Source organism: Taudactylus pleione, unplaced genomic scaffold (assembly GCF_031769625.1).
Source record: "Taudactylus pleione unplaced genomic scaffold, aTauple2 ptg001661l, whole genome shotgun sequence".
Classification (NCBI taxonomy): Eukaryota; Metazoa; Chordata; class Amphibia; order Anura; family Myobatrachidae; genus Taudactylus; species Taudactylus pleione.
In genome coordinates this window covers 291132-435310 of record NW_028286058.1, presented here as the reverse complement: position 1 = coordinate 435310, position 144179 = coordinate 291132, and the positions used below count along the sequence as shown (strand labels likewise).

The window sequence follows — 144179 nt, the reverse complement described above, 5'->3', positions numbered from 1 at the left end:
CTCTGTGCCACTCTCCACCATCCCGTCACCCCGGCTCCTCTGTGCCACTCTCCACCATCCCGTCACCCCGGCTCATCTGTGCCACTCTCCACCATCCCATCACCCCGGCTCCTCTGTGCCACTCTCCACCATCCCGTCACCCCGGCTCCTCTGTGCCACTCTCCACCATCCCGTCACCTCTGTGCCACTCTCCACCATCCCGTCACCCGTATCCCCGGCTCCTCTGTGCCACCCTCCACCATCCCGTCACCCGTATCCCCGGCTCCTCTGTGCCACTCTCCACCATCCCGTCACCCGTATCCCCGGCTCCTCTGTGCCACTCTCCACCATCCCGTCACCCCGGCTCCTCTGTGCCACCCTCCACCATCCCGTCACCCCGGCTCCTCTGTGCCACTCTCCACCATCCCGTCACCCGTATCCCCGGCTCCTCTGTGCCACTCTCCACCATCCCGTCACCCGTATCCCCGGCTCCTCTGTGCCACCCTCCACCATCCCGTCACCCCGGCTCCTCTGTGCCACCCTCCACCATCCCGTCACCCCGGCTCCTCTGTGCCACTCTCCACCATCCCGTCACCCCGACTCCTCTGTGCCACCCTCCACCATCCCGTCACCCGTATCCCCGGCTCCTCTGTGCCACTCTCCACCATCCCGTCACCCCGGCTCCTGTGTGCCACTCTCCACCATCCCGTCACCCGTATCCCCGGCTCCTCTGTGCCACCCTCCACCATCCCGTCACCCCGGCTCCTCTGTGCCACCCTCCACCATCCCGTCACCCCGGCTCCTCTGTGCCACTCTCCACCATCCCGTCACCCCGGCTCCTCTGTGCCACCCTCCACCATCCCGTCACCCGTATCCCCGGCTCCTCTGTGCCACCCTCCACCATCCCGTCAACCCGGCTCCTCTGTGCCACTCTCCACCATCCCGTCACCCCGGCTCCTCTGTGCCACTCTCCACCATCCCGTCACCCCGGCTCCTCTGTGCCACTCTCCACCATCCCGTCACCCCGGCTCCTCTGTGCCACTCTCCACCATCCCGTCACCCCGGCTCCTCTGTGCCACCCTCCACCATCCCGTCACCCCGGCTCCTCTGTGCCACCCTCCACCATCCCGTCACCCGTGTCCCCGGCTCCTCTGTGCCACTCTCCACCATCCCGTCACCCTGGCTCCTCAGTGCCACCCTCCACCATCCAGTCACCCGTGTCCCCGGCTCCTCTGTGCCACTCTCCACCATCCCGTCACTCATCACCCCGGCTCCTCTGTGCCACCCTCCACCATCCCGTCACCCCGGCTCCTCTGTGCCACCCTCCACCATCCCGTCACCCCGGCTCCTCTGTGCCACCCTCCACCATCCTGTCACCCGTCACCCCGGCTCCTCTGTGCCACTCTCCACCATCCCGTCACCCCGGCTCCTCTGTGCCACTCTCCACCATCCCGTCACCCCGGCTCATCTGTGCCACTCTCCACCATCCCGTCACCCGTGTCCCCGGCTCCTCTGTGCCACTCTCTCCCATCCCGTCACCCCGGCTCCTCTGTGCCACTCTCCACCATCCCGTCACCCCGGCTCCTCTGTGCCACTCTCCACCATCCCGTCACCCCGGCTCCTCTGTGCCACTCTCCACCATCCCGTCACCCCGGCTCCTCTGTGCCACTCTCCACCATCCCGTCACCCCGGCTCCTCTGTGCCACTCTCCACCATCCCGTCACCTCTGTGCCACTCTCCACCATCCCGTCACCCGTATCCCCGGCTCCTCTGTGCCACCCTCCACCATCCCGTCACCCGTGTCCCCGGCTCCTCTGTGCCACTCTCCACCATCCCGTCACCCCGGCTCCTCTGTGCCACCCTCCACCATCCCGTCACCCGTGTCCCCGGCTCCTCTGTGCCACTCTCCACCATCCCGTCACCCCGGCTCCTCTGTGCCACCCTCCACCATCCCATCACCCCGGCTCCTCTGTGCCACCCTCCACCATCCCGTCACCCCGGCTCCTCTGTGCCACTCTCCACCAACCCGTCACCCCGGCTCCTCTGTGCCACTCTCCACCATCCCGTCACCCCGACTCCTCTGTGCCACCCTCCACCATCCCGTCACCCGTGTCCCCGGCTCCTCTGTGCCACTCTCCACCATCCCGTCACCACGGCTCCTCTGTGCCACTCTCCACCATCCCGTCACCACGGCTCCTCTGTGCCACTCTCCACCATCCCGTCACCCCGGCTCCTCTGTGCCACTCTCCACCATCCCGTCACCCCGGCTCCTCTGTGCCACTCTCCACCATCCCGTCACCTCTGTGCCACTCTCCACCATCCCGTCACCCGTATCCCCGGCTCCTCTGTGCCACCCTCCACCATCCCGTCACCCGTGTCCCCGGCTCCTCTGTGCCACTCTCCACCATCCCGTCACCCCGGCTCCTCTGTGCCACCCTCCACCATCCCGTCACCCGTGTCCCCGGCTCCTCTGTGCCACTCTCCACCATCCCGTCACCCCGGCTCCTCTGTGCCACCCTCCACCATCCCGTCACCCCGGCTCCTCTGTGCCACCCTCCACCATCCCGTCACCCGTGTCCCCGGCTCCTCTGTGCCACTCTCCACCATCCCGTCACCCGTCACCCCGGCTCCTCTGTGCCACCCTCCACCATCCCGTCACCCCGGCTCCTCTGTGCCACCCTCCACCATCCCGTCTCCTCTGTGCCACTCTCCACCATCCCGTCACCCCGGCTCCTCTGTGCCACCCTCCACCATCCCGTCACCCCGGCTCCTCTGTGCCACCCTCCACCATCCCGTCTCCTCTGTGCCACTCTCCACCATCCCGTCACCCCGGCTCCTCTGTGCCACTCTCCACCATCCCGTCACCCCGGCTCCCCTGTGCCACTCTCCACCATCCCGTCACCCCGGCTCCTCTGTGCCACCCTCCACCATCCCGTCACCCCGGCTCCTCTGTGCCACCCTCCACCATCCCGTCACCCCGGCTCCTCTGTGCCACCCTCCACCATCCCGTCTCCTCTGTGCCACTCTCCACCATCCCGTCACCCCGGCTCCTCTGTGCCACTCTCCACCATCCCGTCACCCCGGCTCCCCTGTGCCACTCTCCACCATCCCGTCACCCCGGCTCCTCTGTGCCACCCTCCACCATCCCGTCACCCCGGCTCCTCTGTGCCACCCTCCACCATCCCGTCACCCCGGCTCCTCTGTGCCACTCTCCACCATCCCGTCACCCCGGCTCCTCTGTGCCACTCTCCACCATCCCGTCACCCCGGCTCCCCTGTGCCACCCTCCACCATCCCGTCACCCCGGCTCCTCTGTGCCACCCTCCACCATCCCGTCACCCCGGCTCCTCTGTGCCACCCTCCCGTCACCCCGGCTCCTCTGTGCCACCCTCCACCATCCCGTCTCCTCTGTGCCACTCTCCACCATCCCGTCACCCCGGCTCCTCTGTGCCACTCTCCACCATCCCGTCACCCCGGCTCCTCTGTGCCACTCTCCACCATCCCGTCACCCCGGCTCCCCTGTGCCACCCTCCACCATCCCGTCACCCCGGCTCCTCTGTGCCACCCTCCACCATCCCGTCACCCCGGCTCCTCTGTGCCACCCTCCCGTCACCCCGGCTCCTCTGTGCCACCCTCCACCATCCCGTCTCCTCTGTGCCACCCTCCACCATCCCGTCACCCCGGCTCCTCTGTGCCACCCTCCACCATCCCGTCACCCCGGCTCCTCTGTGCCACTCTCCACCATCCCGTCACCCCGGCTCCTCTGTGCCACTCTCCACCATCCCGTCACCCCGGCTCCCCTGTGCCACCCTCCACCATCCCGTCACCCCGGCTCCTCTGTGCCACCCTCCACCATCCCGTCACCCCGGCTCCTCTGTGCCACCCTCCCGTCACCCCGGCTCCTCTGTGCCACCCTCCACCATCCCGTCTCCTCTGTGCCACTCTCCACCATCCCGTCACCCCGGCTCCTCTGTGCCACTCTCCACCATCCCGTCACCCCGGCTCCCCTGTGCCACTCTCCACCATCCCGTCACCCCGGCTCCTCTGTGCCACCCTCCACCATCCCGTCACCCCGGCTCCTCTGTGCCACCCTCCACCATCCCGTCACCCCGGCTCCTCTGTGCCACCCTCCACCATCCCGTCTCCTCTGTGCCACTCTCCACCATCCCGTCACCCCGGCTCCTCTGTGCCACTCTCCACCATCCCGTCACCCCGGCTCCCCTGTGCCACCCTCCACCATCCCGTCACCCCGGCTCCTCTGTGCCACCCTCCACCATCCCGTCACCCCGGCTCCTCTGTGCCACACTCCACCATCCCGTCACCCCGGCTCCTCTTTGCCACCCTCCACCATCCCGTCTCCTCTGTGCCACTCTCCACCATCCCGTCACCCCGGCTCCTCTGTGCCACTCTCCACCATCCCGTCACCCCGGCTCCCCTGTGCCACTCTCCACCATCCCGTCACCCTGGCTCCTCTGTGCCACCCTCCACCATCCCGTCACCCCGGCTCCTCTGTGCCACCCTCCACCATCCCGTCACCCCGGCTCCTCTGTGCCACCCTCCACCATCCCGTCTCCTCTGTGCCACTCTCCACCATCCCGTCACCCCGGCTCCTCTGTGCCACTCTCCACCATCCCGTCACCTCGGCTCCCCTGTGCCACTCTCCACCATCCCGTCACCCCGGCTCCTCTGTGCCACCCTCCACCATCCCGTCACCCCGGCTCCTCTGTGCCACTCTCCACCATCCCGTCACCCCGGCTCCCCTGTGCCACCCTCCACCATCCCGTCACCCCGGCTCCTCTGTGCCACCCTCCACCATCCCATCACCCCGGCTCCTCTGTGCCACCCTCCACCATCCCGTCACCCCGGCTCCTCTGTGCCACCCTCCCGTCACCCCCGGCTCCTCTGTGCCACCCTCCACCATCCCGTCTCCTCTGTGCCACTCTCCACCATCCCGTCACCCCGGCTCCTCTGTGCCACTCTCCACCATCCCGTCACCCCGGCTCCCCTGTGCCACTCTCCACCATCCCGTCACCCCGGCTCCTCTGTGCCACCCTCCACCATCCCGTCACCCCGGCTCCTCTGTGCCACCCTCCACCATCCCGTCACCCCGGCTCCTCTGTGCCATCCTCCACCATCCCGTCTCCTCTGTGCCACTCTCCACCATCCCGTCACCCCGGCTCCTCTGTGCCACCCTCCACCATCCCGTCACCCCGGCTCCTCTGTGCCACCCTCCACCATCCCGTCACCCCGGCTCCTCTGTGCCATCCTCCACCATCCCGTCTCCTCTGTGCCACTCTCCACCATCCCGTCACCCCGGCTCCTCTGTGCCACTCTCCACCATCCCGTCACCCCGGCTCCCCTGTGCCACTCTCCACCATCCCGTCACCCCGGCTCCTCTGTGCCACCCTCCACCATCCCGTCACCCCGGCTCCTCTGTGCCACCCTCCACCATCCCGTCACCCCCGGCTCCTCTGTGCCACCCTCCACCATCCCGTCTCCTCTGTGCCACTCTCCACCATCCCGTCACCCCGGCTCCTCTGTGCCACTCTCCACCATCCCGTCACCCCGGCTCCCCTGTGCCACTCTCCACCATCCCGTCACCCCGGCTCCTCTGTGCCACCCTCCACCATCCCGTCACCCCGGCTCCTCTGTGCCACCCTCCACCATCCCGTCACCCCGGCTCCCCTGTGCCACCCTCCACCATCCCGTCACCCGTCACCCCGGCTCCTCTGTGCCACCCTCCACCATCCCGTCACCCCGTCTCCTCTGTGCCACTCTCCACCATCCCGTCACCCCGGCTCCTCTGTGCCACTCTCCACCATCCCGTCACCCCGGCTCCCCTGTGCCACCCTCCACCATCCCGTCACCCCGGCTCCTCTGTGCCACCCTCCACCATCCCGTCACCCCGGCTCCTCTGTGCCACCCTCCCGTCACCCCGGCTCCTCTGTGCCACCCTCCACCATCCCGTCACCCCGGCTCCTCTGTGCCACCCTCCACCATCCCGTCTCCTCTGTGCCACTCTCCACCATCCCGTCACCCCGGCTCCTCTGTGCCACTCTCCACCATCCCGTCACCCCGGCTCCCCTGTGCCACTCTCCACCATCCCGTCACCCCGGCTCCTCTGTGCCACCCTCCACCATCCCGTCACCCCGGCTACTCTGTGCCACCCTCCACCATCCCGTCACCCCGGCTCCCCTGTGCCACCCTCCACCATCCCGTCACCCGTCACCCCAGCTCCTCTGTGCCACCCTCCACCATCCCGTCACCCCGGCTCCTCTGTGCCACCCTCCACCATCCCGTCACCCCGGCTCCTCTGTGCCACTCTCCACCATCCCGTCACCCCGGCTCCTCTGTGCCACTCTCCACCATCCCGTCACCCCGGCTCCCCTGTGCCACCCTCCACCATCCCGTCACCTCGGCTCCTCTGTGCCACCCTCCACCATCCCGTCACCCGTCACCCCGGCTCCTCTGTGCCACCCTCCACCATCCCGTCACCCCGGCTCCTCTGTGCCACCCTCCCGTCACCCCGGCTCCTCTGTGCCACCCTCCACCATCCCGTCTCCTCTGTGCCACTCTCCACCATCCCGTCACCCCGGCTCCTCTGTGCCACTCTCCACCATCCCGTCACCCCGGCTCCCCTGTGCCACTCTCCACCATCCCGTCACCCCGGCTCCTCTGTGCCACCCTCCACCATCCCGTCACCCCGGCTCCTCTGTGCCACCCTCCACCATCCCGTCACCCCGGCTCCTCTGTGCCACCCTCCACCATCCCGTCTCCTCTGTGCCACTCTCCACCATCCCGTCACCCCGGCTCCTCTGTGCCACTCTCCACCATCCCGTCACCCCGGCTCCCCTGTGCCACTCTCCACCATCCCGTCACCCCGGCTCCTCTGTGCCACCCTCCACCATCCCGTCACCCCGGCTCCTCTGTGCCACCCTCCACCATCCCGTCACCCCGGCTCCTCTGTGCCACCCTCCACCATCCCGTCTCCTCTGTGCCACTCTCCACCATCCCGTCACCCCGGCTCCTCTGTGCCACTCTCCACCATCCCGTCACCCCGGCTCCCCTGTGCCACTCTCCACCATCCCGTCACCCCGGCTCCTCTGTGCCACCCTCCACCATCCAGTCACCCCGGCTCCTCTGTGCCACCCTCCACCATCCAGTCACCCCGGCTCCCCTGTGCCACCCTCCAACATCCCGTCACCTCTGTGCCACCCTCCACCATCCCGTCACCCCGTCTCCTCTGTGCCACTCTCCACCATCCCGTCACCCCGGCTCCTCTGTGCCACTCTCCACCATCCCGTCACCCCGGCTCCCCTGTGCCACCCTCCACCATCCCGTCACCCCGGCTCCTCTGTGCCACCCTCCACCATCCCGTCACCCGTCACCCCGGCTCCTCTGTGCCACCCTCCACCATCCCGTCACCCCGGCTCCTCTGTGCCACCCTCCCGTCACCCCGGCTCCTCTGTGCCACCCTCCACCATCCCGTCACCCCGGCTCCTCTGTGCCACCCTCCACCATCCCGTCTCCTCTGTGCCACTCTCCACCATCCCGTCACCCCGGCTCCTCTGTGCCACTCTCCACCATCCCGTCACCCCGGCTCCCCTGTGCCACTCTCCACCATCCCGTCACCCCGGCTCCTCTGTGCCACCCTCCACCATCCCGTCACCCCGGCTCCTCTGTGCCACCCTCCACCATCCCGTCACCCCGGCTCCCCTGTGCCACCCTCCACCATCCCGTCACCCGTCACCCGTCACCCCGGCTCCTCTGTGCCACTCTCCACCATCCCATCACCCCGGCTCCTCTGTGCCACCCTCCCGTCACCCCGGCTCCTCTGTGCCACCCTCCACCATCCCGTCACCCCGGCTCCTCTGTGCCACCCTCCACCATCCCGTCTCCTCTGTGCCACTCTCCACCATCCCGTCACCCCGGCTCCTCTGTGCCACTCTCCACCATCCCGTCACCCCGTCTCCTCTGTGCCACTCTCCACCATCCCGTCACCCCGGCTTCTCTGTGCCACTCTCCACCATCCCGTCACCCCGGCTCCTCTGTGCCACCCTCCACCATCCCGTCACCCCGGCTCCCCTGTGCCACCCTCCACCATCCCGTCACCCGTCACCCCGGCTCCTCTGTGCCACCCTCCACCATCCCGTCACCCCGGCTCCTCTGTGCCACCCTCCCGTCACCCCGGCTCCTCTGTGCCACCCTCCACCATCCCGTCACCCCGGCTCCTCTGTGCCACCCTCCACCATCCCGTCTCCTCTGTGCCACTCTCCACCATCCCGTCACCCCGGCTCCTCTGTGCCACTCTCCACCATCCCGTCACCCCGGCTCCCCTGTGCCACTCTCCACCATCCCGTCACCCCGGCTCCCCTGTGCCACCCTCCACCATCCCGTCACCCCGGCTCCTCTGTGCCACCCTCCACCATCCCGTCACCCCGGCTCCTCTGTGCCACCCTCCACCATCCCGTCACCCCGGCTCCTCTGTGCCACCCTCCACCATCCCGTCACCCCGGCTCCTCTGTGCCACCCTCCACCATCCCGTCACCCCGGCTCCTCTGTGCCACCCTCCACCATCCCGTCACCCCGGCTCCTCTGTGCCACCCTCCACCATCCCGTCACCCCGGCTCCTCTGTGCCACCCTCCACCATCCCGTCACCCCGGCTCCTCTGTGCCACCCTCCACCATCCCGTCACCCCGGCTCCTCTGTGCCACCCTCCACCATCCCGTCACCCCGGCTCCTCTGTGCCACCCTCCACCATCCCGTCACCCCGGCTCCTCTGTGCCACTCTCCACCATCCCGTCACCCCGGCTCCTCTGTGCCACTCTCCACCATCCCGTCACCCCGGCTCCCCTGTGCCACTCTCCACCATCCCGTCACCCCGGCTCCTCTGTGCCACCCTCCACCATCCCGTCACCCCGGCTCCTCTGTGCCACCCTCCACCATCCCGTCACCCCGGCTCCTCTGTGCCACCCTCCACCATCCCGTCTCCTCTGTGCCACTCTCCACCATCCCGTCACCCCGGCTCCTCTGTGCCACTCTCCACCATCCCGTCACCCCGGCTCCCCTGTGCCACTCTCCACCATCCCGTCACCCCGGCTCCTCTGTGCCACCCTCCACCATCCCGTCACCCCGGCTCCTCTGTGCCACCCTCCACCATCCCGTCACCCCGGCTCCCCTGTGCCACCCTCCACCATCCCGTCACCCCGGCTCCTCTGTGCCACCCTCCACCATCCCGTCACCCCGTCTCCTCTGTGCCACTCTCCACCATCCCGTCACCCCGGCTCCTCTGTGCCACTCTCCACCATCCCGTCACCCCGGCTCCCCTGTGCCACCCTCCACCATCCCGTCACCCTGGCTCCTCTGTGCCACCCTCCACCATCCCGTCACCCGTCACCCCGGCTCCTCTGTGCCACCCTCCACCATCCCGTCACCCCGGCTCCTCTGTGCCACCCTCCCGTCACCCCGGCTCCTCTGTGCCACCCTCCACCATCCCGTCACCCCGGCTCCTCTGTGCCACCCTCCACCATCCCGTCTCCTCTGTGCCACTCTCCACCATCCCGTCACCCCGGCTCCTCTGTGCCAATCTCCACCATCCCGTCACCCCGGCTCCCCTGTGCCACTCTCCACCATCCCGTCACCCCGGCTCCTCTGTGCCACCCTCCACCATCCCGTCACCCCGGCTCCTCTGTGCCACCCTCCACCATCCCGTCACCCCGGCTCCCCTGTGCCACCCTCCACCATCCCGTCACCCGTCACCCCGGCTCCTCTGTGCCACCCTCCACCATCCCGTCACCCCGGCTCCTCTGTGCCACCCTCCACCATCCCGTCACCCCGGCTCCTCTGTGCCACTCTCCACCATCCCGTCACCCCGGCTCCTCTGTGCCACTCTCCACCATCCCGTCACCCCGGCTCCCCTGTGCCACCCTCCACCATCCCGTCACCTCGGCTCCTCTGTGCCACCCTCCACCATCCCGTCACCCCGGCTCCTCTGTGCCACCCTCCACCATCCCGTCACCCCGGCTCCTCTGTGCCACCCTCCCGTCACCCCGGCTCCTCTGTGCCACCCTCCACCATCCCGTCTCCTCTGTGCCACTCTCCACCATCCCGTCACCCCGGCTCCTCTGTGCCACTCTCCACCATCCCGTCACCCCGGCTCCCCTGTGCCACTCTCCACCATCCCGTCACCCCGGCTCCTCTGTGCCACCCTCCACCATCCCGTCACCCCGGCTCCTCTGTGCCACCCTCCACCATCCCGTCACCCCGGCTCCTCTGTGCCACCCTCCACCATCCCGTCTCCTCTGTGCCACTCTCCACCATCCCGTCACCCCGGCTCCTCTGTGCCACTCTCCACCATCCCGTCACCCCGGCTCCCCTGTGCCACTCTCCACCATCCCGTCACCCCGGCTCCTCTGTGCCACCCTCCACCATCCCGTCACCCCGGCTCCTCTGTGCCACCCTCCACCATCCCGTCACCCCGGCTCCTCTGTGCCACCCTCCACCATCCCGTCTCCTCTGTGCCACTCTCCACCATCCCGTCACCCCGGCTCCTCTGTGCCACTCTCCACCATCCCGTCACCCCGGCTCCCCTGTGCCACTCTCCACCATCCCGTCACCCCGGCTCCTCTGTGCCACCCTCCACCATCCCGTCACCCCGGCTCCTCTGTGCCACCCTCCACCATCCCGTCACCCCGGCTCCCCTGTGCCACCCTCCACCATCCCGTCACCCGTCACCCCGGCTCCTCTGTGCCACCCTCCACCATCCCGTCACCCCGGCTCCTCTGTGCCACCCTCCACCATCCCGTCACCCCGGCTCCTCTGTGCCACTCTCCACCATCCCGTCACCCCGGCTCCTCTGTGCCACTCTCCACCATCCCGTCACCCCGGCTCCCCTGTGCCACCCTCCACCATCCCGTCACCTCGGCTCCTCTGTGCCACCCTCCACCATCCCGTCACCCGTCACCCCGGCTCCTCTGTGCCACCCTCCACCATCCCGTCACCCCGGCTCCTCTGTGCCACCCTCCCGTCACCCCGGCTCCTCTGTGCCACCCTCCACCATCCCGTCTCCTCTGTGCCACTCTCCAACATCCCGTCACCCCGGCTCCTCTGTGCCACTCTCCACCATCCCGTCACCCTGGCTCCCCTGTGCCACTCTCCACCATCCCGTCACCCCGGCTCCTCTGTGCCACCCTCCACCATCCCGTCACCCCGGCTCCTCTGTGCCACTCTCCACCATCCCGTCACCCGTCACCTCTGTGCCACCCTCCACCATCCCGTCACCCCGTCTCCTCTGTGCCACTCTCCACCATCCCGTCACCCCGGCTCCTCTGTGCCACTCTCCACCATCCCGTCACCCCGGCTCCCCTGTGCCACTCTCCACCATCCCGTCACCCCGGCTCCTCTGTGCCACCCTCCACCATCCCGTCACCCCGGCTCCTCTGTGCCACCCTCCACCATCCCGTCACCCCGGCTCCCCTGTGCCACCCTCCACCATCCCGTCACCCGTCACCTCTGTGCCACCCTCCACCATCCCGTCACCCGTCACCTCTGTGCCACCCTCCACCATCCCGTCACCCCGTCTCCTCTGTGCCACTCTCCACCATCCCGTCACCCCGGCTCCTCTGTGCCACCCTCCACCATCCCGTCACCCCGGCTCCTCTGTGCCACTCTCCACCATCCCGTCACCCCGGCTCCCCTGTGCCACTCTCCACCATCCCGTCACCCCGGCTCCTCTGTGCCACCCTCCACCATCCCGTCACCCCGGCTCCTCTGTGCCACCCTCCACCATCCCGTCACCCCGGCTCCTCTGTGCCACCCTCCACCATCCCGTCTCCTCTGTGCCACTCTCCACCATCCCGTCACCCCGGCTCCTCTGTGCCACTCTCCACCATCCCGTCACCCCGGCTCCCCTGTGCCACTCTCCACCATCCCGTCACCCCGGCTCCTCTGTGCCACCCTCCACCATCCCGTCACCCCGGCTCCTCTGTGCCACCCTCCACCATCCCATCACCCCGGCTCCTCTGTGCCACCCTCCACCATCCCGTCTCCTCTGTGCCACTCTCCACCATCCCGTCACCCCGGCTCCTCTGTGCCACTCTCCACCATCCCGTCACCCCGGCTCCCCTGTGCCACTCTCCACCATCCCGTCACCCCGGCTCCTCTGTGCCACCCTCCACCATCCCGTCACCCCGGCTCCTCTGTGCCACCCTCCACCATCCCGTCACCCCGGCTCCTCTGTGCCACCCTCCACCATCCCGTCTCCTCTGTGCCACTCTCCACCATCCCGTCACCCCGGCTCCTCTGTGCCACTCTCCACCATCCCGTCACCCCGGCTCCCCTGTGCCACTCTCCACCATCCCGTCACCCCGGCTCCTCTGTGCCACCCTCCACCATCCCGTCACCCCGGCTCCTCTGTGCCACCCTCCACCATCCCGTCACCCCGGCTCCTCTGTGCCACTCTCCACCATCCCGTCACCCGTCACCTCTGTGCCACCTTCCACCATCCCGTCTCCTCTGTGCCACTCTCCACCATCCCGTCACCCCGGCTCCCCTGTGCCACTCTCCACCATCCCGTCACCCCGGCTCCTCTGTGCCACCCTCCACCATCCCGTCACCCCGTCTCCTCTGTGCCACTCTCCACCATCCCGTCACCCGTCTCCTCTGTGCCACTCTCCACCATCCCGTCTCCTCTGTGCCACCCTCCACCATCCCGTCTCCTCTGTGCCACTCTCCACCATCCCGTCACCCCGGCTCCTCTGTGCCACCCTCCACCATCCCGTCACCCCGGCTCCCCTGTGCCACCCTCCACCATCCCGTCACCCGTCACCCCGGCTCCTCTGTGCCACCCTCCACCATCCCGTCACCCCGGCTCCTCTGTGCCACCCTCCACCATCCCGTCACCCCGGCTCCTCTGTGCCACTCTCCACCATCCCGTCACCCCGGCTCCTCTGTGCCACTCTCCACCATCCCGTCACCCCGGCTCCCCTGTGCCACCCTCCACCATCCCGTCACCTCGGCTCCTCTGTGCCACCCTCCACCATCCCGTCACCCGTCACCCCGGCTCCTCTGTGCCACCCTCCACCATCCCGTCACCCCGGCTCCTCTGTGCCACCCTCCCGTCACCCCGGCTCCTCTGTGCCACCCTCCACCATCCCGTCTCCTCTGTGCCACTCTCCACCATCCCGTCACCCCGGCTCCTCTGTGCCACTCTCCACCATCCCGTCACCCCGGCTCCCCTGTGCCACTCTCCACCATCCCGTCACCCCGGCTCCTCTGTGCCACCCTCCTCCATCCCGTCACCCCGGCTCCTCTGTGCCACCCTCCACCACCCCGTCACCCCGGCTCCTCTGTGCCACCCTCCACCATCCCGTCTCCTCTGTGCCACTCTCCACCATCCCGTCACCCCGGCTCCTCTGTGCCACTCTCCACCATCCCGTCACCCCGGCTCCCCTGTGCCACTCTCCACCATCCCGTCACCCCGGCTCCTCTGTGCCACCCTCCACCATCCCGTCACCCCGGCTCCTCTGTGCCACCCTCCACCATCCCGTCACCCCGGCTCCTCTGTGCCACCCTCCACCATCCCGTCTCCTCTGTGCCACTCTCCACCATCCCGTCACCCCGGCTCCTCTGTGCCACTCTCCACCATCCCGTCACCCCGGCTCCCCTGTGCCACTCTCCACCATCCCGTCACCCCGGCTCCTCTGTGCCACCCTCCACCATCCCGTCACCCCGGCTCCTCTGTGCCACCCTCCACCATCCCGTCACCCCGGCTCCTCTGTGCCACCCTCCACCATCCCGTCTCCTCTGTGCCACTCTCCACCATCCCGTCACCCCGGCTCCTCTGTGCCACTCTCCACCATCCCGTCACCCCGGCTCCCCTGTGCCACTCTCCACCATCCCGTCACCCCGGCTCCTCTGTGCCACCCTCCACCATCCCGTCACCCCGGCTCCTCTGTGCCACCCTCCACCATCCCGTCACCCCGGCTCCCCTGTGCCACCCTCCACCATCCCGTCACCCCGGCTCCTCTGTGCCACCCTCCACCATCCCGTCACCCCGGCTCCTCTGTGCCACCCTCCACCATCCCGTCACCCCGGCTCCTCTGTGCCACTCTCCACCATCCCGTCACCCCGGCTCCTCTGTGCCACTCTCCACCATCCCGTCACCCCGGCTCCCCTGTGCCACCCTCCACCATCCCGTCACCTCGGCTCCTCTGTGCCACCCTCCACCATCCCGTCACCCGTCACCCCGGCTCCTCTGTGCCACCCTCCACCATCCCGTCACCCCGGCTCCTCTGTGCCACCCTCCCGTCACCCCGGCTCCTCTGTGCCACCCTCCACCATCCCGTCTCCTCTGTGCCACTCTCCACCATCCCGTCACCCCGGCTCCTCTGTGCCACTCTCCACCATCCCGTCACCCCGGCTCCCCTGTGCCACTCTCCACCATCCCGTCACCCCGGCTCCTCTGTGCCACCCTCCACCATCCCGTCACCCCGGCTCCTCTGTGCCACCCTCCACCATCCCGTCACCCCGGCTCCTCTGTGCCACCCTCCACCATCCCGTCTCCTCTGTGCCACTCTCCACCATCCCGTCACCCCGGCTCCTCTGTGCCACTCTCCACCATCCCGTCACCCCGGCTCCCCTGTGCCACTCTCCACCATCCCGTCACCCCGGCTCCTCTGTGCCACCCTCCACCATCCCGTCACCCCGGCTCCTCTGTGCCACCCTCCACCATCCCGTCACCCCGGCTCCTCTGTGCCACCCTCCACCATCCCGGCTCCTCTGTGCCACTCTCCACCATCCCGTCACCCCGGCTCCCCTGTGCCACTCTCCACCATCCCGTCACCCCGGCTCCTCTGTGCCACCCTCCACCATCCCGTCACCCCGGCTCCTCTGTGCCACTCTCCACCATCCCGTCACCCCGGCTCCCCTGTGCCACTCTCCACCATCCCGTCACCCCGGCTCCTCTGTGCCACCCTCCTCCATCCCGTCACCCCGGCTCCTCTGTGCCACCCTCCACCACCCCGTCACCCCGGCTCCTCTGTGCCACCCTCCACCATCCCGTCTCCTCTGTGCCACTCTCCACCATCCCGTCACCCCGGCTCCTCTGTGCCACTCTCCACCATCCCGTCACCCCGGCTCCCCTGTGCCACTCTCCACCATCCCGTCACCCCGGCTCCTCTGTGCCACCCTCCACCATCCCGTCACCCCGGCTCCTCTGTGCCACCCTCCACCATCCCGTCACCCCGGCTCCTCTGTGCCACCCTCCACCATCCCGTCTCCTCTGTGCCACTCTCCACCATCCCGTCACCCCGGCTCCTCTGTGCCACTCTCCACCATCCCGTCACCCCGGCTCCCCTGTGCCACTCTCCACCATCCCGTCACCCCGGCTCCTCTGTGCCACCCTCCACCATCCCGTCACCCCGGCTCCTCTGTGCCACCCTCCACCATCCCGTCACCCCGGCTCCTCTGTGCCACCCTCCACCATCCCGTCTCCTCTGTGCCACTCTCCACCATCCCGTCACCCCGGCTCCTCTGTGCCACTCTCCACCATCCCGTCACCCCGGCTCCCCTGTGCCACTCTCCACCATCCCGTCACCCCGGCTCCTCTGTGCCACCCTCCACCATCCCGTCACCCCGGCTCCTCTGTGCCACCCTCCACCATCCCGTCACCCCGGCTCCCCTGTGCCACCCTCCACCATCCCGTCACCCGTCACCCCGGCTCCTCTGTGCCACCCTCCACCATCCCGTCACCCCGGCTCCTCTGTGCCACCCTCCACCATCCCGTCACCCCGGCTCCTCTGTACCACTCTCCACCATCCCGTCACCCCGGCTCCTCTGTGCCACTCTCCACCATCCCGTCACCCCGGCTCCCCTGTGCCACCCTCCACCATCCCGTCACCTCGGCTCCTCTGTGCCACCCTCCACCATCCCGTCACCCGTCACCCCGGCTCCTCTGTGCCACCCTCCACCATCCCGTCACCCCGGCTCCTCTGTGCCACCCTCCCGTCACCCCGGCTCCTCTGTGCCACCCTCCACCATCCCGTCTCCTCTGTGCCACTCTCCACCATCCCGTCACCCCGGCTCCTCTGTGCCACTCTCCACCATCCCGTCACCCCGGCTCCCCTGTGCCACTCTCCACCATCCCGTCACCCCGGCTCCTCTGTGCCACCCTCCTCCATCCCGTCACCCCGGCTCCTCTGTGCCACCCTCCACCACCCCGTCACCCCGGCTCCTCTGTGCCACCCTCCACCATCCCGTCTCCTCTGTGCCACTCTCCACCATCCCGTCACCCCGGCTCCTCTGTGCCACTCTCCACCATCCCGTCACCCCGGCTCCCCTGTGCCACTCTCCACCATCCCGTCACCCCGGCTCCTCTGTGCCACCCTCCACCATCCCGTCACCCCGGCTCCTCTGTGCCACCCTCCACCATCCCGTCACCCCGGCTCCTCTGTGCCACCCTCCACCATCCCGTCTCCTCTGTGCCACTCTCCACCATCCCGTCACCCCGGCTCCCCTGTGCCACTCTCCACCATCCCGTCACCCCGGCTCCTCTGTGCCACCCTCCACCATCCCGTCTCCTCTGTGCCACTCTCCACCATCCCGTCACCCCGGCTCCTCTGTGCCACTCTCCACCATCCCGTCACCCCGGCTCCCCTGTGCCACTCTCCACCATCCCGTCACCCCGGCTCCCCTGTGCTACCCTCCACCATCCCGTCACCCGTCACCTCTGTGCCACCCTCCACCATCCCGTCACCCCGTCTCCTCTGTGCCACTCTCCACCATCCCGTCACCCCGGCTCCTCTGTGCCACTCTCCACCATCCCGTCACCCCGGCTCCCCTGTGCCACTCTCCACCATCCCGTCACCCCGGCTCCTCTGTGCCACCCTCCACCATCCCGTCACCCCGGCTCCTCTGTGCCACCCTCCACCATCCCGTCACCCCGGCTCCTCTGTGCCACCCTCCACCATCCCGTCTCCTCTGTGCCACTCTCCACCATCCCGTCACCCCGGCTCCTCTGTGCCACTCTCCACCATCCCGTCACCCCGGCTCCCCTGTGCTACCCTCCACCATCCCGTCACCCCGTCTCCTCTGTGCCACTCTCCACCATCCCGTCACCCCGTCTCCTCTGTGCCACTCTCCACCATCCCGTCACCCCGGCTCCTCTGTGCCACCCTCCACCATCCCGTCACCCCGGCTCCTCTGTGCCACCCTCCACCACCCCGTCACCCCGGCTCCTCTGTGCCACCCTCCACCATCCCGTCTCCTCTGTGCCACTCTCCACCATCCCGTCACCCCGGCTCCTCTGTGCCACTCTCCACCATCCCGTCACCCCGGCTCCCCTGTGCGACTCTCCACCATCCAGTCACCCCGGCTCCTCTGTGCCACCCTCCACCATCCCGTCACCCCGGCTCCTCTGTGCCACCCTCCACCATCCCGTCACCCCGGCTCCTCTGTGCCACCCTCCACCATCCCGTCTCCTCTGTGCCACTCTCCACCATCCCGTCACCCCGGCTCCTCTGTGCCACTCTCCACCATCCCGTCACCCCGGCTCCCCTGTGCCACTCTCCACCATCCCGTCACCCCGGCTCCTCTGTGCCACCCTCCACCATCCCGTCACCCCGGCTCCTCTGTGCCACCCTCCACCATCCCGTCACCCCGGCTCCTCTGTGCCACCCTCCACCATCCCGTCTCCTCTGTGCCACTCTCCACCATCCCGTCACCCCGGCTCCTCTGTGCCACTCTCCACCATCCCGTCACCCCGGCTCCCCTGTGCCACTCTCCACCATCCCGTCACCCCGGCTCCTCTGTGCCACCCTCCACCATCCCGTCACCCCGGCTCCTCTGTGCCACCCTCCACCATCCCGTCACCCCGGCTCCTCTGTGCCACTCTCCACCATCCCGTCACCCGTCACCTCTGTGCCACCTTCCACCATCCCGTCTCCTCTGTGCCACTCTCCACCATCCCGTCACCCCGGCTCCCCTGTGCCACTCTCCACCATCCCGTCACCCCGGCTCCCCTGTGCCACCCTCCACCATCCCGTCTCCTCTGTGCCACTCTCCACCATCCCGTCACCCCGGCTCCTCTGTGCCACTCTCCACCATCCCGTCACCCCGGCTCCCCTGTGCCACTCTCCACCATCCCGTCACCCCGGCTCCTCTGTGCCACCCTCCACCATCCCGTCACCCCGGCTCCTCTGTGCCACCCTCCACCATCCCGTCACCCCGGCTCCTCTGTGCCACTCTCCACCATCCCGTCACCCGTCACCTCTGTGCCACCTTCCACCATCCCGTCTCCTCTGTGCCACTCTCCACCATCCCGTCACCCCGGCTCCCCTGTGCCACTCTCCACCATCCCGTCACCCCGGCTCCTCTGTGCCACCCTCCACCATCCCGTCACCCCGTCTCCTCTGTGCCACTCTCCACCATCCCGTCTCCTCTGTGCCACTCTCCACCATCCCGGCTCCTCTGTGCCACCCTCCCGTCACCCTGGCTCCTCTGTGCCACCCTCCACCATCCCGTCTCCTCTGTGCCACTCTCCACCATCCCGTCACCCCGGCTCCTCTGTGCCACCCTCCACCATCCCGTCACCCCGGCTCCCCTGTGCCACCCTCCACCATCCCGTCACCCGTCACCCCGGCTCCTCTGTGCCACCCTCCACCATCCCGTCACCCCGGCTCCTGTGTGCCACCCTCCACCATCCCGTCACCCCGGCTCCTCTGTGCCACTCTCCACCATCCCGTCACCCCGGCTCCTCTGTGCCACTCTCCACCATCCCGTCACCCCGGCTCCCCTGTGCCACCCTCCACCATCCCGTCACCTCGGCTCCTCTGTGCCACCCTCCACCATCCCGTCACCCGTCACCCCGGCTCCTCTGTGCCACCCTCCACCATCCCGTCACCCCGGCTCCTCTGTGCCACCCTCCCGTCACCCCGGCTCCTCTGTGCCACCCTCCACCATCCCGTCTCCTCTGTGCCACTCTCCACCATCCCGTCACCCCGGCTCCTCTGTGCCACTCTCCACCATCCCGTCACCCCGGCTCCCCTGTGCCACTCTCCACCATCCCGTCACCCCGGCTCCTCTGTGCCACCCTCCTCCATCCCGTCACCCCGGCTCCTCTGTGCCACCCTCCACCACCCCGTCACCCCGGCTCCTCTGTGCCACCCTCCACCATCCCGTCTCCTCTGTGCCACTCTCCACCATCCCGTCACCCCGGCTCCTCTGTGCCACTCTCCACCATCCCGTCACCGCGGCTCCCCTGTGCCACTCTCCACCATCCCGTCACCCCGGCTCCTCTGTGCCACCCTCCACCATCCCGTCACCCCGGCTCCTCTGTGCCACCCTCCACCATCCCGTCACCCCGGCTCCTCTGTGCCACCCTCCACCATCCCGTCTCCTCTGTGCCACTCTCCACCATCCCGTCACCCCGGCTCCTCTGTGCCACTCTCCACCATCCCGTCACCCCGGCTCCCCTGTGCCACTCTCCACCATCCCGTCACCCCGGCTCCTCTGTGCCACCCTCCACCATCCCGTCACCCCGGCTCCTCTGTGCCACCCTCCACCATCCCGTCACCCCGGCTCCTCTGTGCCCCCCTCCACCATCCCGTCTCCTCTGTGCCACTCTCCACCATCCCGTCACCCCGGCTCCTCTGTGCCACTCTCCACCATCCCGTCACCCCGGCTCCCCTGTGCCACTCTCCACCATCCCGTCACCCCGGCTCCTCTGTGCCACCCTCCACCATCCCGTCACCCCGGCTCCTCTGTGCCACCCTCCACCATCCCGTCACCCCGGCTCCCCTGTGCCACCCTCCACCATCCCGTCACCCCGGCTCCTCTGTGCCACCCTCCACCATCCCGTCACCCCGGCTCCTCTGTGCCACCCTCCACCATCCCGTCACCCCGGCTCCTCTGTGCCACTCTCCACCATCCCGTCACCCCGGCTCCTCTGTGCCACTCTCCACCATCCCGTCACCCCGGCTCCCCTGTGCCACCCTCCACCATCCCGTCACCTCGGCTCCTCTGTGCCACCCTCCACCATCCCGTCACCCGTCACCCCGGCTCCTCTGTGCCACCCTCCACCATCCCGTCACCCCGGCTCCTCTGTGCCACCCTCCCGTCACCCCGGCTCCTCTGTGCCACCCTCCACCATCCCGTCTCCTCTGTGCCACTCTCCACCATCCCGTCACCCCGGCTCCTCTGTGCCACTCTCCACCATCCCGTCACCCCGGCTCCCCTGTGCCACTCTCCACCATCCCGTCACCCCGGTTCCTCTGTGCCACCCTCCTCCATCCCGTCACCCCGGCTCCTCTGTGCCACCCTCCACCACCCCGTCACCCCGGCTCCTCTGTGCCACCCTCCACCATCCCGTCTCCTCTGTGCCACTCTCCACCATCCCGTCACCCCGGCTCCTCTGTGCCACTCTCCACCATCCCGTCACCCCGGCTCCCCTGTGCCACTCTCCACCATCCCGTCACCCCGGCTCCTCTGTGCCACCCTCCACCATCCCGTCACCCCGGCTCCTCTGTGCCACCCTCCACCATCCCGTCACCCCGGCTCCTCTGTGCCACCCTCCACCATCCCGTCTCCTCTGTGCCACTCTCCACCATCCCGTCACCCCGGCTCCCCTGTGCCACTCTCCACCATCCCGTCACCCCGGCTCCTCTGTGCCACCCTCCACCATCCCGTCTCCTCTGTGCCACTCTCCACCATCCCGTCACCCCGGCTCCTCTGTGCCACTCTCCACCATCCCGTCACCCCGGCTCCCCTGTGCCACTCTCCACCATCCCGTCACCCCGGCTCCCCTGTGCTACCCTCCACCATCCCGTCACCCGTCACTTCTGTGCCACCCTCCACCATCCTGTCACCCCGTCTCCTCTGTGCCACTCTCCACCATCCCGTCACCCCGGCTCCTCTGTGCCACTCTCCACCATCCCGTCACCCCGGCTCCCCTGTGCCACTCTCCACCATCCCGTCACCCCGGCTCCTCTGTGCCACCCTCCACCATCCCGTCACCCCGGCTCCTCTGTGCCACCCTCCACCATCCCGTCACCCCGGCTCCTCTGTGCCACCCTCCACCATCCCGTCTCCTCTGTGCCACTCTCCACCATCCCGTCACCCCGGCTCCTCTGTGCCACTCTCCACCATCCCGTCACCCCGGCTCCCCTGTGCTACCCTCCACCATCCCGTCACCCCGGCTCCTCTGTGCCACTCTCCACCATCACGTCACCCCGGCTCCCCTGTGCCACCCTCCACCATCCCGTCACCTCGGCTCCTCTGTGCCACCCTCCACCATCCCGTCACCCCGGCTCCTCTGTGCCACCCTCCACCATCCCGTCACCCCGGCTCCTCTGTGCCACCCTCCCGTCACCCCGGCTCCTCTGTGCCACCCTCCACCATCCCGTCTCCTCTGTGCCACTCTCCACCATCCCGTCACCCCGGCTCCTCTGTGCCACTCTCCACCATCCCGTCACCCCGGCTCCCCTGTGCCACTCTCCACCATCCCGTCACCCCGGCTCCTCTGTGCCACCCTCCTCCATCCCGTCACCCCGGCTCCTCTGTGCCACCCTCCACCACCCCGTCACCCCGGCTCCTCTGTGCCACCCTCCACCATCCCGTCTCCTCTGTGCCACTCTCCACCATCCCGTCACCCCGGCTCCCCTGTGCCACTCTCCACCATCCCGTCACCCCGGCTCCTCTGTGCCACCCTCCACCATCCCGTCACCCCGGCTCCTCTGTGCCACCCTCCACCATCCCGTCACCCCGGCTCCTCTGTGCCACCCTCCACCATCCCGTCACCCCGGCTCCTCTGTGCCACCCTCCACCATCCCGTCTCCTCTGTGCCACTCTCCACCATCCCGTCACCCCGGCTCCCCTGTGCCACTCTCCACCATCCCGTCACCCCGGCTCCTCTGTGCCACCCTCCACCATCCCGTCACCCCGGCTCCTCTGTGCCACCCTCCACCATCCCGTCACCCCGGCTCCTCTGTGCCACCCTCCACCATCCCGTCACCCCGGCTCCTCTGTGCCACCCTCCACCATCCCGTCTCCTCTGTGCCACTCTCCACCATCCCGTCACCCCGGCTCCCCTGTGCCACTCTCCACCATCCCGTCACCCCGGCTCCTCTGTGCCACCCTCCACCATCCCGTCACCCGTCACCTCTGTGCCACCTTCCACCATCCCGTCACCCCGGCTCCTCTGTGCCACTCTCCACCATCCCGTCACCCCGGCTCCTCTGTGCCACTCTCCACCATCCCGTCACCCCGGCTCCCCTGTGCCACTCTCCACCATCCCGTCACCCCGGCTCCCCTGTGCCACCCTCCACCATCCCGTCACCCGTCACCTCTGTGCCACCCTCCACCATCCCGTCACCCCGTCTCCTCTGTGCCACCCTCCACCATCCCGTCACCCCGGCTCCTCTGTGCCACTCTCCACCATCCCGTCACCCCGGCTCCTCTGTGCCACTCTCCACCATCCCGTCACCCCGGCTCCCCTGTGCCACCCTCCACCATCCCGTCACCCCGGCTCCCCTGTGCCACCCTCCACCATCCCGTCACCCGTCACCTCTGTGCCACCCTCCACCATCCCGTCACCCCGTCTCCTCTGTGCCACCCTCCACCATCCCGTCACCCGTCTCCTCTGTGCCACTCTCCACCATCCCGTCACCCCGGCTCCTCTGTGCCACTCTCCACCATCCCGTCACCCCGGCTCCTCTGTGCCACCCTCCACCATCCCGTCACCCCGGCTCCCCTGTGCCACCCTCCACCATCCCGTCACCCGTCACCTCTGTGCCACCCTCCACCATCCCGTCACCCCGGCTCCTCTGTGCCACCCTCCACCATCCCGTCACCCCGGCTCCTCTGTGCCACCCTCCACCATCCCGTCACCCCGGCTCCTCTGTGCCACTCTCCACCATCCCGTCACCCCGGCTCCTCTGTGCCACTCTCCACCATCCCGTCACCCCGGCTCCCCTGTGCCACCCTCCACCATCCCGTCACCTCGGCTCCTCTGTGCCACCCTCCACCATCCCGTCACCCGTCACCCCGGCTCCTCTGTGCCACCCTCCACCATCCCGTCACCCCGGCTCCTCTGTGCCACCCTCCCGTCACCCCGGCTCCTCTGTGCCACCCTCCACCATCCCGTCTCCTCTGTGCCACTCTCCACCATCCCGTCACCCCGGCTCCTCTGTGCCACTCTCCACCATCCCGTCACCCCGGCTCCCCTGTGCCACTCTCCACCATCCCGTCACCCCGGCTCCTCTGTGCCACCCTCCTCCATCCCGTCACCCCGGCTCCTCTGTGCCACCCTCCACCACCCCGTCACCCCGGCTCCTCTGTGCCACCCTCCACCATCCCGTCTCCTCTGTGCCACTCTCCACCATCCCGTCACCCCGGCTCCTCTGTGCCACTCTCCACCATCCCGTCACCCCGGCTCCCCTGTGCCACTCTCCACCATCCCGTCACCCCGGCTCCTCTGTGCCACCCTCCACCATCCCGTCACCCCGGCTCCTCTGTGCCACCCTCCACCATCCCGTCACCCCGGCTCCTCTGTGCCACCCTCCACCATCCCGTCTCCTCTGTGCCACTCTCCACCATCCCGTCACCCCGGCTCCCCTGTGCCACTCTCCACCATCCCGTCACCCCGGCTCCTCTGTGCCACCCTCCACCATCCCGTCTCCTCTGTGCCACTCTCCACCATCCCGTCACCCCGGCTCCTCTGTGCCACTCTCCACCATCCCGTCACCCCGGCTCCCCTGTGCCACTCTCCACCATCCCGTCACCCCGGCTCCCCTGTGCTACCCTCCACCATCCCGTCACCCGTCACCTCTGTGCCACCCTCCACCATCCCGTCACCCCGTCTCCTCTGTGCCACTCTCCACCATCCCGTCACCCCGGCTCCTCTGTGCCACTCTCCACCATCCCGTCACCCCGGCTCCCCTGTGCCACTCTCCACCATCCCGTCACCCCGGCTCCTCTGTGCCACCCTCCACCATCCCGTCACCCCGGCTCCTCTGTGCCACCCTCCACCATCCCGTCACCCCGGCTCCTCTGTGCCACCCTCCACCATCCCGTCTCCTCTGTGCCACTCTCCACCATCCCGTCACCCCGGCTCCTCTGTGCCACTCTCCACCATCCCGTCACCCCGGCTCCCCTGTGCTACCCTCCACCATCCCGTCACCCCGTCTCCTCTGTGCCACTCTCCACCATCCCGTCACCCCGTCTCCTCTGTGCCACTCTCCACCATCCCGTCACCCCGGCTCCTCTGTGCCACCCTCCACCATCCCGTCACCCCGGCTCCTCTGTGCCACCCTCCACCACCCCGTCACCCCGGCTCCTCTGTGCCACCCTCCACCATCCCGTCTCCTCTGTGCCACTTTCCACCATCCCGTCACCCCGGCTCCTCTGTGCCACTCTCCACCATCCCGTCACCCCGGCTCCCCTGTGCCACTCTCCACCATCCCGTCACCCCGGCTCCTCTGTGCCACCCTCCACCATCCCGTCACCCCGGCTCCTCTGTGCCACCCTCCACCATCCCGTCACCCCGGCTCCTCTGTGCCACCCTCCACCATCCCGTCTCCTCTGTGCCACTCTCCACCATCCCGTCACCCCGGCTCCTCTGTGCCACTCTCCACCATCCCGTCACCCCGGCTCCCCTGTGCCACTCTCCACCATCCCGTCACCCCGGCTCCTCTGTGCCACCCTCCACCATCCCGTCACCCCGGCTCCTCTGTGCCACCCTCCACCATCCCGTCACCCCGGCTCCTCTGTGCCACCCTCCACCATCCCGTCTCCTCTATGCCACTCTCCACCATCCCGTCACCCCGGCTCCTCTGTGCCACTCTCCACCATCCCGTCAAACCGGCTCCCCTGTGCCACTCTCCACCATCCCGTCACCCCGGCTCCTCTGTGCCACCCTCCACCATCCCGTCACCCCGGCTCCTCTGTGCCACCCTCCACCATCCCGTCACCCCGGCTCCTCTGTGCCACTCTCCACCATCCCGTCACCCGTCACCTCTGTGCCACCTTCCACCATCCCGTCTCCTCTGTGCCACTCTCCACCATCCCGTCACCCCGGCTCCCCTGTGCCACTCTCCACCATCCCGTCACCCCGGCTCCTCTGTGCCACCCTCCACCATCCCGTCACCCCGTCTCCTCTGTGCCACTCTCCACCATCCCGTCACCCGTCTCCTCTGTGCCACTCTCCACCATCCCGTCTCCTCTGTGCCACTCTCCACCATCCCGGCTCCTCTGTGCCACCCTCCCGTCACCCTGGCTCCTCTGTGCCACCCTCCACCATCCCGTCTCCTCTGTGCCACTCTCCACCATCCCGTCACCCCGGCTCCTCTGTGCCACCCTCCACCATCCCGTCACCCCGGCTCCCCTGTGCCACCCTCCACCATCCCGTCACCCGTCACCCCGGCTCCTCTGTGCCACCCTCCACCATCCCGTCACCCCGGCTCCTGTGTGCCACCCTCCACCATCCCGTCACCCCGGCTCCTCTGTGCCACTCTCCACCATCCCGTCACCCCGGCTCCTCTGTGCCACTCTCCACCATCCCGTCACCCCGGCTCCCCTGTGCCACCCTCCACCATCCCGTCACCTCGGCTCCTCTGTGCCACCCTCCACCATCCCGTCACCCGTCACCCCGGCTCCTCTGTGCCACCCTCCACCATCCCGTCACCCCGGCTCCTCTGTGCCACCCTCCCGTCACCCCGGCTCCTCTGTGCCACCCTCCACCATCCCGTCTCCTCTGTGCCACTCTCCACCATCCCGTCACCCCGGCTCCTCTGTGCCACTCTCCACCATCCCGTCACCCCGGCTCCCCTGTGCCACTCTCCACCATCCCGTCACCCCGGCTCCTCTGTGCCACCCTCCTCCATCCCGTCACCCCGGCTCCTCTGTGCCACCCTCCACCACCCCGTCACCCCGGCTCCTCTGTGCCACCCTCCACCATCCCGTCTCCTCTGTGCCACTCTCCACCATCCCGTCACCCCGGCTCCTCTGTGCCACTCTCCACCATCCCGTCACCCCGGCTCCCCTGTGCCACTCTCCACCATCCCGTCACCCCGGCTCCTCTGTGCCACCCTCCACCATCCCGTCACCCCGGCTCCTCTGTGCCACCCTCCACCATCCCGTCACCCCGGCTCCTCTGTGCCACCCTCCACCATCCCGTCTCCTCTGTGCCACTCTCCACCATCCCGTCACCCCGGCTCCTCTGTGCCACTCTCCACCATCCCGTCACCCCGGCTCCCCTGTGCCACTCTCCACCATCCCGTCACCCCGGCTCCTCTGTGCCACCCTCCACCATCCCGTCACCCCGGCTCCTCTGTGCCACCCTCCACCATCCCGTCACCCCGGCTCCTCTGTGCCACCCTCCACCATCCCGTCTCCTCTGTGCCACTCTCCACCATCCCGTCACCCCGGCTCCTCTGTGCCACTCTCCACCATCCCGTCACCCCGGCTCCCCTGTGCCACTCTCCACCATCCCGTCACCCCGGCTCCTCTGTGCCACCCTCCACCATCCCGTCACCCCGGCTCCTCTGTGCCACCCTCCACCATCCCGTCACCCCGGCTCCCCTGTGCCACCCTCCACCATCCCGTCACCCCGGCTCCTCTGTGCCACCCTCCACCATCCCGTCACCCCGGCTCCTCTGTGCCACCCTCCACCATCCCGTCACCCCGGCTCCTCTGTGCCACTCTCCACCATCCCGTCACCCCGGCTCCTCTGTGCCACCCTCCACCATCCCGTCACCCCGGCTCCCCTGTGCCACCCTCCACCATCCCGTCACCTCGGCTCCTCTGTGCCACCCTCCACCATCCCGTCACCCCGGCTCCTCTGTGCCACCCTCCACCATCCCGTCACCCCGGCTCCTCTGTGCCACCCTCCCGTCACCCCGGCTCCTCTGTGCCACCCTCCACCATCCCGTCTCCTCTGTGCCACTCTCCACCATCCCGTCACCCCGGCTCCTCTGTGCCACTCTCCACCATCCCGTCACCCCGGCTCCCCTGTGCCACTCTCCACCATCCCGTCACCCCGGCTCCTCTGTGCCACCCTCCTCCATCCCGTCACCCCGGCTCCTCTGTGCCACCCTCCACCACCCCGTCACCCCGGCTCCTCTGTGCCACCCTCCACCATCCCGTCTCCTCTGTGCCACTCTCCACCATCCCGTCACCCCGGCTCCTCTGTGCCACTCTCCACCATCCCGTCACCCCGGCTCCCCTGTGCCACTCTCCACCATCCCGTCACCCCGGCTCCTCTGTGCCACCCTCCACCATCCCGTCACCCCGGCTCCTCTGTGCCACCCTCCACCATCCCGTCACCCCGGCTCCTCTGTGCCACCCTCCACCATCCCGTCTCCTCTGTGCCACTCTCCACCATCCCGTCACCCCGGCTCCCCTGTGCCACTCTCCACCATCCCGTCACCCCGGCTCCTCTGTGCCACCCTCCACCATCCCGTCTCCTCTGTGCCACTCTCCACCATCCCGTCACCCCGGCTCCTCTGTGCCACTCTCCACCATCCCGTCACCCCGGCTCCCCTGTGCCACTCTCCACCATCCCGTCACCCCGGCTCCCCTGTGCTACCCTCCACCATCCCGTCACCCGTCACCTCTGTGCCACCCTCCACCATCCCGTCACCCCGTCTCCTCTGTGCCACTCTCCACCATCCCGTCACCCCGGCTCCTCTGTGCCACTCTCCACCATCCCGTCACCCCGGCTCCCCTGTGCCACTCTCCACCATCCCGTCACCCCGGCTCCTCTGTGCCACCCTCCACCATCCCGTCACCCCGGCTCCTCTGTGCCACCCTCCACCATCCCGTCACCCCGGCTCCTCTGTGCCACCCTCCACCATCCCGTCTCCTCTGTGCCACTCTCCACCATCCCGTCACCCCGGCTCCTCTGTGCCACTCTCCACCATCCCGTCACCCCGGCTCCCCTGTGCTACCCTCCACCATCCCGTCACCCCGGCTCCTCTGTGCCACTCTCCACCATCCCGTCACCCCGGCTCCCCTGTGCCACCCTCCACCATCCCGTCACCTCGGCTCCTCTGTGCCACCCTCCACCATCCCGTCACCCCGGCTCCTCTGTGCCACCCTCCACCATCCCGTCACCCCGGCTCCTCTGTGCCACCCTCCCGTCACCCCGGCTCCTCTGTGCCACCCTCCACCATCCCGTCTCCTCTGTGCCACTCTCCACCATCCCGTCACCCCGGCTCCTCTGTGCCACTCTCCACCATCCCGTCACCCCGGCTCCCCTGTGCCACTCTCCACCATCCCGTCACCCCGGCTCCTCTGTGCCACCCTCCTCCATCCCGTCACCCCGGCTCCTCTGTGCCACCCTCCACCACCCCGTCACCCCGGCTCCTCTGTGCCACCCTCCACCATCCCGTCTCCTCTGTGCCACTCTCCACCATCCCGTCACCCCGGCTCCTCTGTGCCACTCTCCACCATCCCGTCACCCCGGCTCCCCTGTGCCACTCTCCACCATCCCGTCACCCCGGCTCCTCTGTGCCACCCTCCACCATCCCGTCACCCCGGCTCCTCTGTGCCACCCTCCACCATCCCGTCACCCCGGCTCCTCTGTGCCACTCTCCACCATCCCGTCACCCCGGCTCCCCTGTGCCACTCTCCACCATCCCGTCACCCCGGCTCCTCTGTGCCACCCTCCACCATCCCGTCACCCCGGCTTCTCTGTGCCACCCTCCACCATCCCGTCACCCCGGCTCCTCTGTGCCACCCTCCACCATCCCGTCACCCCGGCTCCTCTGTGCCACTCTCCACCATCCCGTCACCCCGGCTCCTCTGTGCCACTCTCCACCATCCCGTCACCCCGGCTCCCCTGTGCCACTCTCCACCATCCCGTCACCCCGGCTCCTCTGTGCCACCCTCCACCATCCCGTCACCCCGGCTCCTCTGTGCCACCCTCCACCATCCCGTCACCCCGGCTCCCCTGTGCCACCCTCCACCATCCCGTCACCCGTCACCCCGGCTCCTCTGTGCCACCCTCCACCATCCCGTCACCCCGGCTCCTCTGTGCCACCCTCCACCATCCCGTCACCCCGGCTCCTCTGTGCCACTCTCCACCATCCCGTCACCCCGGCTCCTCTGTGCCACTCTCCACCATCCCGTCACCCCGGCTCCCCTGTGCCACCCTCCACCATCCCGTCACCTCGGCTCCTCTGTGCCACCCTCCACCATCCCGTCACCCGTCACCCCGGCTCCTCTGTGCCACCCTCCACCATCCCGTCACCCCGGCTCCTCTGTGCCACCCTCCCGTCACCCCGGCTCCTCTGTGCCACCCTCCACCATCCCGTCTCCTCTGTGCCACTCTCCACCATCCCGTCACCCCGGCTCCTCTGTGCCACTCTCCACCATCCCGTCACCCCGGCTCCCCTGTGCCACTCTCCACCATCCCGTCACCCCGGCTCCTCTGTGCCACCCTCCTCCATCCCATCACCCCGGCTCCTCTGTGCCACCCTCCACCACCCCGTCACCCCGGCTCCTCTGTGCCACCCTCCACCATCCCGTCTCCTCTGTGCCACTCTCCACCATCCCGTCACCCCGGCTCCTCTGTGCCACTCTCCACCATCCCGTCACCCCGGCTCCCCTGTGCCACTCTCCACCATCCCGTCACCCCGGCTCCTCTGTGCCACCCTCCACCATCCCGTCACCCCGGCTCCTCTGTGCCACCCTCCACCATCCCGTCACCCCGGCTCCTCTGTGCCACCCTCCACCATCCCGTCTCCTCTGTGCCACTCTCCACCATCCCGTCACCCCGGCTCCTCTGTGCCACTCTCCACCATCCCGTCACCCCGGCTCCCCTGTGCCACTCTCCACCATCCCGTCACCCCGGCTCCTCTGTGCCACCCTCCACCATCCCGTCACCCCGGCTCCTCTGTGCCACCCTCCACCATCCCGTCACCCCGGCTCCCCTGTGCCACCCTCCACCATCCCGTCACCCGTCACCCCGGCTCCTCTGTGCCACCCTCCACCATCCCGTCACCCCGGCTCCTCTGTGCCACCCTCCACCATCCCGTCACCCCGGCTCCTCTGTGCCACTCTCCACCATCCCGTCACCCCGGCTCCTCTGTGCCACTCTCCACCATCCCGTCACCCCGGCTCCCCTGTGCCACCCTCCACCATCCCGTCACCTCGGCTCCTCTGTGCCACCCTCCACCATCCCGTCACCCGTCACCCCGGCTCCTCTGTGCCACCCTCCACCATCCCGTCACCCCGGCTCCTCTGTGCCACCCTCCCGTCACCCCGGCTCCTCTGTGCCACCCTCCACCATCCCGTCTCCTCTGTGCCACTCTCCACCATCCCGTCACCCCCGGCTCCTCTGTGCCACTCTCCACCATCCCGTCACCCCGGCTCCCCTGTGCCACTCTCCACCATCCCGTCACCCCGGCTCCTCTGTGCCACCCTCCTCCATCCCGTCACCCCGGCTCCTCTGTGCCACCCTCCACCACCCCGTCACCCCGGCTCCTCTGTGCCACCCTCCACCATCCCGTCTCCTCTGTGCCACTCTCCACCATCCCGTCACCCCGGCTCCCCTGTGCCACTCTCCACCATCCCGTCACCCCGGCTCCCCTGTGCCACTCTCCACCATCCCGTCACCCCGGCTCCTCTGTGCCACCCTCCACCATCCCGTCACCCCGGCTCCTCTGTGCCACCCTCCACCATCCCGTCACCCCGGCTCCTCTGTGCCACCCTCCACCATCCCGTCTCCTCTGTGCCACTCTCCACCATCCCGTCACCCCGGCTCCTCTGTGCCACTCTCCACCATCCCGTCACCCCGGCTCCCCTGTGCCACTCTCCATCATCCCGTCACCCCGGCTCCTCTGTGCCACCCTCCACCATCCCGTCACCCCGGCTCCTCTGTGCCACCCTCCACCATCCCGTCACCCCGGCTCCTCTGTGCCACCCTCCACCATCCCGTCTCCTCTGTGCCACTCTCCACCATCCCGTCACCCCGGCTCCTCTGTGCCACTCTCCACCATCCCGTCACCCCGGCTCCCCTGTGCCACTCTCCACCATCCCGTCACCCCGGCTCCTCTGTGCCACCCTCCACCATCCCGTCACCCCGGCTCCTCTGTGCAACCCTCCACCATCCCGTCACCCCGGCTCCCCTGTGCCACCCTCCACCATCCCGTCACCCGTCACCCCGGCTCCTCTGTGCCACCCTCCACCATCCCGTCACCCCGGCTCCTCTGTGCCACCCTCCACCATCCCGTCACCCCGGCTCCTCTGTGCCACTCTCCACCATCCCGTCACCCCGGCTCCTCTGTGCCACTCTCCACCATCCCGTCACCCCGGCTCCCCTGTGCCACCCTCCACCATCCCGTCACCTCGGCTCCTCTGTGCCACCCTCCACCATCCCGTCACCCGTCACCCCGGCTCCTCTGTGCCACCCTCCACCATCCCGTCACCCCGGCTCCTCTGTGCCACCCTCCCGTCACCCCGGCTCCTCTGTGCCACCCTCCACCATCCCGTCTCCTCTGTGCCACTCTCCACCATCCCGTCACCCCGGCTCCCCTGTGCCACTCTCCACCATCCCGTCACCCCGGCTCCTCTGTGCCACCCTCCACCATCCCGTCACCCCGGCTCCTCTGTGCCACCCTCCACCATCCCGTCTCCTCTGTGCCACTCTCCACCATCCCGTCACCCCGGCTCCTCTGTGCCACTCTCCACCATCCCGTCACCCCGGCTCCTCTGTGCCACCCTCCACCATCCCGTCTCCTCTGTGCCACTCTCCACCATCCCGTCACCCCGGCTCCCCTGTGCCACTCTCCACCATCCCGTCACCCCGGCTCCTCTGTGCCACCCTCCACCATCCCGTCACCCCGTCTCCTCTGTGCCACTCTCCACCATCCCGTCACCCGTCTCCTCTGTGCCACTCTCCACCATCCCGTCTCCTCTGTGCCACTCTCCACCATCCCGGCTCCTCTGTGCCACCCTCCCGTCACCCTGGCTCCTCTGTGCCACCCTCCACCATCCCGTCACCCCGGCTCCTCTGTGCCACCCTCCACCATCCCGTCACCCCGGCTCCTCTGTGCCACCTTCCACCATCCCGTCTCCTCTGTGCCACTCTCCACCATCCCGTCACCCCGGCTCCTCTGTGCCACCCTCCACCATCCCGTCTCCTCTGTGCCACTCTCCACCATCCCGTCACCCCGGCTCCCCTGTGCCACTCTCCACCATCCCGTCACCCCGGCTCCTCTGTGCCACCCTCCACCATCCCGTCACCCCGGCTCCTCTGTGCCACCCTCCACCATCCCGTCTCCTCTGTGCCACTCTCCACCATCCCGTCACCCCTGCTCCTCTGTGCCACTCTCCACCATCCCGTCACCCCGTCTCCTCTGTGCCACTCTCCACCATCCCGTCACCCGTCTCCTCTGTGCCACTCTCCACCATCCCGTCTCCTCTGTGCCACTCTCCACCATCCCGGCTCCTCTGTGCCACCCTCCCGTCACCCTGGCTCCTCTGTGCCACCCTCCACCATCCCGTCACCCCGGCTCCTCTGTGCCACCCTCCACCATCCCGTCACCCCGGCTCCTCTGTGCCACCTTCCACCATCCCGTCTCCTCTGTGCCACTCTCCACCATCCCGTCACCCCGGCTCCCCTGTGCCACTCTCCACCATCCCGTCACCCCGGCTCCTCTGTGCCACCCTCCACCATCCCGTCACCCCGGCTCCTCTGTGCCACCCTCCACCATCCCGTCACCCCGGCTCCTCTGTGCCACCCTCCACCATCCCGTCTCCTCTGTGCCACTCTCCACCATCCCGTCACCCCGGCTCCCCTGTGCCACTCTCCACCATCCCGTCACCCCGGCTCCTCTGTGCCACCCTCCACCATCCCGTCACCCGTCACCTCTGTGCCACCTTCCACCATCCCGTCACCCCGGCTCCTCTGTGCCACCCTCCACCATCCCGTCACCCGTCACCTCTGTGCCACTCTCCACCATCCCGTCACCCCGGCTCCCCTGTGCCACCCTCCACCATCCCGTCACCTCGGCTCCTCTGTGCCACCCTCCACCATCCCGTCACCCGTCACCCCGGCTCCTCTGTGCCACCCTCCACCATCCCGTCACCCCGGCTCCTCTGTGCCACCCTCCCGTCACCCCGGCTCCTCTGTGCCACCCTCCACCATCCCGTCTCCTCTGTGCCACTCTCCACCATCCCGTCACCCCGGCTCCTCTGTGCCACTCTCCACCATCCCGTCACCCCGGCTCCCCTGTGCCACTCTCCACCATCCCGTCACCCCGGCTCCTCTGTGCCACCCTCCACCATCCCGTCACCCCGGCTCCTCTGTGCCACCCTCCACCCTCCCGTCACCCCGGCTCCTCTGTGCCACCCTCCACCATCCCGTCTCCTCTGTGCCACTCTCCACCATCCCGTCACCCCGGCTCCTCTGTGCCACTCTCCACCATCCCGTCACCCCGGCTCCCCTGTGCCACTCTCCACCATCCCGTCACCCCGGCTCCTCTGTGCCACCCTCCACCATCCCGTCACCCCGGCTCCTCTGTGCCACCCTCCACCATCCCGTCACCCCGGCTCCCCTGTGCCACCCTCCACCATCCCGTCACCCGTCACCTCTGTGCCACCCTCCACCATCCCGTCACCCCGTCTCCTCTGTGCCACTCTCCACCATCCCGTCACCCCGGCTCCTCTGTGCCACTCTCCACCATCCCGTCACCCCTGTGCCACCCTCCACCATCCCGTCACCTCGGCTCCTCTGTGCCACCCTCCACCATCCCGTCACCCCGGCTCCTCTGTGCCACCCTCCACCATCCCGTCACCCCGGCTCCTCTGTGCCACCCTCCCGTCACCCCGGCTCCTCTGTGCCACCCTCCACCATCCCGTCTCCTCTGTGCCACTCTCCACCATCCCGTCACCCCGGCTCCTCTGTGCCACTCTCCACCATCCCGTCACCCCGGCTCCCCTGTGCCACTCTCCACCATCCCGTCACCCCGGCTCCTCTGTGCCACCCTCCACCATCCCGTCACCCCGGCTCCTCTGTGCCACCCTCCACCATCCCGTCACCCCGGCTCCTCTGTGCCACCCTCCACCATCCCGTCTCCTCTGTGCCACTCTCCACCATCCCGTCACCCCGGCTCCTCTGTGCCACTCTCCACCATCCCGTCACCCCGGCTCCCCTGTGCCACTCTCCACCATCCCGTCACCCCGGCTCCTCTGTGCCACCCTCCACCATCCCGTCACCCCGGCTCCTCTGTGCCACCCTCCACCATCCCGTCACCCCGGCTCCTCTGTGCCACCCTCCACCATCCCGTCTCCTCTGTGCCACTCTCCACCATCCCGTCACCCCGGCTCCTCTGTGCCACTCTCCACCATCCCGTCACCCCGGCTCCCCTGTGCCACTCTCCACCATCCCGTCACCCCGGCTCCTCTGTGCCACCCTCCACCATCCCGTCACCCCGGCTCCTCTGTGCCACCCTCCACCATCCCGTCACCCCGGCTCCTCTGTGCCACCCTCCACCATCCCGTCTCCTCTGTGCCACTCTCCACCATCCCGTCACCCCGGCTCCCCTGTGCCACTCTCCACCATCCCGTCACCCCGGCTCCTCTGTGCCACCCTCCACCATCCCGTCACCCCGTCTCCTCTGTGCCACTCTCCACCATCCCGTCACCCGTCTCCTCTGTGCCACTCTCCACCATCCCGTCTCCTCTGTGCCACTCTCCACCATCCCGGCTCCTCTGTGCCACCCTCCCGTCACCCTGGCTCCTCTGTGCCACCCTCCACCATCCCGTCACCCCGGCTCCTCTGTGCCACCCTCCACCATCCCGTCACCCCGGCTCCTCTGTGCCACCTTCCACCATCCCGTCTCCTCTGTGCCACTCTCCACCATCCCGTCACCCCGGCTCCTCTGTGCCACCCTCCACCATCCCGTCTCCTCTGTGCCACTCTCCACCATCCCGTCACCCCGGCTCCCCTGTGCCACTCTCCACCATCCCGTCACCCCGGCTCCTCTGTGCCACCCTCCACCATCCCGTCACCCCGGCTCCTCTGTGCCACCCTCCACCATCCCGTCTCCTCTGTGCCACTCTCCACCATCCCGTCACCCCTGCTCCTCTGTGCCACTCTCCACCATCCCGTCACCCCGTCTCCTCTGTGCCACTCTCCACCATCCCGTCACCCGTCTCCTCTGTGCCACTCTCCACCATCCCGTCTCCTCTGTGCCACTCTCCACCATCCCGGCTCCTCTGTGCCACCCTCCCGTCACCCTGGCTCCTCTGTGCCACCCTCCACCATCCCGTCACCCCGGCTCCTCTGTGCCACCCTCCACCATCCCGTCATCCCGGCTCCTCTGTGCCACCTTCCACCATCCCGTCTCCTCTGTGCCACTCTCCACCATCCCGTCACCCCGGCTCCCCTGTGCCACTCTCCACCATCCCGTCACCCCGGCTCCTCTGTGCCACCCTCCACCATCCCGTCACCCCGGCTCCTCTGTGCCACCCTCCACCATCCCGTCACCCCGGCTCCTCTGTGCCACCCTCCACCATCCCGTCTCCTCTGTGCCACTCTCCACCATCCCGTCACCCCGGCTCCCCTGTGCCACTCTCCACCATCCCGTCACCCCGGCTCCTCTGTGCCACCCTCCACCATCCCGTCACCCGTCACCTCTGTGCCACCTTCCACCATCCCGTCACCCCGGCTCCTCTGTGCCACCCTCCACCATCCCGTCACCCGTCACCTCTGTGCCACTCTCCACCATCCCGTCACCCCGGCTCCCCTGTGCCACCCTCCACCATCCCGTCACCTCGGCTCCTCTGTGCCACCCTCCACCATCCCGTCACCCGTCACCCCGGCTCCTCTGTGCCACCCTCCACCATCCCGTCACCCCGGCTCCTCTGTGCCACCCTCCCGTCACCCCGGCTCCTCTGTGCCACCCTCCACCATCCCGTCTCCTCTGTGCCACTCTCCACCATCCCGTCACCCCGGCTCCTCTGTGCCACTCTCCACCATCCCGTCACCCCGGCTCCCCTGTGCCACTCTCCACCATCCCGTCACCCCGGCTCCTCTGTGCCACCCTCCACCATCCCGTCACCCCGGCTCCTCTGTGCCACCCTCCACCCTCCCGTCACCCCGGCTCCTCTGTGCCACCCTCCACCATCCCGTCTCCTCTGTGCCACTCTCCACCATCCCGTCACCCCGGCTCCTCTGTGCCACTCTCCACCATCCCGTCACCCCGGCTCCCCTGTGCCACTCTCCACCATCCCGTCACCCCGGCTCCTCTGTGCCACCCTCCACCATCCCGTCACCCCGGCTCCTCTGTGCCACCCTCCACCATCCCGTCACCCCGGCTCCCCTGTGCCACCCTCCACCATCCCGTCACCCGTCACCTCTGTGCCACCCTCCACCATCCCGTCACCCCGTCTCCTCTGTGCCACTCTCCACCATCCCGTCACCCCGGCTCCTCTGTGCCACTCTCCACCATCCCGTCACCCCTGTGCCACCCTCCACCATCCCGTCACCTCGGCTCCTCTGTGCCACCCTCCACCATCCCGTCACCCCGGCTCCTCTGTGCCACCCTCCACCATCCCGTCACCCCGGCTCCTCTGTGCCACCCTCCCGTCACCCCGGCACCTCTGTGCCACCCTCCACCATCCCGTCTCCTCTGTGCCACTCTCCACCATCCCGTCACCCCGGCTCCTCTGTGCCACTCTCCACCATCCCGTCACCCCGGCTCCCCTGTGCCACTCTCCACCATCCCGTCACCCCGGCTCCTCTGTGCCACCCTCCACCATCCCGTCACCCCGGCTCCTCTGTGCCACCCTCCACCATCCCGTCACCCCGGCTCCTCTGTGCCACCCTCCACCATCCCGTCTCCTCTGTGCCACTCTCCACCATCCCGTCACCCCGGCTCCTCTGTGCCACTCTCCACCATCCCGTCACCCCGGCTCCTCTGTGCCACCCTCCACCATCCCGTCACCCCGGCTCCTCTGTGCCACCCTCCACCATCCCGTCACCCCGGCTCCTCTGTGCCACCCTCCACCATCCCGTCTCCTCTGTGCCACTCTCCACCATCCCGTCACCCCGGCTCCTCTGTGCCACTCTCCACCATCCCGTCACCCCGGCTCCCCTGTGCCACTCTCCACCATCCCGTCACCCCGGCTCCTCTGTGCCACCCTCCACCATCCCGTCACCCCGGCTCCTCTGTGCCACCCTCCACCATCCCGTCACCCCGGCTCCTCTGTGCCACCCTCCACCATCCCGTCTCCTCTGTGCCACTCTCCACCATCCCGTCTCCTCTGTGCCACTCTCCACCATCCCGTCACCCCGGCTCCTCTGTGCCATTCTCCACCATCCCGTCACCCCGGCTCCCCTGTGCCACTCTCCACCATCCCGTCACCCCGGCTCCTCTGTGCCACCCTCCTCCATCCCGTCACCCCGGCTCCTCTGTGCCACCCTCCACCACCCCGTCACCCCGGCTCCTCTGTGCCACCCTCCACCATCCCGTCTCCTCTGTGCCACTCTCCACCATCCCGTCACCCCGGCTCCTCTGTGCCACTCTCCACCATCCCGTCACCCCGGCTCCCCTGTGCCACTCTCCACCATCCCGTCACCCCGGCTCCTCTGTGCCACCCTCCACCATCCCGTCACCCCGGCTCCTCTGTGCCACCCTCCACCATCCCGTCACCCCGGCTCCTCTGTGCCACCCTCCACCATCCCGTCTCCTCTGTGCCACTCTCCACCATCCCGTCTCCTCTGTGCCACTCTCCACCATCCCGTCACCTCTGTGCCACTCTCCACCATCCCGTCACCCCGGCTCCCCTGTGCCACTCTCCACCATCCCGTCACCCCGGCTCCTCTGTGCCACCCTCCTCCATCCCGTCACCCCGGCTCCTCTGTGCCACCCTCCACCACCCCGTCACCCCGGCTCCTCTGTGCCACCCTCCACCATCCCGTCTCCTCTGTGCCACTCTCCACCATCCCGTCACCCCGGCTCCTCTGTGCCACTCTCCACCATCCCGTCACCCCGGCTCCCCTGTGCCACTCTCCACCATCCCGTCACCCCGGCTCCTCTGTGCCACCCTCCACCATCCCGTCACCTCTGTGCCACTCTCCACCATCCCGTCACCCCGGCTCCCCTGTGCCACTCTCCACCATCCCGTCACCCCGGCTCCTCTGTGCCACCCTCCTCCATCCCGTCACCCCGGCTCCTCTGTGCCACCCTCCACCACCCCGTCACCCCGGCTCCTCTGTGCCACCCTCCACCATCCCGTCTCCTCTGTGCCACTCTCCACCATCCCGTCACCCCGGCTCCTCTGTGCCACTCTCCACCATCCCGTCACCCCGGCTCCTCTGTGCCACCCTCCACCATCCCGTCTCCTCTGTGCCACTCTCCACCATCCCGTCACCCCGGCTCCTCTGTGCCACTCTCCACCATCCCGTCACCCCGTCACCTTTGTGCCATCTTCCACCATCCCGTCACCCCGGCTCCTCCTCCCGCCCCTGGCCGCCTCCCTCCTCCAGGTTCCAGGCATGCTCCGTGGCGTCGGTGCGGGGTAGTGGGAGGGCAGCTGGGGCTGAGATTGCAGGACAGAGTCCCTGAGGACGCCGGATCCCATCACAACAACCAGCAGCCTCCCTCCCCCCCCCCCCGGCCTCCATCACTGACTCCGCTCCCAGCATGAGGCAGCGGGGGGCGGCCATGGCCCCCTGCCCCGGAGCGCCGCCTGCCCTGAGAGCCTGACGCCGGCGGCATGTAGTAGCAGCAGCAGCCGCGGGCCGGGAATCCTGTGCTCCCGGGGGACATGCCGGCTGCAGAGCTCCGGATACAGACACACAGCGAGACTCCCGGGCTGCGGCCTGAGCGGCCCCCTCTGCCCCGGCCTGTGCCAGGCAGTGCGCGGCCCTGACTGAGCTCCGGGCAGCGGCTGACGGCGTCCCATGAGGCCGGGATCATGCAGCAGCCACCGCACAACTACGACTTCTTCAGCGAGGAGAACGGCAGCAAGTGGCGGGGGCTCTTCGTGCCGGCCCTGCGGAAGGTGAGGAGAGGGGGGGGGGTTTCCTCCTGCGTGGGGAGAGGTGCCTGGGTCCTGCTGCTGCTGGGGAACCACAAGTCCCAGCATGAGCTGATAGAGCATGGCTTGGACTTGTAGTTCCACAGCGGGGAAGCAGCCAGTGCCTAACTCCAGAATGTTTCTTGGTTTTGTAGGCGCTCTGCTTCCTGGTGTTGTGGAACCACAAGTCCCAGCATGCTATGAGATTTACAGATGTGCCCAGTTACATTGTGGCTGATCGCGCCGCAAACGTGAGCACGCATCGCGCCATGCGATTCCCCCGCGCCTGCATACGCTACGGCGCACGCTGAGATCGCACATTGCGTTCCTATGGAGGCACGTACGCAGTGCGCGTATCTGCTCGCAGGCGCTACTGTGCAGCAGGTGAATTATTTGGGGTTTTGGAGGCCACCTATTTCCTTCTGCTCTGCAGCCAGACAGGAACTGATAGGGCATGCTTGGACTTGTAGTTCTGAAACGGCTGGAGAGCAGTAGGATGCCTGTCCGTCTTATTTTGGATATTGGTAGCATGGGCTTTGCCATAGGGAATTCCAGATGATGGTCACGCCAGACACGGGATGAGGAGTCACAGATGGACAACCACTTCACCATATGCATGTCCAGCTTACCTTACTTGCTAGGTATGCTGAGACTTGTAGTTCCGCGGCAGTCGCCAAGCCACAGGCTACCTAAGCACGGTACAAGAGGAAAATTGATGGAGTGTCGTGTAACTTCTGGGAAGATGGAGGCACAAGTTATGAGCAGATGGTATTTCATAGTGTTTCTAGGGGGGAGAAAATGTCTGCTTGAAGGGGAAGCAATTGTCCTGTCTTGGAATACGTTTTGGCTAATTTAGTCGCTGATGTTGGGGCAGGTGAGCAATGTAATGGAACTTGCTGCTGTCCCAAGGGAGACGTTGGATGCATAGCGAAGATGGTTCCTGATGCTGGAGTTTGCTCCGGTGGAGAAGGTTGTTCTGTATATGGCGCTATATAAACTTTTGGGGTTGGCGCTATATAGACTTTTGGCGTTGGTTATAATAGCGCGGCCATTCGGGCCAATAATGATTGTAAGAACCCATGTGTAGAGCCAGCTCTCCTTATGTCATCCCATCCACTCTAACCTCACCCACCTGTACGTCCTTCTGTCCTGCCTCTTGTATGTTCTGTACAGCCCTGGTGTCATTATTTACCAATCTTTTGTATTCGGAACATTATTTTTTTATTCCTCGCTTTTATACTTCTTGAAGTTCTGTGGCTTTGTATCTGGCTTTTGGTCCTGTACATCTTAGCGGACTGCAAAACTTTGTGGCGCCAAATTGATAGTCAACATTCATGCTAATAATCAGCCTATTATAACGTACGCTAAGGGTATATAAAGACTCAAGTCTGATTTACCCATCTCCATTCTTTTTACTATAGTGTGAGGAGGACAGTTATGCTGCCCATCCATTTAACAATGCGGGGGGCGACGGCACGATTACGACGCCGTCGTCTCCCTCGGGGTGAACTGAATACACTGAACGTTCAGATCAATCATCCCTGAACATGGCAACCTGACGGCAGTCATCAGGTAGACCGTCATGTTCGGGCGATGATTGATGTTAAAAACGACCATCGGGCGCGCGCATCGCCGGTCGTTTTTAACCTTTTACTGCCCGATTTGCTGGCGATTACCAAGCGATGGAGCGATATCGCCGTCGTTATCGCTCCATCACTAGGTATAATCGCCTAGTGGATGGGCAGCATTATCCCCCGCAGGAGACGACGGCGTCGTAATCGTGCCGTTGTCCCCCGCATCGTTAAATGGATAGGCAGCATTTGTATCCCAGAGGAATTAAGCTCTTTGTACTGGACCAGCGATATACATACATCAATGAATAGTATGGGACAGGTTTAGGAAATGCAGACTTGTATAGGTTCAGTATTACGTCACTTGACAGCAACCAATGACGTCAATGGTAAATCTGTAACTGGCAGGGTAAATTTACAACCTTGTGCAGGTGAATGTAGGTTTATTTTTGTTTGTGAGGAGGACGTCAATATGAGGAAGTGAGCTGATTTGAACGGTCGTTTACACATTGCCTTGTTCTGGGGCCCATTGGTGAGACATTGATGTCCTACAGGTTTTTTTTGCATGTTTTGGCGCATGCGGAAGTGAGTATTTTGATGCTGGTTATTTACGAGGACCAGCATGGACAATTATGGTAGTGATACACTGTCTGTTGCTTTCAAGGTCTGTCATCCATTTATAGAAACCATTAAATTGCTGAATTCGTCTCCCTCGCTTTCTATTCTTGTAATAGTCTGTTTCACCAGTTTAACATATCTGCTCGTGTTCAAATGCGTATACTGACTGGTTCAAAGGCAGAAAACCTTTAGCAAGCCCTGGGACTTGTAGTTCTTCAGCAACCGATGAGCCACATTTCACTGTCTAATATTAAACAGATGATGCTTAGGGGGCAATTAAATTAGCCACGAGGGGTGCGTGTTGCAGTTGCCATGGCGTTAAAACGCCGGCAATGTCCCCTCGCGGCCCTCTTTCAGGCTGAACACGCGCAATTTTGTACGCAGCCCTGTGCGACTGCGCACAGATTTGAGCGAGGTCAGGCTGCCGTCAAGTGCAGCTGCAAGTGCATCGCTTAGAATTGGAATGACCCCTTAATGTACTATGAAAATGAAAAAAAGTTTATTTACAAGTTTTGTTTCTTTCCTTAAAACTTGTATTGTTCTCTCATATCGGAAGGACCATCCCGTTATACTATTGGTGCAGTAGCAGACAATTCCCTTTCAATGATTATCGAACAGTCCGGACACATTTCTGTCGCACTGCTATGTTGCATTTACGTACCCGATTTTCGCACCCCTCGTGGCTAATTGGATTGCCCCCACTGTGTTTTGAATCTATGCAGCATTGTTTTAATAGCAAACCACACGTCAGAACTGTATTTTGGTTATATACTTCCATATATTTATTTAGGGATTTGGTTCTATTACAGTATTTCAACATTGATGTGTTTGGAAACAATGAATCATACTTACCTCTGCCTGAAGCTACGTCCCATAGCCACCAAGCCTGGGAAGCTGTGAGATGTCCTTAAGCATAGGCTGGGGGTTTTCTCTTTGCCTATGAATGCATTTATATTATTTGGAACTTCCATAACATGGTTGAATGTAGTTTCCAAGTAGATGTAAATGTGTCCATGTGGTATTAGGCACAGACAAAGCTTTGTTTAGATGCAAATGTATTGATTTGTACAGCAACAAACCTCGGGCAGAATGTATATTGTTTTCAAAATCTATATATTTATAACAATTATGCCTTCAAAGCAGGGGAGCTGCACAGCCGAAATATGATTCAGTCCCTTTGCTTTGTCACGTGGACCTTATCTTTCTAGTTCTCCAGCTGTCTGCTGTCTCGTAGACCGTACTGACTGGCTCCTGATTGACTTCTGTCAGGGTTAGTCACAATTAATTGTAGTGTTTCCTGGCTCCGTAAACTTGTCCGGAGGCCACGTTTTGGTTTCTTTTCATAAGATCATAGGTTTGGTATTTGTATGTGGACACCGGCCAAGGCTGTGCTGCGTAGGAAACAAACCTGTGTAGTAATAATTCATTATTCAGATCCAGGTTTCGGGTCTGTCTCTACGGTTTCATTAAATAATGTCTAGTGTTTCTCCTTTGCATTGATCGCTGTATTTTATCAGCCTTTCGCAGTGAGATCAGAAGTTCTCTGTAGATTAGGAATAGCGATAACTTTCAATCGGATAACTTTCCAAAGGAAATTGGGCGGACCCTCAGAGACAGAGACTCACTACATCGCCAGGTGATTGATTACCTGTTGGAGATGGACTTAAAGGGACATGTAGTAATTAGCAAACATAGCATTTGAGCTATGTTTTCCTGGTTGTGGTCAGCACACATTTTCATATTGGCAAGATCACTTCTGCCTTTTGGAAATGTAAGTTGACCCCGTCTCCCTGGCACCAGCCGCCGAATAAAAAAACATTACAGTAACGCGTTCCGCTAAGTTTCCATCTTGGTCAATCAGCAGCGAGTTAGCTGCTGGATTCTTAACGGACCAATCCCAAATTATTTGGAAATTGTTCAGCTCAGTAGAAAGGGACTAATAAAAAAAAATGTCTGTTATTAAAATGTGGAATTTGGAAGATAATTAGTAGAGTGGTTGGGAGCAAAATGTACAGTTTGGATCATGGGTGCAATACGGTACATAAGAGTCTATTTATCAATCATTGGGCTCGATTCAATTGCCCGCGATGTAAATAGCACCGAGAGATAGCTCCCGGAGCTATTCTATTCTGCGCAGTGTTTAGTCGGAGAATGCCCGTTCTCATGACTAAACACCTTGTTTAAGGCGTGAGAACAGGCATTCCCCGACCTAACTTCCCGGCGCATTGCTGTTTTCCAGGCGCGAAGGGCAGAAAACAGCCTCGCGCCGGGACTTTTGTCGGATTTCTGCTCACATCCCCGGAGGGCTGCGAGAAGAAATCCTTAGTCGGGGTTAGCTGCGCGGTGTATTGAATAGCCCATTATTTGCTGGATATTCATTAAAAACACCCATTTTCGGTGGCTACCCAAAAAGAAGTATCTCCTGAATGTACAGTCAGGTGCATAAATATTGGGACATTGACAGAATTTTCACATTTTGGCCTCTATTCACCACCACAATGGCTTTTTTGTCTTCCTCAAGTGAAATGCATGCTCAATCGGATTCAGGTCAGGGGATTGACTTGGCCATTGCATAACATTCCACTTTTTAGCCTTAAAAAACTCTTTGGTTGCTTTTGCAGTATGCTTCGGGTCATTGTCCATCTGCACTGTGAAGCGCCGTCCAATGAGTTCTGAAGCATTAGACTGAATATGAGCATATAATATTGGCCAAAACACTTCAGAATTCATCCTGCTGCTTTTGTCAGCAGTCACATCATCAATAAATACAAGGGAACCAGTTCCATTGGCAGCCATACATGCCCACACCATGACCCATGACACTACCACCACCATGCTTCACTGATGAGGTGGTATGTTTTGGATCATGAGCAGTTCCTTTCCTTCTCCATACTCTTCTCTTCCCATCACTCTGGTACAAGTTGATCTTTGTCTCATCTGTCCATAGGATGTTGTTCCAGAACTGTAATGGCTTTTTTTTATGTTGTTTGGCAAACGCTAATCTGGTCTTCCTGTTTTTGTGGCTCACCAATGGTTTGCATCTTGTAGCGAACCCTCTATATTCACTCTTGTGAAGTCTTCTCTTGATTGTTGACTTTGACACATATACACCTACCTCCTGGAGAGTGTTCTTGATTTGGCCAACTGTTGTGAAGGGGTTTTTCTTCACCTGGGAAATAATTCTTCTGTCATCCACCACAGTTGTTTTCCGTGGTCTTCGGGTCTTTTGGTGTTGCTGAACTCTCCAGTGCGTTGGCCACACCTAATGTTTTTGCTATCTCTCTGATGGGTTTGTTTTGATTTTTCAGCCTAATGATGGCTTGCTTCACTGATAGTGACAGCTCTTTGGATCTCATATTGAGAGTCGACAGCAACTGATTCCAAATGCAAATGTCACACCTAGAATCAACTCCAGACCTTTTACCTGCTTAATTGATAATGAAATAACGAGGGAATAGCCCACACCTGTCCATGAAATAGCTTTTCAGTTGATAGTCCCATTACTTTTGGCCCCTTAAAAAGTGGGAGGCACATATAGAAACCGTTGTAATTCCTACACTGTTCACCTGATTTGGATGTAATTACCCTCAAATTAAATCTGAAAGTCTGCAGGTAAATCACATCTTGTTTGTTTCATTTCAAAGCCATTGTGGTGGTGAATAGAGGCCAAAATATGACAATTCTGTCACTGTCCCAATATTTATGCACCTGACTGTATATACGGGGGGGACCGGCTATCTGCGGAAGAAACCCGGTTTCGCTCACAAAAGCAGCTCCCATAAGTTTCCGTATGGCTGCTTTTTTTTTTTTGCCAAATTTATCAGGCACTGGAATGCGATGCATTCCGAAGCTCGACCCCTGGCAGCTAATGCCATCTGCAAATGGCATCAGCCATTGTAGCCTATGGGCTACAATTCGCAAAAAGTACGGATCCTTCCCCGGCATTTACCTCTCGCGCATGCGTGGTCAGCAGTAGTGCGCACTGCTCCCAGATAAGTGAAGAGATTACTAACCGCACTGACAGGCTCCTTTCGGTTCCACTCTCCCTGTGGGTGTACTTTAATACATTTGCAAGTCCTCATTTTTTATTGTCGCTAATACTGGAGTTGAGAAATTATAATTATCGGGTTTAGGACTCTAATTATGCCTCTAAGATCGCAAATACATGATATATTCTAATGTTTGGTTTTATTATTGAAGTTTAAATGATTCCATTTTCTTTCTGTTTCCAGTGTTTGTCATTATTTTTTGCTACCCTGCTCTCTATGAACTATGGGCCTGATTCAGAGCCGCTCGTTCGCTCCGAGCGATGTTCGCACAACTGCGCATGCGTATGGGTCATAATGGGCATGCGCCAACTAGTCAGTGCGGTCGGAAATCGAGCGCTCACAAAACAGCGAGTGTCTGCTAATTTGAGTGACAGGAGGAGGCGTTTGTGGGTGGTAACAGGGGAAGGTGCTTGAAAACGGGGAGTGGAGATCCGAACGCAGGCGTGCTTAAAGGTCAAAACGGGCGTTTTAAGGGTGTGCATAATTAACAAAGCAGCGTCATCGGCCACGTCACTTGGTTGTTTCTTAGCCTGAACTGTTCGCATGATTGCGGTAGGAAAATCCTACCACAAGCACTGCGAGCAGATCAGACGCCTTTCGATGTACTCGATTAATGTAATAAATAGCGGAGATGACGTATGATGCGAGTGGCCAGGGGGCGTCTTTACAAAATAGCGAGCGCATGTTTTGTTCACTCGCTCAGTCATAGAGGCGTCAACAGACCGCAAAGAGCGAGCGCTCAATTTAAATATCCGGCCCCTTTTTCTGAGCGAGTGCAAATAGCGTCCGGCTCTGAATCAGGCCCTGTGTTCCTGCAATACTGTATATATGTGCTTGTGTCATTTGTTTCCCGTAGTCGATACTATCAGAAATATTGAACACCTGGTGTCGCTTCTCCTCTTTCAGGTGCTTGTTGACCCTCATGCGCTGCTAGTGTTTGACTACACTTGACTTGTAAATAGCTGTACACTTATTTTACTATTGTTTGGCCCAGGGCATGTATAGTCTGGCAGGGTTATTGCTGAGCAAATCGACCAGAGTTAAATGACAGCCCGAATGTTCTGCAAAGACGTGATCTACTGCAATGTGCTGAGATCTGGAGGCTTTTATGGGAAAGGAGAACATTTCACCTACATGTCATAAATTCCCTTTGAGTTGAAGAAACAGAAGTGTATGTTCTGTTGTACATTGTGCCCAGCGTCCCGCTCTGCTGCTTGTCATATACATTATATATATATATATATATATATATATATACACCTTTTCCTGGAGACTCTGACCTTGCTGCGTCTGCACAGAATACTCTTTCCTGATTTCATTCTTGTGATAGTTATAACTTCCAGAAAAGGAATAAATCTCTGACTCGTGCCATATATCCTTATAATATCCTATAATATACAGGAAAGGAATACCTCACTGACTCGTGCAATATATCCTTATAATATCCTATAATATACAGGAAAGGAATACCTCACTGACTCGTGCAATATGTCCTATAATATACAGGAAAGGAATACCTCACCGACTCGTGCAATATATCCTTATAATATCCTATAATATACAGGAAAGGAATACCTCACCGACTCGTGCAATATGTCCTTATAATATCCTATAATATACAGGAAAGGAATACCTCACCGACTCATGCAATATATCATTATAATATCCTATAATATACAGGAAAGGAATACCTCACTGACTCATGCAATATATCATTATAATATCCTATAATATACAGGAAAGGAATACCTCACTGACATGCAATATATCATTATAATATCCTATAATATACAGGAAAGGAATATCTCACTGACTCGTGCAAAATGTACTTATAATATCCTATAATATAAAGGAAAGGAATATCTCACTGACTCGTGCAATATGTCCTATAATATACAGGAAAGGAATACCTCACCGACTCGTGCAATATATCCTTATAATATCCTATAATATACAGGAAAGGAATACCTCACCGACTCGTGCAATATATCCTTATAATATCCTATAATATACAGGAAAGGAATACCTCACCGACTCGTGCAATATGTCCTTATAATATCCTATAATATACAGGAAAGGAATACCTCACTGACTCGTGCAATATATCCTTATAATATCCTATAATATACAGGAAAGGAATACCTCACCGACTCGTGCAATATATCCTTATAATATCCTATAATATACAGGAAAGGAATATCTCACTGACTCGTGCAATATGTCCTTATAATATCCTATAATATACAGGAAAGGAATACCTCACTGACTCGTGCAATATATCCTTATAATATCCTATAATATACAGGAAAGGAATATCTCACCGACTCGTGCAATATGTCCTTATAATATCCTATAATATACAGGAAAGGAATACCTCACCGACTCGTGCAATATGTCCTTATAATATCCTATAATATACAGGAAAGGAATATCTCACTGACTCGTGCAATATGTCCTTATATTATCCTATAATATACAGGAAAGGAATACCTCACCGACTCGTGCAATATATCCTTATAATATCCTATAATATACAGGAAAGGAATACCTCACTGACTCATGCAATATATCCTTATAATATCCTATAATATACAGGAAAGGAATATCTCACTGACTCGTGCAATATGTCCTTATAATATCCTATAATATACAGGAAAGGAATACCTCACTGACTCGTGCAATATGTCCTTATAATATCCAGGAAAGGAATACCTCACCGACTCGTGCAATATATCCTTATAATATCCTATAATATACAGGAAAGGAATACCTCACCGACTCGTGCAATATATCCTTATAATATCCTATAATATACAGGAAAGGAATACCTCACTGACTCATGCAATATATCATTATAATATCCTATAATATACAGGAAAGGAATACCTCACTGACTCGTGCAATATGTCCTTATAATATCCTATAATATACAGGAAAGGAATACCTCACTGACTCGTGCAATATGTCCTTATAATATCCTATAATATACAGGAAAGGAATACCTCACTGACTCGTGCAATATGTCCTTATATTATCCTATAATATACAGGAAAGGAATACCTCACCGACTCGTGCAATATGTCCTTATAATATCCTATAATATACAGGAAAGGAATACCTCACTGACTCGTGCAATATGTCCTTATAATATCCTATAATATACAGGAAAGGAATACCTCACCGACTCGTGCAATATATCCTTATAATATCCTATAATATACAGGAAAGGAATACCTCACCGACTCGTGCAATATGTCCTTATAATATACAGGAAAGGAATACCTCACTGACTCGTGCAATATATCCTTATAATATCCTATAATATACTGGAAAGGAATACCTCACTGACTCGTGCAATATATCCTTATATCCTATAATATACAGGAAAGGAATACCTCACCGACTCGTGCAATATATCCTTATAATATCCTATAATATACAGGAAAGGAATACCTCACCGACTCGTGCAATATGTCCTTATAATATCCTATAATATACAGGAAAGGAATACCTCACCGACTCGTGCAATATATCCTTATAATATCCTATAATATACAGGAAAGGAATACCTCACCGACTCGTGCAATATATCCTTATAATATCCTATAATATACAGGAAAGGAATACCTCACCGACTCGTGCAATATGTCCTTATAATATCCTATAATATACAGGAAAGGAATACCTCACCGACTCGTGCAATATATCCTTATAATATCCTATAATATACAGGAAAGGAATACCTCACTGACTCATGCAATATATCCTTATAATATCCTATAATATACAGGAAAGGAATACCTCACCGACTCGTGCAATATGTCCTTATAATATCCTATAATATACAGGAAAGGAATACCTCACCGACTCGTGCACTATATCCTTATAATATCCTATAATATACAGGAAAGGAATACCTCACCGACTCGTGCAATATGTTCTTATAATATCCTATAATATACAGGAAAGGAATACCTCACCGACTCGTGCAATATATCCTTAGAATATCCTATAATATACAGGAAAGGAATACCTCACTGACTCGTGCAATATATCCTTATAATATCCTATAATATACAGGAAAGGAATATTTTACTGACTTGTGGAAAATGGCATTATAACATCCATAAAAGGAATACCTTACTGACTTGTGCAAATTGCCTTTATAATATCCAAGAAAGGAATACCTTACTGACTTATGGAAAATGCCATTATAATGTCATGGAAAGGAAAACCTTAGTGACTTGTACAAAATGCACCATTAAAACATCCAAGTAAGGAATATCTTACCGATCGGAACATCCTGGAAAGGAATATCGGCCCTTCTGACCACAGGTACAGGAGTTTTCCTGAGACACGAGTAGGATATCAGTGACTGCTCCTGATCTACTCCTAGTGGCCCATGGAAGTACGCTGCCAAGGAACTATCTGAGGTTATTGGTCTCAATCACCGATGATTATTGGACGGGGGACTGCACCCAAGGAGCACGTTACCCAGCTGCCTATGATTTATAACATACCAGTGCCCACTATATACGGAGGCTTGTTCACTAACCTAGTGCAAAGGGCTATTGTGTGCTGTAGCCTATGGCAACCGATGAGACGGGCTCCGCGTTCATTTGCCTGGTCACACTAGACTGCTAAAAGCTGCTATCTGGGTGCTGTGGGTATAGCCCATCGTTGCTCTTTGTGCCATGGCATGAACTAAGACAAAAACAAAAAAAACTTTCAGAACCGGCAAATAGATCTTGTCTCTTGTATTTCTGATGTCTGCCAATTATTTCATATGACATGATGCAGACCCTAGTACTACGGAGACTCCATTTTCTTTCTCACTGTGCTGCTGCGTCCTGCGCGATTCCCGCATGTGAAATGGGCAAATTTCACTATCAGTAGAGATTATTATTATTATATTTTTACCAGGACGGAGCACCTACGTGTGCAGTATATTATAGCCACTGAGTGGGTGCAGCTGGTTGGCCGTGTGCGGGATACCCATGAAAGCCAAGGTTCATATGCAGAGCTGCAGAAAATGTGTCACCGCTGTGCAAATGCTGTTGCACCTAAAGGGGGGATCTAAATGTAGGTAACCCCTTCTAGTGGCCTCATTTACGCCGTCCACCATAACTGCGAGACGCAAAGCATACGTGGTGTTTTGGCTGCACCTGGAAGATAAATGTTCTGCTAAATTTCACACCGTATCGCCACGCTGTCAGTGACGTCAGAATTACGTGGATTCGCAAAGATCTCCTTTTCCTAAGCACAATGGAGTTTTTTGTTTTTTATATCGGTGTTGTCAAAAGCGAGTGAGAAACCGCGTCCCGCAATGATCGTCATCGCTGCGTGTTTGCGGAGGGGTCATCATTTAAGATTTATCAGCGGGTGATATTCTTGTTATTACTCATCTTAAATGGTGCTCCAACCAATCAGCTCCTAACTATCATTTTTCAAACACGTGACAGTTAGGAGCTGATTGGTTGGAGCACCATTTAAGATGAGTAACGAGTGATAAAAAGAATGATCACTTATTGATAAATCTGGACCCGGATTATGATTCCCAAAGGAGAGAAACAGGCTGATGTACCTGAGTATTAATCGGCACACTCCTGGCAGATGAGATTAGCGATCTCAACTTTACGGAGTTTATTGCTATACAGCTATAATTGTCAGCCCGTGACCTTGTTGTACTATAGCATAGATCATCGGTGCAGGTAATAATTGGTGAACAGTGTAAAGTCAGTGATCATACCCCTCTTGTAGTAGTCTGCGATTGAACCGCATGGGACCATTTGTGGCTGCCTGCTGTGTGTGAGACCACATTCACTAATTATCCAGTGATCGATCCTAGAATCAATTAGTATTTTATGTATTTCATTATTTGTCAACAGATATTTATTTAGTGCGCACAAACATTACTCAGCGCTTTACAGAGGATATTTCAGTCGATCACATCAGTCCCTGACCCCAGGCCTGTAAAGGAGTCATGCTAATCACTACGCCAACCGTGCTGCCCAGTGCAAAATATTTGGAGCAGAGTCTCCTTGGTGGGAGCTGCTGTACTGACTGTTTACTTGCAATAATTTTCCTTTTTTATGCTTTCCTTGTCTTTTTGCATTGTATTTGTTTTACATTGCAGTTATCTGTATGTGATGTATCTATGGGGGGGGGTTAAATTTGCAGGAGTGAGGCCTCTGGCTTTATTGCCTCCAGCTATCTCCCTTTTTCACTTGAGACCCTTTTTAATAAACTGTTAAAAATGGGGGTTAAGTGCAGTTAACGAGCGTTAACGCATAGAGGGCCTGATTCAGACCCGCTCGTAAGCGGCCGCTCGTTCGCTCTGAGCGATGTTCGCACAACTGCGCATGCGTATGGGTCGTAATGCGCATGCGCAAACCAGTCATTGCGGTCAGAAATCGAGCGCTCGTAAAACAGCGAGTGCCTGCTAATTTGAGTGACAGGATGAGGCGTTTGTGGGTGTTAACAGGGGAAGGTGCTTGAAAACGGGGGTGTGGAGATCCGAACGCAGGCGTGATTAAAGGTCAAAAGGGCATTTAATGGGTGTGCATAATTAGTAATGGAGCGTCATCGATTACGTCCCTTGGTTGTCTTTGAGCCTGAACTGCTCGCAGTGATAGCGGGAAGTAAATCCTACCACAAGCACTGCGAGCAGTTCATACGCCTTTCAATGTTCACGATTAATCTAATAAATACCGGAGATGTCGTGTGATGCGAGCGGCAAAGGGGGCGTCTTTACAAAATAGCGAGCGCATTTTTCGAATGCTCGCTCAGACATAGAGGTGTCAACAAACCGCAAAGAGCGAGCGCTCAATTTAAATAGCCGGCCCCTTTTTTAGAACGACCGTCCGCAAATGGCGTCTAGCTCTGAATCAGGCCCGGAGTCCGTGAAAAGTTCACGGACCTATGTGTCAACTGGGTGTTTTCACCCGTTAACTGCATACTTATTGGGGAATTCTGTTCGGGTCTCGCAAGACACAAAAAGAAATCTCCTCTAAACTCGGGCTAAATGAATAGCCCCCCCAGCTGCTCATTAGCGCACATTAACTTAGTAAATCTCAAAAAAAGAAACTGAGTCAACACAGCAGAAATGCAAATAAATGCGCCTGAGATTAATCGTAAGGTAGAAAAATATATTAGGGACGCGCTCCAGAGTGATGTGTGCAACCACTGGGATGGTTGGGAGAAAGCCCTCTGTGGTCATATCATTGCTGAGTTTTCCTCACACGCCATACTTGTGCACAGGAAGATGAGGAAAGATTATTTACTAGTAGTTCCTAAACTCTCCCCTCAAGACACCTGAACAGTCCAGGTTTTAAGGATATCCTTGCTTGAGCCTAGATGGTTAAAATCAAAATGAATGATGTACTAATTAAGTCAATATGTTTTAAAAATGGGGCAGACGAGATGGGCCAAGTGGTTCTTATCTGCCGTCAAATTCTATGTTTCTATTCAGAAGAAGGATCAATAAGGGTTGAGGTAACCTGTGCTCAATCATGGATATCCTTTAAAACCTGGACTGTTAGGGTGCCTTAAAGACAGAGGGCCTGATTCAGACCCGTTCGCTACCAAGTGCTCGCTCGTAGCGAGCGATGTTTTTTCAATGTGCGCATGCTTCGTATTGCGCGTGTATGAACTAGTACGAGCGATGGGGAAACTCTCACTCGCCAACATAGACAGTCCAACTGAATGAGTGACAGGAGAGGCCGTTTGTGGGTGGTAACAGGGACAGGTCACTAGAAACGGGGCAGTGGAGGAGCGAACGCAGGCGTGCCTGAGAAATTTAACGCCGTTTCAGAGGCGTGTATAATTAACAGCCAGCGTCATAGGACACGTCACCTGGTTGAAATCTACACTGAAGTGATCGTAGTGCTTGCTGTAGGGGTATAGTTAACCTCAAGCGCTGCGATCGCTTCCGATGGTGCTCGATGTACCAGTGGTTTCATGCTCTTCCGGGAGATGACGTACGCAAGTGGGCGTCTTAAGACAATGTGGTGGGCGTCTACAAACACAAAGTGATCGCTCGCCAAGACACAGTGGGCGTGCTAATTCCTTGCCCTACGAGCGGCTGCCTTGGCGTCACTTAGCCGAATTTCCATACGCTGGGAGCAAGCGAGCGCATCTAGCGAGCGGGTCTGAATGGGGCGTAGCATTCGGGAGGCAGTGTGTTAAACATTAATGTGAGCAGACGGCTATTGCGATGACATGTTGAATATATTTGTTGCGTTCTCCTGTGCCACACCCCTGCATGCAGTCAGTACGGTTTGGAATGGCGCTATTTATTCACTCCATACTCGTATTATCACTGAGGCACGTGGCAATTTGTGTTTCTGATTGTGTGACAGACTCACAAACTTGCTGTGTCCACTGTGTGCTAATTGCAGCTTCATCCCCTCTGTCATGTGTTAGAGGACTACTTCCCGTCGTGTCCGTCTGCTCCCCAAAGTGCACAGTGATAGTCGCCTGACCTGTACCTAGCCTCCCTGAGATGTGAGGCTCACCAGAGGACGGAGAGTCTCTTCTGTCCATTGCTAGGATATGTAATGGTCTCCGCAGGCCAAGAACCCCTTTTGTTACCTGGTCCTGGTTCCCATGTCAGCATTTCCATGCTACTCTTGTTACCCCTACTTTTCAGGGACAGCGGCTGTGTAACCACTCACCCTGCGAATGACATCCCCCGGCATTTATTAGGACTCTCTTGCGATAGACTCCTCTGGGGTAATGGGATACTGCGTCTGTGCCCAGTGCCCGTCTCTGCCGCCAGCCGGAGAGAGATTGGAGGGTCTTTCTCCTGCTGGTTTAGCCTCCATAGGTATAAAGTGGCTTACACATCTGAAGATGGTGCAAAGTAAGGGGGACAAAATAAGGGTCAGATCGTAGTCTCCACTGATAATAATGGGGACTGCCATCTGCATTCTGTGCAATATCCTGTTAGGCTGTTAGTACATTGCATAATTTTATGATCTCTGGCTGATACTGCAGTTTCTATATAAGGTAATGGAAAAAAAAAAAAAAAAAGCTTGATAAATAGGCCCCTAATCTGGTTGTTCATCTTTGCATGATGATGATGATAGCGTCGGCTAGAAAATTGTTGGGTTGAACTTTCTTTAATAAAGGTACGTTTGATCTATTTAAAGCCGTTTTCCATCGATCAATAACCAGCACAAATCTCTCCAACCCTCTCTCGGCTGTAATAGTATACTGACCTGAGGTTTGGCGCTGATTGTACCACACACAGAATACATCACTTAGCACCGTCTATATGTATTTCATTTAAATAATAACCGTTGTGAATGTGCATCTGTTGTATAGAGGAGAAGGAAATAAACTTGAGTAAGGTTTGTGTGCATCAGAACATAAGTAAGAGAGGGGTCTTTGCTTTGTGTTGGCTTTTATTTGGGTTTTCTTTCAAAGTGGTGGAGCAAAAGTGTGAAATGATTGGTACGGGAACAGGCGGCCCCTCTTTACTCTCCCCGAGTTCTGTTCCCAAACGCTGACTGTCATGATCACTTGTGCTATTCACAGAGGGTTGCTGAGCACTGTACAAGCGCATGACGTGAGAGGCTCGTAACACGGGGGGTTTGTTTTTTAAACTGGTGAAATATATCCCAGACTGAGCCCTATTCTTGTGACTCCCTACAAATACTTCCAGTAGCCACTATTGTAGAACTTGGCGTTACGCTGGGATACACTACTAGACTATATTTGAAATGATATTGGCGATAACGACACCATACTTACAACAAATTTGTTTTATCGTCCATTGTGTACACACTATATCGCTAGCGATGTGCGCTCCCGCGGGTGGATCATCCCCAGTCTGTACTTGCAGCTCAATCTGGGGATGTCGTTGGCCACGCCATGCTGCCGAATGCAGCACGGCCCGCTCCCGTCGCCGTCGTTCATCGTTGCCGGCATCAGCAGGTGTGTATGGAGCCCAGCTGGGTACGCCGCGTCCGACATCGCTGGGTACACACACTTTTTTTTAACTGGACTATTGGCCTCCCCCATGGAAATCTAGAATAGTAATAAAATATATCTATGTAAATATATTTCTAATATTATTTGAAAATTCTAAAGCTGGCCATACGCGGTGCGATAAAGCAGATCCGGCGGATTGGTAAGATTTGGCTGCTATATCGCACCATGTATGGGCCTGATGTCGGACCGAGCGCGCCACCCGTGGGGTCGTACATGGCACCCCCTGATCTTGCTGCAGGATCAGTCGATCAGGGGATGCGATGTGCGATCACATGCATCGCTATGCGGGTGGGGGAGGGGGGAGCTGGCATATCGGGAGAGCGGCCACCCAATCGCACCGCATGTGTGGGGACCGCCCGATTTGTCGGACGTCAGATCCCCTGTTGCGTCGCACATTGCCATCGCACCGTGTATGGCCGGTTTAACACTGTCAAGGTCAATTATGCTGTTTTTATTATTATTTGTAGTAATAATCTTTATTTCATGTGGGTCCCTCGTTCCCAGTATACCAGTTTCACTGCCAATGTTTCGGGTTGGGTATGTGATGCCAACGCTCGGGATCCAGACGGTCCGATTCCTGACGCTGGCATGCCGAAAGGGTTAGGATACCGACACTTGTCGGTCAGTATCCTAACCCTACCCCTAACCTCTTCCCCTAGTGCCTAAACCTAAACTCCCCCTCCCCTTACTCTAAACCTAACCATCCCCTCTTAGTTCCTAATGCTGCCCATCCACTAGGTGATTAAACCTAGCGATTGACCGATAACGACCGTCGTTAGCGCTCATTCGCTCGGTAATTGACCGTAAATCGAGCAGTTTAATGTAAAAAACGACCAGCGATGCGCGTGCTCGCTGGTCGTTTTTGACATTTATCATCGCCAGTACATGCTGGTCAACCTGACGATGACATCAGTCCCAGCATGTACGGGGATGACGGATGTGCCTACACTGAGCGTTCAGTGTAGGCACAGCACAGACTGTGTCGTTCCTATGTCGTGTAGTGGATGGGCAGCATAACTCTCCCCCTAGTGCCTGACCCTAACCTTCCCCCTAACCCCAGTACTTACCGTCGGGATACCGGCACTGGGATTCTGACAGGTGTCGGGATTCCGGCGCGGCATGCTAAGCCAGCATCCCGACTGTCGAGATATTGACCGCCTCCACAATATTCAGCTCCGAAGGCTCAGCAGTCAGTGCTGTCAGCAAAAAATGTACAGATGTGTTCTCATAAACCATAGCCACAGACGCGCCAACCACCCCTCTCGGCTCACCAGGTCTAGCGCTCCCGCTAAAATGCTTCCCACAGTTGGGAAAAATTGCGGTGCATCAATGACCGCCGGTGAAAAGGTGCCGGGCATCTATTCACAGAGACAGGAGAGCTTGGGGGCAGCCCGGCATCTCCATAAGTGGCGGGCACACCCTCAAGAGTGATGGCAAGGAGGCACATCTTAAGCTGGGTACACACTAATCGTTCTATCTGCAGATGATAATGCATTTAAAGTGGCTTCTTTCTTAAACGGTGAAAGAGCTAAATTTGATTTTTAAATGTTTATCTATTGCCACCAAATCCAACAGCAATTTGACCCGTTTAGCTCAGAGTACAGCTCTCGTCTGCCAGGAGAACTCTCCAAAGCAACTTGGCATTTTGCTGAAGCGTGCTGGGTGCGCTAGGACAGCATTTACGATCATATTGTTAATATTTGCTCAGTAAATAGCTCCAATGCATGAATTACACGGCTGTTATTCTAAAATGGACATTTCCCCTCTCTCCTTCCTAGGAACTTGTGCCATGTTGTGCTCCGATGTACATGGTGCACTTAGGGCCTGATTCAGCAAGGAACGCAGTGGCTAATCCGCACGCAGTCGTATGCATCGCAGTGCGCAAATTATTTATTGCGATCGGAACTGCGGTCGCAGAGGCTAAGCAAACCCCTTGCAGATTAATAGACAGGCAGCACCATTTGTGGGTGGTCGGGGAAACGCAGGCGTGACACTGCGATCGCACGCCGTTTCAGGGACGTGCATAAAGTATCCACTGCAAATCCCCGCTCAGTCTGAGGTCTCATAGCGTGCGTGGTTGTTAGCGATTTCTGAGTAAGTGTGCGTGAGGCTGCGATGGTACTCGCTTGTACCGATGGTTTTGTAGTCTTGCTAAACGTTACGGATGTGTTGTAAGTAAAATGGGCGCCCTTGTGTAGTGCTGCGACGGAATAGTGAACGCAATGAATTGGCATACTATCGCAGTTGAACTACGTGCGTTATCGCTATTGCATACGCAGTTGCGTACAGAAGTGAATCGGGCATTTAGTAAATTGCACTGACACTATTTTTTTCTATTCTAATGTCTGTTTAATTTAAAATGGTTTCCACATTAAAATTAAAGTTGAATACTACTCTATGTATGGGCGGTATTCAATTGTTTTCGCGGTCCGGAACTCCCATCTAAAGTGACGGGAGATCGCGGGCCGCTATTCAATTGTTCATGCTTTTTGCGCTGATCGCGCCCAAAGTGGTCGGTTTTAGCCACGTAAATTGGCTTCCCCGACCAAAGTGCTGGGCGCGATCGCGAAAAGTGCTGTTTGGGTGCCCAAACAGGTCACTTTTCGCCCATTTTATTTCGCATCCCCCTGGGGCTGCGAGATGGAATGGAGCGCTGGTGGCTGATCGCAGCAGACAGGAGCAACAATTGAATAGCTCCGTCGGGCGCGAAGGGGGCTGGTAACAATTGAATTCCGCCCTCCATATCTGATTTTGTGTGTGTATGTATGTATATATTATATATTTATTAGCGGCTCCAGAAATGCGGTACTCGGCAAATCCAAATAAGTTACAGGCACGTATGTAGTTTCAATCGTTAATGATTTTCATCAAGATATATCGTGATGAAAATCATAAACGATTGAAACGTTTAAACTACATACGTGCCTGTAACTTATTCCGATTTGCCCTGAGTGCCGCTACTCTGGAGCTGATGCTATTATTCACATTTGTGGGATATATATAATATATATATATATATATATATAAATTTCTACTGCCTGTGCAATGTTGAGCTGTGTATGCTGTCATTGTCAGTGAGGCAAACAAGAATCCATTAATACCTCCAAAGTGCTTGGAAAATGAGATGTAGTCATTGAATGAAGCTCGGGTTACATACTATTATTGCCTCTAGGAATTGAAGAGCGCGGTTCAGAGACGCTTAAGGAAAGGCACTCGCCAGTGCAGCCTATTTGTAGATACATATTAAGCGTATGCTGCATTTTCCGACTCTTGTACACGTAATATATTGGGTGTGTGCTGTTTTATTATTTCAATCGATAAAAAATATACCTTCATCTTGTACATGGATTAAGCAGCCATTTTGCTGGTTAAACTGTTACTAAGGGGAATGCAGCCTGGGCAGGAACTAATGACTGACATCTCTGAGGCATGAGACACTTTACACCTCATGCCTCAGTTACAGTCTGCCACCAGTTCTTAGTGGGCAGTGCTTAGAGATTAGTGACCCATTGGAAACTGTCTAGTATTTGCACCGTTATGCATTTGTGCTTGGAAGTTTTGCATTTACAAATGCGCGGCGGTATAGAAACTCACGAGGTGAATGGAAGGCTGTATCGCTGGCCCTTTGCACCACTGATAAACCGTCCTGTCCGCCGCAGGACTCTATTTGCTCATCTCTAGTAGTAATGGATTCATTAGGAGGGATCAGAGAGACAATTTGGGCTTTATTCTGTGGTTGGGATACTCCAGCATACACATCGCAGCGTTGTTTTAAAATTAACCTCTCGCTGTTAACGAAGTCAGTTCTACCCGAGCGGTTATGTCCGGGCATGTCCTAAGAATTCCTCATTAACCAGGTAACTTATTTTTGAAGCTGTGCATTTGGGACATACTTGGCGACATTAATAATTTACCTCTGCGGGAGTTGGTCGGAGATGAGATACTGGTGGGTGGTGGCTGGGGCGGGGCCAGACGATCCGCGTCAAGCCCCGCCCCCAATGATAAAATGCTGCAAATCCCGCATATCTGACTAGGGGGCAGGGCCAAATGACACGATTTCCCCCAAAAAAAACATATCTTGCGTCATTAGGCCACGCTCCTACTAGCGAACCCGCCGATCCGCGCAAAAATTCTCCCCACTTCACTAGAAAGTGGGCAGAATGCGGGAGAAGTGCCTATTTTCCCAGGGGGGGCGCGGAGGGTTACCCGTAAAATCGGGAGCTTCCCGTAGGTCTCAGGAGGGTAGGAAAGTATGATTTGGGATTGTGTATGAACTATTTTTTTTATTGTAAAACGCACGAATGAGATGATTTTTGAAAAGTGCAGAAGCCGGTTTTGTGTTGGTGTGACGGGATGGAATCTTCCTGCCGTCCTGCCTGCGGGGAAAGTGCTGGAATTTCTTCTTCCAGTAATTTGCTGTTACTGACCGCTCCTACCGGTGTTACTTGGCCATCAGACACTCATCGGTGATAAGTGCCGACCGCGCGCCGATTGTAAGAGAGTAGTCCTGAAGCCGCTGGGTGTTGGTTGACTGTGGCTGGCTCCTCCTGACTGCTTACGCTGGCCATACGCTGCATGATAATCCTGCTAATCCGCAAACTAGGGCCTGCTTCAGGGGTGGGTCCTAATGCTGTTGCCACTGCGACTTTTTACACAGCGCGACTGCGTCTTTATGCAAATGCTGCAGCCGATGGAATTTTTATGGAGACGCCCACCAACTGTGGCTTTGCATTAAAAAGTCTCAGTTGGTTACGCCAGCGACCATTGCTCCAGCCCTATGAATGCGCAGAATGTCTGTCTGAACATGGGCGCTGCAATCTGTGCAATTGCGGAAAAAGTCGCTGACCGTGACACGTCGCAACATGCCCACGTCTGGCCAGCCACCCCCTGCTATAGCCGGTAACGCCCACTGAAATTACACCTATCTGTGTCCAAATTCGCTCTGCGTCCCCCCGGACGGTAACCATCGGAACACGTGCAGTGTGACTTAAGCTCACACGTAGACGGAAAATAACGGCTGCTTGCATCTGACATAGACACTGCGTCCACCTCTGCATTACGCCTTAAGTGTCTGGTCTGAATGCCGGGTGCAGGAGATAATCACGTTGGTCACTGGAGAGGAGGCGCTACCTGACGCGTTTCTTTGAAAAAGGTCCAGTCATCTGGATGAAACGCCTCAGTGAGCTCCTTCCTTTTAGCTGGTCCTGAACTCCAGTGACCAATGTGATTATCTCCTCCACCCGGCGTTCCATCCAAGACATGCTCCCCAGCCACCGGCATCACATTCCAGTCTTTCGACGCACTCCTTCGCTGCTGAGTAATGATGGACATCGGAAGCCCGGCATCGAATGGTTGCCGGGCTTTCGACTTCAAATCCAGCGATGCATTGGCAGTTAAACATCGCATCGCAACCATTAAAAATAGTATAACCATCGCGATGGTTATACTAATGGCCGAAAAGGAGGTGGAGCCTCACAACTTTTCTTGTCCACGTCCTTGTGGGGGCATGCCCAGCACTCTCCGAGATGTTGGGCTACCCCAGGCTCACCTACACTGAGAATAGAAATAGACGCCGTCTATTCTGCAGCACACCCGTTACTCAGCGCAGTGTTTTCTCCCCCCACACACACAGCCAGCGCCATCGGAGAGCTGCATCCAATGACTAGCAAGCATCGAACTCCCGGTATTCAATGGAAAAAGTACTTCCATCGACTCAGAAACATCGATGACTGCTAACCATTGGTTTCCGATGTCCATCTCTACTACTGTAGACCGTGAAACTGTAGCAGCAACACAGGGGCTGAATACTAATTGCAGGTTAAGGAACCAATACTGGACCAAAAAAGACCAATTAGGGTGGCCACCCCAACAATCGGTGGTATCTGTCATCTGTGTTAGGGGCCTATTCATTAGAAGATCTTTCTGAAAGACAAAAGACAAAAGATTTATCTTTTGAAAATTCCTGGGGCTGCTGTGACAGATATCTGTCATGTACATGACAGATTTTTGCGAACGACGAACGATATTGCATGACGACGTTCTGGGAGTGGATTTTTTATTTTTTTTTCTATTAATTTTCATTAAAAAAATCGTTCGTTTACCACAACAAATATTTATAATATCTGTCAGCGATAAACGATAATTGACCAACATTTTGGAGAGACAAAAGACCCAATTTGTCGGTCGCGGGAGTGCGCATTTTTATCGTTCAGAGCCTATCCATTAGCAGATAAATTGAACGATAAATCGTTCATCTTTATCTGCTGATGGATAGGCCCCTTTAATCGATTTGCCGCGCAGTGGACTGGTCCATCTATTGACACTGTTACACTGTATTGGAAGGGGTAATTATACAATTTATACAGCGGAATGGGCAGTCTACTGACAGGTGCATATTGAAAATGTCCCATACTCCCATGCCAAACATTGCTAACATTTTATTGTGGCTATTGCATGATTTTTAGGTGTTTGGTCATACCAGGAGATCTATCTGCTTCTTGTGTTGGGATCTGCTCAATCCTCCGCAGTCTCACCGTAATCGTGCTGAAACAGTGCCTGGTGTCATTGGGCAATTTTGTTTCTAAAGCTAGGTACACGCGGTACGATGTGTACCCACCGATGCGACCGACGATCCGAGGCCGACATCGGTCGGTCCTTACACACGATATGCCGCCCTCCCGCCCATAGCGCTGCATGGAATAGTCAGTCGATTCGACCTAATCTTTGAACATGCAGGATGATCAGGCGAATCAGTGGATGGACCCCAAGGGAGCGCGCAATGCACGGCATCGTGCATACACGCAGAACGATATTGCTGAATTATCATTCCAATCCGTCGGATTGTGTGCAATATCGTTCCGTGCGTAGGGGCCTTAAAGAAAGGAGACACTTTCGCTATTGAATTCCTGCGTAGTAACGTTTGCTTCTGCAGTGTTTTATATAGTGTAGCCGCTGTACCTACTACAATTCCAGCTTTTATTGCAACTCATTACTGGATTTACCTTTCTAAAGAAAGATTACAATAGCGAGAGGACTCATTTTCTAGGGCTTTTGGACTGTTTTATATATGGTTTTTATTAATGTGAATAAATGTAATGGTATGAAGTTCATCACGTTACATTGTAATACTACACTTCAACGCCAATACTCATTCCATCATTTTATATTGTCGGCATTTTGAACATGTCAGTGTTGACCTATTACATGTCGACATTATGAACAATCGGACATGAATGCCGGCATTCTGAAATTGTAAAAAATGTTAATGTCGGCATTGTGACTACATCCCTCCGTAAGGGTGGTGGCGAAGGCTTCCTGCTGTACTTTCCAAGTTATTCCAACCAAATCTATCCCGCTTCCTTCTCCAGTTATTGGGACGTCCATGCCATGTGTGGTGTTTCTGTCCATTGCACGGACATCTGTGGTGCGCCACAAGCAATGCACGGGTGCGCTCTCCCTATTTCCTGACCACTTCCAGTCCGCTCTCAATAATATTGTCTCCATCGACCAGCATGTCTGGCACTGCCACTCCTAAACCTTGCTTCTTCCTCCTCTGGTGTCTGTCAGTAGACATGATCTACCATCATCCTTCATTACAATGGACCCTCCCTGGATCTCCAGTTCTCCCATCTCATGCTCCATCTTCACCAACTCTGATTTTCTCTCTCCCTCCTCCTCCTGCCGCCTCGCTAATCTGTGCACATAGTGACCCCTAAATGGCCACCAAGCCGATACTTGTGTGAGCCTCCCCTATACTGCGGCTTTCTTCTACCTTGTCCTATGTCTTACTACCACACAGCAGTCGCTGTAGCTATTGGCGACATAACTTCCTCTGCCACCTTGGTACCTCCTGGCACTAAGGGGACTCTGGACAAGAACCGGGATCCCGTACAGTATCTCTTATTTAGACCATTTTTCATATACTGATTCCGACCATTTTTTTGCTTTTGCAATGCTTGGGGAATTTCCAGCCTGTCCCATTCATTAATGGTTTTGCATGTTAGTATATAGAGTATTTTGTAATGGTTGAGTAGGTTGCACCTGACATTCTCCTGCTGCTGACACACCCAGTTCTGGCAAGTTTGCACCTAGATACTGGTTTTGCCTGTTAATCGAGTCCCTCCCTTTTTTTTTCATTTAAACATTCATTATCGAGGCCTGGGGCAGTGTGTCTTCAGTAAGAGCAACGCCAAAACGTTTCCCTGTGGTAGCATGTGTCTGTACCTGTATGTATCAACAACAGGGCTTCCTACCGTGGCTTGAAAGCTAATGGATTGCTCATTATAGAACCTAATTTAATATGCAGCTTTAGGAGCCAGTCGACTAGTATACGCATTAAAAGTCTAATCGTCGTCTACACACAGCAGGGCAGCCATTTTGTTGGCCTCGGTAATCTTGAAAATGCAGCCATTGAGCTCATTGTGAATAAAAGACATCCCAGAGGCGTGAGGCACATTGTCACTGTACTGTAATGAACGCTTATACCACTTTTTTTTACCTAAAAATTGATTCATATAAAATACAAAGTATTGCCTGCACTGGGCTAGAATACTACCTCACAATAAATGGCTCTATCACAAAATGTCTGTCTTCACTGTCAGAGGTTGGGTTTACTTTGGGAAATGTAATTGATTTCTTGTTCTTTAACTGCTTGTGACAGAAGTATATGTTAAACATTTGATAGAATTATGGAATCGTATATACTGGACTTCCAGGAATGATGATGTTTGTCCATGAAAGATGACGTTTTGCCTCTGAGTCCCGTTTTTTGGAGGGAAAAAATCCGAAACTGGCGTGCAAAACCGAACTAATCCGAGCCTGCACATCCCTCGTCTAAATACATCTTGTGGGTTGTTGTGCTGCGAATGATTATTGTCTGAGGCAAATGTGTGACATTGCGCTTTCATTTTGTAAATGTCCCTAGAACACCGGCAGCGCCCGTTTACATGATGTAACTCCAAAGAGCAAATAAGTTTCTTTCTGATGAAGATTCATTCAGAGACCATCTCCTGACTCTCTCTCGTCTTCCTTTTGTAGGTCCAGCAGCAAGTTCATCCCACACTGTCTGCTAAAGAAGACTCCTTGTACTACATAGAAGAACTCATCCTCCAGCTCCTCAATAAATTATGCATTGCCCAGCCCAGGACTGTTCAAGATGTGGAGGTAAGCCATGTTACAGCGCACGTGACACCTAGAGACAGCGGAGGCCGTCTGTCCTTTTTACTAGGATATGGGTGACGTCACTGATACACAAAAAGTCTCAGGGGTCTAGTTACTAAGCAGTGTTAGGAGACAGAGTGATAAGGTGCCAGCCAATCAGCTCCTAACTGTCATCTCACGGGCTGTGTTTGAAAAATGACAGTTGGGAGCTGATTGGCTGGCACCTTATCACTTTCTTATCACTTTTCACTCTGTCTCCTAACACTGCTTAGTAAATGGACCCCTCAGTGATGTCACTGGCTCTTAGCGAATGTGTGCAGTGATTCCAACACTGACGTCGTATCAACAAGAGGGTTTCCGTTTTTCAGCTCTCTTCGGGAGAGATGTCATTGTATTTCCGGTAAGTGTGCGCGTTATGTGCTGCAGTTACCAGTTATGTCATTAATACAGAAATGTAATGATTTCGACATCCGCAGCTGTCGTTGCAGCATTGACAGCAATGTCCCTGACAGTCTGTATTTGCAACCAGGGATTGTGCTCACTCCCTCTTCGGCAACTACGTTGGGGTGAATGACCCTGCCGAGACTCCATATTGGTTGAAGCAGGGCAGGACACTATAGGACCTGTACACGTTGGGGTGAATGACCCTGCCGAGACTCCATATTGGTTGAAGCAGGGTAGGACACTATAGGACCTGTATACACAGTTATAATCCTCCTCCCCCTTTCCTCGTCTTCCTTATTGCTTTTATTTCATTTACTAACTGTTCTTGAAGATCTTATGTATTCTCCAGATTTTGTTACTGTAGATTTCATTTAGAAACCCGTAGAAGTCGCACCATCAGTCACGTTTGCAACTGTTGGAGAGCAAAGCTGCGTACACACGGTACGATTTCAATGAACGATGACTATATCGTTCATTTTTATGCAGCCAACGACCAATGAGCGACCAACGATGCGTGTTCCCGCATGGACGATAACGATATCGTTGGTCGGCCATGCATGCAGGCCAACTTGGACGATATTGTTCGTTTACCATAGGGCTTTGCGATCGCTGGTCAGTCATCGTTGGTGATATCTTTTGTGTGTGGATGAACGATATCCAACACACCAGGAAAATCAAGGGAGATCGTTCAGCGATATCGTTGGCTAAACAGATCGTCCCGTGTGTACACACCATAAGGCGCTGGCGCTGAATGGGGCTTACGCCAGGTAGTATTAGGTACATTGCAGGAACTGGACATGCCTACAAAACTGACAGCACTCACATACTCAGATGTCACTGAGGCAGGGCGGTGGGAGGGAACGGGTGCTAATAAATAAATGAACCCTGTATTAATGTGCTGGTAACTATACCAACCAATCAGACACATGCTTTCATTGTCTAGCTTGTACGAGGCAGATAAAAGCTAATTGCCGATTGGTTGCTTCTGTTCAGTGATGGTTAATAATCCCCAGTCAGTTGTGTGGTCATTGGTAGTGATGCGGTCAGGGTCCCCCATGTCTTAGTAGTAAGAACCGGCACCCCCGGAATACCTGCCCCAGCAGCAGAGCCTAGGGTTAGCTAGCCCATCCATCCATGGTTAGGTTGTTTGAGTATCACAGCTGATAATGCTTCACCATAACACCAATGCACTACTACTGCTATGTACTGTTCTGGTGTGACCCATAGGTCTGACCACGACTTAAGTAGTAATCGAATTTCAGGGTGGTCATCGGGTATTACCAGCGAACATGTGCAATTCATAGAGTATTAATCATTTGTATCTATGCACGTGTAGAAAGCAGCAGGCTATACAGTGGGCCCTTTATTCTACATGACTGTGTGCCAGCTGTGCCGTGCTCCTGGCTGCTGTGCTCCAGGCTGGCAGTGTCTGTAGCCAAGACCCGCATTTGATGTGTTGGCAGGCGCTGTGTCTCGTACTTGCCAGCGGTCTCTCTAGGAATAGTCTGTGGTCTCTCCCTCAGGGGGGCCGTTAGCCGTCACCACAGAGGGGGGTGGAAGCTACATGTGGGAAACATAACGTGAAAGTGTTAATGTCCGCACACAGGAATGAAAAGCGCAATGCTATGGAGCCGTGTTATTGCAAACACTTACTTAATACACTACACCGTAACCGAGCCACAGATGAAATCCGATGACACAAACCTTCCTTTCGCCAGTCAGCAGCGTGTATATTCATCTCAGAAAGTTTTATTGGTTTGTTTTTGTTTTTTTAAATATAGGTTACTGCCTTGTTAATGTTACAGCAATGATAAATTACGTTAATATTTATTTCTATTTGGTTCATTGATTTGGAATTGCTGTTTGCTCAGATTCTCTGTGTTTCTAAACAATATAACCTGTTCCTTATGACCTTTCGCACAATTAAAGGATAAGAGCTTAAAATAAGCATAATGGTGTTTCTGTGCCTTCATAATGGGCCAATGATTGCACTCTAGTGATCGTGGGGGGAGAGAGAGTGGGAGAGTCACTTCTCCCTGATGTCAGGCTGCACAGATTACTGCTCATTACAGTAAGGAATCTCAGCTGGTGATGGCCGAGGTCTGGTGGATCTCCGCCATAAGGCCAAGGGCATGGAGCTTAGGCCCGCTAAGCCCCACCCCTTTGCCGATTGCCGTACCACCTCACATTTCCCAAAGAAGGGATGACCATCGATGCATGCAGACAATCGATGGTTCCATGCCATCGACGTTAACCACTGATGGCACCATTGATGGTTAACTCACCGATGACCATCCCGAATCTCCGCTAGTTTTCCAGTGCACCTCTACTGGGGAACAAAGCTACATCTCTGCGGAGCGCTTCCTTAGGCCATCTGCGGAACAGTACAACGTCTTTTGTCTGTGTATGGTGCAGTGCCTTGTAATGTGTCTCATATGCTGGATATGCGTTGTTGGGAATATAAAAGCGCAGTGGTGGTCGGAATCTTCTACGTTCCATTGTTGTCTCTCTCCCTAAATTCTTCTGTTCCTGACCTTTTCCCCTTCATTCTGTGTAGGAGCGAGTGCAGAAAACCTTTCCTCACCCGATTGATAAGTGGGCCATCGCCGATGCTCAGTCCGCCATAGAGAAACGGAAGAGAAGGAATCCCCTGCTTCTCCCTGTTGATAAAATCCATCCCTTATTGAAGGTAAACGCGTTTCTGCTTCTTCTGAAGGAGATGTATGCTGGCACTTGTTCACTTTTTGTTTTTGATTACTTATATTTATTCCTGTGCACCCTCCCAAAGGTGACCAAATAGAAGGTAGACGGATATAATAGGGAAGGACTATCTATACGTATTGTGAGTCCATGTTGCTATTGCGTTTTTATTTTGACTCGTTCACTGTTACTAGTTATGTTTTGTGGGCTTTCTTTTATAACAATAAATGTATTCATTTTTATTGTAGTTTTAATCTTTAACATCTAAATTTGCCTTTCTCGTTAGATTGTTATTCAGTAAGTATTCGTGGTAGCTGACTGGCTTGTCTTTTTTTTAATCCAACAATTCCTCAGAAACTGATCATCGATTGACGTTCAGATGTAGTTCTATTTTTATTAGAGGTGCCAATAAATTACATTTTCTGAGGTAAATATTTTTGCCCACCAGACCCTTGTCTTGCCTCCCTAAAGTGGAGTTCCCTAAACACGCTGGATATTTTGTTATTTTAGGGGTAAATGGAGACTAACTGGCCCCAGAACACAAAGCCGTTGTGACCAATGAGCTAGCTGAATACTAGTGTGTGGAGGGCGCATGACTGCACTAATCGGGCCCTGTGTGACTCAGTACATACATCTTACTCCTCCCACATGGGTTGTAAAATTGCAAAGCGTTCCTATCTCTAGTCCGTGCTTGGGCAGCGTTAGGTTTGTTTTTCAGGTGCATTAAGTGTTTGCGCTTTCATACTGGTACCTATATTGCCATCACATCTCCTGTGACCTTATGGTAGTGTACAACCCTAAATGAAATGGGAAGGCATCTGCATATTCCAGTGATGGAGTGAAAGCTCTTCCTGACATGGGGCCTGATTGAGCCATGGTTAGCATACATCTCCAATGTTTAGGGGTCTCTGCATGTACTCAATGGGCACTGCCATCTCGCCAAGCCGCAGCAGTATTGACATGCTACAGCGTTTAAGGGGGCAGAGCGTGGACAGGTCCCATCACCCTGTCGCCCCCGTTTTCCAGGAGGGGCGAGGCCCAGGGTCGGCGTCGGTGGAACGCAGATTTCCTGGCCTGGTAAATGGCCAGGAACAGGCCAGGCTACGGTAAGCTTCAGCTTTTGCAATAGTGATCCCAGGCTGCGACCTCGGTGCTGCTCGGTCGTAGTGCTGGGATCGCAGATGCGGCAGAAAGTTTCCTACAGACACCACCTGCTGAATTATCACTTTAGATGGACAGAATTTCTCAGCCGCTTGTGTGCAGCTCTGCAAATCCGTCCATGGCTAAGTCAGGCCCGTAGTCCGCCGCTCTTCTCAAGAATGCAAAAAGAAATGCTTGTTCCTGAGAGGGTGTAGGTGTTTGTGCATGTCTAAGTCCTATCTTCATCTATATAGTGTTGTCTCCTTTGTGTGAGTGTATATAAGTATGTAATGCTCATAAATGAGCCCTTATACATTAGAATTTACATTGCAGCCTTTTTGCTTAAAGCTTTAACCAATAGGTACCCAGAGCGAGACATCGGCCATGCTGAAACATAATTCTCTCCCAGGCGGAATTCCCTACATGTCTAATTACCTCAGTCAGGTTAATTGTCACAATATGAGACCACCTGGACTGTATATCCTTAGTGTAGCGTATCCGAGTAGCATTGAATTGTTTTATGACTTCGTATATAGAGAGCAAGTAACATTTGGCGTTTTAGTGGTGTACAACATTCTAACACAGCGAGACTGTATACGGTGACTTTACTACAGGTGATCAATTTAATCTGTTGTGTCATTTAAATAGGGTGTGTTGATATAAGCCTAGCTACCATTGACAATGCAAATTTGGATATGGTAACATATCAGTAAAAGGTGTGAAGTCGTCAGTAAGAAAGCGTCCCAAGGGTTGGTGGCCAGACGTCACATTGAAGCGACTGTGTTCTCCTTTTGTCCTGTACAGGAAGTGCTTGGCTACAAGGTAGATTACCACGTGTCTCTCTACATCGTGGCTGTCCTGGAATACATCTCAGCTGACATTCTAAAACTAGCAGGAAACTATGTATTCAACATCCGACACTATGAAATCTCTCAGCAGGACATTAAGGTGTCCATGTGTGCCGATAAGGTAAGATGTATACCTGTACATGTACAGGTCAGAACAAGTGCCTCCATGTGCCGATAAGGTAAGATGTATACCTGTACATGTACAGGTTAGAACAAGTGCCTCCATGTGCCGATAAGGTAAGATGTATACCTGTACATGTACAGGTCAGAATAAGTGCCTCCATGTGCCGCATTGTCTGGTGACTTGGCAAAGAGTTTGAGGTTTAAAATTATCCACAATTTCCAATAATGTTCTTTTGTACCAGGGAGGGGGATCAATATGGTGCTTGTCACAGACAGACCGCCAACAGCCCTTGTCTGCCTTTCTGCGCAACGATCTTCTGTCCGTCCAAATTGGTTGCTGTAGATCTAAAAGTGATCTGGCTGCTTAGCCAGAGGGTCCAAACGTCCTGATCGTGTCTCGTTGGGCCACCCACTGGGGTGGCAAAATGAAATGATGGTCCTGTCTCTGTGTGACCAGCTTCTGTGTATTGAATTCCCCCGTTGTATTACATTGGGGTATTATATCAGCTTTCCTATTAAGTGGATGGAGCAGTCTGTTCTGTACTGTACTGCCATAACCTTATTAGCAGATCAGTGCCTAGACCAGGGATGGGGAATCCTTTTTTGCGGAGGACCATTTTGATATATATAACATTATTTTCGGTCCTGGTGCAGGCCACTCCCCCTCTGTGTGATGTCACACATGGGCGGGGCCACTATCGTCGGTGATTACAGCAATGCCCGGAGCATCCTGAGGATGCTTCGGGGAGCTGTAAGGGCAGCGAGCGGTGTGACTGTCTGAAGCGTCCTAAGGATGCTCCAGGTGGCTTTGCCGCATAGATTTTGGCTGCCCTTCGGCCAAATGAGGCTAGCAGAAAAAAGCTCAGAGGGCCAGACCAAATGATTCCGGGGGCCTAATATGGCCCCCGGGCCTGAGGTTCCCCCATCCCTAGCCTAGACGGCAGACTTTACTGCATGCACAGGTATTTTTATTCCCTTTACTGTGCAAATGTTTTGAGTAGGTAACTGTGACAATAGTGTGGGTGAGGTGGCCGGGCGTGTGCTTAGCGACAAGCTGTGTTTACAGAGTGAGCCACAAACTGCGACTTGTTTCACTTGGTATAATGTACAGTGAAAGTGAATGGGTAATGGTCTTCAATAGATAGAAGGGAAATACAAAGTGTTTCTGGCTATTTGGCGATTAGAATCTATACGTTGTATCTCAGTGTCTCTGCTCTCAAGACCCATATATTAATTTATCAGTTGTATTTAGGTGATTTAGGTGCTATTAAGTGCTTTGCATCACCTTGAAAAGCTTGTTCTAGCATAAGTGGTGTCTTTATGTTAATTCTGGTTTTCCATGTTAAATAACTGGACCCCTCCCCTTTCATACTAGTATTTGTGTGCAGGTCCCTCCGTCCAGCCATTGATCAGTCCTGCAGGGTCTCTAGCGTTAGAATTACCAGGATATGAGAGGCAGAGCCTGATTGGATGATCTTCACTGTCATCCAATCAGGAGGTTGGCTTGTAAGTAGGGACCCAGCTAAGGTTGAAAAGGAAACAGTGGGCTCTAGGCAGAGACCACCCCTGAATTGAAATCCTTTATTCTAGAACACTTATTTGAAACTTTGCTTTGTACATTTCTTTCCACCCCCCCCCCAGGTTTTGATGGACATGTTTGATCAAGATGACGACATTGGGTTAGTTGCCCTCTGTGACGAGGAACCGTCCTGCACAGGAGAGCTGCGCTACTATGAGCTGGTCAGGACTGAAATTGCTGGAGAGAGACAATACCTGCGGGAGCTGAACCTGATCATTAAGGTCTTTCGGGAAGCCTTCCTATCAAACAAGAAGCTGTTTACATCTAGTGTAAGTCCCTATTCTGCTGTATGTTACTACAAAGCTGTCTCTTACAGTCTATAGAGATTACAAGCCGTGGACAAAGCCAACCAAAAAGTGTAATCCTATGTAATAGGCTGCAAGAAGGTTTTGGGAAACTGTAGAAAGGTTACTGTAAGATATGTGAAATAAAGCTTTCTGCTGCCTCCACAATCCCTCATCTCCTGATATACTCTGTGCTGCTTGATGACCCTGCTACTTCCACTACATAACTCTGATTGTCTCTTCCTGCTGCCTCCATTCCCCTTCTCACATCATGACACTGTCCCTGTCACATGCAGCCCTGTCCTCACTAACACATCACTCAGCTCCTTATATGCTCTGTGCTGCTGAGGATCCTGCTCTCTCCACTATATATGACTCCTGCTGCCTCCATTCCCCTCCTCACATCATGACACTGTCCCTGTCACATGCAGCCCTGACCTCACTAACACATCACTCAGCTCCTTATATGCTCTGTGCTGCTGAGGATCCTGCTCTCTCCACTATATATGACTCCTGCTGCCTCCATTCCTCTCCTCACATCATGACACTGTCCCTGCCACATGCAGCCCTGTCCTCACTAACACATCACTCAGCTCCTTATATGCTCTGTGCTGCTGAGGATCCTGCTCTCTCCACTATATATGACTCCTGCTGCCTCCATTCCCCTCCTCACATCATGACACTGTCCCTGTCACATGCAGCCCTGACCTCACTAACACATCACTCAGCTCCTTATATGCTCTGTGCTGCTGAGGAACCTGCTCTCTCCACTATATATGACTCCTGCTGCCTCCATTCCCCTCCTCACATCATGACACTGTCCCTGTCACATGCAGCCCTGTCCTCACTGACACATCACTCAGCTCCTTATATGCTCTGTGCTGCTGAGGAACCTGCTCTCTCCACTATATATGACTCCTGCTGCCTCCATTCCTCTCCTCACATCATGACACTGTCCCTGTCACATGCAGCCCTGACCTCACTAACACATCACTCAGCTCCTTATATGCTCTGTGCTGCTGAGGATCCTGCTCTCTCCACTATATATGACTCCTGCTGCCTCCATTCCCCTCCTCACATCATGACACTGTCCCTGTCACATGCAGCCCTGACCTCACAAACACATCACTCAGCTCCTTATATGCTCTGTGCTGCTGAGGATCCTGCTCTCTCCACTATATATGACTCCTGCTGCCTCCATTCCCCTCCTCACATCATGACACTGTCCCTGTCACATGCAGCCCTGCCCTCACTAACACATCACTCAGCTCCTTATATGCTCTGTGCTGCTGAGGATCCTGCTCTCTCCACTATATATGACTCCTGCTGCCTCCATTCCCCTCCTCACATCATGACACTGTCCCTGCCACATGCAGCCCTGTCCTCACAAACACATCACTCAGCTCCTTATATGCTCTGTGCTGCTGAGGATCCTGCTCTCTCCACTATATATGACTCCTGCTGCCTCCATTCCCCTCCTCACATCATGACACTGTCCCTGTCACATGCAGCCCTGTCCTCACAAACACATCACTCAGCTCCTTATATGCTCTGTGCTGCTGAGGATCCTGCTCTCTCCACTATATATGACTCCTGCTGCCTCCATTCCCCTCCTCACATCATGACACTGTCCCTGTCACATGCAGCCCTGACCTCACTAACACATCACTCAGCTCCTTATATGCTCTGTGCTGCTGAGGAACCTGCTCTCTCCACTATATATGACTCCTGCTGCCTCCATTGCCCTCCTCACATCATGACACTGTCCCTGTCACATGCAGCCCTGTCCTCACTGACACATCACTCAGCTCCTTATATGCTCTGTGCTGCTGAGGAACCTGCTCTCTCCACTATATATGACTCCTGCTGCCTCCATTCCCCTCCTCACATCATGACACTGTCCCTGTCACATGCAGCCCTGTCCTCACTAACACATCACTCAGCTCCTTATATGCTCTGTGCTGCTGAGGATCCTGCTCTCTCCACTATATATGACTCCTGCTGCCTCCATTCCCCTCCTCACATCATGACACTGTCCCTGTCACATGCAGCCCTGACCTCACTAACACATCACTCAGCTCCTTATATGCTCTGTGCTGCTTGATGACCCTGCTACTTCTACTACATCACTCTGATTGTCTCTTCCTGCTGCCTCCATTGCCCTCCTCACATCAAGTCATTGCCCCTGTCCTCATGAACACATCACTCATCTCTTTATATACTTCATGCTGCTTGAGAACCTGCTCTTTCCACTATATAACCCTGTCTGTTGCTTCCCGCTATCTCCATTGCTCTTCACACATCACAACACTGCCCCTGTCACACTGCGCCCTGTCCTCTCTATGGGGGAAATGTACTAAGCCGTGGAGAGAGATTAATTACCAACCAATTAGCTCCTAACTGCCATGTTACAGGCTGTGTTTGAAAAATTACAGGAGCTGATTGGTTGGTACTTTATCTTTCTTCACTTTATCTCTCTCCAAGGCTTAGTACATCTACTTCAACACATCAGCTGTCTCCTTATATACTCTGTGCTGCTGGGGAGCCCGCGCCTTCCACTATATAATGCTGTGGCTTCCTGCTGCCTCCATTCCCCTGCTCACATCAAGTAACTGTCCCTGTCACATGCAGCCCTGTCCTCACAAACACATCACTCAGCTCCTTATATGCTCTGTGCTGCTGAGGATCCTGCTCTCTCCACTATATATGACTCCTGCTGCCTCCATTCCCCTCCTCACATCATGACACTGTCCCTGTCACATGCAGCCCTGACCTCACTAACACATCACTCAGCTCCTTATATGCTCTGTGCTGCTTGATGACCCTGCTACTTCTACTACATCACTCTGATTGTCTCTTCCTGCTGCCTCCATTGCCCTCCTCACATCAAGTCATTGCCCTGTCCTCATGAACACATCACTCATCTCTTTATATACTTCATGCTGCTTGAGAACCTGCTCTTTCCACTATATAACCCTGTCTGTTGCTTCCCGCTATCTCCATTGCTCTTCACACATCACAACACTGCCCCTGTCACACTGCGCCCTGTCCTCTCTATGGGGGAAATGTACTAAGCCGTGGAGAGAGATTAATTACCAACCAATTAGCTCCTAACTGCCATGTTACAGGCTGTGTTTGAAAAATTACAGGAGCTGATTGGTTGGTACTTTATCTTTCTTCACTTTATCTCTCTCCAAGGCTTAGTACATCTACTTCAACACATCAGCTGTCTCCTTATATACTCTGTGCTGCTGGGGAGCCCGCGCCTTCCACTATATAATGCTGTGGCTTCCTGCTGCCTCCATTCCCCTGCTCACATCAAGTAACTGTCCCTGTCACATGCAGCCCTGTCCTCACTGACACATCCCTCATCTCCTCAGTTGTCAGGTCCCTGTTAAGTAAAGAGAAGGCAGCCATTTTGTCAGTTATCACAACATTCATTTTAATATAAGATCTTCCTCATTCCGTGATGGTGTTTACTTATTGAATTGCTTGGCTGCATTCGCATCATACTTGCCGACCTTTGGGCTGGGCCTCTGGGAGGGGGCAGCACGGTCGGCATTGCAGAGGACGTGGAGCAGTGCCGGGGGCGTGGCCGGGCAAACACGTCATCCGGGGGGATGTGAGGCGTTGAGCAGCTGCCGTGGGCGTGGAGACACGGTCCCGTCATCTTGACCCCAGGAATCGCAGCATTGTACAGCGGAGGGCAGGGGCAAGATGACGCGATTCACTGCAAATCACGTCATCGGCTGTCTGTACCCCCCCACACTTTACTCGGAAGCGGGCAGCTGGGGAAGATAGCCGGCACCGGGAGACTTGGCTTTTTTTACTGGGCGGTCGGGAGCGCCACCCGATTTTCTGGAGCCTCCCGACCATTTCGGGAGAGTAGGCAAGTCTGATTCACATTGACAATGGTTCAGCTCCCAATATGGCTGACTCCCCTGAAAGTAGGCCGTAGGTAAAGCCTCCAAGTAGAGGAGCAAAGATCAGCCGAACTATTCTTCCCTTACATCAAACTCTGTGTTTCCATAGATAATGATTCCTTGTTGCAGGCCTTCAAGTTATTTCTATTTAAATGAGCTGTATAGTTTGAACAGTTTAAACTTGACATCAATGTCATTGGATACATCAGAGATTTCAAGGCTCGGATAAAGCCTTGTCGTGTTAGTGACGCACCTTGTGCGTTTCTAGACCGTTAGAACCTAATGACGTTGGTTTTTGTTTGTTTTGATGGTAACGACAACTGAATTCTTGCACCATATGGATCTATATACTGGGTTTAAAGCTACGCGTATCTTTATAGCAAAATGCAGAGATGGAAAGGGAAGTTCACGGACACATTTTTGCAGGTGTGAACAATTGTATCATTTTTTCGCGTAACTCTAATGCTGGGTACACATACACACTGACAGATATATCGCCCCGTCCATTAAACGGGCGATATATCTAGTGCATCGGCGGGTGTGTACATACGATGTGCCTGTGACCGACATTCTTCAAACATATCGCATCTGCCCTGCAGCACAGCTGATGCCGATATATCGGCAAGTCTGGATTTGTGTACGGGCGACCCACCGACCCGCCATACACTTACTGCAGGGTGATTGACATCTCAACTGGGCGGGCAAATTTAAATGGCTGCCCAGGTGTAATGTCAGTGCAGGCACACCGGCTGAATGATTGGTAAGTGTGTATGTACTTACCAATTGTTAGGTAGGTCGACGGCCAGTTGTCTACCTAGCCTAAATTAGCCCAATGTTACTGAACTGGTTTTCTTTCAATCTAAATGGCTATACGGTCACTACACGTCCTCTTGGTGGTACTCTGAGAGACTGAAGGATTTCCTTTGCTTCTTAGTTGGGGGCAGAGGTGTAACTATCAAGACCATCTATCAGATCCATGGAGGCCTCTTCCCCCTAAGGGGTATTAAATGGGGTTTAACAATTCCATATCCCAGGGGGATAGATGTTGTGCATTCCCGAGTGGCTTCAGCGTGGTTGCCATATTATCTCTATAGTCATAGCTCCTCGTAGTCCTGATCTTTTGTTGCCCGTTCCATCGTCCATGGTCTACCAGAAAAGGGTCTTGTGGGGAAGGGGCGTCACTGGAGCTGATATTGGCATGATCTGTCTGAGTTAGGATTGCAGCCTAATTTGCTCCAATGTCCTATTTTATTCACATGTATATTTTACCCGATCTGTGGCTGATTGGAGCCGGTCTGTCTGTATTTTGGTTTTAATTGGCCACAGAGCCGGTATAATGTACACGCGTTTTTTACATTTAAAGGGTTGAGTTGGTATTTCCTCTCCTGAGCATGGCACACCCCGCCCGGCTGGTTGGTTGGTGTTGGAGACCTATTCGATGGACGGACATCTCCATTAACTTCATCGTTTGTCATGAGTTGTAACCTACTTCGTATATCTTCTCTCAGGACATCGAGATGATCTTCAGTAATATTCTAGACATCCATGAGCTGACAGTGAAGCTCCTGGGTCTGATTGAGGACACGGTGGAGATGACCGATGAAAGCAGCCCCCATCCTCTGGTTGGAAGCTGCTTTGAAGATTTAGCGGAGGTAAGGGTTGTGGCTCGTTACTGTCTCCCAATTCCCTCAGGTCTCTCTCTTCATAGGGGGGAATTCAGTTGGGTGCGAGTTCGGCCCTGCAAGGTGACATCACTGCAAATTCGCCTTGCGAATGACATTTGCAATTCAATTCCAAACTCGCGTTTCTTTTTCAGAGTAAATTCGCCTGTTTTTGTTCGCACCCCCCCATGAGCAGGTGAAAAGGTAAGGAAAATCTGTATTTTATGGTAAAAATGTCAGGACTTGCTTCAGAACCCCCCCTCCCCTGCATAAGACTAATTAGGCATTTGGAATTTTTCAATTAGCCAATAATTACATGTCATTTTTTTTAGCTAAATAATGCACCCCAAATTTAATGAAATTATTTCAACAAAAAATAATTGCTTTCTATAATTTTTTTAAAAATTCTAAGTTGCCTCAAATTACCCCAATAGCATCATTATTTTTATTTATTTTATCTACTTTTTTTGCATTTTTCGTTTAATTTCTTTGTAATCAAACAAAATTCTACAGCTTTTTACATTTATTTAACTTTTCATTATAAATGCACAAATGGGCCATTTGACAACGCATACAGTACTTTCCTTATGGCCGCTAACCGTCTTCTACATGATTCTGCTAACAAGTTTTCACTTTTTTGGGATCCAGGACGGTCTCCCCACTCTCTTTTTATGCTATTTTCCCTGTTCACATTTTTGGACAAAATTCGCACACACTCAATGCGAGTAGTGCGAATTCGCATTTCTAATTGAATTGTGCGGATCTCGGGAGCGCGCATGAAGGCGAAGTGTACGAATTATAAGGCGAAGCGTGCAAGATTTTCGCCTTTTGCAAACTCTCACCTAATTGAATTCCCCCAATAGTGTTCTCTCTATCAGTCTATGCAGCATTATCCAGGCTTGCTGGTAAATATTGTTTTTGTATTTAGCCCTTGGTTCTGTTGCAATGGTTGTGTATGACTAAATATTATAATAGATCCAAGATGAAAATGATTATTGGATTACTATTCAACATTACACACCATGACTACATCAATGTGGACACCAGACAATCACCTCCAGCTTCTCGGTTCCTTACTAACACAGGGCTAATAAGTACTGGATACAAAGAACCGGATTTACGTTTTCAGCTACATATCCCCAGTGTTTTTCTCTCCCATCCTAAGGAGCTTATTGGTTAATTCAATTCTCAGTTGGGTGTAGGGGCGTAACTACAGCCTGGTGGTAAGGGGGTCACAGAAGTAACTTGTCCATCCAATCGGGAGGCTCCGCTCAGTCGTCTTAGTGTAGGGGCTAGTACCTAGTTGGGCTTCCAGCAGTGTAATCATTATAAGAGCAGAGGGAGGGTCTCCAGTGCGGTAAGTAATACGTGTCCCAGTCCAGTACTGCCAATGTAGACCGCTATATGAATCTTACATAAATCTACGTTTGTTTTTCTAGAACCAGGTCAGTTATTAATCACACTCCTTTCTAGATTGCTCCTCTTATACAGGATAGTGAATTACACATTACAACACTTGATCCCAATTTAGGAAACTTCTCCCCATTTCTCCCTCAGGAACAAGCATTTGACCCATATGAAACCTTATCCCAGGACATCCTTGCCACCCAGTTCCAAGAACACTTCAACAACCTCATGGCTAAGCCTACTGTTGCTCTCTATTTCCAGGTGAGTGTGTTGTATAATGACATATCACAGTGTTATGTATAAGTTGTCATTACACGCACAGTTGTTGGCTCCGGGTTGTGTCGCTCCACATCCTGCTCTAACCCCGCTCCAGGCGACTTTGTGAGCGTTACTTACATCCTGACACTGAATGTAAACTGTGTGTGTTGTATTTCGTCATTCTGTGGTGACCGCTGAGAGTTTGCAGGAAGGGTTTCATGGTGACATTTCACAGTTTTATGCAGAGTTGCCTTAGTGATGCCGGGTGAATTTATAGGTTAGGGGCTCCCGGGGGGGAAGACTTAGGGTTAAGCAGCCCCCTGGGAGGGTTAGGCTAGGGGAAGGGAGGGTTAGGGTTAGGCACCCCACTGGGAGACTTAGGTTTAGGCTGCGGGGAAGGGGGGTTAGGTTAAGGCACTTGGGGGGGGGGGGGAGTTGGGGTTAGGCACCCCTAAAGGAGGGTTAGGGTAGGGCATTAGGTTAGCGGTACTTTCCTGAATTAGCAGTCAGGATCTTCATCCCTGCCGGGCTTCTGCTGTCGGGATTTGAATCATACTGATTCCACTGGTTGAGAGGTTTCTTTTTCATTTGGAAAACTATGGTTAATCGGCTGTTATGGTGCGTACACACTACACGATATGCTCCCTGCTACACGATATGCTCCCTGAGCGATATCGTGTAGTGTGTCTCCGGCAGGGTGTGCTCGGTGTCGTTCATGACATTGAGCACAGCCGCCGAACGATATCATTAACGATAACGTTCAGCGCCGGGCTCTCTCCCCCATTCCCCAACATGCAGCAACCTGACGAGGTCGTCAGATCATGCTGCATGTTCAGGCGATGGACAATGTCGGAAACGACCAGCGGGAGTGCACATCGCTGGTCGTTTCCAACATACAAGTGCACGATTTGTGCACGATTACTGAGTGACTGCACGATTACTGAGCGATTGCACAATTACGATGTCACTCAGTAATATCGCCCAGTGTGTACCCACCATAAGTCTACATGGCTGAAGTGCGCAGCGTTTACCTGTGCGCATGAAAGATGTTACTGGTAAAGTTTTGTTTCTAAGATATCATCATTTAATTTCTTGTGTGACAGAGTATAGAGCAATATCTTAGAATATGTTAGGTATCGGGTTTCTGTTTGAGCTGTTGTCCTGCCGGCATGTGCAGCATATTGGAATATGTTAGGGATCGGGTTTCTGTTTGAGCTGTTGTCCTGCCGGCATGTGCCGCATATTGGAATATGTTAGGGATCGGGTTTCTGTTTGAGCTGTTGTCCTGCCGGCATGTGCCGCATATTGGAATATGTTAGGGATCGGGTTTCTGTTTGAGCTGTTGTCCTGCCGGCATGTGCCGCATATTGGAATATGTTAGGGATCGGGTTTCTGTTTGAGCTGTTGTCCTGCTGGCATGTGCCGCATATTGGAATATGTTAGGGATCGGGTTTCTGTTTGAGCTGTTGTCCTGCTGGCATGTGCCGCATATTGGAATATGTTAGGGATCGGGTTTCTGTTTGAGCTGTTGTCCTGCCGGCATGTGCCGCATATTGGAAACTTCAGTGTGAAATCTGCTGTTGTGGCACCCAGGACCACCAGGTCATCTTTGGGCCGCGGTTCTAGGGGGCTTGGTAAATATGTGGGGGGTGAACACCAGGTCCCTCATTACTGGACCCCCAGACCCTTTTCATAATGAGCTTTATAGCAGATCACCTTATTACCGTGTCTGCTGCATTGTGGTGGAAATCTGGTTCATGTTAGAGCTATTTTGGACATTACAGCTAGTCACATTAGTGTAATATGTTAGTGTGTCTTCGGCTTTATATACATAGCAGACAGAGCCGGGCCTTTGCCATTGTCTGTAATGGAGAAGCTGGATCACTAGTTGTGTATGTGCCTGATGGAGGTGGTGGGGGAATAGGAACACTGCAAGCTCCCAATATATATATATACGCGCTTCCATCGGGCTCCTGAAGTGCTGTTTACGTCTAGAGCAACGCTGGGAGATTGGCTTTCTATTGTGTGCACAGCAGGGTCGAGTCAAGAGTTTGTCCAAAGTGTATATGAAATATTACCAGCTGCTGACGGTCGTATGTGCTGCTTCCCAGAAATAACATTACTCTGCAAATGGTCTTATCAGTTTGTTATAGGAACATCTGGGACCTATTCACATCAGCTTGGAAGAGTCACGGGTTGAGGTTTCTAGTTCCTGTAAATCATAACTCTAATTTAATTTTCTAACACGGTGCTTAAGGAAACTTCAGAAGACCTCCCCGTGCCCCCAGCACAACCTCTTCTTCAGACTGTTTCTCAGACAGAGGTTTCCTCCTGGCGGTGGGCAGACGCTTGCAGTGTTTCGTGAAAAAGTGTTATTTGGTTATTGGCACCCCCACCCCTATCTTAGAGCAGGCAGAAGCATCATAGTGCTCAGACCCACAGACAGGAACACTGTAACCTCATGTAGATGGGGGTTGTCTGGATGATAATGCCAAGAAAAGGGTGGGGGTACCCTTCACAAAACGTTCACGAGAGAGCTCTTGTAACGTTCCTCTGGATGTAATATATGTTTAGTAAATAGCGATTTGCAATCTGTGCTACACACTGCTTCTGTGTAACTGTGTGCATTTTCCTTTAGTCCATCTCAGATGGGTTTAAAGAAGCCTTGAGATACGTCCTCCCGCGTCTAATGCTGGTTCCTGTTTATCACTGTTTGCACTATTTTGAGTTATTAGAGGTAAGGAAAACAGATCTGATATTAAAGATGTATTTTTCTCTATCAATAAATACAATGAAGAATAACGATTCGAAATTGCTACTTTTAATCTATCCTAAATGAGTAATATGCCATATTTGTATCTTGTATCTGCCAGGCTCCATTATGGTCCTGGGAGAACTGGCACTAGGGTAACCTGGCTGGGGCTGGCAGATCAGTACAGTTGATTAAGAGATATTTGCTCTGTTCTTCATTTTAAGCTGTTACAAGAACGCAGCAAAGATCAAGAGGACAGAGAGTGTCTGAAACAAGCCATCACCACTCTGCTGAACCTGCGATGTAGCATGGAACGCATTTACAATAAGCACTCGCCGCGACGCCGGCCCGGGTAAGAGAGAGCGAATGTGACCTAATGATCTCTTTATGGATGTGGAGAGAGGACTTTCTAGCAGGCTAGAAGCTAGCTGATCATAATCATGGTATATTTATTTAACTCTGGGCCTGATTCATGAGAGGGCTGGTAATGCGATCGCAGCTGCATTCTCCCACGGATCGCAGTTGCTAAAATATGCTGATGCCTTCCAAAGCATAGCTGAGCATAGGGACGCCCATTGCTTCCTTCTCGTATTCCTCCAACGGCACACAGCGGTGTAAACATCGGTAACATCGACGCACATCGATCATGCAGCTTGTTAGGCAGGTCTCTCCTGCGGCTCTCCTGACATGCGGAGAGCTCTCATGCTGCGAAGACTTAACGCAGTACCTCATTTATGCACACCCATGAAATGGCGTTTAAAGGGTCTGACACGCCTGCGTTTTTCTAACCACTGCCCCCCAAACGCTGACTACCTGTCACTCTCTCTGCGTACGGACGTGATCACGTTGCAATTGCGGAATTCGTGCATTGCGCAATAGCAAACAATCCCATATGCAAACATATGGGAATTGTGTCCTCTCTGAATCAGGCCCTGTGTGCGCACGTCTCCTATGAGCAATCATTTCGCCTGCACAACCACGAGGATCACTGCGTGGACCACGCCTTCCACACATACCATCGTTTCCACTCCACGTTTTACAGGGAAATAGAATTCTGTCATATTGTTGAATATATGGCATTATGGGTGAAACCTGTATTGATCACACATCATTTCTGGCTTATCCTAGACTTCATCTGTCCCCTTAGGCCAATACTCACTGCGCCTCATTTGAGTCTCTGGTGTAATATCTTTTTTTTTAAAACGTGCTGGGTATAATTGTTGCTTGTGTTTTTCAGGGAGCCCATTTGGCGCCTGTACAACCGCCAAATGCGCAGCAAGCACCTGGCCATAAAGAAGATGAACGAAATCCAGAAAAACATTGATGGTTGGGAAGGCAAAGACATTGGGCAGTGCTGTAACGAGTTCATCATGGAGGGTTCCCTAACCAGGGTGGGGGCCAAACACGAGCGGCACATTTTCCTTTTTGACGGCCTGATGATCAGCTGCAAAACTAACCACGGGCAATCTCGCATCCCCGGGTACAACACCGCCGAGTTTCGGCTGAAGGAGAAATTCATCATGAGAAAGGTGCAGGTCGCCGATCGGGAGGACTCCGGCGAGTGCAAGCACGCCTTCGAGTTGATCTCCAAAGATGAGAACTGTGTTGCATTTGCCGCCAAGACGGCGGAAGAGAAGAACAACTGGATGGCGGCTCTGATTTCATTGCAGTATCGCAGCACCTTGGACCGTATGCTGGACTCTGTGCTGATCCAGGAAGAGAACGAGCAGCCCTTGCGTCTGCCCAGCCCGGACGTTTATCGCTTTGTAGAGGAGGACTCGGAGGAGAACATCGTCTTTGAGGACAATGTGCAAAGTAGGGGAGGAATCCCCATTATTAAGGGAGGGACTGTGGTAAAGCTCATCGAGAGACTGACATATCACATGTATGCAGGTACGTTCTATTTAAAGGGAATGGGTATAATCGTCGTGTGGTTGAATAATGACACAATCCCTAGTCATCTTACCAAACGTACAATGAGCACTTTGCGCGGTCGTGCCAAACTGTCATTTGAAATGTGTTGTTTGAATGTGGTTTGCAAATGTATTATATATTCGCTCTCCTGTAATATATACTTTACAGTGGATCTGCACTGTAAATGTTTAAATTAAAGGGACAGTCCAGCTCGATCTCCATAGGCATATCATTTGTCTGTAGATCCCTCCCTAGTTATTTGGCTGTCTGCTGTACTGTCCCTCACGTGCTGTCTGTTCCACTATCATGGTAGCAAAATTGAACGGAGGTAACGGACACGAAATGCTGTCAAGTTGCTTATAAAGGAAACCTTAGCCTCAGTAATTTGAGCAATGAATGATACGGTAACTAAAGTTATCATACAGTCAGTACTTGAGGGATAAGGTGCAGAACGTACAGTAATTGGGCTACTGTAATATGCTGGTAAACTGTTTATACCCGTATAGTCTCCATCATTTCCCCTAACTTGGTTTTAAAGCGTTTCCCATAATACAGTGTTTCCCAAACTGGGTGCCGCAGGGCACTAGCAGGAGTGCCATGGCTTGGTGGTCCAAGACCAAATCAAATTTATGCCAACAAATGCTAGCCCACAAATATGGCTGCCTTCAATCATGTGTATGGCTAATGTGATTGGCAGACACCGGCACTGGGTGACTAGCAAGCTTGTCCACCATCACAGAACCGGACGCCGGGTGCACTCAATGTCATTTAATAATCTGTAATGAATTTTTCAATAAGAAGCTTTTGGCCTAGTGGTGCTGGGAAAAAAATGCTGATACTGGAGGGCGCAGTGTTTTAAGAAAGTTTGGGAACCCCTGCCATAATAACTTGTAGATGGAGTTAGAAAGGTTGGTGATGTGTTGCTGTATAAATCTCCTCATCTTCTGTGTGGTTTTTTTTTTCTATCGCACCCTCAGATCCTAACTTTGTCCGCACCTTCCTGACCACCTATCGCTCCTTCTGTAAGCCCCAGGAGTTACTAAGCCTGCTGATTGAAAGGCAAGTAAAAAATATATATTTCTACTTCAGGGTCCATAGGGGGTCCACAGGGTTGACCTTGGGGTATAGCTCGATCTGGATCCACGGGCACCACGCAGTTAAAGCTTTGCTGCTCCCAGGATGCACTTGGGTCCGTCCTCCTCTATACCCCGCCCCGGCCACAGGCACCTCAGTTTTAGTTGGTGCCCGGCCGGAGTCGGGTCACCCTGTCGCAGTGGGGCTGCAGGAGCAGCCCCTAAGCTTTATTTTAAAAGATAAATTTTTTATTTTTTTCTTCTTTTTTTTACACTTTTAGAGCGGCAGCATCAGACTGTCCTTTAGGACGTCCACGCTGCCGCTCCTTCTCCCCGCTGGCGCCGCGACGCCAGTACAGCTCTGGGGATCGCGGCGGGACCCCAGAGCCTGTACTAGCCGGGCTCTGGGGACTCCCTTGACTGCTGCCGGACGCGACGGGGATCAGGTAAGCCGCGGGTCGCCGCGTGCGGCGGCCCGCGGATACTTCAATGCAGTCAGGAGCCTCCGGTCTCTGGGGACAGACCGGAGGCGCTAGCGGCGGCGGCGGGCTCCCCCTCAATTGAGGAATACCCCGCGTGTCCGCTAGACCACCAGGGTATCAGGCTGGTAGCGGGACCGGCAACCCGGGGGTTAATTGCTAGCCAGGGGAGGCAGCCTTCCCTGTCTAGCGGCTCCTCCCCTCAGCTCAGCGCGCCTTTCAACTAGGAGTCTGGCGTCGCTGAGCTGCTCTTATCTCTCGGCCACTCCTCCTCTGAGGTCTCCGGCGGCCATCTTTACTGGCACATCGCAGACTCCCAGGCGGTATCAAGTGGACCGGTCCCCCTGTGTACCTCTCCCCTGCTAAAGGACAGTGTACACAGCGCTATAGCCCTCCCAGACACTGAATCTGGGCGGTTGATTGTAGCGGAAGGTGCAGTGAGTATAACTTTTCTGCATTGTATGTGACTATTGCTAGTGCTGCCTGTCTGTGACTTATTCTCCTTACTGTCAGCTTATAACTATCCCTTTCCTTCTCCTACGGCCCGGCAGGTGTGTGGGGGAAGGGCGTTTTTCTGAGACCCTCACATATATAAAACACGTATTTGTGGGGTCAGTCACATACTGTTGTGTGCTACACAGTACCATATCTGGGCTGTTGTTTCGCATACTGGTGAGTGCGCGGGTGTTAAAACCGTAATTCCTCTGGTGATACCTATTTCTTGTGTATTTACGGTATCATGTCGGATGAGGAGACTGAGCGCTCTGTGGCTCCTGTGCTATTTTCCTGCAGACGCTGTGCTGCTGGAGTTGATGGGGAGGACTTATCTCAGGATGGTCTGTGCGGGCGGTGCCAGCTGGTACCGGGCCCCTCCAACCCCCCTGTATCACAGGACCCTCCTTGGGCGATGTTTTCACAGGTGCTGGCGTCTATTGCGGACCGGTTATCGGTCCCATCAGCGGTCCCTTCTAGGGCGTTACCGCAGCCCACCATCCCCCATTCCCCGAGGGTTCCACAAATGTTGCGGTCTTCCCCCGGGGCCCAGACTGTGGGTCCTTACTCGGGACTGCCTGTGTATGTGCAGTCTTCCCCAGGGACGTGTCAGTCTGTAGTGCCTTTGCAGAGTGTTGCTCCGACGGCTCCTCCGCCTTGGGTGGATGTTCTATCCAGCTCCGTACAGAGTCTGGCGGCTTCATCCTCGGCGTTTCAGTCTATGTTGCAAGGTGATGTGCCACCAAGGGTGTCTAAACGTCCGGTTGTGAGTTCACTAGCTGCGCAGTTGTCGGACTCGGAAGTGTCCTCAGATGATGGAGAAATCCATGAGGACTCTGACTCTGATGTCATGGGGCAGGAGGTGGAAGCTAAGTCCTCCATTAATGTTCCAGCCTTAGTTAGGGCGGTGCGGGCTATCCTACATGTTGAGGATGATGCGCCGGCTCCTAGGTCGAAGTTTCCTAATTTTAAAAAGGCCAAGGTGACCTCAACTGTGTTCCCCCTGTCTGATCAATTATCGGATCATATGGCGGCGGCCTGGCAATTACCTAGTAAGAGGTTCCATCCACAGAAAAGGTTGGCGGCGAACTATCCTTTTCCTGAAGCTCATTGCAGGAAATGGGAAACTCCGCCGGCGGTGGATTCCCACGTTACCCGCTTGATCAAAAGCGCGACGTTGCCATTGCCGTCTATCTCCTCTTTGAAGGATCCCACGGACAGGAAGGTGGAGACTTGTTTAAAGTCCATTTATTCTCTTTCCGGGGCGGTGGCTCGCCCGTCCATGGCTATCTCCTGGGTGGCTAAAGCCATTGAGGCATGGGCCAATGCCTTGGAGGATACCTTTCCTGATGAGGCTCCGGATATCCAGAGAGCGTTAGTGGGACAGATGCGGGATGCAGCTTCCTATATTGGGGAAGCGTCTTTGGATGCCAGCCTGCTCACTTCTAGGGTGTCGGCTGCAGCGGTATCTGCTCGGCGCTCCCTGTGGCTGAGGTCCTGGAGGGCTGATGCAGATTCAAAAAAGGGTCTGGAGGCCTTGCCTTTTAATGGTGATTTACTATTTGGTCCGGATTTGGACAGAATAGTGGATACTTTGGCTAAGTCCAAGTCGGCTTTTCTCCCTTCGGCCTCTGCGCCGGCTAAAGTGAGGAGCTCTGCCTTTCGGTCCTTTCGGGTTCAGGGTAAGGCCAAGGGCCAGTCCTTCCCGAGACATTCGGCGACCAAGGCCGCACCCAAGCCCAAGAAGCAGGCATGGAGTGCTCGGCGCCCTTCTTCCAAGCAGGAGGATAAGCCTGCTGCCTGATGGGACGGGCCTCTCTCTGGGGGACCCCAGAGTGGGAGGCCGACTTCTCCAATTCGCCCAGTGTTGGCACAATACCACCACGGATGCCTGGGTTCGAGAAGTAGTCTCTCAGGGGTACGCCCTGTCTTTTCGGTTCAGGCCGCCCCACCAGTTTTTTTGTACGAGTCCTTCTCTGGACAAGACCAAAGCTGGTCAGATTCAGGTAGCTATAGAATCCTTGCTACAAGCAGGGGTCATTGTTCCCGTTCCGCAGTCTCAGCGCGGGACGGGGTACTATTCTACTCTGTTTCTGGTACAGAAACCCAATGGTTCTCATCGCCCTATCCTGAATTTGAAGTCTCTGAACAGATACCTCAGAGTTCCCAGGTTCAGGATGGAAACGTTACGTTCCATCATTCTGGCGATGGAACCCGGGGATTATATGGTCTCCCTCGATATCCAGGACGCCTATCTCCATGTGCCCATAGCACCGGCACATCAGCGGTATCTGAGGTTTGCTATCCTGAACCATCACTACCAATTTCGGGCGTTGCCTTTTGGCCTTTCCACGGCTCCGAGGGTGTTCACCAAGGTGATGGCGGTTATGGCTGCCCACCTTCGGGGTCAGGGTCTACGTCTGTTGCCGTACCTGGACGATCTTCTGCTGCTGGCGAGCTCCCCGGAGGTGCTTCTTCGACATCTCCACCTGACCATTGCTTGTCTTCAAGCACACGGGTGGTTGATAAACTGGGAGAAGTCCTCCCTGATTCCATCACAGCGGATGGTTCATTTGGGAGCCCTGCTGGATTCTCGTCAGCAGCGGATTTTCCTGACTCCAGAGAAGGTCTCCTCCCTGCAGCTGCGGATACACAGTTGCCTGAGCAGTTGCCGCCTGTCGGTCCATTCAGCTATGAGAGTTCTGGGGTCCATGGTGTCGACATTCGACATGGTGGAATTTGCCCAGTTCCATTCCCGGCCCCTGCAGGGGCTGATTCTATCGGAATGGAACGGGTTACCTCACCGGATCCGCTCTCAGATGCTGGTGTTGTCCGCGGAGGTTCGGCAGTCTTTGGCTTGGTGGCTTCAGACGGTGCATCTGGTCGAGGGGCGCCCCTTTTGGATCCCGGACTGGGTCCTGCTCACGACGGATGCCAGTCTTCGGGGTTGGGGGGCAGTGACCGGCTCATTATCGCTTCAGGGTCGTTGGTCCGTGGAAGAAGCACTTCTCCCCATCAACATCCTGGAACTGCGGGCTGTGTACAGGGCCCTGCAGTCGTCCGGCCCCGCTCTTCACGGAAGGGCGGTTCAGGTGCAGTCCGACAACGCCACCACGGTGGCGTACATCAACCACCAAGGGGGAACTCGCAGTCGGGCAGCAATGTCGGAGGTGTCTCGCATTCTTGCTTGGGCGGAGTGTCACGTTCCAGCGATCTCGGCAGTCTTCATTCCCGGAGTCCTCAATTGGGAGGCGGACTTCCTCAGCCGTCACAATGTGCATCCCGGGGAATGGTCGCTTCACCCAGAGGTGTTTCAGCTACTCGTGGACAGGTGGGGGCTGCCGGAGCTGGACTTGATGGCCTCCCGTCACAATCACAAGTTGCCCGTTTACGGGTCAAGGACAAGAGACGCAGGCGCCTGTCTGGTAGACGCTCTGTCGGTGAAATGGACGTTTCACCTGGCGTATCTGTTTCCTCCGATATCCTTACTTCCTCGGGTTCTGCGGAAATTCAAGCAGGACGGCGGCACGCTCGTGCTGGTGGCTCCGGCGTGGCCCAGACGTCCTTGGTACTCCGATCTGAGGTGCCTCTCCATCGACGCTCCGTACCTTCTTCCTCAGCGTCGGGACCTGTTGTCTCAGGGGCCCTGCCTTTACCCGGATCTGGGTCGGCTGTCTTTGACGGCGTGGCTCTTGAGACAGCCGTCTTGAGGTCTAGGGGTTTCTCCAGTTCTGTGATTGGTACCATGCTTAGGGCACGCAAGCCTGCCTCCGCGCGGATTTACCACAGGGTGTGGCGCACTTATTTTCAGTGGTGTGAATCCAGAAACTATGATCCGCAGGTGTTCCGGGTTTCCAGAATCTTGGAATTTCTTCAATCGGGTTTGGACCTCGGCTTACGCCTGGCCTCTCTGAAGGTTCATGTGTCTGCTTTGTCCGTGTGGTTTCAGCGACGGATTGCTACACTGCCAGATGTTTACACCTTTTTCCAAGGTGTTCTCAGGATCCAGCCTCCCTTCGTGCCTCCGGTGGCTCCGTGGGACTTGACGGTGGTACTGAGGGTCTTGCAGGGTCCTCCTTTTGAGCCGCTTGAGTCGGTGGAGCTCAAGTGGCTGACGTTTAAGACCATTTTTCTCCTGGCAATTGCTTCGGCCAGGAGGGTTTCAGAATTGGGGGCGCTTTCCTGTCGCCCTCCTTTTCTGATTTTTCACCAGGACAGGGCAGTGCTCCGCACGCGTCCTGAGTTTTTGCCCAAAGTGGTTTCAAAGTTCCACATTAATCAGGAACTTGTTGTGCCAGCTTTTCAGTCACCTGATCTTTCGGCTGGTGAGGCTTCCTTGGATGTGGTCCGGGCACTTAGAATCTATGTGGACCGGACTGCTTCGGTTAGGAAGTCGGATTCTTTGTTTGTCCTCTTTGGTTTTCACAAGAGGGGTTGGCCTGCCAACAAGCAAACGATAGCCCGTTGGCTTCGTTCAGTTATTTGTGAGGCTTATGCGCAGGAGGGTTTACCTGTGCCAGCCTCTGTTAAGGCTCATTCCACTCGTTCTGTGGGTCCCTCTTGGGCTGCTAGACGTGGCGCCTCCGCTGTTCAGCTGTGTAAGGCGGCTACTTGGTCTTCAATTCAGACGTTTTTGAGGTTTTATGCGTTTGACACCTTCGCCTCTCAGGATGCATCCTTTGGGCGCCGGGTACTCCTTTCAGCACAGGAGCGTCCCCGCCCTTAGTTGAACTGCTTTGGGACATCCCCAAGGTCAACCCTGTGGACCCCCTATGGACCCTGAAGTAGAAAACAAGAGATATGGTAAGAACTTACCTTTGTTATCTCTGTTTCTACGAAGTCCATAGGGTCCACAGGGCGCCCGCCCTGACGCACCTGGCTTCAAATGGGCTGTGTGGCTGGTCACCGGTTTTCCGTCTCCCATTTCTGTGAGTATGGTTTCTTGTGTGTTCCAGTCTTCCTTCTCTCTGTTTAGTCTCCTCCTCCGGCCTTAGCTGCTTACCAACTGAGGTGCCTGTGGCCGGGGCGGGGTATAGAGGAGGACGGACCCAAGTGCATCCTGGGAGCAGCAAAGCTTTAACTGCGTGGTGCCCGTGGATCCAGATCCAGCTATACCCCAAGGTCAACCCTGTGGACCCTATGGACTTCGTAGAAACAGAGATAACAAAGGTAAGTTCTTACCATATCTCTTGTTATATGTAAACCACAATGGGGGTGATTCAGCGAAGGATCTCTCAGAGCTGTTTAATTCTGCGCGCTGTTAAGTCAGACTACAACCACTTAAGTCGGAGAATGCTGGTTACCGCGCCTTAAGCTGGGTGTTTAGTCGCCGTAACCCCGCATTCTTCTACTAGAGTGCCGGCCGCAAGGCTATTAGCGCCACACTAAGCCGGGAAACAGCATCACGCCCAGCACTTAAGTCTGATTTCTGCCTGCACCTTATGGAGGGTGCAAGCAGATATCCTGTAGTTGGACGTCACAGCGCGCTGAATTGAATAGCTCCGGGAACTCCTTCCTGGGGCTATTCAGCATCACGCTGAATTGAATTGCCCCCAGTGACTGCAAAATAATTTAAATAAAGAGAAAAAAATCCTTGTGTTACACTCTTCACTGCTGGTTGTTTTTATTGGGAGGTTCTGCACATACTACTGGCAGCCATTTTGTGAGCGAAGCACATATTGTACACATGCAGCAACAACTATTTCTCCAGCCCACAAATATGGCTGCCTTTACTTTTGCTGAGGTGATGCGTGCAGTTTAGTTGTTATATGTGTGTATGTGGAAATCTAATTTGTCCCTGCTGTTTTTTTTTAGGTTTGAAATACCAGATCCTGAACCCACGGAAGCAGACAGGATGGCAATAGAGAAAGGAGAGCAGCCGATCAGCGCCAACCTTAAGAGATTTAGGAAAGAATATGTTCAACCCGTGCAACTCAGGTGGGATTTCAGTTGTAGCCACCGACTGCCAGACTTAAGGCGGGTATCCACTAAACGACAGTGAAAAGACTGAACGATATCGTTATCGTTCACTACACTGCAGGGTGCCCACACTGAACGATATGTCATTCACTGCAGGCACAATCAATCATCTGCAAACATGCTGAACCTGATGATATCGTCAGGTTGACCAGCATGTTTGAACGATGATAGATGTCTAAAAGACCAAAATTTCAAACGATTATCGAACGATTTTATCATTATCGTTCAACTTTATCGTCTAGTGGATACGTTCTCCACTAGATCCAGTGGATAAGGCTGTTCTCATTTCAATATAACCCTTAATGATTGGCATAGGAGCTTCATGTCAATCTGTTCAGGCTCCATTCTGTTGCCTGCTGGGATGACAGTGGTTAGGCAGATGTTCGCACAGATTGACCTCTATGGAGAGCCGTCAGCACAGAGCTCACGCCAGTCAGCAGAACGGGTGCTGGTGTAAAGTACATTTGGTAGGGTGACGTCCTTTACGTTAAAAGGGTTTGTTTTTTCTGAACTGAGATTGCAGTATACTGTGTACATTTCTAAGTTGCTCTCTACATTCACCTTTCAATGGTTTATTTTATATACGCCAGCATGAAGTTCTGATCACATTCACTCCATGCTCTGAAAGCTCTGTGACTCCGAGCTGTCAGTTTATTAATGGACGGGAAGTAATGTTCCATCTCTGCCACCGTCCTGAGCTTTTACTGTGCGACTGCAATACTGTATATGATTCCTCTGCGTCATACAGGCAAATGTAATGATTTATAGCGCCACAGTAATGACCCGGCAGTGAGAGGAAGACAAAACACGGTCTAACGGTCCCTGATGAAATTTGGCTGTGGTGGACTAAAGCCCCCCTTTTTTGGTAGATTTATCTACCTGCGGTTTATCAAAGTCCCTGATAATCGGCGGCCTCGATTGATGGTATCAAGTCGGCAACAGAAATAAATGTTTTGTAAACGGTAATAAACGACTATGTCTCCCGCAGGGTATTAAATGTATTTCGGCACTGGGTTGAACATCATTTCTATGATTTCGAAAGAGACCCGGAGCTTCTTGACCGAATAGAATCCTTTATATCCAACGTCAAAGGTAACTTTTAGATGTAATATAGGAACCGGGCTCCCCATGACGAGATGTGGTGGTTTTATTATTCCCTTCTGTCTTTTTAAGGCAAATCCATGAAAAAATGGGTCGAGTCCATCGCCAAAATAATCAGGCGGAAGAAACAAGCGCAGGCCAATGGGATCAGCCACAATATCACCTTTGAGAGCCCCCCTCCTCCTATAGAGTGGCATATAAGCCGTGCTGGTCAGAATGATACGTTTGACCTGATGACCCTGCACCCTATAGAGATCGCCCGCCAGCTGACTCTCATAGAGTCTGATCTGTACAGGTAGGTGTCCTGGCCGCTGTCACTGAATAGAGTGATGTCCGTGAAGATACACGGTAATCTGCAGAAGCCCCTGGAGACCTGGCAGCTGTAATGACCCATTCCTGCTGGCCCAGAGGTTAGAATGCTCCCTATCCGAGACACCGCTATTCATTTCACTTCTTGGATTAAAGCGGTTGTTGGATGAAGGCGCATACATGACAACAGCGGCTGCTTCCCACCGTAGATGGGGATCGGGGGAGAGAAGTAGCTTAGGCTGGGTAAAGGTGCGTTCGTGCAAATGACGCCCTGGCAGACACATGCATGCCTGTTAAGATGTGAATCTTTTTGCACCTGCTACCAGGCTGGCACAATTGCACACTGATGGTTACTTGTAAACTAGTCGCATAGGCTGGCGATGCTGTGTACCCATTTAGCTGCCAGCTCTGTCTTAGCCCATTAGCGTGTGCGGAGTATTGCGCTGTGCCTAGAATTATTCCCTAATGAGTACGTGCTCTCCTCCTCAGGGCAGTGCAGCCCTCGGAGCTTGTAGGCAGCGTTTGGACTAAAGAAGACAAAGAAATTCATTCCCCAAACTTGCTGAAGATGATTCGTCACACGACAAACCTTACGCTATGGTTTGAAAAGTAGGTTATGCATATGTTCTGCCCGCATTGGGTCTTATTTCATTTGTGGTAACCCCCTACTCTCCAATATACTAGTGACGTCGGGGGCTACATTCTAGCCTGATACAGGTTGAGTCTCCCATATCCAAATATTCAGAAATACAGAATATTCCAAAATACAGACTTTATTTAGTGCGACTGAGATAGTGACACCTTTTGCTTTTTGATGGTTCAATGTACACAAACTTTGTTTAAGGCACAAAATTATTAAAAATATTGTATAAAATGACCTATAGGCTGTGTGTATAAGGAGTAATATACAACATATATACATTCTGTGTTTAGATTTGGGTCCCATTCCCAAGATCTTTCATTATAGTATGCAATTATTCCTAACTACGGAATATCCCGATATCCAAAATACCCCTGGTCCCAAGCATTTAGGATATGGTAGACTCAACATGTAATACCTGACCCCCCCCAAGATTAAGGAACAAGTGCTGTAGCTCATAGCATCCAATCAGATGTTAGCTTACATTTTCTAAACCACATTTTGGAATAACTGTGACATCTGATTGGTTGCCATGGGTTACAGCATCTCTTCCTGTGCACCAAGTGAATACATGTGCCCCAATATGATGAGTAATCATGATGTAAGGACAGCGGGACAGTAAGTGCCATGTGCTAAGCGTTTCATGTTTTGTTTTCCGGAGTTCAGGTGTCTTGTGGAAACTGAGAACTTTGAGGAGAGGGTGGCGGTTTTCAGTCGAATCATTGAAATCCTCCAGGTTTTTCAAGACTTGAATAATTTCAATGGCGTTTTGGAGATTGTGAGCGCAGTGAACTCCGTTCCCGTGTATCGGCTGGATCACACCTTCGAGGTTTGTTGTGCGTTCTTTGCCTCGATCACATTGAACGTGGGTGTTCATTTTCCAGGACTGGGTAGTTGGGTAGTAGAGGCTGATGGTATACACGGATTGTATTCTTTCTGCCCTGGTAATCTGGAATGTGTAATGTGGAGACATTTTCCATAGCGCTGTATGATTGGCCTACACGCAGGCAGCTTTGCAATTCCGTCATTGCTGATATGGTAATCCAGCAGGAGGCGCCACGCCTCCTGAATACATTAATGATCGGAGCTGCGTCCTCGGACACAGCATTAGGTCATCTGCATGATCCTTGGCTGTCTGAGTGACTATGGGTACAAGCAGTCCGGCCATCGCAAATCTCCAGAAGAGGCCAGGGCACCTTCGTCTGCAGACAGAGATCCTGGCCTCTCCCCCTCCCCCCCCAAAGGTGGTGACATGCCTCCGTTTATTAACTCCCCACTCCCAAATGGCAGCAGTCTGTCAATTGCTGACAATCTGCGGACGATCACGCAGGACCTGCTCTGCATATGCGCAGAACCGGGACCTGTGCACGCGCGGATTACTGACTGTCAGAAACCTGAGTACAGCCGCACGCTACCATGCGCTGCTGAATCACCCCTACTGTCTTTAATCACATTGCATTAATAGTTATACACAAGACGGATATGTCCCTGATAGTAGGAACTTACAATATAAGGGCATATAAGATTAGGAGAAGCTCACACACTATTGTAGACAGTCAAAGTTTTTTCTTATTATCTAAAATAAAAAATAAAAAAATGTGCTTGGAAGTGATTTGGATTTTGCATTTGATTCGGAGGCCTTGAATGGGGTTGCGGTACCTACTGAGGGTGTAGATAGAATCGGCTCTATTAATATTGAATAACTTGCTCAAGATAGATGTATTACAAGAGCTAAATTGTATTAAATGTAATGGGGCAAAATAAATTTGTCAAATGAAACCTGTAAATAAAGTAAAGGAGGTTATAGCCTAAAGGATAACTTCACCCAAACAAACTGCCATGAAATTGTTTTGGGTGGAGGCTTAATCGTCTGTGGCGCCAATCTGCCGGGTTTCCCTGAAGGCTGCAATGGTTCCGAAGTGACTCCTCTCTGCTGCTAAGTTTGGCCAATTAAAGGCAGTGGAGGGTAAGTCCCTTCCCCAATAACTTGCTATTCGCATGAGGAGGGGGCATAGGCAGCACCGCACCATTGCAGCACTATACAGATTGGAACCTAGAATGTAGGCGAAACCCGCAAATGCCCCCAAAAACTACGTTTTAAGTCATGGGTGGTATTCTTCATTAAAGAATCACTTCTATGATAGTGTAGCTGTTGAAAAATAGTGGTATTTTAAAATGGTATTAAAGGAAACATTCTTTGAAGCAAGACACCACAGATGCGAAGTTCCACGTAACTAGCACGTGGCCGCGGTTTCATGCCGCTCCAGAAATACCGCTGTAATAAAATGGAAAGACGACACCAGAAGAACAACTAGTTGAAGGCAAAAGAAGGCGTTATTCTACAATGTAGATGGTGTACAGTAAGGTGATATATGGCATTAGACACACGAGGAGCTGGCATAGTACGGTTTCCATGCAATCACGTTGCTCCCAGCTTGCTTGTTACAGACGTTGTTGCACCGATCTCTCCACAGGCATTACAGGAAAGGAAGAAGAAGATCCTAGATGAAGCAGTGGAGCTTAGTCAGGATCACTTCAAGAAATACTTGGCAAAACTCAAGTCAATCAACCCACCTTGCGTGCCTTTTTTTGGTAAGTGCCTCTGGACCCTTCCCTCTTCATTATACTGTAATAGTGGGCCTCATTCGGAGATGTATTCACAACCGATGGTTTATGTACATCTCCGATGTTAGAAGATAGCGGAGGATTTGTACTGCGCATGTGCCGGCCTTCCTCAGCAAGATCTCTCGCAGTTCTCTAAAGCCGGAGCCTGACTGACAAGCTGCAGCCCTTTGGGAGCTGATGGAGCCGGCCTTTGTTCCCAGGAAACGTGAGCTCATCGCCTCCGTTTTCTGGGAGTGCCGGGGCCAGAGCCTGCTGCTTCTGACGCCAACTTCCTGCCCCCGGCTGCGCAGGCCTGTTGCCCATTCTGAGTAAGCTTAGGCTTATTCAACGAGTGATTACTACCAAGCCAGTCAGGGAGTAAGAGCCAAGAGAGCTATGTTTATCAGACCTCTTGTCGGGATCGGTAAGATCCAGACAGGTAAGTATTTAAACTATTACTAACCTAACCCCCCCTCCTAGCCCTCCCATAGGGTTGTCTAACCCTAACCCCTCCCTTCCTCGCAGCCTAAACCGAAGTCTCCCGGGGGGCTGCCTAACCCTAGCCTTACCCTCCTGGGAAGGGGTGCCTGACCCTAAGTCGTTCACCACCACCACCCCCCCAGGGCTGTCTGCGCCCAGCTTACCTTCGATCGGTATGCCGGGCTCCTGGCGTAGGTAAAATGACAGGCGTCGGGTTTTCGACGCCTGTCATTCGATCCCTGCCGGGATTAAACAGTCAGGAAGCCGGCGGTCGGCATTTCAACCGTCTGCTTCCTGACTGCATCCCCTCTTGCCACATGCCCCATCGGGCACCGATCCCCCATCATGTATGAATAAAAAAAGGCAGCGTTCCCTTAACATTTACCTGAGGCTGCCTGTGGAGGCAGCCATTTTATGGGCTGAGCCAGTATACATGCAGCCTTTCCTTTCTTGGGAAAACCATTAAGATCATTTGGCCAAGTTCTGCTGGATAATCTTGACTCATTTTTTGTGGTGAGCGATATTTTCATGTTCTGATTCGCAGTGTTTCTATGGTCGTTCGTAGATAGCTGAACCGGCCCCTTAGTGTGAGGACGGGACGGTACTGCGAGGGGTCACAGTGACCTTTTACATAGAAGACTTTCTAGAACCTTTTTTTGTCAGATACTTATATATCCGTGTACTTTTCTGTATTTTAGGAATATATTTAACAAATATACTGAAAACCGAAGAAGGGAATCCAGACTTTCTGAAGAGACACGGGAAGGAATTAATCAATTTCAGCAAAAGGCGAAAAGTGGCTGAAATAACAGGGGAGATTCAGCAGTACCAGAACCAGCCTTATTGTTTGCGGACTGAGACGGATATCCAGGTACGCATCAAGGAATGTCGCACATTTAGTAGTCAGTCAGATTCAGGGGGAGATTTATCAAATCTTGGAGAGAGAAAGTACCAACCAATCAGCTCCTAACAGTCATTTTGCTAGCACTGCCTGTAAAATGACAGAAGCTGATTGGGTTGGTACTTTATCTCTCTCCAAGATTTGATAAATCTCTCTTCTGTCATTTGTCATGTCCTATATGTATTTCTGTACATAGGTATTGGGGTGTATTTTGGAAGAAGACCTTTTTTCTGGCCTGCCTTCCCGAATACAGCAGTGTGTCACCTCTGTTTTACGGGAGTGCCGGGGCCAGGGTTATCTACTAACAGTGCAGTAACCACTAGCAACTAATTAAAGGTGATTTTTCTTTAACTTGCATTAGATTAGTTGTCCTCTTACAAAGAGCAAACAGCGATGGCTGCCAACGAAACAAACACACACTCGGACACGGCGTGTTATGTGATGGCAGATGTGGGAGGGGATGATTTTCCAGTGCGGTCAGAGCTCAGAGGGGTGTTCCAAAGGGTCTCTGCTCACTACATCATGAGCCATGTGACTGGCTGCCATTGTAGATCATAAATCACTGATAGCAGCCTGAAGAAACAAACCAAGGAAAAACAGTATTTATCAAGCTGCTTCTTAGAGCCTGCCAAAGTCATTTATGTTACAATTGCAAAAAAATAACCATCTGATTTTTTTAATTTTCATTTAGTATTTAGCAGGATTGCTGCTTGAAGTGTTTCTAAGGATAACACTATTCTATGTCTTCATTTGCAGCGGTTCTTTGAGAACCTGAACCCTATGGGGAACACTGCTGAAAAAGATTTCACCGACTATTTGTTCAACAAATCGCAAGAGATTGAGCCTCGGGGTTGCAAACAGCCTCCCAGATTTGTGCGTATAGCTCGTGCCTCCATGGGCCTTGAATATCGATCTAAATCAGTCCACGGTGGAAAAAAATTATTTCATTCATGTGTCTTCTCTTTGTTGCAGCCACGGAAAACCGCCTACCCGTTGAAGTCTCCAGGTATAAGACCCAATAGCGGGAGGCACCTGTCCTCGTCCGGCACGCTCCGCGGACATCCCACCCCTCTGGAGAGAGAGCCGTACAAGATCAGCTTTAGCAGGATCACCGAATCAGAACGCGAATCTACAACATCTCCACCTATTTCCCCCAACACTCCATCGACCCCTCCTGTGTCTGCGTCGTCCTCTGATCTCAGCGTATTTTTAGAACTTGATCTGAACTGTTCTTTCAGTAAGTATTTACTGCGTTCCGTTACATCGGCTCTAAGCAAACACCTCTAAAAGGCACTTTCGCACTTTACATTACAGCCCGTCACTTAAAAAAACAAAAACCTAAATCTGTAATAGTCGATTTGAAGGCCCCAATGATAAATGACCCAAAAAAAATTCCTAAGTCGCACACTTTGGCGAAAAATGACCGTGCAATTTTGGGTGAGAAAAAAAAACAACAACCTTTGAAAATAGTTTTAATGTATTGGGTCTGATTTTTCGGGGGACGGTATGGATGTGTGAAGTATTTTAAACATTGCACGCAGTCGCAGCAGGCGTTTTTTTTCCGGTTTTTAAAATTGTGTTTGTACGACACGAAAATATACTTGCACCCATTTTAACGCACCCCCAATTTACGGGGAACAGTAATTTCCTGGAAAAATTATTGCTTCCTATCATGTTCAACGTTTGGTTTTTTTTCACCCAAAATTGTGCAGTCGTTTTTCGCCAAAGTGCGCAACTTAAGAAATTTCTTGGGGGTAATTTATCATTAGGGGGTGTCCAAAGGGTTCTGAAAGAAATCCCCACATTTTTAGCAAAAAATAGGGATTTTGCATTTTTTATCGCCTTGTCTGGGATGGAGAAAACTTATCTCCAGTTGTTTTTTGCCAATTGCATTTTCGCCTGTATTTTGGCAAAAATATCGCCTTTTTTTGCGATAAAAAACGTCTGTTTTCGCTTATGGTGAAAAAAACTTTCGTTTATCGCCGCTAATTGAATACGGCCCTTAGCTGTAGTCCTTTTCCCATAATACTTTTCTGTCCATGGGGGAGATGTGTCAAGACATGGAGAGAAGTTGCCCAAAGCTACCGTTCAGCTTCTAACAGTCATTATCTAGCACAGTCTATGAAATGACAGAAGCTGATTGGTTGTTTTAGGCAAGTACCCCCACTGTATCTCTCTATAAGGCGTGATACATCTCCTCGCATGTGTCATGTTCCTCTCCAGTTCTGTTGCCCATTGCTTGGTAAGCACTTCAGTTATAGTGAAAGGATGTTAACGTTTTGGAGAAATATTAATATTCCTTTACCTTCAACATTGTATCAAACGTCACACCTCAATGCAAATGATTAAATATCCCTGTCTTTAACAGGTAGCAACAGCATCTTTGCGCCAGTACTTCTGCCAAATTCCAGTAAGTATATTGAGGATTTTTTTTTATCCCCCTTTAAAACAGTCCTGAAATTGCACAGAATTTATGGTCCTAGAATGTACTAATTATGGGTATGGCGTAGAATTGGAAGAACATTTAAAATTGAAATTTTTAGTAAAAAGAAACTTCTTTCTGTGAGTGTAGTTAGTAGCATGAGGATTTTAATAATAAAATAAGAATAGAATTTCCATTGAATACAGCAGCAGGTTAGATATATGCACATTGGAATCCATTGTATCTGCCCAGCATATTTGTTCTCTAAAGGGAAATACAAATACACCAATCTCCCGGGACTATACGGAACCCGGAACGTGGACGTTCCCTTTAGAGGCTCCTGCTGTTCCTCGTTACAGTTTCATCTGTTGTTTTCAGGCCTGGGAGATTGTACTGAGAATGGCCATTCATTTACACTTATGCTAGATACTTCACCAATTTCTTTATAAAACTCAGGGCATTGGACACTGTGCAAACCTGTACTGTAACTAGCAACCAATCAGATTTAGACAATCACTTTTTAAAAAAAAAAATTGGACATTTACATTCTTATACGTCTGATCCTAAATTATTTGATATGAAGGTATTGTAGTTACCAGTGTTCTGTAACAGATAGGACTGAACTGCTAGAGAATTCCTACTTTTATCACATTTTCATAAATTTGTGGTACAGGAAGAAATGGACCAATACAGTTAGCACCAACATTCACAAAGTATATTTGCAATAATATGTATGTATGTATGTATGTATGTATATATAATATATATGTGTTTCATTTCATTTCCAGAGTCTTTCTTCAGTTCTTGCAATAGTCTGCACAGGTTGAGTGAAGAGCCTCTGCTGCCTCCTCCTTTGCCTCCACGCAAGAAGGTGGATCAGGATACTTCCAGCCTCACGGTACGTGCAATATTCTGCCTCTTGGTGGCAGCATAAATAAGCAGCTTCACCGCTATATAGCTTATGTTGTATTATGAAAAGCAGCTGCATATTTGCATCGGTTACAGATGTGTCCAAACATCCCCTCTTGGCGTGCCAGGTCCCATGCAACTCTGCTAGCGCCAGCAAAATTATGAGCCATGGGCACACCTTTCATGCTGGGAACCTCATGAAACAGCTAATGATAACCATATTGGGAATCCCTTTATTCGCCCTCCCCTTAACACCTTAGTTTTTTTGTCTTTTGCCACTACCCATACCTCTCTGCATAACCTAATACCGACCCTTCCCAGACCCAGCCAATTCTGCAAGCATTGCTCAATGTAAACGTAAAAAAAGGGTGAGATTCCATTTTAGGTGTGGGTCACATGGTGCCTCTGGAGCAGTCAGGTGAAGGCACTTTGTGGCCGGTGACATCCGGTTATTTGCCCTCACATCACAGGTATTGGCACTGTCGTGGCACTGTCTCCTGCCCTGCTGTGTGCAGCCCAACATTGTGGTGGAATCTCCTCCAAATATCTGGTTATTGTACCAAGAGGTTACACTCTTTAATACATTTCAGTTATGTTATAGTTCATGTAGTTGTTCTCTGTATAATATGATAATCTTACTGCCATCACTTTGTAATTATATCATCTAAATTTTAAATCAAGAGTGTTTTTTTTATATATATATATAATTGTTGTAGTGATTTATTTGATACCTTTATGATGTGTGTGCATATTATATCTACGTACCTCTCTGGACCTACACTTATTGCACTTTTCGCCTTATCCAGGGACATTCTAGACCAGACGAGGAACCACCCGCCATTCCACCCAGATTGCCTCCACCTCCAAAGATCCAGCCCAGAGTCCCTGCTTACACTGGGCCCTTTGATGGACCTCTACACAGCCCGCCTCCCCCTCCACCGAGGGATCCGCTTCCTGACACACCACCGCCAGTCCCGCAGCGGCCTCCAGAACACTTTATAAACTGCCCCTTGAATCTTCAGCCTCCACCCCTGGGACGTCTCCACCGAGAGCAGGAATGGTTCAGGGAGGTCAACACGGTTCCGAACTCTCCCAGTACCCCTCCCAGCACCCCGTCTCCACGTGTCCTGCGACGCTGCTGCGGGCTTAGCGCCAGTCACAACAACCTCTTTCAGTCCGCAGCTCCCCCGGTTCCACCCAGGCAGAACTCCAGTCCTCAGCTACCAAAACTGCCTCCAAAGACTTACAAAAGGGAGATATCCCACCCACCTTTGCACAGACTAACCTTATTGGAAAATTCAGAAAGTCCGCAATGACGACAGCCATAACAGTCCTTAACACTGGATACGGATCAGCTAATGGACTCTTCACTTTCTTTGTGTTTTTTTTTTTTTTCTTTTTTAATTTATTTTGGAAAAGGCACTGTACGTTCACTTTTAACCCATTCTCTGCCACAGAGGGGTTAACGATAGCGCTCTTTTAAAGTGCTACGGAGTAAAAGAGCAAGCGCAGGAATGAAGTCCATGGGGGGGGAAGGGGACTGTTTCAACACACTACGGCCTTCAAACACTGAAACAGCGTGTTACTGCCTCAGGTGAAAATGTGTCCTGGCCTTTTGGACACACATTGCTTATCCAGAGCTTTTTCATTTTGTTACTTTATTTTTTTCCTGCACTGTACCCTCCGACAGACCAAATCGGTGAGACGTCCGTTATACACACGGAACCACATCATTATTTGGAAATACTGTTTTTTGTTTTTTTAAGAGGGATATTTTGTTATGTTTATTTAAAGCACTAGTGGCCTATTTATTTCCAACCCCTGAACCGGGATGTACAGCGTCAACGAACCGCCTTAGGGATCATTAAGTTAAATCATTCCACTTGGCTCTTTTATTGCTGGATCCTAATAGATCCTGCAGAGGACCGTGCTGGGGCCTTTCCAAAGTGAAGGTGTTACAGTCTACCTGGCGCCTGCAAACAGCCCGGGCAGCCAGTACGCGGGAGAATACGGCCCCATAGATTCATTAGGAAGCAATGATGGCAATGAGAAGCACAGTGCCTCAGCTGTATCACTGCTTCCTAGGGAATCAGAAGTCTGTCTTATTATATCTCCGCTGGCTGCAGCTGGCTCTCTTTACAGGAGCGTTTACCGACCGCCGGACGTCAACAAAGAGAGCCTATAGCAAGAAAGCAAGTTTTCATATAGAAACGATGTGCACTACAAGTTTACTTGTTCACAAACACTACCTAACATAATAAATAGCTACTGGATCTGGAAAGATTAGTATTAAGCATGCAGCATAATCAGATGTGCCTTTTTCCTTTTATTTTAGCAGGTAAAAGCCAGATTGGGCTCATCAGTTGCCTTTTTTTATTCATTATTTTTATTTCGAGCTCTCCGCTATCGGCCGCGAATGTACTCACTATCAGGTGCGTGTGTTTGGGGACTGGCAGAGGCAATATCCCAGCTCCTTCAGCCATGTAACAACTATTTTCCCTCAGTAAGTCCTTAAACAGTCAATTTCACTTATTTTCTCAAGAATGTCTTAAGCTGCCATGCAGTGCTTTACCGCACAGGGCGAACAAAATCGGCAAAATGTTTGGTAGTCTTGTTAAAAAAAAAAAAAAAAGTCGCAAAGCAAAAAAAGTTAAAGCACAATATTCTCAATAAGGTCCCATGTCATGTTCTCTCCAAAATCTTATCACCAACGTACCTTATGCACAGAATTTGCAAATGCCACGAAAATGGATTCAAAAAAATAATAATACTCAAATATTCCATTATTCCTCTTATATAGATTTATTTTGTAGTGTAGTTGATATCAAAGATCCAACTTTGGAGGTGTCGCCTACACCGTCCATGGATGCGCCATGTAATAGAACGGACTGATAGTAAGAAGATATTATCCGTTAGGTGCTCACGACGTCACTGACGAGCAGAGGGAACATGTATGTTGTCTACACTCTTGAACATGCAACCTGTGTACAATCTCACCTGTCACGGTGCATGCCCCAATGCAAAGGGGGAGGGGGGGGTTGTTGCCAAAATCACGGCACGTTCGGATAAAGTGAAGGAAAACAGTTTTGTGGTTAAAAATAGTTTTTAGACTGATATAGCCTGGTATGTTCTATACCCAGTGACAGCTATTCCGGATGGATCTTTTGCCCACCTAGTGTATAGAACTATGGTGGATCTCAGCTGATGCATGTGGAAGGAAAACGCACGAACCTTGTGCGAGCTCAACCGAACCAGAACAAATAAGTGTTCCCCATTCTGATTAATCCGATATTCATAGCGATGGTATAAGTTAGCGGTCGCCTAAGGTTAGGCTCCTCGTTAAATCTGCAAGCTGATTCGTAAACTTTTTTTTTTTTTTTTAACTGAGCCTCTAATGACGATGGTGTGGGATGTCACATGACTTATCAGGTTTCAGCAGTGTTTGTACAGATGTCCACGAGCCACGTTTATTTCCTGTTCTGTGGCCTTTTACTGTGCTTTGTATCTGTGTTCTTAACAGATGTAATAAATTTACAGTAGTCTTAATCCTATGGATAATGTGTTTCCTCGGATACGTTTGTGTCGCGTGAAGGTATGAGACGTGGTCTGTATGGGGTAATTGTAAGCGATGGGTACATGTCGCCTGCACGCACTCCGTGCAGCCAAGGTGTACATGTGAATCAGCCCTTCTGAAAAGGACAAGAGGACAATTTGCTGATAGTAACCAGATTCTGACTATCCGTTTATATATTTAATTTGATAAATGATGGCTGCAATCTGATTGGCTACTATAGGCAACGCCTCCATTTGTCCTGTTAGGAGTTTAATATACCCCTAAGAGCCAAGTGGGACATGCTGGATGGTTTCTCAACTGGTATGTCCTCTCTGGGGCAGTGCAGCGCCCATGGTGAATGACTGGAAGGACATTATCATAATGAGGGGGTTATAGATGAGGAGGACATTATCATAATGAGGGGGTTATAGATGGGGAGGACATTATCATAATGAGGGGGTTATAGATGGGGAGGACATTATCATAATGAGGGGGTTATAGATGGGGAGGACATTATCATAATGAGGGGGTTATAGATGGGGAGGACATTATCATAATGAGGGGGTTATAGATGGGGAGGACATTATCATAATGAGGGGGTTATAGATGGGGAGGACATTATCATAATGAGGGGGTTATAGATGGGGAGGACATTATCATAATGAGGGGGTTATAGATGGGGAGGACATTATCATAATGAGGGGGTTATAGATGAGGAGGACATTATCATAATGAGGGGGTTATAGATGGGGAGGACATTATCATAATGAGGGGGTTATAGATGGGGAGGACATTATCATAATGAGGGGGTTATAGATGAGGAGGACATTATCATAATGAGGGGGTTATAGATGGGGAGGACATTATCTGAAGAAAAACCTGAAGAAAAGACAAAGTGGGAGTTGTCCTTTAACATGTAATTATAGGGCTCTAACCTATTTTTTTTCTATTTGTCTAATGTACATATTAGGAAATGTATACAATTGTTATATTAACATTTATTTGTATATATATCTCAGTATAATTCACAGAGCTGAACAATTGGGAACAAAGTGATAAAACAAGACTAGTTATTCACAAGCAAAACTAATGGTGCGTACACACGGTACGATCTGTACCAACGACTTCAAAGATCTCTTTCTAATGGTGCGTACACACGGTACGATCTGTACCAACGACGACTTCAAAGATCTCTTTCTAATGGTGCGTACACACGGTACGATCTGTACCGACGACTTCAAAGATCTCTTTCTAATGGTGCGTACACACGGTACGATCTGTACCAACGACGACTTCAAAGATCTCTTTCTAATGGTGCGTACACAAGGTACGATCTGTACCGACGACTTCAAAGATCTCTTTCTAATGGTGCGTACACAAGGTATGATCTGTACCAACGACGACTTCAAAGATCTCTTTCTAATGGTGCGTACACACGGTACGATCTGTACCGACGACTTCAAAGATCTCTTTCTAATGGTGCGTACACACAGTACGATCTGTACCGACGACTTCAAAGATCTCTTTCTAATGGTGCGTACACACGGTACGATCTGTACCGACGACTTCAAAGATCTCTTTCTAATGGTGCGTACACACGGTACGATCTGTACCAACGACGACTTCAAAGATCTCTTTCTAATGGTGCGTACACACGGTACGATCTGTACCAACGACGACTTCAAAGATCTCTTTCTAATGGTGCGTACACACGGTACGATCTGTACCAACGATGACTTCAAAGATCTCTTTCTAATGGTGCGTACACACGGTACGATCTGTACCAACGACGACTTCAAAGATCTCTTTCTAATGGTGCGTACACACGGTACGATCTGTACCAACGACGACTTCAAAGATCTCTTTCTAATGGTGCGTACACACGGTACGATCTGTACCAACGACGACTTCAAAGATCTCTTTCTAATGGTGCGTACACACGGTACGATCTGTACCAACGACGACTTCAAAGATCTCTTTCTAATGGTGCGTACACACGGTACGATCTGTACCAACGACGACTTCAAAGATCTCTTTCTAATGGTGCGTACACACGGTACGATCTGTACCAACGACTTGAAAGATCTCTTTCTAATGGTGCGTACACACGGTACGATCAGTCAGCGATAACACTGACTGATCTCCCTGCACCTTCCTGGTGTGCTGGATGATCGATATCGATCATCCAGCACACCACCAACGATGGGCCAGCGTTGATCGCGGGTCCCTATGTAACCTGGTCGATATCGACCAGGTTGGCCTGCATGCACGGCCGATGGACGTTATCGTCCATTCGTGCATTGCTGGTCGTTTGAGGGTTGGAAGACACCAAAACATAAACGATATGAACGTTATGTCGTGCATTTTTATGGTAACGTGTGTACGCACCAAAATAGTTCTTTGAAAGATATCGTTCAGTGAAGTCATCATGCCACATCTCTGAACAGGCAAAGTTGACGATATCGTGCAAGTTGGCCTGCCTGTACGGGCGATCATAGATATCGTTCATGCAGGAACGCGCATTGTTGGTCGTTCACAACATGAACGATGTTGGGCGATATAGTTATTTTTCATATCGTTCATAGATATCGTACCATGTGTACGCACCTCAAGATATTGACACCCAATAAAGGAAATGTAAAGCTACAATTAGGGACAATACAGAGGTGTAAGAGAGGGGCAGACACTTCAGTATGGACCAGATTCAGCTTAAATAATAAACTTAAATGAACATTTGATACAATAGCACACCCACTGTTTATGGCCCTGTGTGCTAAACCTGGGACAGGGAATGCTGGGGTCAGTAGTTCCACAGCAGCTGGAGAGCTACACTTAGCATACTCCAGTACTAAAGTTACCCTTGCCTTTGCTAGATATAGCTGCAAGGACAGTATAACACAATATGGAACTGAGCAGCGTGCAACACACGCAGTATGTGACAGCCTTCACAAATACAGGTAGATGTGAAGTCCATTTAGCCCCCTATACACCAGTATTCCAGGGTTATAGGTAAAGGTATAAGCTGAAAGTAGAGAGAAAAAACAGCAGCGCTAGCACAAGTCACATACAATGGAGATTATAAAATATAACTGCAGTAAAGTATTATGTAAGAGTGCTGATTGAAAAGTACTGAGACTGCCTCTGTCTTTCTGTCCCATAGGTGGTAATGCTATGCTGGTTATTGCGCCGTAGTCTTCATTGTTTGGTCACACCGAGTGGAAGATCTTCACACGTTTCGTCATGACGGATGAGGAAGACAAGTCTGTGAGATTACATCAGAGATGTGTGATTGAATTTTGTGTTAAACTTGGACAAAGCGGAAATTAAACTCATGAACTGTTACGGCATACGGTGGAGAAACAATTAAACGTGCTGCAGTATTTCGATGGTGGAAGCGCTTCAAAGAGGCTAATATGCGAGTGACTGACACAGCACGTTCTGGGAGACCATCCACCGCGGTTACAGTCAACATTGCCAAAGCTGCGGAGATGATGCAAAAAGGAGAGTTATGGTAGACTTAACTTTGTTAACTCTCTTTCTTCGAAGTCCACAGGGGAGACAATGGGTTATAGGTGGTGGTTAGGAGGACTGGACACCAACAGTTAAAGCTTTTCTGTCCCAGGATGCTCCGGTCCTCCCCCCCCCTATACCCCAATTCAGTTTTATCAACAAGGCAGGAGCAAGATAGGAGAGAAGGAAGATTGGTACACTTACGAATCACTCTCACACAATAGAGAAGGAAACCGTTGACCAAAAGAAGAAACCCAGAGAAGCCAGGTGCGTCATGGACTTAGAAGAAATAGAGTTAACAAAGGTAAGTATTCCATAACTATCCTTTTCTTCAGGGTCCATAGGGCTCCACAGGGGAGACAATGTCCCCGCCAGGCTGAAGGCTTGTCCACGGATTTGGCAGCTGGATGTCTAGTAGCCCGGGCCTGCTTGGTCCTGGGCTTGGAGGCCTTTGTGGAAGCTGACTGCCATGGAAAGGACTGACCTTTAGCTTTTCCCTGGGGATGAAACGATGACATCTGAGGCCTTGGTGTGGATGCTGAGGGCACGAAACCCATCTTAGAAGCTGCCAAGGTAATCACAATCTTGTCCAACTCTGGGCCAAACAGGATTTCCCCAGTGTAAGACAGTGATTCCAAGGTCTTCTTAGCGTCCGTGTCGGCCTTTCATGAATGAAGCCAAATGATACGGCGGGCTACAAACGAAGTAGCAGATGTCTTGGAAGCTGGGAGACCAGTATCCAAAGCCACTTCTCCTAAATAGGAGGCTGCATCCCTAATGTGCGGGTTGTAGGACAGTTGTTCCCGAGAAGCATCAGAGGGAAATGAGCTCTCTAGAGCATCTGCCCAGCTCTCAATGACTTTGACCACCCAGGCAGTAGCCATGGCTGGACAAGTAATAGCTCCTGTAAGAGAACACACATATTTGAGGCAAGCATCAATCCTTCTGTTGACTCCTTTAAGGAGGATGCTGTAGGAATAGGTAAAGTAGAGCTTTTAACTAGATGTGTCGCGTGGGAATCCACCGCTGGGGGAACTTCCCATTTAGCGCAATCAGCTGCTGGAATATGATAAAAAGAAACCAGGCGTTTTGGTAGCTGTAACTTTTTATTTGCCGTTTTCCGTGCCTCGCTCATTAGTTCAGAAAGCTGATCAGAGTGTGGGAATTCTGCCAAAACCACTCTGTCGCTTAAAGAGTGGCTCTTTTGCCTTAGGACTGGGCTTTGCATCTTCTATATGAAGAATTGATTTGACAGCCCTCACTAGTGGCGGTACATTCAAATTAAACTGAAGCTCTTCCTCCCCCAAGGGGGACTTGGTGAGAGAGAGATCTGCGTATTCTGCCTCCCCAGACGATACCACAGCACGTTTAGTAGTTTTATTGGGTAAGGGTCTCTCACTCTGCAACATTTGTTGAAAAGCTGTAGAAGTAGCTGCAAGACTCTGCACTGAGGTAGAGAGCATGTCTACCCACGGAGGAGGCATGGGAGTTACTGGTAGCAGTGAGTACCTGGTGTGGCTATCCCATAGGGGGAGCTACGGCATGGGCTGCTAGGCGCTCTGCAATTTTTGCCAACACCTGTGAAAAGGCAACCCAGGGGGAGAGGAGACTGGAGGGGCTGGCTGACTGGCCTGGGGCAGTATAACAAGATGCACATAGACCATCTTGAATTAAATCCTGCTGAACAGGACCTGCAAGAGACCAGTATAGCAGCAGCAGCAGCAGCCAGCTTGTTACCCTTGCCTTTGCTAGACATAGCTGCAAGGACAGTATAACACACAATATGGCACTGAGCAGCGTGCAACACACGCAGTATGTGACAGCCGTCACAAATTACAGGTAGATGTGAAGTACAGTGAATCCCCTTATACACCAGTCTCCCAGGGTTATAGGGAAAGGAATAAGTTGACAGCAGCGCTAGCACAAGTCACATACAATGCAGAGTATAAAATATAACTTCAGTGGGCAATAAATTAAACTACACAAACCACAGTGGCTGGTAGGAAATAGTTCTGTGTAATGTGGCTCCTAGGAGAGGTATACAGGGAGACCTGTGGCTGCTTTGAAGAAAATGGCTGCCGTGACTCTCTTGAGGGGGCAGAGAGTGAAGGAGGAGCAGCTCAGGGGCGAGAAGACGCAGTGGAATGGCGTCCTGAGCTGGGGGAGGGATGACCTCAACTACCGGTTCCTGGCCTGTTTATACCCTGCGCCAGTATAATTGTATGCAATGGTGGTCTAGTGGAGTCCCGAAGGAACCGGTGTTCTTCATCAGCACCTCCGGTCTGTCTCCTGAATCCGGAGGTAAGACTGCGCCTTACCTGTCCCCCTGTGTACCGGCTGCAGTCTGGAGTCCTCCGATGGAGCCACTCTAGCCAGGCCCCCCGATGCCCCGCTGTAAGTACCAAGCCTGGGTTTGGAGTTGTGACGCTGCTATTGGGGTGAGGGAGCAGCAACGCTGGCATCCAGAGGACTGCCTAGCGCTGCCTGCTCTTCAGTAAAACCAAATAAAAGAAAACATAAAATAAAGCTTGGGCTACTTAAAAGCAGCCCCACTGTGTAAACGGTGATCCAGCTCCTGCTGGACACCAACGACAAACTGAATTGCCTCAGGCTGTGGGCAGGGTATAGGGGGGGGGGGGGGGAACGACCGAAGCATCCTGGGACCGAAAACCTTTAATTCTCTCCCCTGTGGAGCCCCATGGACCCTGAAGACGAAATGACAGACGGTTAACTTTACGCAAACTTTCGTCACAATCGATGTCAGGAAATCAGGTGTCCTCTCCGACATTTGAACGGTGTTCTTGTACGATTCATCTCGTCATCGCATCTGCTCTTCTGTGAGATTTATGGGCACCCACCTGGCACACGTGATGCATTTTCAGTTCCCTTCTCACAAAATGCTGAACTCGTTCGAGTGAGATGCCAAGAGAAGCCGGAAGCTTGCGTAAAGTTAACCTGTCATTTTGCAACATCTTCTGCAGTTTTGGCGATGTTTACATCTGTAACAGAGCGCGCTGTGTCAGTCACTCGCATATTCGCCTCTTTGAAGTGCTTCCACCACCAAAATACTGCAGCGCGGCTAATTGCTTCTCCACCGTATGCTTGCCATAACATTTCATGAGTTTCATTAACGCTTTTTACAAGTTTAACAAAAAATTCAATCCCACATCTCTGACGTAATCTCACAGACACGTCTAACTCATCCGCCATGGCGAAACGTATGAAGATCTTCCACTCGCTGTGACCAAAGACGACTACGGCAGTCCAACCACAGGTTCAGACACCTTGATATACGAGCTTCACAATAACCAGCATAGCGTTACCACGTCTACCTATGGGACAGAAAAACAGATGCAGCCTCATTACTTTTCAATCAGCCCCTGTAAAACACAAACCCGAATGTTACATAAACATTTTATTAAAATAACTCTCCACTTATTCATCAAACTATCAATAAAATAACCTTGATTGGAACGCATGAATCATTTATCTCCTTGTATTCCAAAGGAAAAATGTGTGTTTTTAATACACTGGAAACTAAAAGAAAAACTACGCAGTTGTTCCTCTAGGCGCCCAGGAAGTTGGTAGACCCTTGATCAATCACAAGCTGTTTCCCTCCCAAGCACAATGTGATTGGTTGGTATTAATTTGTGTATCAAAAGTAATCAATTACATTTCTATTGATCTGGGGAAGCTAAATTTACCTTAGTTATGCAGCTCCATTCATGTAAATGGCACTTTCATTATAGTAGAGTTTCTACGGGATGCGGTCAATATTCCGGCGGTCAGAAGCCGGCACCAGCCTCCTGACTGCCGGAATCCTGAAGTAAGTGGCTGGGTTAGGGGGGAGTGTTATCGTTAGGACTAGGAGTTAGGTATCCTAACCCTCCCCCCTAGTGCCTATTGACAGGAGTTGGTATCCTGGCATCAGGATTTTGACCTTCGGGATCCCGAGCACCAGCATCCCGTACTCATCCCAGTTTCTACATGTAGTACACACCTACAATAGGAGTGAATCAGCAAATTCAGCACAACACTGACTAAACAGTGTGTGTTAAACCCTAGTGTGTATGTACACAATATGCTCCCATGGAGACCCGTGTACTTTTACAAGTATGGTTTGCATGCCTGGAAAAACAGCATCCGCAAAAAAAGCCACAACGCAGACGCATATGGTGCAGAGAGATACACTGCCAGCGTCTGACACTTAGCCCAACAGGATTTGTAACTGGGAGCTGTAAGCTCGGGAGACCCGGAGCCACACTAATCCCACCAGAGGTAACACACATCGGAACCCTGCAGGCACCAGACAGCAGGAACGGACTTAATACAACGTAGCAACCAGTGGATGAATATCTAAGACATCTAATTGTTATCACCTATTCTTTTTGTATATATAGATCACCATTAGTCTGTAGTGTAGGAACAGATTTAGTATGTGCTGAGAGCTTTTTTTTTCTACTTTGTGTCACAAAATACAATGGGGCAGATGTATGAAGCTCTGGAAAGTGATAAAGTGCAGAGTGATAAACAAACAACCAATCAGCTCACAACTGTCATGTTACAGGCTGTGTTTGAAAAATGAGAGGTGGGAGCGGATTGGTTGGTCATTTATCACTTTCCACAGCTTCATACATCTGCCCCAATGGGTTTTAAGGGTTTATATATTTGCCTATTTATACACAGCATTACAGGGGTCGTACGTATGGACGGTAGCTCCTATGAGGCTGTGAACTATAAGATGCAGTTTGGGGTGGCTTTGCCGGTGTTCCAATGGCACATCCCGGGCATCGCCCATAATGCACCCCCTACCTAAATTGACCCCATAGTGTCTCAGTCTGTAACCAGATCCGCCCATAGATTGGATGTCTCCAAGACGTATATGGAAATAGGAGGAGACTCCATGTATTTCTTCCAGGTAAGACTACACATAAGATAAGGGGTGTAACCAGAGTCTTAACCTATCCACATTACCATTCAGCTTGTGGCCTACAATAACTATCAATATAAATGACATTCCCTGCATGGTATAATAATCATCTTTAGCCATTAAATAATGACCTTCTATATCACTATGCGCAGGTTATAATTCATAAGTAACCTAATAAAGAAAGTCTACAGTGGCCATAGCTGCACTGATCTCCAGCCCCAACCATGAACCTAACAATGATAATGGCCCAGCAGCTGTAGCGCAGAGGACCGCGCATGCGCGCAGGGCACCTATGGCCTCGCCGTACGCATGCGCAGCAGGGAGAAGCATCGCCGGCGTTATGGCGGAAGCGGCCGGGGTATTCATCAGGGGAGTGGAGCGCCGGGACGGGTCGGTGCTGGAGATCCGGCAGCTGAGCTCCGGGGACGTGGGCTGCGTGGTGTGGGACGCCGCTATCGTCTTAGCCAAATTCCTGGAGCGACGGGAGTGTACGGAGCCGGGCTGGCTGAGCGGACGATCCGCGCTGGAGCTGGGCTCTGGCACCGGCATTGTGGGCATCATGGCGGCCACTCTGGGGTGAGAGAGAGACTCGAGATAGGATAGGATAGGTGCTCTGAATGGTCACATGACTACTGGCCCCGCCTACTAGGCAGCTTCAGAGGACAACCTAGGTGTAGCAACCCCGGCGCATGCTGGGAGTTGTAGTTTTACTACAGCATGCATACACTCAGAAAACAACAATCCGTTTGCCAGGGCCTCGAATCACAGTACTTTTTGGTGTATGGGTGTTAGGATAAAATTAGTAAAAAAAAAACTATGTCGACATTCCGATGCTGACATTTTGGACATGTCGACTGTTGGGTATGACATTCTATATGTCGACCTAGAGTCCAGATCGACATTTAAGGGGTCTATTCATGAAAGCTTGGAGAGAGACAAAGTGGACGGAGATAAAGAACCAACCAATCAGCTCCTAACTGTCATTTATCAAACAGCGCCTGCAAACTGGCAGGAGCTGATTGGATGGTACTTTATTGCCATCCATTTTATCTCTCTCCATACTTTCACAAATGGACCCCTAAGAACCTGTCGATACTCTGAATGTCGACTTTTCATTACACACCCTGTTTGCCGAGATGAATGGAAAATGTAACTGCTGTATAATTTTTTATTTGTAAAATCAAATTTACCAAACCAAATGAGTAGAGCTGGGGGTACATTTTCTGGCTGCAGTAATTGGTCTGAATTTGAGCCCAGCTTTATATACCAGATGTCATTTTTTTTTCTTTTTTGTTGGTTTCAGCCCTGATTTTTAAAAGGCTCCGGTCAGGGATCCCTGGTCATGGCATCCTTGGTAACGCAACGACAGCCGAATCCTTCAGGGGTTTCATGGTGGTCACAACTCAGTCTCCCGCTCCCCTTTCCTGCTGTGACTGTTTCTAATTAGATCGAGATGTTTCTTTTACACTGGTCTCTGGCAATTAAAGGGTTCACACCGCTAGAAACCAGTTCTGCTCTATGGAGGCACTGGCAGGAGCACACACCTGATAATCCTAGATGCAGCATGTACGTTTTTGTTTTTATAAATGAATATTACACATTTTTTGAAGCCACTTACACTTTCTTTGTTTCAGAGCAAATGTCACAGTGACCGATCTTGAAGAACTGCAAGAACTGATGAAAATAAACATTGATAGTAGCTCCCGTCTGATCAGCGGTTCTTGCCAAGCGAAGGTATTAAAATGGTTTGTATTTTAGCGGTCTTGAAAAGTATTGGAAATGTTATTCGCTTTACCATCTAAAAAGCTGTTGGTGATGCCAGTATGGTTTATTTTTAGGGGTGAAGAAGTGTCCGATTACTTCCCTACCCCTGACTACATTTTGATGGCTGACTGCATCTATTATGAGGAGGTTTGTATGATACCATTGCGTTCCTCGGTACTAGTCATTTGTGCTCTGTGATCACAGAATAGAGCGTCACTTTTTATTGTGCAGTCCTTGAAGCCTTTGCTGAAGACTCTGAAGGACCTCGCTGGGCATGAGACCTGTATTTTATGCTGTTATGAGGAAAGAATGACTGGTAAAAATCCTGAGATCGAAAGGAAGTTTTTTGAGGTGAGATATTGCAATACTGTAAATCGAGTGCCTGTATATTCAGCAGTGCGTCACAGGATATTCAGTCCCTGCCCAATCTATATTGCCTAACACACAAACACAAAGCAAACTAAACCTACCAGTAAATATTTGGAGCGTCTGAGAAACATACGGGAGGAACTAACACGGGGAGGACATACAAACTCCGCACAGATATGGCCCTGGTCAGATTCGAACACAGGACCCCAAAGCTGCAAGACTGCAATGTTAATCACTGTAAGGGGGATGTTGGTAGAATTTCCGAACCCTATTTGTACCGAACAAGGAGGAAAGTATGTGTGGTGTTATCGCACTCCTGGTGTTGTGCCTGGCACCTTATTGTTCTTCCCTCAGTCATGTTTGTTACACTTCTCCCTTGACCCAAGCTCTATTGGATTATGAGGGGATTATCGCACATCAGCAAGACTGACAGAAGTACTATGGTGGATTGTGGGGAAGGGAATGGAAACTATGGTAACTTTACTGAATGGTGATCTCTGCAAGTAGCACAATAATAGAAAGTTAGGGAAGTCATATACAAATAATTAAGGAAAGTAAATATGGGGTCCGGTGTCACAGGAATACTTTTAGTTTTATAAGTTTATTTCCTGTGAAGCAAGTTGCCTGCAGCCCGTCTGCCCTGGGCATATTGCCTTATGTCATTGTTTGGTTTGCTGACGGGGTGTTTAAGAGACCAATAGTTGTGCAGCAACAGCGTACATATGTTCAGTATAGTTATATTTATACATAAGGTCATCAGAGGCCTCGTAAAAAATGATCTTCGCTATCTTCTGAATATATATCCAGTCTTTTGGGCCAAAGTTAAATATTATTTTTCACCTGAGATAGGCTATGTTTGTTCATCTGTGCCCTGTACAAAATGCTCTTATGTAGGAGCAATACAGAAGCACATTATTCTATGCTTTTACAGAGCCGCACAAACCAAAAATGTTCATATGGCCGAATTTCTTTAATCCCCTGAGACGTGTGCCGTGGCCTGGAATGAACGAGCAGGTCCTAGTACTTAGGTAGAGGTGTATCTGATCATTCTTCTATTATTATAGACGTTCCTATTTCACTACTGATCGGCTTTTCTCGTTTTCAGCTTCTAAAAAATGACTTTGAATTTGAGCAAGTGGCCATTGCAAAACATGATGAGGAATATAGGAGTGAAGACATTCATATTCTGCAAGTGTTCAGGAAAAAATAGGTGAGACCCTAGTGTACAATTATCCCTGCTTTAGTGTTCTTGGTTTTTTTTATCTTTAAAAATTGTTTGTTTTTTCCCTTTCACATGTATCCTTGCTGTTGGAATAGTGATCTTTTTATTATTTTTTGAACACTTGTCTTGTCTCTAAACCTACGTGCACATAAAGTTTTTGTTGCCATATATCGGATATATGACTACACGCAAGCATTGGCAAAAAACCATTACACCCCTATCAGCTTCCTTGTTGTGTGACTGCTCCGTGCTTTATATTTTCCCATTTTGCTGCTCATCAACATGCCCCTAAAATTCAATGGAAACGGAGGATGACCACATTATTTTGCGCCAAGCGTGTCTGTGTCACTTCCTTTTAACTTTACACTAACTACCCACAATATAAAATTATTCCTCTGAAAGCTCTTCTGTAATGGAAAAGGAAAAAAATAAAGCAAAAAAAATGCTACAAGAACACTTAAGCACTTCTAAACAGCTCCTCGTAAATATAATATAGATCTCCTGTAAAAAAGGTGCCTTCTCATTGATAGACAAACATCCGTGGCCTTACAGGGGTAGTATGAATCAGGCCTGAGGGAATCTACATCTGTCATCAGTATAGTGGGCCCTCTATTAGTGCCATTAGATAAATGTTGGCCTGGGTAATCGCTTGGGTCATAGGGGCCGACTCGATGTGCTGCTGAACACCGCGCAATGTTGTACTGCACACAGATTTGCCAATTGCGGGAGGCTCTAACATCACAAGTTTTCCTACTACCATGGTGATGGTCCAACGTGCCGTTCAAGAACAGGCCGTCGTGCAGAATTGAATTAGCCTCATTGGGGACGATTCAATTGTCACGTGGGCAGCGCTAATCAATGAGCACCCAGTTTTGCAATTCAATTGTTCTGGGCGACCATTAATTATCGCCTTCTTCACGCCCTATTAGACTATTTAGCCATGTAAAACGACCAAACCCGTCTAAAGTCCTAGTTAACTGCAGGGTTTCTCACACATTTTTGCTCGCACCTTCCTGAGCAGAAATGTCGGCGCTGGCGGCTATTACGCTCAGACGGAACAACAATTGAATTGCTCCGTCGGGCGTTTTGAAAAAATAGCCGTCGGATAAACAATTGCCCCCATTGAGTTATAATGAATACTTCCCAGCATTTTTCTTTTAAAATTTAGAAATCTATATATTTACCACACAGAGGCCCTGATTCGGAGCCGGACGCTCTGACAGTGCGCTCGCTCTCAATCAGGGCGTCTTTTTTTTTTTTTTTTTATGGAGCGGCCTCCTGGCCACTCGCATTGCTGTGTGTTGCCACCCACAGCTAATGTGAGCGGCCAGGATGATGGTCGCGATGGTCAAGACCATCGGGCTTGCGACGAGACCCTTGTGGTAGGGTCTCGTGGCTGCAAGCCCCAGAGAGCTTTCAGCTCAAACAGAGCCGAAAGCTCTCCCACTGACATCACTCGTGATGTCAGTGGGGCCGCCCCCAAACGGTAGGCGTTCTCATGGGAACGCCTCCGTCTGGGCAGCCACCCCCCCGGCCGGCCCACCAAAGGGGGCGTGCTGTCATTCAACATCGACAGCATGCCCCCTTTGGTGCGAGACCCAGAGCGACGGATTGCCCGTTGCTATCTGGGTCTCGCGCATGCGCACGACGGAGCCGGCTCCATCATACGCATGTGCTCTTGGCCACCATCGACCCGGTTGCGAGCACTCAGCGCTTGTGACCGAGTCTGAATCAGGCCCAGTGTGTCACATAACTTTATGTCAGGTAAGACACCTAAAGTATTTTTTTTTTGTTTTAAAAGCTTTAACGTGTTTTCCCCATATGATAACTTTTTTCTGGGATATATGGGGTTTTTATCAGGGCGTAATCTGTGCTGGAATACTTGGAAACACCGTGACATTCCCCCCTGCTATCTAAAGTTTAAAGATCATTTTGACTTCTCCTCCCAGAATATGTTTTATATTTCTGAGTTTTGAACACTGGTTTACATCTAAAATAGAATTCTCCTACTTTGAAAATATTTGATTTATTTCAGCTTTGCCCATAAAGTTTTGTATTGTAAATGGGCTGGGGGTTGAAAGGGAGCAAAATAATCTCTTCTACACTTTTCTTGATCCTTTCTCCATAGACCGTGTGATATATGTGATATATCAGTGCCGGATTGGACCATCTCATCCTCTCGCATTACTGGACCGGATCAGCAGATAATTCAGGGAACACTCACAGCAAATGGATCAGCAAACTTTGCCGAAAATAATGTTATGGGGTGATGGGGTCATGTTATGGGGTGATGGGGTCATGTTATGGGGTGATCCTCAAATCTAGTAGTCACTTTCCAAGACTTATTTGGTCTATCATTGACTTATTTCACAATGCTATGAAATAAAAGTGGGAATAACCTATCACATGTGCATGACCGGTCCGGGTGAGAGCATAAGGTATTTCCTGCCCCTGTCGGCTGGGGATGGAGGGTGGAAGGAGGAGCATTGAAACCAGTAAGGAAGACAGATAATGTGTTACGTTATTATTGTATCAGTGACTATTCGTATCTGACTTCATTTACAAAACTTGTGACCATCTGGCTGCTGTTGATCACTAATTAGAGCCTAGAAGGGTATGCTGGGATTTGTAGCTCTTCAACTGCCAGATTACCTAAGCCTGGTTTACATTGTGCATTGAAGACAATGGGGGTTATGTAATAGGTTCCTGAATGAAGGAAGTCGTGTGAGTTGAGTGAGTTTGCAGCTACATTTAAAGTGGCAATCAGTTACAATGCAAAACCAGACTTATAACGGATTGCCGCTTTAAATTTGGCCGAAATCCAGATAGTGCCTTCATCCCAGAACCTACTACATAACCCACAGCGCAGCAGAATTTGGGGAGAGGCAAACTACCCCGTGTGCGTGCATTCCTGCCTGGTAATCTGTGGCCATGATCTAGAAGCTTTATCCCAGTCTGATGCACCATAACTTAGTTTTGCCTACAGATGAAGAATGACGTCTCTGTTCTGTAACCACTAACTGTACGTGACCGTTTCTCTACATGTCTCATTGGTACTTGGGACATATATTCTTTTTTTGTCCTTGTGTAGATGAATTGTGTATTTTTAGATTTGCAGAACTGCATTTTACGGGATGTTCTAAGAATCGCATAGATGTGAAGGAAGTAGCCGGCTCTCCTGACTGCAGGCTGTTCTACATAGTCCCTGCACTATAAATGCTCCGTAAGATAAATGGTCGCACCACGTAATATCGATGCTTAGAACAGAACGTTCGGATTGGTGTGTAGCACAAATCCGTTGGCTGTAGTAAGTGATCAATACATTGCTGATTATTATTAGAAGTAAAATATCCCAAATAATCCCATGTCTTCACACACCCCACCTTGGACATTGACGCGACCCTAAAGGTGAGTAGCCAGGACGTTCTTTGTGAAAACGCAGTTCTGAGAGATTGGCGGGGACGTGGATTGGCTGCTGGTGAGACGGCAGACTGGGAGGATAGTACACGCCCCCTTCACATCTTCCACCAGCATATTTAAGCTCGCTGAGGATGAGACCCAATCTACACACAGCTATACCAGGTTATTATCCGGGATGTCACTGCCGCAGCACCTGTACACACAGCTATGCCAGGTTACTATCCGGGATGTCACTGCCGCAGCACCTGTACACACAGCTATGCCAGGTTACTATCCGGGATGTCACTGCCGCAGCACCTGTACACACAGCTATGCCAGGTTACTATCCGGGATGTCACTGCCGCAGCACCTGTACACACAGCTATGCCAGGTTACTATCCGGGATGTCACTGCCGCAGCACCTGTACACACAGCTATACCAGGTTATTATCCGGGATGTCACCGCCGCAGCACCTGTACACACAGCTATACCAGGTTATTATCCGGGATGTCACTGCCGCAGCACCTGTACACACAGCTATGCCAGGTTACTATCCGGGATGTCACTGCCGCAGCACCTGTACACACAGCTATGCCAGGTTACTATCCGGGATGTCACTGCCGCAGCACCTGTACACACAGCTATACCAGGTTACTATCCGGGATGTCACTGCCGCAGCACCTGTACACACAGCTATGCCAGGTTATTATCCGGGATGTCACTGCCGCAGCACCTGTACACACAGCTATACCAGGTTACTATCCGGGATGTCACCGCCGCAGCACCTGTACACACAGCTATGCCAGGTTATTATCCGGGATGTCACCGCCGCAGCACCTGTACACACAGCTATACCAGGTTATTATCCGGGATGTCACCGCCGCAGCACCTGTACACACAGCTATACCAGGTTATTATCCGGGATGTCACCGCCGCAGCACCTGTACACACAGCTATACCAGGTTACTATCCGGGATGTCACAGCCGCAGCACCTGTACACACAGCTATACCAGGTTACTATCCGGGATGTCACTGCCGCAGCACCTGTACACACAGCTATACCAGGTTACTATCCGGGATGTCACAGCCGCAGCACCTGTACACACAGCTATGCCAGGTTATTATCCGGGATGTCACTGCCGCAGCACCTGTACACACAGCTATGCCAGGTTACACTGCCGCAGCACCCGTACACACAGCTATACCAGGTTACTATCCGGGATGTCACAGCCGCAGCACCTGTACACACAGCTATACCAGGTTACTATCCGGGATGTCACTGCCGCAGCACCTGTACACACAGCTATGCCAGGTTACTATCCGGGATGTCACTGCCGCAGCACCTGTACACACAGCTATACCAGGTTACTATCCGGGATGTCACAGCCGCAGCACCTGTACACACAGCTATGCCAGGTTATTATCCGGGATGTCACTGCCGCAGCACCTGTACACACAGCTATGCCAGGTTATTATCCGGGATGTCACTGCCGCAGCACCTGTACACACAGCTATGCCAGGTTATTATCCGGGATGTCACTGCCGCAGCACCTGTACACACAGCAATGCCAGGTTACACTGCCGCAGCACCCGTACACACAGCTATACCAGGTTACTATCCGGGATGTCACAGCCGCAGCACCATGACACTGCCGCAGCACCTGTACACACAGCTATGCCAGGTTACTATCCGGGATGTCACTGCCGCAGCACCTGTACACACAGCTATGCCAGGTTACTATCCGGGATGTCACTGCCGCAGCACCTGTACACACAGCTATGCCAGGTTACTATCCGGGATGTCACTGCCGCAGCACCTGTACACACAGCTATGCCAGGTTACTATCCGGGATGTCACTGCCGCAGCACCTGTACACACAGCTATGCCAGGTTACTATCCGGGATGTCACTGCCGCACCACCGGTACACACAGCTATACCAGGTTATTATCCGGGATGTCACTGCCGCAGCACCTGTACACACAGCTATGCCAGGTTATTGTCCGGGATGTCACCGCCGCAGCACCTGTACACACAGCTATGCCAGGTTACTATCCGGGATGTCACTGCCGCAGCACCTGTACACACAGCTATACCAGGTTATTATCCGGGATGTCACTGCCGCAGCACCTGTACACACAGCTATGCCAGGTTACTATCCGGGATGTCACTGCCGCACCACCGGTACACACAGCTATACCAGGTTATTATCCGGGATGTCACTGCCGCAGCACCTGTACACACAGCTATGCCAGGTTATAATCCGGGATGTCACTGCCGCAGCACCTGTACACACAGCTATGCCAGGTTACTATCCGGGATGTCACTGCCGCAGCACCTGTACACACAGCTATACCAGGTTATTATCCGGGATGTCACTGCCGCAGCACCTGTACACACAGCAATGCCAGGTTACACTGCCGCAGCACCCGTACACACAGCTATACCAGGTTACTATCCGGGATGTCACAGCCGCAGCACCTGTACACACAGCTATACCAGGTTACTATCCGGGATGTCACTGCCGCAGCACCTGTACACACAGCTATGCCAGGTTATTATCCGGGATGTCACCGCCGCAGCACCTGTACACACAGCTATGCCAGGTTATTGTCCGGGATGTCACCGCCGCAGCACCTGTACACACAGCTATACCAGGTTACTATCCGGGATGTCACTGCCGCAGCACCTGTACACACAGCTATGCCAGGTTACTATCCGGGATGTCACTGCCGCAGCACCTGTACACACAGCTATGCCAGGTTACTATCCGGGATGTCACTGCCGCAGTACCTGTACACACAGCTATACCAGGTTATTATCCGGGATGTCACTGCCGCAGCACCTGTACACACAGCTATGCCAGGTTACTATCCGGGATGTCACTGCCGCAGCACCTGTACACACAGCTATGCCAGGTTATTATCCGGGATGTCACTGCCGCAGCACCTGTACACACAGCTATGCCAGGTTATTATCCGGGATGTCACTGCCGCAGCACCTGTACACACAGCTATGCCAGGTTATTATCCGCGTTGTTACCGCCGCATCACCTGTACACACAGTTATGCCAGGTTACTATCCGGGATGTCACTGCCGCAGCACCTGTACACACAGCTATGCCAGGTTATTATCCGCGTTGTTACCGCCGCAGCACCTGTACACACAGCTATACCAGGTTATTATCCGGGATGTCACCGCCGCAGCACCTGTACACACAGCTATGCCAGGTTATTATCCGGGATGTCACCGCCGCAGCACCTGTACACACAGCTATACCAGGTTATTATCCGGGATGTCACCGCCGCAGCACCTGTACACACAGCTATACCAGGTTATTATCCGGGATGTCACTGCCGCAGCACCTGTACACACAGCTATACCAGGTTATTATCCGGGATGTCACCGCCGCAGCACCTGTACACACAGCTATGCCAGGTTATTATCCGGGATGTCACCGCCGCAGCACCTGTACACACAGCTATGCCAGGTTACTATCCGGGATGTCACTGCCGCAGCACCTGTACACACAGCTATGCCAGGTTATTATCCGGGATGTCACCGCCGCAGCACCTGTACACACAGCTATGCCAGGTTACTATCCGGGATGTCACTGCCGCAGCACCCGTACACACAGCTATGCCAGGTTACTATCCGGGATGTCACTGCCGCAGCACCTGTACACACAGCTATACCAGGTTATTATCCGGGATGTCACTGCCGCAGCACCTGTACACACAGCTATACCAGGTTACTATCCGGGATGTCACCGCCGCAGCACCTGTACACACAGCTATGCCCGGTTACTATCCGGGATGTCACCGCAGCAGCACCTGTACACACAGCTATACCAGGTTACTATCCGGGATGTCACTGCCGCAGCACCTGTACACACAGCTATACCAGGTTACTATCCGGGATGTCACCGCAGCAGCACCTGTACACACAGCTATACCAGGTTACTATCCGGGATGTCACCGCAGCAGCACCTGTACACACAGCTGTACCAGGTTATTATCCGGGATGTCACCGCCGCAGCACCTGTACACACAGCTATACCAGGTTACTATCCGGGATGTCACTGCCGCAGCACCTGTACACACAGCTATGCCAGGTTATTATCCGGGATGTCACTGCCGCAGCACCTGTACACACAGCTATGCCAGGTTACTATCCGGGATGTCACTGCCGCAGCACCTGTACACACAGCTATGCCAGGTTACTATCCGGGATGTCACTGCCGCAGCACCTGTACTCACAGCTATACCAGGTTACTATCCGGGATGTCACTGCCGCAGCACCTGTACACACAGCTATACCAGGTTACTATCCGGGATGTCACTGCCGCAGCACCCGTACACACAGCTATGCCAGGTTACTATCCGGGATGTCACTGCCACAGCACCGGTACACACAGCTATGCCAGGTTATTATCCGGGATGTCACTGCCGCAGCACCTGTACACACAGCTATGCCAGGTTATTATCCGGGATGTCACTGCCGCAGCACCCGTACACACAGCTATGCCAGGTTACTATCCGGGATGTCACTGCCACAGCACCGGTACACACAGCTATGCCAGGTTATTATCCGGGATGTCACTGCCGCAGCACCTGTACACACAGCTATGCCAGGTTATTATCCGGGATGTCACTGCCGCAGCACCTGTACACACAGCTATACCAGGTTACTATCCGGGATGTCACTGCCGCAGCACCTGTACACACAGCTATACCAGGTTACTATCCGGGATGTCACTGCCACAGCACCGGTACACACAGCTATGCCAGGTTATTATCCGGGATGTCACTGCCGCAGCACCTGTACACACAGCTATGCCAGGTTATTATCCGGGATGTCACTGCCGCAGTACCTGTACACACAGCTATACCAGGTTACTATCCGGGATGTCACTGCCGCAGCACCTGTACACACAGCTATACCAGGTTATTATCCGGGATGTCACTGCCGCAGCACCTGTACACACAGCTATGCCCGGTTATTATCCGGGATGTCACTGCCGCAGCACCTGTACACACAGCAATGCCAGGTTACACTGCCGCAGCACCCGTACACACAGCTATACCAGGTTACTATCCGGGATGTCACTGCCGCAGCACCCGTACACACAGCTATGCCAGGTTATTATCCGGGATGTCACCGCCGCAGCACCTGTACACACAGCTATGCCAGGTTACTATCCGGGATGTCACTGCCGCAGCACCTGTACACACAGCTATGCCAGGTTACTATCCGGGATGTCACTGCCGCAGCACCTGTACACACAGCTATGCCAGGTTACTATCCGGGATGTCACTGCCGCAGTACCTGTACACACAGCTATGCCAGGTTATTATCCGGGATGTCACTGCCACAGCACCTGTACACACAGCTATGCCAGGTTACTATCCGGGATGTCACTGCCGCAGCACCTGTACACACAGCTATGCCAGGTTATTATCCTGGATGTCACTGCCGCAGCACCTGTACACACAGCTATACCAGGTTACTATCCGGGATGTCACTGTCGCAGCACCTGTACACACAGCTATGCCAGGTTACTATCCGGGATGTCACTGCCGCAGCACCTGTACACACAGCTATGCCAGGTTATTATCCGGGATGTCACTGCCGCAGCACCTGTACACACAGCTATGCCAGGTTATTATCCGGGATGTCACTGCCGCAGCACCTGTACACACAGCTATGCCAGGTTATTATCCGGGATGTCACTGCCGCAGCACCTGTACACACAGCTATACCAGTTTACTATCCGGGATGTCACTGCCGCAGCACCTGTACACACAGCTATGCCAGGTTACTATCCGGGATGTCACTGCCGCAGCACCTGTACACACAGCTATACCAGGTTACTATCCGGGATGTCACTGCCGCAGCACCTGTACACACAGCTATACCAGGTTATTATCCGGGATGTCACTGCCGTAGCACCTGTACACACAGCTATGCCAGGTTATTATCCGAGATGTCACTGCCGCAGCACCTGTACACACAGCTATACCAGGTTACTATCCGGGATGTCACTGCCGCAGCACCTGTACACACAGCTATGCCAGGTTACTATCCGGGATGTCACTGCCGCAGCACCGGTACACACAGCTATGCCAGGTTATTATCCGGGATGTCACTGCCGCAGCACCTTTACACACAGCTATGCCAGGTTACTATCCGGGATGTCACTGCCGCAGCACCTGTACACACAGCTATGCCAGGTTATTATCCGGGATGTCACTGCCACAGCACCTGTACACAAAGCTATGCCAGGTTATTATCCGGGATGTCACCGCCGCAGCACCTGTACACACAGCTATGCCAGGTTATTATCCGGGATGTCACTGCCGCAGCACCTGTACACACAGCTATGCCAGGTTATTATCCTGGATGTCACCGCCGCAGCACCTGTACACACAGCTATACCAGGTTATTATCCGGGATGTCACCGCCACAGCACCTGTACACACAGCTATGCCAGGTTATTATCCGGGATGTCACTGCCACAGCACCTGTACACACAGCTATGCCAGGTTATTATCCGGGATGTCACTGCCGCAGCACCTGTACACACAGCTATGCCAGATTATTATCCGGGATGTCACTGCCGCAGCACCTGTACACACAGCTATGCCAGGTTACTATCCGGGATATCACCGCCGCAGCACCTGTACACACAGCTATGCCAGGTTACTATCCGGGATGTCACTGCCGCAGCACCTGTACACACAGCTATGCCAGGTTACTATCCGGGATGTCACTGCCGCAGCACCTGTACACACAGCTATGCCAGGTTACTATCCGGGATGTCACTGCCGCAGCACCTGTACACACAGCTATGCCAGGTTACTATCCGGGATGTCACTGCCGCAGCACCCGTACACACAGCTATGCCAGGTTACTATCCGGGATGTCACTGCCGCAGCACCCGTACACACAGCTATGCCAGGTTACTATCCGGGCTGTCTCTGCCGCAGCACCCGTACACACAGCTATGCCAGGTTATTATCCGGGATGTCACTGCCGCAGCACCCGTACACACCGCTATGCCAGGTTACTATCCGGGATGTCACTGCCGCAGCACCTGTACACACCGCTATACCAGGTTATTATGCGGGATGTCACTGCCGCAGCACCTGTACACACAGCTATGCCAGGTTACTATCCGGGATGTCACTGCCGCAGCACCTGTACACACAACTATCCCAGGTTATTATCCGGGATGTCACTGCCGCAGCACCTGTACACACAGCTATACCAGGTTACTATCCGGGATGTCACTGCCGCAGCACCTGTACACACAGCTATGCCAGGTTTTTATCCGGGATGTCACCGCCGCAGCACCTGTACACACAGCTATGCCAGGTTACTATCCGGGATGTCACTGCCGCAGCACCTGTACACACAGCTATGCCAGGTTACTATCCGGGATGTCACCGCCGCAGCACCTGTACACACAGCTATACCAGGTTACTATCCGGGATGTCACCGCCGCAGCACCTGTACACACAGCTATACCAGGTTACTATCCGGGTTGTCACTGCTGCAGCAGCTGTACACACAGCTATACCAGGTGACTATCCGGGATGTCACTGCCGCAGCACCTGTACACACAGCTATGCCAGGTTATTATCCGGGATGTCACTGCCGCAGCACCTGTACACACAGCAATGCCAGGTTACTATCCGGGATGTCACTGACGCAGCACCCGTACACACAGCTATGCCAGGTTACTATCCGGGATGTCACTGCCGCAGCACCTGTACACACAGCTATGCCAGGTTACTATCCGGGATGTCACTGACGCAGCACCCGTACACACAGCTATGCCAGGTTACTATCCGGGATGTCACTGCCGCAGCACCTGTACACACAGCTATGCCAGGTTACTATCCTGGATGTCACCGCCGCAGCACCTGTACACACAGCTATACCAGGTTACTATCCGGGATGTCACTGCCGCAGCACCTGTACACAAAGCTATGCCAGGTTACTATCCGGGATGTCACCGCCGCAGCACCTGTACACACAGCTATGCCAGGTTACTATCCGGGATGTCACTGCCGTAGCACCGGTACACACAGCTATGCCAGGTTATTATCCGGGATGTCACTGCCGTAGCACCGGTACACACAGCTATGCCAGGTTATTATCCGAGATGTCACTGCCGCAGCACCTGTACACACAGCTATGCCAGGTTATTATCCGGGATGTCACTGCCGCAGCACCTGTACACACAGCTATGCCAGGTTATTATCCGGGGTGTCACCGCCGCAGCACCTGTACACACAGCTATGCCAGGTTACTATCCGGGATGTCACTGCCGCAGCACCTGTACACACAGCTATACCAGGTTACTATCCGGGATGTCACTGCCGCAGCACCTGTACACACAGCTATACCAGGTTACTATCCGGGATGTCACTGCCGCAGCACCTGTACACACAGCTATACCAGGTTATTATCCGGGATGTCACTGCCGTAGCACCGGTACACACAGCTATACCAGGTTATTATCCGGGATGTCACTGCCGCAGCACCTGTACACACAGCTATGCCAGGTTATTATCCCTGATGTCACTGCCGCAGCACCTGTACACACAGCTATGCCAGGTTATTATCCGGGGTGTCACCGCCGCAGCACCTGTACACACAGCTATGCCAGGTTACTATCCGGGATGGCACTGCCGCAGCACCTGTACACACAGCTATGCCAGATTATTATCCGGGATGTCACTGCCGCAGCACCTGTACACACAGCTAAGCTAGGTTACTATCCGGGATGTCGGATGTCACTGCCGCAGCACCTGTACACACAGCTATGCCAGGTTACTATCCGGGATGTCACTGCCGCAGCACCTGTACACACAGCTATGTCAGGTTACTATCCGGGATGTCACTGCCGCAGCACCTGTACACACAGCTATGCCAGGTTACTATCCGGGATGTCACTGCCGCAGCACCTGTACACACAGCTATGCCAGGTTATTATCCGGGATGTCACTGCCGCAGCACCTGTACACACAGCTATACCAGGTTACTATCCGGGATGTCACTGCCGCAGCACCTGTACACACAGCTATGCCAGGTTATTATCCGGGATGTCACTGCCGCAGCACCTATACACACAGCTATGCCAGGTTACTATCCGGGATGTCACTGCCGCAGTACCTGTACACACAGCTATGCCAGGTTACTATCCGGGATGTCACTGCCGCAGCACCTGTACACACAGCTATGCCAGGTTACTATCCGGGATGTCACTGCCGCAGCACCTGTACACACAGCTATGCCAGGTTATTATCCGGGATGTCACTGCCGCAGCACCTGTACACACAGCTATGCCAGGTTATTATCCGGGATGTCACTGCCGCAGCACCTGTACACACAGCTATGCCAGGTTACTATCCGGGATGTCACTGCCGCAGCACCTGTACACACAGCTATACCAGGTTATTATCCGGGATGTCACTGCCGCAGCACCTGTACACACAGCTATACCAGGTTACTATCCGGGATGTCACTGCCGCAGCACCTGTACACACAGCTATACCAGGTTACTATCCGGGATGTCACTGCCGCAGCACCTGTACACACAGCTATGCCAGGTTATTATCCGGGATGTCACTGCCGCAGCACCTGTACACACAGCTATGCCAGGTTACTATCCGGGATGTCACTGTCGCAGCACCTGTACACACAGCTATACCAGGTTACTATCCGGGATGTCACTGCCGTAGCACCTGTACACACAGCTATGCCAGGTTATTATCCGGGATGTCACTGCCGCAGCACCTGTACACACAGCTATGCCAGGTTACTATCCGGGATGTCACTGCCGCAGCACCTGTACACACAGCTATGCCAGGTTACTATCCGGGATGTCACTGCCGCACCACCGGTACACACAGCTATACCAGGTTATTATCCGGGATGTCACAGCCGCAGCACCTGTACACACAGCTATGCCAGGTTATAATCCGGGATGTCACTGCCGCAGCACCTGTACACACAGCTATGCCAGGTTACTATCCGGGATGTCACTGCCGCAGCACCTGTACACACAGCTATACCAGGTTATTATCCGGGATGTCACTGCCGCAGCACCTGTACACACAGCTATGCCAGGTTACTATCCGGGATGTCACTGCCGCACCACCGGTACACACAGCTATACCAGGTTATTATCCGGGATGTCACTGCCGCAGCACCTGTACACACAGCTATGCCAGGTTATAATCCGGGATGTCACTGCCGCAGCACCTGTACACACAGCTATGCCAGGTTACTATCCGGGATGTCACTGCCGCAGCACCTGTACACACAGCTATACCAGGTTACTATCCGGGATGTCACTGCCGCAGCACCTGTACACACAGCTATGCCAGGTTATTATCCGGGATGTCACTGCCGCAGCACCTGTACACACAGCAATGCCAGGTTACACTGCCGCAGCACCCGTACACACAGCTATGCCAGGTTACTATCCGGGATGTCACAGCCGCAGCACCTGTACACACAGCTATACCAGGTTACTATCCGGGATGTCACTGCCGCAGCACCTGTACACACAGCTATGCCAGGTTACTATCCGGGATGTCACTGCCGTAGCACCTGTACACACAGCTATGCCAGGTTACCATCCGGGATGTCACTGCCGCAGCACCTGTACACACAGCTATACCAGGTTATAATCCGGGATGTCACTGCCGCAGCACCTGTACACACAGCTATGCCAGGTTATTATCCGGGATGTCACTGCCGCAGTACCTGTACACACAGCTATACCAGGTTATAATCCGGGATGTCACTGCCGCAGCACCTGTACACACAGCTATGCCAGGTTATTATCCGGGATGTCACTGCCGTAGCACCTGTACACACAGCTATGCCAGGTTACCATCCGGGATGTCACTGCCGCAGCACCTGTACACACAGCTATACCAGGTTATAATCCGGGATGTCACCGCCGCAGCACCTGTACACACAGCTATGCCAGGTTATTGTCCGGGATGTCACCGCCGCAGCACCTGTACACACAGCTATGCCAGGTTATTATCCGGGATGTCACTGCCGCAGCACCTGTACACACAGCTATGCCAGGTTACACTGCCGCAGCACCCGTACACACAGCTATACCAGGTTACTATCCGGGATGTCACAGCCGCAGCACCTGTACACACAGCTATACCAGGTTACTATCCGGGATGTCACTGCCGCAGCACCTGTACACACAGCTATGCCAGGTTACACTGCCGCAGCACCCGTACACACAGCTATACCAGGTTACTATCCGGGATGTCACAGCCGCAGCACCCGTACACACAGCTATACCAGGTTACTATCCGGGATGTCACTGCCGCAGCACCTGTACACACAGCTATGCCAGGTTACTATCCAGGATGTCACTGCCGCAGCACCTGTACACACAGCTATACCAGGTTACTATCCGGGATGTCACTGCCGCAGCACCTGTACACACAGCTATGCCAGGTTACTATCCGGGATGTCACTGCCGCAGCACCTGTACACACAGCTATGCCAGGTTATTATCCGGGATGTCACTGCCGCAGCACCTGTACACACAGCTATGCCAGGTTATTATCCGCGTTGTTACCGCCGCAGCACCTGTACACACAGCTATACCAGGTTATTATCCGGGATGTCACCGCCGCAGCACCTGTACACACAGCTATGCCAGGTTATTATCCGGGATGTCACTGCCGCAGCACCTGTACACACAGCTATGCCAGGTTACTATCCGGGATGTCACCGCCGCAGCACCTGTACACACAGCTATGCCAGGTTACTATCCGGGATGTCACTGCCGCAGCACCTGTACACACAGCTATGCCAGGTTATTATCCGGGATGTCACCGCCGCAGCACCTGTACACACAGCTATACCAGGTTACTATCCGGGATGTCACCGCCGCAGCACCTGTACACACAGCTATACCAGGTTATTATCCGGGATGTCACCGCCACAGCACCTGTACACACAGCTATACCAGGTTATTATCCGGGATGTCACCGCCACAGCACCTGTACACACAGCTATACCAGGTTACTATCCGGGATGTCACTGCCACAGCACCGGTACACACAGCTATGCCCGGTTATTATCCGGGATGTCACCGCCACAGCACCTGTACACACAGCTATACCAGGTTACTATCCGGGATGTCACTGCCACAGCACCGGTACACACAGCTATGCCCGGTTATTATCCGGGATGTCACTGCCGCAGCACCTGTACACACAGCAATGCCAGGTTACACTGCCGCAGCACCCGTACACACAGCTATACCAGGTTACTATCCGGGATGTCACTGCCGCAGCACCTGTACACACAGCTATGCCAGGTTATTATCCGGGATGTCACTGCCACAGCACCGGTACACACAGCTATGCCCGGTTATTATCCGGGATGTCACTGCCGCAGCACCTGTACACACAGCAATGCCAGGTTACACTGCCGCAGCACCCGTACACACAGCTATACCAGGTTACTATCCGGGATGTCACTGCCGCAGCACCTGTACACACAGCTATGCCAGGTTATTATCCGGGATGTCACTGCCGCAGCACCTGTACTCACAGCTATGCCAGGTTATTATCCGGGATGTCACTGCCGCAGCACCTGTACACACAGCTATGCCAGGTTATTATCCGGGATGTCACTGCCGCAGCACCTGTACTCACAGCTATGCCAGGTTATTATCCGGGATGTCACTGCCGCAGCACCTGTACTCACAGCTATGCCAGGTTACTATCCGGGATGTCACTGCCGCAGCACCTGTACACACAGCTATGCCAGGTTACTATCCGGGATGTCACTGCCGCAGCACCTGTACACACAGCTATGCCAGGTTATTATCCGGGATGTCACTGCCGCAGCACCTGTACACACAGCTATGCCAGGTTATTATCCTGGATGTCACTGCCGCAGCACCTGTACACACAGCTATGCCAGGTTACTATCCGGGATGTCACTGCCGCAGCACCTGTACACACAGCTATGCCAGGTTATTATCCGGGATGTCACTGCCGCAGCACCTGTACACACAGCTATACCAGGTTATTATCCGGGATGTCACTGCCGCAGCACCTGTACACACAGCTATGCCAGGTTATTATCCTGGATGTCACTGCCGCAGCACCTGTACACACAGCTATGCCAGGTTACTATCCGGGATGTCACTGCCGCAGCACCTGTACACACAGCTATGCCAGGTTATTATCCGGGATGTCACTGCCGCAGCACCTGTACACACAGCTATACCAGGTTACTATCCGGGATGTCACTGCCACAGCACCTGTACACACAGCTATACCAGGTTACTATCCGGGATGTCACTGCCGCAGCACCTGTACACACAGCTATGCCAGGTTATTATCCGGGATGTCACTGCCGCAGCACCTGTACACACAGCTATGCCAGGTTATTATCCGGGATGTCACCGCCGCAGCACCTGTACACACAGCTGTACCAGGTTATTATCCGGGATGTCACTGCCGCAGCACCTGTACACACAGCTATGCCAGGTTACTATCCGGGATGTCACTGCCGCAGCACCTGTACACACAGCTATGCCAGGTTATTATCCGGGATGTCACAGCCGCAGCACCTGTACACACAGCTATACCAGGTTATTATCCGGGATGTCACTGCCGCAGCACCTGTACACACAGCTATGCCAGGTTACTATCCGGGATGTCACTGCCGCAGCACCTGTACACACAGCTATACCAGGTTACTATCCGGGATGTCACTGCCGCAGCACCTGTACACACAGCTATGCCAGGTTATTATCCGGGATGTCACCGCCGCACCACCTGTACACACAGCTATACCAGGTTACTATCCGGGATGTCACTGCCGCAGCACCTGTACACACAGCTATGCCAGGTTACTATCCGGGATGTCACCGCCGCAGCACCTGTACACACAGCTATGCCAGGTTACTATCCGGGATGTCACTGCCGCAGCACCTGTACACACAGCTATGCCAGGTTACTAGCCGGGATGTCACTGCCGCAGCACCTGTACACACAGCTATGCCAGGTTACTATCCGGGATGTCACTGCCGCAGCACCTGTACACACAGCTATGCCAGGTTACTATCCGGGATGTCACTGCCGCAGCACCTGTACACACAGCTATACCAGGTTACTATCCGGGATGTCACTGCCGCAGCACCTGTACACACAGCTATACCAGGTTATTATCCGGGATGTCACCGCCGCAGCACCTGTACACACAGCTATACCAGGTTATTATCCGGGATGTCACCGCCGCAGCACCTGTACACACAGCTATGCCAGGTTACTATCCGGGATGTCACTGCCGCAGCACCTGTACACACAGCTATGCCAGGTTACTATCCGGGATGTCACTGCCGCAGTACCTGTACACACAGCTATGCCAGGTTATTATCCGGGATGTCACTGCCGCAGCACCTGTACACACAGCTATGCCAGGTTACTATCCGGGATGTCACTGCCGCAGCACCTGTACACACAGCTATGCCAGGTTATTATCCGGGATGTCACTGCCGCAGCACCTGTACACACAGCTATGCCAGGTTATTATCCGGGATGTCACTGCCGCAGCACCTGTACACACAGCTATGCCAGGTTATTATCCGGGATGTCACTGCCGCAGCACCTGTACACACAGCTATGCCAGGTTACTATCCGGGATGTCACTGCCGCAGCACCTGTACACACAGCTATGCCAGGTTATTATCCGGGATGTCACTGCCGCAGCACCTGTACACACAGCTATGCCAGGTTATTATCCTGGATGTCACTGCCGCAGCACCTGTACACACAGCTATGCCAGGTTACTATCCGGGATGTCACTGCCGCAGCACCTGTACACACAGCTATGCCAGGTTATTATCCGGGATGTCACTGCCGCAGCACCTGTACACACAGCTATACCAGGTTACTATCCGGGATGTCACTGCCGCAGCACCTGTACACACAGCTATGCCAGGTTATTATCCGGGATGTCACCGCCGCAGCACCTGTACACACAGCTGTACCAGGTTATTATCCGGGATGTCACTGCCGCAGCACCTGTACACACAGCTATACCAGGTTATTATCCGGGATGTCACTGCCGCAGCACCGGTACACACAGCTATACCAGGTTACTATCCGGGATGTCACTGCCGCAGCACCTGTACACACAGCTATACCAGGTTACTATCCGGGATGTCACTGCCGCAGCACCTGTACACACAGCTATGCCAGGTTATTATCCGGGATGTCACCGCCGCACCACCTGTACACACAGCTATACCAGGTTACTATCCGGGATGTCACTGCCGCAGCACCTGTACACACAGCTATGCCAGGTTACTATCCGGGATGTCACCGCCGCAGCACCTGTACACACAGCTATGCCAGGTTACTATCCGGGATGTCACTGCCGCAGCACCTGTACACACAGCTATGCCAGGTTACTATCCGGGATGTCACCGCCGCAGCACCTGTACACACAGCTATGCCAGGTTACTATCCGGGATGTCACCGCCGCAGCACCTGTACACACAGCTATGCCAGGTTACTATCCGGGATGTCACTGCCGCAGCACCTGTACTCACAGCTATGCCAGGTTATTATCCGGGATGTCACTGCCGCAGCACCTGTACACACAGCTATGCCAGGTTATTATCCTGGATGTCACTGCCGCAGCACCTGTACACACAGCTATGCCAGGTTACTATCCGGGATGTCACTGCCGCAGCACCTGTACACACAGCTATACCAGGTTACTATCCGGGATGTCACTGCCGCAGCACCTGTACACACAGCTATACCAGGTTATTATCCGGGATGTCACCGCCGCAGCACCTGTACACACAGCTATACCAGGTTATTATCCGGGATGTCACTGCCGCAGCACCTGTACACACAGCTATACCAGGTTACTATCCGGGATGTCACCGCCGCAGCACCTGTACACACAGCTATGCCAGGTTACTATCCGGGATGTCACTGCCGCAGCACCTGTACACACAGCTATGCCAGGTTATTATCCGGGATGTCACTGCCGCAGCACCTGTACACACAGCTATGCCAGGTTACTATCCGGGATGTCACTGCCGCAGCACCTGTACACACAGCTATGCCAGGTTATTATCCGGGATGTCACTGCCGCAGCACCTGTACACACAGCTATACCAGGTTACTATCCGGGATGTCACTGCCGCAGCACCTGTACACACAGCTATGCCAGGTTACTATCCGGGATGTCACTGCCGCAGCACCTGTACACACAGCTATGCCAGGTTATTATCCGGGATGTCACTGCCGCAGCACCTGTACTCACAGCTATACCAGGTTATTATCCGGGATGTCACTGCCGCAGCACCTGTACACACAGCTATGCCAGGTTATTATCCGGGATGTCACTGCCGCAGCACCTGTACACACAGCTATGCCAGGTTACTATCCGGGATGTCACTGCCGCAGCACCTGTACACACAGCTATGCCAGGTTATTATCCGGGATGTCACTGCCGCAGCACCTGTACACACAGCTATGCCAGGTTATTATCCTGGATGTCACTGCCGCAGCACCTGTACACACAGCTATGCCAGGTTACTATCCGGGATGTCACTGCCGCAGCACCTGTACACACAGCTATGCCAGGTTATTATCCGGGATGTCACTGCCGCAGCACCTGTACACACAGCTATACCAGGTTACTATCCGGGATGTCACTGCCGCAGCACCTGTACACACAGCTATGCCAGGTTATTATCCGGGATGTCACCGCCGCAGCACCTGTACACACAGCTGTACCAGGTTATTATCCGGGATGTCACTGCCGCAGCACCTGTACACACAGCTATACCAGGTTACTATCCGGGATGTCACTGCCGCAGCACCTGTACACACAGCTATGCCAGGTTATTATCCGGGATGTCACTGCCGCAGCACCTGTACACACAGCTATGCCAGGTTACTATCCGGGATGTCACCGCCGCAGCACCTGTACACACAGCTATGCCAGGTTACTATCCGGGATGTCACTGCCGCAGCACCTGTACACACAGCTATGCCAGGTTACTATCCGGGATGTCACTGCCGCAGCACCTGTACACACAGCTATGCCAGGTTACTATCCGGGATGTCACTGCCGCAGCACCTGTACACACAGCTATGCCAGGTTACTATCCGGGATGTCACTGCCGCAGCACCTGTACACACAGCTATGCCAGGTTACTATCCGGGATGTCACTGCCGCAGCACCTGTACACACAGCTATGCCAGGTTACTATCCGGGATGTCACTGCCGCAGCACCTGTACACACAGCTATACCAGGTTATTATCCGGGATGTCACCGCCGCAGCACCTGTACACACAGCTATACCAGGTTATTATCCGGGATGTCACTGCCGCAGCACCTGTACACACAGCTATGCCAGGTTACTATCCGGGATGTCACTGCCGCAGCACCTGTACACACAGCTATACCAGGTTATTATCCGGGATGTCACTGCCGCAGCACCTGTACACACAGCTATGCCAGGTTATTATCCGGGATGTCACTGCCGCAGCACCTGTACACACAGCTATGCCAGGTTACTATCCGGGATGTCACTGCCGCAGCACCTGTACACACAGCTATACCAGGTTACTATCCGGGATGTCACCGCCGCAGCACCTGTACACACAGCTATGCCAGGTTATAATCCGGGATGTCACTGCCGCAGTACCTGTACACACAGCTATGCCAGGTTACTATCCGGGATGTCACTGCCGCAGTACCTGTACACACAGCTATGCCAGGTTATTATCCGGGATGTCACTGCCGCAGCACCTGTACACACAGCTATGCCAGGTTATTATCCGGGATGTCACTGCCGCAGCACCTGTACACACAGCTATGCCAGGTTACTATCCGGGATGTCACTGCCGCAGCACCTGTACACACAGCTATACCAGGTTACTATCCGGGATGTCACTGCCGCAGCACCTGTACACACAGCTATGCCAGGTTATTATCCGGGATGTCACTGCCGCAGCACCTGTACACACAGCTATACCAGGTTACTATCCGGGATGTCACAGCCGCAGCACCTGTACACACAGCTATGCCAGGTTATTATCCGGGATGTCACCGCCGCAGCACCTGTACACACAGCTATACCAGGTTATTATCCGGGATGTCACTGCCGCAGCACCTGTACACACAGCTATACCAGGTTATTATCCGGGATGTCACTGCCGCAGCACCTGTACACACAGCTATGCCAGGTTACTATCCGGGATGTCACTGCCGCAGCACCTGTACACACAGCTATGCCAGGTTATTATCCGGGATGTCACCGCCGCAGCACCTGTACACACAGCTATGCCAGGTTACTATCCGGGATGTCACTGCCGCAGCACCTGTACACACAGCTATGCCAGGTTATTATCCGGGATGTCACTGCCGCAGCACCCGTACACACAGCTATGCCAGGTTACTATCCGGGATGTCACTGCCGCAGCACCTGTACACACAGCTGTACCAGGTTATTATCCGGGATGTCACTGCCGCACCACCTGTACACACAGCTATGCCAGGTTACTATCCGGGATGTCACCGCCGCAGCACCTGTACACACAGCTATGCCAGGTTATTATCCGGGATGTCACTGCCGCAGCACCTGTACACACAGCTGTACCAGGTTATTATCCGGGATGTCACTGCCGCAGCACCTGTACACACAGCTATGCCAGGTTACTATCCGGGATGTCACCGCCGCAGCACCTGTACACACAGCTGTACCAGGTTATTATCCGGGATGTCACTGCCGCACCACCTGTACACACAGCTATGCCAGGTTATTATCCGGGATGTCACCGCCGCAGCACCTGTACACACAGCTATGCCAGGTTATTATCCGGGATGTCACTGCCGCAGCACCTGTACACACAGCTATGCCAGGTTACTATCCGGGATGTCACTGCCGCAGCACCTGTACACACAGCTATGCCAGGTTATTATCCGGGATGTCACTGCCGCAGCACCTGTACACACAGCTATACCAGGTTATTATCCGGGATGTCACTGCCGCAGCACCTGTACACACAGCTATGCCAGGTTACTATCCGGGATGTCACTGCCGCAGCACCTGTACACACAGCTATACCAGGTTACTATCCGGGATGTCACTGCCGCAGCACCTGTACACACAGCTATACCAGGTTACTATCCGGGATGTCACTGCCGCAGCACCTGTACACACAGCTATACCAGGTTATTATCCGGGATGTCACCGCCGCAGCACCTGTACACACAGCTATACCAGGTTATTATCCGGGATGTCACTGCCGCAGCACCTGTACACACAGCTATGCCAGGTTACTATCCGGGATGTCACTGCCGCAGCACCTGTACACACAGCTATACCAGGTTATTATCCGGGATGTCACTGCCGCAGCACCTGTACACACAGCTATACCAGGTTATTATCCGGGATGTCACTGCCGCAGCACCTGTACACACAGCTATGCCAGGTTACTATCCGGGATGTCACTGCCGCAGCACCTGTACACACAGCTATGCCAGGTTATTATCCGGGATGTCACCGCCGCAGCACCTGTACACACAGCTATGCCAGGTTATTATCCGGGATGTCACTGCCGCAGCACCTGTACACACAGCTATGCCAGGTTATTATCCGGGATGTCACTGCCGCAGCACCTGTACACACAGCTATGCCAGGTTATTATCCGGGATGTCACTGCCGCAGCACCTGTACACACAGCTATGCCAGGTTACTATCCGGGATGTCACCGCCGCAGCACCTGTACACACAGCTATGCCAGGTTATAATCCGGGATGTCACTGCCGCAGTACCTGTACACACAGCTATGCCAGGTTACTATCCGGGATGTCACTGCCGCAGTACCTGTACACACAGCTATGCCAGGTTACTATCCGGGATGTCACTGCCGCAGTACCTGTACACACAGCTATGCCAGGTTACTATCCGGGATGTCACTGCCGCAGCACCTGTACACACAGCTATGCCAGGTTACTATCCGGGATGTCACTGCCGCAGCACCTGTACACACAGCTATACCAGGTTACTATCCGGGATGTCACTGCCGCAGCACCTGTACACACAGCTATACCAGGTTACTATCCGGGATGTCACTGCCGCAGCACCTGTACACACAGCTATACCAGGTTATTATCCGGGATGTCACTGCCGCAGCACCTGTACACACAGCTATACCAGGTTACTATCCGGGATGTCACTGCCGCAGTACCTGTACACACAGCTATGCCAGGTTACTATCCGGGATGTCACTGCCGCAGTACCTGTACACACAGCTATGCCAGGTTACTATCCGGGATGTCACTGCCGCAGCACCTGTACACACAGCTATGCCAGGTTACTATCCGGGATGTCACTGCCGCAGCACCTGTACACACAGCTATACCAGGTTACTATCCGGGATGTCACTGCCGCAGCACCTGTACACACAGCTATGCCAGGTTATTATCCGGGATGTCACCACTGCAGCACCTGTACACACAGCTATACCAGGTTACTATCCGGGATGTCACTGCCGCAGCACCTGTACACACAGCTATACCAGGTTATTATCCGGGATGTCACTGCCGCAGCACCTGTACACACAGCTATGCCAGGTTACTATCCGGGATGTCACTGCCGCAGCACCTGTACACACAGCTATACCAGGTTACTATCCGGGATGTCACTGCCGCAGCACCTGTACACACAGCTATGCCAGGTTACTATCCGGGATGTCACTGCCGCAGCACCTGTACACACAGCTATACCAGGTTACTATCCGGGATGTCACTGCCGCAGCACCTGTACACACAGCTATGCCAGGTTACTATCCGGGATGTCACTGCCGCAGCACCTGTACACACAGCTAGGCCAGGTTACTATCCGGGATGTCACTGCCGCAGCACCTGTACACACAGCTATGCCAGGTTATTATCCGGGATGTCACTGCCGCAGCACCTGTACACACAGCTATGCCAGGTTACTATCCGGGATGTCACTGCCGCAGCACCTGTACACACAGCTATACCAGGTTATTATCCGGGATGTCACTGCCGCAGCACCTGTACACACAGCTATGCCAGGTTACTATCCGGGATGTCACTGCCGCAGCACCTGTACACACAGCTATGCCAGGTTACTATCCGGGATGTCACTGCCGCAGCACCTGTACACACAGCTATGCCAGGTTACTATCCGGGATGTCACTGCCGCAGCACCTGTACACACAGCTATGCCAGGTTACTATCCGGGATGTCACTGCCGCAGCACCTGTACACACAGCTATGCCAGGTTATTATCCGGGGTGTCACCGCCGCAGCACCTGTACACACAGCTATACCAGGTTACTATCCGGGATGTCACCGCCGCAGCACCTGTACACACAGCTATGCCAGGTTATTATCCGGGATGTCACCGCCGCAGCACCTGTACACACAGCTATACCAGGTTACTATCCGGGATGTCACTGCCGCAGCACCTGTACACACAGCTATGCCAGGTTATTATCCGGGATGTCACTGCCGCAGCACCTGTACACACAGCTATACCAGGTTACTATCCGGGATGTCACTGCCGCAGCACCTGTACACACAGCTATGCCAGGTTATTATCCGGGATGTCACTGCCGCAGCACCTATACACACAGCTATGCCAGGTTATTATCCGGGGTGTCACCGCCGCAGCACCTGTACACACAGCTATACCAGGTTACTATCCGGGATGTCACCGCCGCAGCACCTGTACACACAGCTATGCCAGGTTATTATCCGGGATGTCACCGCCGCAGCACCTGTACACACAGCTATACCAGGTTACTATCCGGGATGTCACTGCCGCACCACCTGTACACACAGCTATGCCAGGTTATTATCCGGGATGTCACTGCCGCAGCACCTGTACACACAGCTATACCAGGTTATTATCCGGGATGTCACTGCCGCAGCACCTGTACACACAGCTATGCCAGGTTACTATCCGGGATGTCACTGCCGCAGCACCTGTACACACAGCTATGCCAGGTTACTATCCGGGATGTCACTGCCGCAGCACCTGTACACACAGCTATGCCAGGTTATTATCCGGGATGTCACTGCCGCAGCACCTGTACACACAGCTATGCCTGGTTACTATCCGGGATGTCACTGCCGCAGCACCTGTACACACAGCTATACCAGGTTACTATCCGGGATGTCACCGCCGCAGCACCTGTACACACAGCTATACCAGGTTATTATCCGGGATGTCACTGCCGCAGCACCTGTACACATTCCCCCACTTACCGGGCTCTTGCCTGTATATGTCTGAGCGTTGTACACAGTGCATGAGGCCGTTTTCTGAATCAGGGAGGTCCATCAGCGGCGTCCGCTGGGCAGTGGTCAGCTTGCCCTAACATCAGACTAGTCCTAGGCTTTTGCTGGTATTGTATATTTATTACAGCTGCATGATGTCCTGAATCTCCTATCGTCACGCCTGGCAGATATCTGGTTATCTTATCCAAGCAGGCACCAGGGTGAGGGTATCTGACCCAGCCGGGCCAGCTAATCCCTGTGATAGTGACCACTGTGAGCCCATTTACTATAGTAGGTACACATAGAACTGCTGCCTGATCAGGGCAGCTTAATGTGCTTCTCATATACCTGTCTTTATTACAGCCAGCCCTTCTGATAGCCTGAGAGGAGCACACATCATAGACCATGATAAATAGCTGCACGTAATCTCCTCCAGCTGTACCAGTCACCTGAATGGGGAAACTGAGTGGCAGCTGTATGAGTTATGGGATCCATCAGATACCAGCTCATTGTGAAAGTTAATGACCTGTAACTTTGAGCAGCTCCCTTTGGTTCATTGCTGCTAGATCCACACCTCCACCTGGTTTATTTGTCACAGGTAACCCCCCCCCGCCCTGTGTCTCTGTACCTGCCTGGGCTGCGCTTACATAAGATCAGCAATGACTGGCACCTGCCTGTTGATCAGGGTGGTCTTTATGTATATACTGGCTGTATGCTTGTTATGCAGATGCCACGTTTTGCTCTCCCACTTTTTGTTACTTTAAATCAATAAAATATATGTTAAAAAAAAGTTCACACAGTAATGTCGCCTTTGTGGAAACTGCTAAATATTTCTTCGGGTTGGGTATGATATCCCGGCTGTCTGGATGCCGCTAGTTAGAATACCGACAGCCAGGATCCCGACACCCATAGAACCTAACGGTGAGTGCTTTTCTATCCCCTAACCCACCCTCCCCGGTGCCTAGACCTAACCTCACCCCCTAGTCCCTAACCCTAATCTCCCCCTCCCCGCACCCTAAACCTAACACCCCCTTCCTGATGCCTTAACCTCCCTCTAGTGCCTAACCCCGCTAGCTAACGCTACCCTCCCCCTGCACCCCATACTTACCTTCGGGATGCCGACGGTCGGGATACTGGTGCCGGGATCCTAACCTGTCAAGATTTCAGCGCCGGTATTAACACCGTCGGCATCCCACACGCCGGCTATATCCCATTTGTTCTGTTGCTGGTGTTAGAATGGATTACTGTCGGGTTGGGTATGGGACGCCGGCGGTCAGAATCCCGATGCCAGCATCTCGATAGGGTTAGGATACCGACACCCAACTGTAAGTACCCTAACTCTACCCCTAAACATGGCAATCCCCCCCACAGCCTAAAACTAAACCCTCCCCACCCCCCACACAGCCTCACCCTAGTGTCTAACTCCAATACTTACTGTCAGGATGTCGGCGCCAGCATGCCGACAGCCGGGATATCAACTACATCCCTTACTGTCTGCTACATTTGTATTTCAGAAAGTCCCCTGTAAAATGACTCAGATCTCAGGTTTATGGCATTCCCTTCTGCCCGATAGTGTACTGGATGCTAATATTGGGTATACTTGCCAAGGGGAAAGCTACAGTACTTTGCCGAGCCGCACCAAATTGCCTCCGCCTTTGTAGTGTCGCCGATTCTCAATGAAGGAGCAGCTACATTTTCATAAAGGAGGAGATGTATCAAGCTTTGGCGAGAGATAATGTGGAGTAGTTGCCCAAAGCATCCAATCAGCTTCTGTCCTTTTATAGACTGTGCTAGGTAAGTGACAGAAGCTGATTTGTTGCCATGGGTAACGTCTTCACTTTATCTCTCTGGATGGTTTCATACATCTCCCCTAAATAGAGGTTCAGCCCATACCATGGGAGCCACCTCTGTATAGGGGTACAGTACCTCTACTACCTGACGTTTCCGACCCCATGGTCTTATCTAAAGTCTGTATCCTTGCCAGCCTGCGCGCCAATGAGACAAAGGTTTTGTCCTGGTCTGTACGTCATGGTTTCATCACATTCATGGTAAGTGCGTCCCCAAATCCATGATCAACGGTCAACATTTAACATCTTGCTTGGCAAGAACCCCGTCTTCCATACACTTGCTTATCTGTTCCCGGGCTCGGTTTAGCCTTCCCTGGTAGCCGCCAGTAATCAGGTCATAGATGAGACATTGCATTATATGTCCCTGTATGGTCACCTGGATTGTGTTGTCAGTGCTGCTATGTATTAGGAT

General features: G+C 53.5%; 2 protein-coding genes across 2 annotated transcripts; both read left to right on the top strand.

Annotated features, from left to right (window-relative positions):
- Positions 1–38478: 38478 nt before the first annotated feature.
- SOS2 (SOS Ras/Rho guanine nucleotide exchange factor 2) lies at positions 38479–104351 on the top strand. Its single transcript, XM_088464369.1, has 23 exons — positions 38479–38985; positions 64271–64396; positions 67395–67526; positions 69482–69646; positions 71290–71496; positions 76943–77086; positions 78653–78763; positions 81399–81497; positions 81737–81864; positions 82750–83405; positions 84404–84485; positions 91285–91407; positions 92438–92541; positions 92623–92845; positions 93349–93468; positions 94166–94328; positions 95974–96091; positions 97282–97454; positions 98241–98357; positions 98457–98721; positions 99853–99894; positions 100695–100804; positions 101622–104351. Exons 1-23 carry the CDS (start codon positions 38899–38901, stop codon positions 102129–102131), a joined length of 4005 nt encoding a protein of 1334 aa, XP_088320495.1. The 5' UTR covers positions 38479–38898; the 3' UTR covers positions 102132–104351.
- An 8788-nt stretch (positions 104352–113139) lies between these two features.
- VCPKMT (valosin containing protein lysine methyltransferase) lies at positions 113140–118844 on the top strand. Its single transcript, XM_088464357.1, has 6 exons — positions 113140–113384; positions 114443–114553; positions 114647–114719; positions 114804–114923; positions 116047–116151; positions 118292–118844. The coding sequence occupies exons 1-5, from the start codon at positions 113149–113151 to the stop codon at positions 116149–116151; spliced, it is 645 nt and encodes a 214-aa protein (XP_088320483.1). The 5' UTR covers positions 113140–113148; the 3' UTR covers positions 118292–118844.
- Positions 118845–144179: the final 25335 nt, after the last annotated feature.

What these genes read in the sequence shown, in the direction of transcription:
- SOS2 (XM_088464369.1), top strand. Translation starts at nt 38,899, where the DNA reads ATGCAGCAGCCACCGCACAACTACGACTTCTTCAGCGAGGAGAACGGC. An exon ending in TCGTGCCGGCCCTGCGGAAG is followed by an intron (nt 38,986 to 64,270) that starts GTGAGGAGAGGG and finishes TTCCTTTTGTAG; the next exon opens with GTCCAGCAGCAAGTTCATCC. An exon ending in GGACTGTTCAAGATGTGGAG is followed by an intron (nt 64,397 to 67,394) that starts GTAAGCCATGTT and finishes CATTCTGTGTAG; the next exon opens with GAGCGAGTGCAGAAAACCTT.
- VCPKMT (XM_088464357.1), top strand. Translation starts at nt 113,149, where the DNA reads ATGGCGGAAGCGGCCGGGGTATTCATCAGGGGAGTGGAGCGCCGGGAC. An exon ending in CAAGCGAAGGTATTAAAATG is followed by an intron (nt 114,554 to 114,646) that starts GTTTGTATTTTA and finishes GTTTATTTTTAG; the next exon opens with GGGTGAAGAAGTGTCCGATT. An exon ending in ACTGCATCTATTATGAGGAG is followed by an intron (nt 114,720 to 114,803) that starts GTTTGTATGATA and finishes TTTATTGTGCAG; the next exon opens with TCCTTGAAGCCTTTGCTGAA.